At 43.0% G+C, this 144179-nt stretch overlaps 2 protein-coding genes across 2 annotated transcripts; one reads left to right on the top strand and one right to left on the bottom strand.

Moving 5' to 3' along the window:
* The first annotated feature begins 42659 nt into the window (after positions 1 to 42659).
* Positions 42660 to 67961, top strand: CHORDC1 (cysteine and histidine rich domain containing 1). Its single transcript, XM_075851460.1, has 11 exons — positions 42660 to 42856; positions 46984 to 47033; positions 47124 to 47180; positions 47336 to 47478; positions 48853 to 48956; positions 53809 to 53867; positions 54269 to 54339; positions 58056 to 58161; positions 58248 to 58367; positions 60430 to 60492; positions 65299 to 67961. The coding sequence occupies exons 1-11, from the start codon at positions 42793 to 42795 to the stop codon at positions 65452 to 65454; spliced, it is 993 nt and encodes a 330-aa protein (XP_075707575.1). The 5' UTR covers positions 42660 to 42792; the 3' UTR covers positions 65455 to 67961.
* A 2760-nt stretch (positions 67962 to 70721) lies between these two features.
* On the bottom strand, positions 70722 to 132090 carry LOC142742052 (N-acetylated-alpha-linked acidic dipeptidase 2-like). Its single transcript, XM_075851453.1, has 19 exons — positions 131968 to 132090; positions 129216 to 129327; positions 128940 to 129126; positions 127992 to 128093; positions 126664 to 126789; positions 122835 to 123021; positions 121797 to 121890; positions 118589 to 118681; positions 110991 to 111076; positions 108162 to 108281; positions 103279 to 103361; positions 95453 to 95516; positions 94494 to 94561; positions 84003 to 84094; positions 80339 to 80429; positions 77751 to 78015; positions 77234 to 77315; positions 75650 to 75742; positions 70722 to 73802 (listed from the first exon to the last, which is right to left on the bottom strand). The coding sequence occupies exons 1-19, from the start codon at positions 132050 to 132052 to the stop codon at positions 73619 to 73621; spliced, it is 2214 nt and encodes a 737-aa protein (XP_075707568.1). The 5' UTR covers positions 132053 to 132090; the 3' UTR covers positions 70722 to 73618.
* Between the last annotated feature and the right edge of the window lie 12089 nt (positions 132091 to 144179).

Genomic DNA, 144179 nt, shown 5'->3' with positions numbered 1-144179 from the left:
ATGACCATGTAACTAGCCGTGAACCCGTGTGTCCATCACATGACCATGTAACGAGCTGTGCACCTGTGTGTCTATCACATGACCCTGTAACGAGCCGTGAACCTGTGTGTCTATCACTTGACCATGTAACAAGCCGTGCACTTGTGTTTCCATCACATGACCATGTAACGAGCCGTGAACCTGTGTGTCTATCACATGACCATGTAACAAGCAGTGAACCTGTGTGTCCACCACATGACCATGTAACGAGCCGTGAACCTGTGTGTCCATCACATGACCATGTAATGAGCTGTGAAGCTGTGTGTCCATCACATGACCATGTAACGAGCTGTGCACCTGTGTGTCCATCACATTACCATGTAACGAGCTGTGAACCTGTGTGTCCATCACATGACTATGTAATGAGCCGTGCACCTGTGTGTCCATCACATGACCATGTAACGAGCCTTGAACCTGTGCGTCCATCACATGACCATGTAACAAGCCGTGCACCTGTGTGTCCATCCCATGACCATGTAACGAGTTGTGCACCTGTGTCCATCACATGACCGTGTAACGAGCCGTGCACCTGTGTGTCCATCACATTACCATGTAACGAGCTGTGAACCTGTGTGTCCACCACATGACCATGTAACTAGCCGTGAACCTGTGTGTCCATCACATGACCAGGTAATGAGCCGTGAACCTGTGTGTCCACCACATGCCCATGTAACGAGCCGTGCACCTGTGTGTCCATCACATGACCATGTAACAAGCAGTGAACCTGTGTATCTATCACATGACCATGTAACGAGCCATGCACCTATGTGTCCATCACATGACCATGTAACGAGCCGTGAAGCTGTGTGTACATCACATGACCATGTAACGAGCTCTGCACCTGTGTGTCCATCACATTACCATGTAACGAGCCGTGACCCTGTATGTCCATGACATGATCATGTAACGAGCCGTGAACCTGTGTCCATCACATGACCATGTAACGAGCCGTGAACCTGTGTGTCCATCACATGACCAGGTAATGAGCCTTGAACCTGTGTGTCTATCACATGACCATGTAACAAGCCGTGCACCGGTGTGTCCACCACATGCCCATGTAACGAGCCGTGAACCTGTGTGTCCATCACATGACCATGTAACAAGCAGTGAACATGTGTATCTATCACATGACCATGTAACAAGCCATGCACCTATGTGTCCATCACATGACCATGTAACGAGCCGTGAAGCTGTGTGTACATCACATGACCATGTAACGAGCTCTGCACCTGTGTGTCCATCACATTACCATGTAACGAGCCGTGACCCTGTATGTCCATGACATGATCATGTAACGAGCCGTGAACCTGTGTCCATCACATGACCATGTAACGAGCCGTACACCTGTGTGTCCATCACATGACCATGTAACGAGCCGTGCACCTGTGTGTGCATCACATGACCATGTAACGAGCCGTGCACCTGTGTGTCCATGACATGACCATGTAACAAGCCGTGCCCCTGTGTGTCCATCACATGACCGTGTAACAAGCCATGCACCTGTGTGTCCATCACATAACCATGCAACGAGCCGTGCACCTGTGTGTCCACCACATGACCATGTAATGAGCCGTGAACCTGTGTGTCCACCACATGACCATGTAACGAGCCGTACACCTGTGTGTCCATCACATGACCATGTAACGAACCGTGCACCTGTGTGTCCATCACATGACCATGTAACGAGCCGTGCACCTGTGTGTGCATCACATGACCATGTAACGAGCCGTGCACCTGTGTGTCCATGACATGACCATGTAACAAGCCGTGCCCCTGTGTGTCCATCACATGACCATGTAACAAGCCATGCACCTGTGTGTCCTTCACATTACCATGTAACGAGCTGTGCACCTGTGTGTCCATCACAGGACCATGAAACGAGCCGTGCACCTTTGTGTCTATCACATGACCATGAAACGAGCCGTGCACCTGTGTGTCTATCACATGACCATGTAATGAGCCGTGCACCTGTGTGTCTATCACATGACCATGTAACGAGCCGTGAACCTGTGTGTCCATCACATGACCATGTGACGAGCTGTGAACCTGTGTGTCCATCACATGACCATGTAACTAGCCGTGAACCTGTGTGTCCACCACATGACCATGTAACTAGCCGTGAACCTGTGTGTCCATCACATGACCATGTGACGAGCTGTGAACCTGTGTGTCCACCACATGACCATGTGACGAGCTGTGAACCTGTGTGTCCACCACATTACCATGTAACGAGCCATGCACCTGTGTGTCTATCACTTTACCATGTAATGAGCCGTGCACCTGTGTGTCTATCACATGACCATGTAACGAGCCGTGAACCTGTGTGTCCATCACATGACCATGTGACGAGCTGTGAACCTGTGTGTCCATCACATGACCCTGTAACGAGCCGTGAACCTGTGTGTCCATCACATTACCATGTAACTAGCTGTGAACCTGTGTGTCCACCACATGACCATGTGACGAGCTGTGAACCTGTGTGTCCACCACATGACCACGTAACGAGCCATGCACCTGTGTGTCTATCACATGACCATGTAACGAGCCGTGAACCTGTGTGTCTATCACATGACCATGTAACGAGCCGTGAACCTATGTGTCCACCACATGACCATGTAACAAGCCGTGAACCTTTGTGTCCACCACATGACCATGTAACGAGCCGTGAACCTGTGTGTCCACCACATTACCATGTAACGAGCCATGCACCTGTGTGTCTATCACATTACCATGTAACGAGCCGTGAACCTGTGTGTCTATCACATGACCATGTAACAAGCCGTGAACCCGTGTGTCCATCACATGACCATGTAACAAGCCGTGCACCTGTGTGTCCATCACATGACCATGTAACGAGCTGTGAACCTGTGTGTCCATCAAATGACCATGTAACGAGCCGTGAACCTGTTTGTCTATCACATGACCATGTAACTAGCCGTGAACCCGTGTGTCCATCACATGACCATGTAACGAGCTGTGCACCTGTGTGTCTATCACATGACCCTGTAACGAGCCGTGAACCTGTGTGTCTATCACTTGACCATGTAACAAGCCGTGCACTTGTGTGTCCATCACATGACCATGTAACGAGCCGTGAACCTGTGTGTCTATCACATGACCATGTAACAAGCAGTGAACCTGTGTGTCCACCACATGACCATGTAACGAGCCGTGAACCTGTGTGTCCATCACATGACCATGTAACGAGCTGTGAAGCTGTGTGTCCATCACATGACCATGTAACGAGCTGTGCACCTGTGTGTCCATCACATTACCATGTAACGAGCTGTGAACCTGTGTGTCCATCACATGACTATGTAATGAGCCGTGCACCTGTGTGTCCATCACATGACCATGTAACGAGCCTTGAACCTGTGCGTCCATCACATGACCATGTAACAAGCCGTGCACCTGTGTGTCCATCCCATGACCATGTAACGAGTTGTGCACCTGTGTCCATCACATGACCGTGTAACGAGCCGTGCACCTGTGTGTCCATCACATTACCATGTAACGAGCTGTGAACCTGTGTGTCCACCACATGACCATGTAACTAGCTGTGAACCTGTGTGTCCATCACATGACCAGGTAATGAGCCGTGAACCTGTGTGTCTATCACATGACCATGTAACAAGCCGTGCACCTGTGTGTCCACCACATGCCCATGTAACGAGCCGTGAACCTGTGTGTCCATCACATGACCATGTAACAAGCAGTGAACCTGTGTATCTATCACATGACCATGTAACGAGCCATGCACCTATGTGTCCATCACATGACCATGTAACGAGCCGTGAAGCTGTGTGTACATCACATGACCATATAACGAGCTCTGCACCTGTGTGTCCATCACATTACCATGTAACGAGCCGTGACCCTGTATGTCCATGACATGATCATGTAACGAGCCGTGAACCTGTGTCCATCACATGACCATGTAACGAGCCGTGCACCTGTGTGTCCATGACATGACCATGTAACAAGCCGTGCCCCTGTGTGTCCATCACATGACCGTGTAACAAGCCATGCACCTGTGTGTCCATCACATAACCATGCAACGAGCCGTGCACCTGTGTGTCCACCACATGACCATGTAATGAGCCGTGAACCTGTGTGTCCACCACATGACCATGTAACGAGCCGTACACCTGTGTGTCCATCACATGACCATGTAACGAACCGTGCACCTGTGTGTCCATCACATGACCATGTAACGAGCCGTGCACCTGTGTGTGCATCACATGACCATGTAACGAGCCGTGCACCTGTGTGTCCATGACATGACCATGTAACAAGCCGTGCCCCTGTGTGTCCATCACATGACCATGTAACAAGCCATGCACCTGTGTGTCCTTCACATTACCATGTAACGAGCTGTGCACCTGTGTGTCCATCACAGGACCATGAAACGAGCCGTGCACCTGTGTGTCTATCACATGACCATGAAACGAGCCGTGCACCTGTGTGTCTATCACATGACCATGTAACGAGCCGTGCACCTGTGTGTTTACCACATGACCAGGACAGATTTTATCCACTGGAAGTAAACAATGAAGGTTCCTACTGAATGACAGCAAGCAGAGATCTTGAACACTGAAGAATTGATACAGATATTACAAGGGTATGTTCACACGGCTTATTTTCGGCTGTTTTTCGGGCTGTAAACGGCTGAAAAATCGGAAGCAGAACGCCTCCAAACATCTGCCCATTGATTTCAATGGGAAAAACAACGTTCTGTTCCAACGGGGCTTTTTTACGCGGCCATTTTAAAAAAAGGCCAAGTGAAAAAACGCCTGCGAAAAAGATGTGCAGGTCACTTCTTGTGCCGTTTTTGGAGCCGTTTTTCATTGTCTCTATAGAAAAACAGCTTAAAAAACGGCCGTAAAAAAAGCAGCGAAAAACGCGAGTTGCTAAAAACATAGCCTAAGGGGTTCAAGGGAGTAGTACACTAAACAGAAGCAATTGCAATGGGATACAACTTTATGGTACGTACCACATCCTTCACTGTTCGCGGGGGTGTTGGGGTGCAGCAGACATGGGTTTTAAAAAAAAATAAAAATAAGCAAAAAGTAGAACGAAACAATCCCAACAATTGTTACTCTAAAGATTTCAGGTTATTTACAGCAAATGACACACGACTCCTGTCCACAATGGGATCCTGTTTTTTAAAATGCAGAATGAAATGTTTTACTTGAAGGAAATGTCGGTGTTGTTGCGCAGGGGAGCAGGATTGTGTATTTATTTTGTGCGACATCTGAATTTCCGAGCAGTGTAATATGGAATTTAAGGTCACGGTTTAGTCGTATCTGCATAAAACCATTCTATAGGTAAATGACATGGGATTAACCATTCGCGGGGAGACGCGCTCGGATTACACAACGCCTTCCGTAAATGAGAACATAGGTTTAGATGTAGAATTTTTTTATTATATATAATGTGTTTTTCATGAATAGTTTCGTATACATAATACATCGGAGCGGCTCCTGCGCCATTATAATCAGATATCCGGAATGTATAATGAAACCGCTTCATTCTCTCCTGGTACTTGATGTCTGGGGTAGAGTAAATCCATCTCACAATTGTCATATAGAAGCTTCATACAAACACGGGCCTCATTTATCAAAACTGGTATATACATATATCACTAGGATATGCCATCGGTGAGGGGTACGACTTTCGGGACCTCTACGATACGCACAATGAAGGCGAATGGATCTGTGTTATAGATATCGGCCCGCAGGTAAAATACCAAAGAGACCTTCGTTCTTAGGATTGTCAGGGAACCAAGAACTTCGGACCGCCACCGATCATGCGATGGCATATCCTTTTAATGCCCTGTTATTTGGGATTTAACCCCTTAGTGTCTAAGCCTGTTTTGGCCTTCAGGACCAGCCCCATTTTTGCAAATCTGACATGTGTCACTTTATGTGGTAATAACTCCAGAATGCTTTTACCTATCCAAGCGATTCTGGGATTGTTTTCTCGTGACATGTTGTACTTTATGATACTGAAAAAATGTCGTCGTTAAATTCAATATTTATTTGTAAGAAACGCCAAGATTTCAAGAAAATTAGCAAAAATTAGCATTTTTCTAAATTTTAATGTATTTACTTGTAAAACAGATAGTAATACCACACAAAATACTTACTAGTTTATATTTCCTATATGTCTACTTTATGTTTGCGTCGTTTTTTGAACATTCTTTTATTTTTCTAGGACGTTACAAGGCTTAGAACTTTAGCAGCAATTTCTCATATTTTCAAGAAAATTTCAAAAGGCTATTTTTTCAGGGACCAGTTCAGTTCTGAAATGGCTTTGAGGGCCTTCTATATTAGAAAGTCCCCATAAATCACCCCATTTTGAAAACTGCACCCATCAAAGTATTCAAAACAGCATTCAGAAAGTGTTTTAACCCTTTAGACGTTTCACAGGAATTAAAGCAAAGTAGAGGTGAAAGTTACAAATTTCATTTTTTTCTTCAAAAATTAATTTCTAATACATTTTTTATGTATCGCAGAAGGTTTTACCCAAGAAATGCAACTCAATATTTATTGCCCAGATTCTGCAGTTTTTTTAAATATCCCACATGTGGCCCTAGCGCGGTCATGGACTGAAACACCGGCCTCAGAAGCAAAGGAACACCTAGTGGATTTTGGGCCTCCTTTTTTTAGAATATATTTTAGGCACCATGTCAGGTTTGAGGAGGTCTTGTGCTGCCAAAACAGTGGAAACCCCCAAAAGTGACCCCATTTTGGAAACTATACCCCTCAATGAATTTATCTAGGGGTATAGTTAGCATTTTGAACCCACAGTTTTTTTGCTAAATTTATTTGAATTAGTATGTGAAGGTGAAAATCTACTTTTTTTGTGAAAAAATGTAGAAATTTTAAATTTTTACAAGGAATAAAGTAGAAAAAACACCCCAACATATGTAAAGCAATTTCTTCCAATTATAGCAATACCCCATATGTGGTAATAAACTGCTGTTTGGACCCACAGCAGGACTCAGAAGGGAAGGAGCACCATTTGGATTTTGGATTTCTGATTTTGCTGGAATAGTTTTCAGTGCCGTGTTGCGTTTGCAATGCACTGGAGGGATGAAAACCATGGAAACCCCCCAATAGTGACCCCATTTTGGAAGCTACACCCCTCAGGGCATTTTTCTAGGGGTAAAGTTAGCATTTTGACCCCACAGTTGTTTTGCTGAATTCATTGGAATTAGTCTGTAAAGGTAAAAATCTACTTTTTTTCTGAAAAAAGGTAGCCATTTTTAATTTTTACAAGGAATAAAGGAGAAAAAGCACCCCAACATTTGTAAAACTATTTCTCCTGATTACGTAAATACCCCATATGTGGTAATAAACTGCTGTTTGGACCCACAGCGGGGCTTAGAAGGGAAGGAGCGCTATTTGGCTTTTGGAGCTCAAATTTAGCTGGAATAGTTTTTGGTTGTTATGTCGAATTTGCAAAGCCCCTGAGAGACCGAAACAGTGGAAGCCCCCCAAAAGTAACCCCATTTGGGAAACTACACCACTTAAGGAATCTATCTAGGGGTATAGTGAGCATTTAGGCCCCACACGTCTTTTGCAGAATTTATTTGAATTAGGCCGTGAAAATTAATATCAACATTATTTCCACTAAAATGTTGATTTTTTTCAATTTCACAAAGGATAAACGAGAAAATGCACCCCAACGTTTGTAAAGCAATTTCTCCCGAGTACGGCAATACCCCACATGTGGTCATAAATGTTTTTTCATTAGAAAGTAATTAACCCTTTACGAACTGATTCATGTTTTGCTTTTTCGTTTTTCCTCCCCGCTTTCCGAGAGCCACTACTTTTTTATTTTTCTGTCAATAGAGCGGTGTGAGGGCATATTTTTTTGCGGGACGAGCTGTAGTTTTTATTGGTACCATTTTGGGGTACATGAGATTTTGTTGATCACTTTTTATTCAATTTTTCGGCAAGCCAGGTGACCAAAAACCATCAATTCTGACAATGATTTTTATTTATTTTTGACGGCGTTCACCCTGGGCTATAAATGACTATTATACTTTATTCTGCGGGTCGGTACGATTACGGCGATACCAGATGTATATACGTTTTTTTATGTTTTGCAGCGTTTGCGCAATAAAATAACTTATTTAGAAAATAATTTATTTTCTGTGTCACCGTATTCTGAGAGCCGTAACTTTTTTTTTTTTCAGTCAAAAAAGCTGTGTAAGGGCTTGTTTTTTGCGGGACGGGTTGTAGTTTTTATCGGTACTATTTTGGCGTACATGCGACTTTTTGATCACTTTTTATTGTATATTTTGGGAGGGGTGGTGACCAAAAAATTGTGATTCGGGCACTGTTTTTCGTTTATTTTTTTTGCGGTGTTCACCGTGCGGGAAACATAATATTACAGTTTTATAGTTGGGGTCGTTACGAACGCGGTGATACCAAATATGTGTACTTTTTTTTTACGTATTCATTTTTTTTCCTATAATAAAAGACTTATAATAGGAAAAAAAGCAGTTCTTGTTTATGTCACTTATAACTTTTATTTTTACACTTTTTTTAAAACATTTTTATTCTTTTTTTTACTTTTTTCACTTGTCCCACTAGGGGACACTTAGACTTGCAGCTCTGATCGCTGCTGGAATACATTACACTACGCACGTAGTGTAATGTACTCCAACTGTCATTGTGACGTGACAGTCACACTGACAGGAAGCCTACGACGACCACCCTCGGGGTGGTCCTCATAGGCTTCTGTACATGGCAACCCGGAAGCCATTGTCTGGCGTCCGGTTGCCATGGGTACCATCGCCAGCCCCCGTGATTTCACATGGGGGCTGCCGATCGGCGCTAAAGACCTTAATTGTGGCGTTCAAAATCGAGCGCCGCAATTAAGGGGTTAACTGCTGATATCAGCGGCGACAGGCCGCTGATCGGCAACGGGGAGAGCAGGGCTGACACCCTGCACAGTTAACCGCCGCTGCGGTGTAGCGCCGCGCGGCGGTTAACTGTCAAAACACTGACGTAACTGTACGTCAAGGTGCGCGAACTTACTGTTCACCTTGACGTACAGTTACGTCATGGTGCGTTAAGGGGTTAAATGTAATAAGTTTCTGTTTATGAGAAGCTAACGTATTTAATAAGACTTTCAAAAACACCGTTTTAGGCCTCATGCACAGGACTATACTTTGATTCCATGTTGTAGTGACCCTATTACTGCGCCCCCAGCCAATACTGTAACTCTGCATACCCGATATGCCACAGAAGGTTTTTTTTTCCAGCAGATGACTGCAGGATCAGACTACACACAGGGTTTGTTTGTAGTCTGTAACCATGGAGACACGTAGGTTTTCATAGAAGCTGTATGCACAAAATTAGATTTTTCATCCAGGCTGTTTGGCTTCATTGTTTTGTCATTTTAATGCTTAGGGCCTGTTCACATCAGTGTTGGCTTTCCGTTCCTGGGTTCCATCTGAGGTTTCCGTCGGGTGAACCCCGCAGATTTCCATTCTTCCGACGGAATCAATAGCCCAGTCGGCTGCCCTATTGATTCCGTCATTAAAACGGAAACCTGCCGGAATGGTGACGGAAACGGAAGCTGTGGTTTCGGTTTGACTTTCCGTTGCGGGGTTCACCCGACGGAAACCTCAGATGGAACCCCGGAACGGAAAGCCAACGCTGATGTGAACAGGCCCTTACACAGATATTTGCAGCAAAAATGCAAACTTATTTGTCCTCCTGACTCCTTATATGTAGTATCTGTGCGACGCCAGAATATAGAGAGGTTAGAAGGGCATTTGCCCAGGGGCCTTCACCAATCTTTGTAGCCTCCCAAACTCAGTCTCCCGTAGCATTTTCCCAGATACTTCCAGTTTAAACTAGCAGCTCTATAATAAGCAACCCGGGGCGGACATATAATAGGTGTGACTTTGCAGCTGCACATGGGCCCTGCAGGTAACGGGGCCCTCTTTTACCTCAAAATCAGTGAGCGGAATCCTACTGTCTATTAGATTTCATAACAAGGGACTAAAATAATGAATTTCATACTTCACCATTGCTGGATTGTTGGAGAGTCTTACAGGGGATTCTCTATGATAAGGGGGTGCTCTATGATTCGAGAGAAAGCGGCCCGTAAACTGTTCTTGAACGGGGTCCATCTGCTGCCTATGTCCGCCTCTGATTCAGCCCTCCCCTCCAATCAGTGTGAACAGTTGACACGTCATGAAGATTTATAGAAATGTAGAATATCCTCCTATGCAAAAAATGGGCATTAATAATCGGAGGCTCAATTAGGAAGGGTGACCTCAGCTGGAATTGGAGGTTGGTCTGGTGTGGAGAAGTGCACAGAGGCCCTTACCAAGTTCTTGCCCCAGGAGCATTTGCCAACCTTGATACGACCATTTACCTATGTGCAGTCTTTCTCTAGTAAACTTAGGGTATGTGCACACATACTAATTACGTCCGTAATTGACGGACGTATTTCGGCCGCAAGTACCGGACCGAACACAGTGCAGGGAGCCGGGCTCCTAGCATCATACTTATGTACGATGCTAGGAGTCCCTGCCTCGCTGCAGGACAACTGTCCCGTACTGAAAACATGATTACAGTACGAGACAGTAGTTCCACGGAGAGGCAGGGACTCCTAGCGTCGTACATAAGTATGATGCTAGGAGCCCGGCTCCCTGCACTGTGTTCGGTCCGGTACTTGCGGCCAAAATACGTCCGTCAATTACGGACGTAATTAGTGTGTGTGCACATACCCTTAGGTGTTTTTGCTTCTGACTTATATTTGTGGGACAGGAAGTAGCTGTCTGTCAGCTGCCATTATCAGCCATATTAACTCTCATTGGGCTGCTTGTTCAGTCACCTGGTCACTCGAAGGGAATTTTGGCAAGTGTAGTTCATTGGAGAATAAGTAAAGCAGGGATTAATTAACTGTAGGGTTTCAGTATAGAGTAACATACATGGGTAATTGTGCAATGAGTAGGAACGACCCCTGTTCTAGACATCCGTGGGGGTCCCAGAGGTCATACATTTATCCTGTGGATAGGTGATAACTTTGCTTAGTGGGAATATTATTTATTGCTGTATGAGAATAGATATTCGCTCACTTTCTCCTTTGTATTTCTTCTGTCATGTTGGATCTGTGTAATAATAACACGTTTTTTTTTATATAACTTTCTTCCATTTTTAGCGTTTGATGTTGCTGTTTGATCCTTTAAGATGAATATCATAATAAAAAAGTTAAAGCAATCCAAAGTGCATTAAAAAAAAAAAAACATTGTCAGTGCTGCACTTCGTCATTGCGGCCTCTGAATTATATGTCGACGCCTGTGGTGGCGCGAGAGATAAAATCTGAAAGTTTTCAGCTGTAATAAAGTCGCCTGAATTGGGTTGAATATTTCAAGCGCTTCTTTTATAGGATTGTAAAATACGGAGAACTCTGCTGCCATCTGCAGGATGTTTCTGGAATTACTAGTCAAATCATCTGGAGAGCGGTCTTCTACCTTTTCTTCATTTATTATAGGTCTTACGTGTGCGTTATATTGTGCTAATAATTGGTTATATTTTATTATTATATATAGTGGACAACACTCTATTCATGAATAGCATATATCATGTGCAAAGCGCTACACACCTATAAATATACCATGTATTGTACGCCTCCATGACTAAAGTACGTGAGTAAAAAGAACACTACTACTATTTTTTATGCTATTTACCCCTTCCCTCCGCAGCCGTTCATTTTAGTTTTTTCCTCCCCTCATTTACGGGATTTGAATTACTTTTTAAGGGCACCAGTTAATGCCCAATATAATGTGCTGGCAAACTGCAGAAAAAATATTTGTGGGGTAGAATGGGAAAGAAAACAGCGATTCCTCCATTGCTTTTTTGGGATTAGTATTTACGCCGTTCACCGTGTGGTAAAAATTAGATGTTAACTTTATTCTGCGGGTCAATACGATTATGGCGATACCAAATTTATAGAATTTTTGTTAAAAAAAATTTAACGCAATTTTGTTTTTATGGTGTTCACTGTCCGGGTTAAATAAATAATGCTTTATTAGAATAGTTTGCACTTTTACGGCCGCAGCGATTCCAATTCTTCACAGGATATGTCATAAATGTCAGATAAATGTATTTGTGAAAACGAGAAAATGCGGATTTTTCTATGGATCAGCGATGTCGTAATAGGTACAAAAGTTCCATATCCGAGGATGGAGGTGTGTCACGGTGGGTGTGTGGACCCACTGGGCCGTACCCCTCTGGCGGGACAGCAGCTGGCCAAACAAGATACCAAGGCAAAGTCAATAGTTCGAATAAGGGTACCTGTGGCAATACAGACAGTAGCGATGGCAGGCTCGGATAGGACTTTGGCAGGAGGCAGACAACAGGTGCGGTGAAATAATAACAGGCGTAGTATACAGCACAACACGACTCCAACTCTGTACGGCACAGGAACAAGGCAGCACGGGATACAGGTAGCAGGAACGGGAACACTGGGAACTGGAAAACACTAAGGGACCATTTGCATAGACTAATATGGGTAAACACAACAACGCTCAGGCAATGAAGGAAGGGGCAGGGCGCTTCTTATAGTCCAGGGTGATCGTGGGAGCAATCAGTCAATCTAAAACATGTGTGTGCTCTGGCCCATTAAAGCACGAGCGTGCACCCTAGTGGTCACTGCAGGAAAGGACGGCCGCATGGGCTGGCATTTCTGGGGAGGACGACGTCTGTAGGAAGATAGGAGTCTGCGGTCTGCGACCGTGGACGTTACAGGGTGGAAGTAGGTGGTATCAAAGAAACTCCCTTGATCTCCCCTCCCTCCGCCAATGTGCAACATTTTTTTTTAATGTGATATAAGTGGAGCTGGCACATCAGCTCATCATGTGTTTACCAGAATGAGGAAGAAATCGCTACGATTTCGAAACGCATTGCTGTATTGCCTGTATCGGAAATAAACGCATGTCATTATTTAATACTCTGGCTCATACCATTTGTTTCTGAGTTTCCTTGATACCACCTACTTCTACCCCCATCTGCGGACATGGCATTTTAGGACCCATTACGACAGCGCTGATCCCTAGAAAATTCCGCATTTTCTCGTTTTCACAAATATATTTACAGACGGAGCCAGGCCTGGCCCCCGTGACGGATTATCAGCAGCCGTCCCCATATCTACTGATTCGCATTACAGGGTGTTGTGCTCCTAGCGGAACACCATCAGGTGAGCATAACCGCTTACTTCTGCATCTGTTCTCGATTTGTCACAGTTGATCCACTATGTCTGCCTGTCTTTTACTCTAGCTATAAGGCCCTGTTCACACAGAGTTTTTTTGCAGGCAGAAAATTCTGCCTCAAAATTCCATTCTGAATTGCCTGTATACCGTTTGCCACGTTTGATCTGCCTGTATACCGTTTGCCACGTTTTTCGCTCGCGCCCATTGAGCGCCATGGGCAAAAACGCTGCGAAATACGCTTTCTCTGCCTCTCGTTGATGTCAATGGGAGGTCAGAGACGTAAACGCCCGAAGATAGGGCATGTCGCTTCTTTTTCCCGCAAGCATTTTTTTTTTCGCTCGCGGTTAAAAAAAACGCCTCTGCCTCCCATTGAAATCAATGGGAGCCATTTTCGGACGTTTTTTGGCGCGTTTTCCGACGCGGTTTCTGTGTAAAAAAACTCAGTGTAACTGAGCCTTAGGGCCGATTCACACGAACGTGAATTGCGTCCGTATAGGCCGCGTGGTTTTCACGCGGCTCGCATGGACCAATAGAAGTCTATGGGGCAGTACAGACAGTCCGTGCTTTTTGCACAGCGTTTGTCCGCTGCGTAAAAAGCGCGACATGTTCAATATCTCGGCGTTTGTCGCGCATCACGCACCCATTGAAGTCAATGGGTGCGTGAAAACCACGCAGGTCGCACGGAAGCACTTCAGTGCGAACTGCCTGTTTCGCGCAACAGCTGTCAAAAGGATGAATGTAAACAGAAAAGCACCACGTGCTTTTCTGTTTACAAACATCCAAATGGCGTGTCATAATGATGGCGGCTGCGCGAAAAGGACGGAGCTGTCAAGTGGCTTTTGCGCAGGCAAAACGCTGCGTGTTTTGCGTGCGCAAAAATGCCACGTTCGTCTGAATTCAGTCCTTAATGTCAGATAGATGCAGGTCCCACCACTTGGACCCGCACATATCTCTAGAACGGGGCACCTTAACCCCTTCCCGACATGCACCGTACATGTACGGCGCTGTTGGGAGGTGCTTCCCGCAAAGCGCCGTACATGTACGGCACCATCACCGCGGGGTGACAGCTGTATTATACAGCTGGCACCCTCCTGTAACTGCCAGGACCGGAGCTATTCTCCGATCTGGCAGATTAACCCCTCAGATGCTGCGCTCAATAGAGTGCAGCATCTGATAGGTTTTCACCCGATCGGCAACCCAGTGATGCAATCGCTGGGTTGCTGTGGCAATCGGACGCCAGAAAATGGCGTCCGAGTCTGCCTTGTACGGGAGCCGATGAGGACCCGCCTGCGGCGAGTCCTCATAGGCTTGCTGTCAGTGAATAACTGACAGCGCTAATACACTGCACTTCGTATGTAGTGCAGTGTATTAGAGTAGCGATCGGGGCATCAGGCCCTCATGTCCCCTAGTGGGACAAGTCAGAAAAGTAAAAAAAAGGTTAATAAAAATGTGGTAAAACAATAAAAACACACACATTTCAAATAAAAATAAAGCTAAACTGACTTTTTTCCCATAGTAAGCCTTTTATTATGGGAAAAAACGTAAAAATTAAAAAAAACTATACATAATTGGTATCGCCGCGTCCGTAACGACCCAAACTACAAAACTATTATGTAATTTATCCCGCACGGTGAACGCCGTAAAAAAAAAACATAAAAAACAACGCCAGAATCTTTGTTTTTAGGTCACATCTCCTTCCAAAAAATGCTATAAAAAGTGATCAAAAAGTCACATTTACTCCAAAATAGTACTAATAAAAACGGCAATCCGTCCCGCAAAAAATAATCCCTGACACCGCTTTGTGCACGCAAAAATAAAAAAGTTATGGGTCTTAGAATATGTCGACACAGAAAACAAATGATTTTATAAAAAAAGTGATTTTATTGTGCAAAAGCCGCAATACATAAAAAAAACTATATAAATTTGGTATCGCTGTAATCGTATCGACCCGCAGAATAAAGCGAACATGTAATTTAGGGCACACTGGATGCAGAGAAAAAAACCAATAAAAAACGATTCCAGAATTGCTTGTTTTTGGTAATTTCCTTTACCAAAAAATGAAATAAAAAGTGATCAAAAAGTCGTATGTGTTCTAAAATGGTACCAATAAAATCTACAGCCCGTCTCGCAAAAAACAAGCCCGCACACCGCTCAATCAACTGAAAAATAAAAAAGTTACGGCACTAGTAATGCGGTGATGAAAAAACATCTCAATGCGCAGGCCGGAGGGGAACATTCCTTCAGTTTCAGGGCCCTAGTATTGGGGAACTAGGAAAGGGAAGGGACATAGCACATCCGCTGGAAGCGAGGGTGCCCGTATTATACCAGCGCAAAACTTTCCCAGCAATATTTCCCAAACTACGAAGGAGAAAAAGTCCCCAAAAGCTGCAGAGCGTTACAGAAGGGGGATAAGAAAGAAAACCGTTTATCAGTGTGACACCGACCAGCGCATAACGGATGCCTTACAGCGTAACCCACATCTATGGATAATTGTATTATTTACCCCATTATTATACCCTCTTATTATGCCCTGATGTACTCCGCACAGATTACATATACCCCTGATATACTCCGCACAGATTACATATACCCTGATGTACTCCGTCCAGCTTACATATACCCTGATGTACTCCGCCCAGCTTACATATACCCTGATGTACTCCGCACATATTACATATACCCTGATGTACTCCGCACAGATTACATATACCCTGATGTACTCCGCCCGGCTTACATATACCCTGATGTACTCCGCACAGCTTACATATACCCTGATGTACTCCGCACAGATTACATATACCCTGATGTACTCCGCACATATTACATATACCCTGATGTACTCCGCACAGCTTACATATACCCTGATGTACTCCGCACAGCTTACATATATCCTGATGTACTCCGCACAGATTACATATACCCTGATGTACTCCGCACAGATTACATATACCCTGATGTACTCCGCACAGCTTACATATATCCTGATGTACTCCTCACAGATTACATATACCCTGATGTACTCCGCACAGTTTACATATACCCTGATGTACTCCACACAGCTTACATATACCCTGATGTACTCCGCCCAGCTTACATATACCCTGATGTACTCCGTCCAGCTTACATATACCCTGATGTACTCCGCACAGATTACATATACCCTGATGTACTCCGCACATATTACATATACCCTGATGTACTCCGCACAGATTACATATACCCTGATGTACTCCGCCCGGCTTACATATACCCTGATGTACTCCGCACAGCTTACATATATCCTGATGTACTCCGCACAGATTACATATACCCTGATGTACTCCGCACATATTACATATACCCTGATGTACTCCGCACAGCTTACATATACCCTGATGTACTCCGCACAGCTTACATATATCCTGATGTACTCCGCACAGATTACATATACCCTGATGTACTCCGCACAGATTACATATACCCTGATGTACTCCGCACAGCTTACATATATCCTGATGTACTCCTCACAGATTACATATACCCTGATGTACTCCGCACAGTTTACATATACCCTGATGTACTCCACACAGCTTACATATACCCTGATGTACTCCGCCCAGCTTACATATACCCTGATGTACTCCGTCCAGCTTACATATACCCTGATGTACTCCGCACAGATTACATATACCCTGATGTACTCCGCACAGATTACATATACCCTGATGTACTCCTCACAGATTACATATACCCTGATGTACTCCGCCCAGCTTACATATACCCTGATGTACTCCGCACAGATTACATATACCCTGATGTACTCCGCCCAGCTTACATATACCCTGATGTACTCCTCACAGATTACATATACCCTGATGTACTCCTCACAGATTACATATACCCTGATGTACTCCTCACAGATTACATATACCCTGATGTACTCCTCACAGTTTACATATGCCCTGATGTTCTCCGCACATATTACATATACCCTGATGTACTCCTCACATATTATATATACCCTGATGTACTCCTCACATATTACATATACCCTGATGTACTCCGCACAGATTACATATACCCTGATGTACTCCGCACAGATTACATATACCCTGATGTACTCCGCCCAGCTTACATATACCCTGATGTACTCCGCACAGCTTACATATACCCTGATGTACTCCGCACAGCTTACATATACCCTGATGTACTCCTCACATATTACATATACCCTGATGTTCTCCGCACAGCTTACATATACTCTGATGTACTCCTCACATATTACATATACCCTGATGTACTCCGCACAGCTTACATATACCCTGATGTACTCCACACAGCTTACATATACTCTGATGTTCTCCTCACATATTACATATACTCTGATGTACTCCTCACATATTACATATACCCTGATGTTCTCCGCACAGCTTACATATACCCTGATGTACTCCGCACAGCTTACATATACCCTGATGTACTCTTCACATATTACATATACCCTGATGTTCTCCGCACAGCTTACATATACTCTGATGTACTCCTCACATATTACATATACCCTGATGTACTCCGCCCATCATACATATACCCTGATGTACTCCGCACATATTACATATACCCTGATGTTCTCCTCACATATTACATATACTCTGATGTACTCCTCACATATTACATATACCCTGATGTTCTCCGCACAGCTTACATATACCCTGATGTACTCCTCACATATTACATATACCCTGATGTACTCCGCACAGTTTACATATACCCTGATGTACTCCACACAGCTTACATATACCCTGATGTACTCCGCACAGCTTACATATATCCTGATGTACTCCGCACAGCTTACATATACCCTGATGTACTCCTCACATATTACATATACCCTGATGTACTCCGCACAGTTTACATATACCCTGATGTACTCCTCACAGCTTACATATGCCCTGATGTTCTCCGCACATATTACATATACCCTGATGTACTCCTCACATATTATATATACCCTGATGTACTCCTCACATATTACATATACCCTGATGTACTCCGCACAGATTACATATACCCTGATGTACTCCGCACAGATTACATATACCCTGATGTACTCCGCCCAGCTTACATATACCCTGATGTACTCCGCACAGCTTACATATACCCTGATGTACTCCGCACAGCTTACATATACCCTGATGTACTCCTCACATATTACATATACCCTGATGTTCTCCGCACAGCTTACATATACTCTGATGTACTCCTCACATATTACATATACCCTGATGTACTCCGCACAGCTTACATATACCCTGATGTACTCCACACAGCTTACATATACTCTGATGTTCTCCTCACATATTACATATACTCTGATGTACTCCTCACATATTACATATACCCTGATGTTCTCCGCACAGCTTACATATACCCTGATGTACTCCGCACAGCTTACATATACCCTGATGTACTCCTCACATATTACATATACCCTGATGTTCTCCGCACAGCTTACATATACTCTGATGTACTCCTCACATATTACATATACCCTGATGTACTCCGCCCATCATACATATACCCTGATGTACTCCGCACATATTACATATACCCTGATGTTCTCCTCACATATTACATATACTCTGATGTACTCCTCACATATTACATATACCCTGATGTTCTCCGCACAGCTTACATATACCCTGATGTACTCCTCACATATTACATATACCCTGATGTACTCCGCACAGTTTACATATACCCTGATGTACTCCACACAGCTTACATATACCCTGATGTACTCCGCACAGCTTACATATACCCTGATGTACTCCGCACAGCTTACATATATCCTGATGTACTCCGCACAGCTTACATATACCCTGATGTACTCCTCACATATTACATATACCCTGATGTACTCCGCACAGTTTACATATACCCTGATGTACTCCACACAGCTTACATATACCCTGATGTACTCCGCACAGCTTACATATATCCTGATGTACTCCGCACAGATTACATATACCCTGATGTACTCCTCACATATTACATATACCCTGATGTACTCCACACAGATTACATATACCCTGATGTACTCCGCCCAGCTTACATATACCCTGATGTACTCCGCACAGCTTACATATACCCTGATGTACTCCGCACAGATTACATATACCCTGATGTACTCCGCACAGATTACATATACCCTGATGTACTCCTCACATATTACATATACCCTGATGTTCTCCGCACAGCTTACATATACCCTGATGTACTCCTCACATATTACATATACCCTGATGTTCTCCGCACAGCTTACATATACCCTGATGTACTCCTCACATATTACATATACCCTGATGTACTCCACACAGCTTACATATACCCTGATGTACTCCGCATAGCTTACATATATCCTGATGTACTCCGCACAGCTTACATATACCCTGGTGTACTCCGCACAGATTACATATACCCTGATGTACTCCTCACATATTACATATACCCTGATGTACTCCACACAGATTACATATACCCTGATGTACTCCGCCCAGCTTACATATACCCTGATGTACTCCGCACAGCTTACATATACCCTGATGTACTCCGCACAGATTACATATACCCTGATGTACTCTGCACAGATTACATATACCCTGATGTACTCGTCACATATTACATATACCCTGATGTACTCCTCACATATTACATATACCCTGATGTACTCCGCCCAGCTTACATATACCCTGATGTACTCCGCACAGCTTACATATACCCTGATGTACTCCGCACAGCTTACATATACCCTGATGTACTCCTCACATATTACATATACCCTGATGTTCTCCGCACAGCTTACATATACCCTGATGTACTCCGCACAGCTTACATATACCCTGATGTACTCCTCACATATTACATATACCCTGATGTACTCCGCACAGCTTACATATACCCTGATGTACTCCGCACAGATTACATATACCCTGATGTACTCTGCACAGATTACATATACCCTGATGTACTCCTCACATATTACATATACCCTGATGTACTCCTCACATATTACATATACCCTGATGTTCTCCGCACAGCTTACATATACTCTGATGTACTCCTCACATATTACATATACCCTGATGTACTCCGCACAGCTTACATATACCCTGATGTACTCCACACAGCTTACATATACTCTGATGTTCTCCTCACATATTACATATACTCTGATGTACTCCTCACATATTACATATACCCTGATGTTCTCCGCACAGCTTACATATACCCTGATGTACTCCGCACAGCTTACATATACCCTGATGTACTCCTCACATATTACATATACCCTGATGTTCTCCGCACAGCTTACATATACTCTGATGTACTCCTCACATATTACATATACCCTGATGTTCTCCTCACATATTACATATACTCTGATGTACTCCTCACATATTACATATACCCTGATGTTCTCCGCACAGCTTACATATACCCTGATGTACTCCGCACAGCTTACATATACCCTGATGTACTCCTCACATATTACATATACCCTGATGTACTCCGCACAGTTTACATATACCCTGATGTACTCCACACAGCTTACATATACCCTGATGTACTCCGCACAGCTTACATATATCCTGATGTACTCCGCACAGATTACATATACCCTGATGTACTCCTCACATATTACATATACCCTGATGTACTCCACACAGATTACATATACCCTGATGTACTCCGCCCAGCTTACATATACCCTGATGTACTCCGCACAGCTTACATATACCCTGATGTACTCCGCACAGATTACATATACCCTGATGTACTCCGCACAGATTACATATACCCTGATGTACTCCTCACATATTACATATACCCTGATGTTCTCCGCACAGCTTACATATACCCTGATGTACTCCTCACATATTACATATACCCTGATGTTCTCCGCACAGCTTACATATACCCTGATGTACTCCTCACATATTACATATACCCTGATGTACTCCACACAGCTTACATATACCCTGATGTACTCCGCATAGCTTACATATATCCTGATGTACTCCGCACAGCTTACATATACCCTGATGTACTCCGCACAGATTACATATACCCTGATGTACTCCTCACATATTACATATACCCTGATGTACTCCACACAGATTACATATACCCTGATGTACTCCGCCCAGCTTACATATACCCTGATGTACTCCGCACAGCTTACATATACCCTGATGTACTCCGCACAGATTACATATACCCTGATGTACTCTGCACAGATTACATATACCCTGATGTACTCGTCACATATTACATATACCCTGATGTACTCCTCACATATTACATATACCCTGATGTTCTCCGCACAGCTTACATATACCCTGATGTACTCCTCACATATTACATATACCCTGATGTTCTCCGCACAGCTTACATATACCCTGATGTACTCCTCACATATTACATATACCCTGATGTACTCCGCACAGCTTACATATACCCTGATGTACTCCACACAGCTTACATATACCCTGATGTACTCCGCATAGCTTACATATATCCTGATGTACTCCGCACAGATTACATATACCCTGATGTACTCCTCACATATTACATATACCCTGATGTACTCCACACAGGTTATATATACCCTGATGTACTCCGCACAGCTTACATATACCCTGATGTACTCCGCACAGCTTACATATACCCTGATGTACTCCGCACAGATTACATATACCCTGATGTACTCCGCACAGATTACATATACCCTGATGTACTCCGCACAGATTACATATACCCTGATGTACTCCTCACATATTACATATACCCTGATGTACTCCTCACAGTTTACATATACCCTGATGTACTACACACAGCTTACATATACCCTGATGTACTACACACAGTTTACATATACCCTGATGTACTCCTCACAGTTTACATATGCCCTGATGTACTCCTCACATATTACATATACCCTGATGTACTCCTCACAGATTACATATATCCTGATGTACTCCGCACAGATTACATATACCCTGATGTACTCCGCACAGATTACATATACCCTGATGTACTCCGCACAGATTACATATACCCTGATGTACTCCACACAGGTTATATATACCCTGATGTACCCCGCACAGCTTACATATACCCTGATGTACTCCGCACAGCTTACATATACCCTGATGTACTCCGCACAGATTACATATACCCTGATGTACTCCGCACAGATTACATATACCCTGATGTACTCCTCACATATTACATATACCCTGATGTACTCCTCACAGTTTACATATACCCTGATGTACTACACACAGCTTACATATACCCTGATGTACTACACACAGTTTACATATACCCTGATGTACTCCTCACAGTTTACATATGCCCTGATGTACTCCTCATATATTACATATACCCTGATGTACTCCTCAGATTACATATATCCTGATGTACTCCGCACAGATTACATATACCCTGATGTACTCCGCACAGATTACATATACCCTGATGTACTCCTCACAGATTACATATACCCTGATGTACTCCGCACAGATTACATATACCCTGATGTACTCCTCACAGATTACATATACCCTGATGTACTCCGCACAGATTACATATACCCTGATGTACTCCTCACATATTACATATACCCTGATGTACTCCGCACAGTTTACATATACCCTGATGTACTCCTCACATATTACATATACCCTGATGTACTCCGCACAGATTACATATACCCCTGATGTACTCCGCACAGCTTACATATACCCTGATGTACTGCTCACAGCTTACATATACCCTGATGTACTCAGCACAGATTACATATATCCTGATGTACTCCGCACATATTACATATACCCTGATGTACTCCGCACAGATTACATATACCCTGATGTACTCCGCACAGATTACATATACCCTGATGTACTCCACACAGCTTACATATACCCTGATGTACTCCACACAGGTTATATATACCCTGATGTACTCCGCACAGTTTACATACACCCTGATGTACTCCGCACAGCTTACATATACCCTGATGTACTCCGCACAGCTTACATATACCCTGATGTACTCCGCACAGCTTACATATACCCTGATGTACTCCGCACAGATTACATATACCCTGATGTACTCCGCACAGATTACATATACCCTGATGTACTCCACACAGATTACATATACCCTAATGTACTCCGCACAGCTTACATATACCCTGATGTACTCCGCACAGCTTACATATACCCTGATGTACTCTGCACAGATTACATATACCCTGATGTACTCCTCACAGTTTACATATACCCTGATGTACTCCGCCCAGTTTACATATACCCTGATGTACTCTGCACAGATTACATATACCCTGATGTACTCCGCACAGATTACATATACCCTGATGTACTCCGCACAGCTTACATATACCCTGATGTACTCCGCACAGCTTACATATACACTGATGTACTCCGCACAGCTTACATATACACTGATGTACTCCGCACAGATTACATATACCCTGATGTACTCCGCACAGTTTACATATACCCTGATGTACTCCGCACAGCTTACATACACCCTGATGTACTCCGCACATATTACATATACCCTGAAGTACTCCGCACAGTTTACATATACCCTGATGTACTCCGCACAGATTACATATACCCTGATGTTCTCCGCACAGATTACATATACCCCTGATGTACTCCGCACAGCTTACATATACCCTGATGTACTCCGCACAGATTACATATACCCTGATGTTCTCCACACAGATTACATATACCCCTGACGTACTCCGCACAGCCTACATATACCACCACATTATAAACGAAAATACCAGCAAAACTCAAACAAAGCTACCAAGCAAAATCCATGCTCAAAATGGCGGTCTTTCCCTTCTTAGCCCTACAGTGTGCCCAAACAGCAATTTATGGCCACAAGTAAGGCATTACCATACCCGGGAGAACCCGCTTAACAATTTATGGGGTAAGATTCTCTAGGGGCCACAACATCTTGTTCGGTGAATGGGCAGATCAGTGGAGAAATTGCAATTTTCACTTTGCACCATCCACTGCGTATTCATTTCTGAAAAACACCTGTGATGTCTAAATTCTCACTACACCCCTTGATAAATGCCTTTAGGGGTGGAGTTTCTAAAACGGGGTCACTTTTGTTTGGTACATCAGGGGTTTTGCAAATGCAACATGGCGTCCGCAAACCATTCCAGCAAAATCTACGCTCCAAAAGATAAATACCGCTCCTTTTCTTCTGAATGCTCCCATATATGTAAACAGCTGATTATAACCACATATGGGGTGTTACCGGATTCGGGAGAAATTACTTTACAAATGTTGGGGTGCTTTTTCTTCTCTATTCCTTGTAAAAATGAAAAATGTGTATCTAAAACTACATCTTGTTGGAAAAAAAAATTATTTTTCATTTTCATAGCTTAATTCTAATTAATTCAGCAAAAAACCTTTGGGATAAAATTTTTCACTATACCCGTAGATGATTCCTCAGGGGGTGCAGTTTCCCAAATGGAGTCAATTTTGGGGTGTTTCCACTGTACTAGTACTACAGGGGCTCAGCAAATGTGACATGGCGCCCAGACACTATCCAAAATCCAAATGGTGCTAGTTCCATTCTGAGCCCTACCGTGTGTCCAAACAGCCGTTTATTACCACATGTGGGGTATTGTTTTACTCGGGAGAAGTTGCTTTACAAATTTTACGGTGCTTTTTCTCCTTCAGTCCTTGTGGAAATGAAAAAAAAATACCTAAACCTACATTTTATTTGAAAAAATGTAGATTTTCATTTTTACGGCCTACTTCCAATAAGTTCTGTAAAACACCTGTGGGGTCAAACTGCTCTCTGTACTCCTAGATAATTTCCTCATGGGGTGTAGTTTCCAAAATGGGGTCACTTGTTGGGGGTTTCCACTGTTTTGTCCCCTCAGAAGCTCTGCAAATGCGACATGGCCTCCGCAAACCATTCCTGCTAAATTTGAGTTCCAAAAGTCAAATAGCGCTCTTTCCCTTCTCAGCCTCGCTGTGTGTCCAAACAGCCGTTTATTTCCACATGTGGGATATTGTTTTACTCGGGAGAAATTTCTTTACAAATTTTATGGTGCTTTTTCTCCTTTAGTCCTTGTGGAAATGAAAAAAAAATTTGCTAAACCTACATTTTATTTGAAAAAATGTAGATTTTCATTTTCATGGCCTAGTTCCAAAAATTTTTGCAAAAAAACTGGCCGGTCAAAATGCTTGCTACACCCCTAGATAAATTCCTCGAGGGGTATAGTTTCCAAAATGGGGTCACTTGTTGGGGGTTTCCACTGTTTTGTCCCCTAGGGGGCTTTGCAAATGTGACATGGCCTCCGCAAACCATTCCTGCTAAATTTGAGCTCCAAGAGCCAAATGGCGCTCTTTCCCTTCTAAGCCCTGCCGTGTGTCCAAACAACCGTTTATTACCACATGTGGGGTATTGTTTCACTCGGGAGAAATTGCTCTACAAATGTTGTGGTGCTTTTTCTACTTTAGTTCTTTTGGAAATGAAAAAAAATTAGCTAAACCTACATTTTATTTGAAAAAATTTAGATTTTCATTTTCATGGCCTAGTTCCAAAAATTTTTGCAAAAAAACTGGCCGGTCAAAATGCTTGCTATACCCCTAGATAAATTCCTCGAGGGGTGTAGTTTCCCAAATGGGGTCACTTTTGGGGGGTTTCCACTGTTTTAGTTCCACAAGACCTGTTCAAAGCTGACATGGTGCCTAAAATATATTCTAATAAAAAGGAGACCCAAAATCCACTAGGTGCTACTTTTGCTTCTGAGGCCGGTGCTTTAGTCCAGTAGCACACTAGGGCCATATGTGGGATATTTCCTAAAACTGCAGAACCTGGGCAATAAATATTGAGTTGCATTTCTCGGGTAAAACATTCTGTGTTACAAAAAAAATGGATTAAAAATGAATTTCTGGAAAAAAATAATGAACTTTGTAAATTTCACCTCTACTTTGCCTTAATTCCTGCGCAATGTCTAAAGGGTTAAGAAACTTTCTGAATGCTGTTTTGAATACTTTGAGGGGTGCAGTTTTTAAAATGGGGTGACTTATTGGGGGTTTCTAATATCTAAGGACCTCAAAGTCACTTCACAACTCAACTGGCCCGTGAAAAAATAGCATTTTGAAATTTTCTTGAAAATGTGAGAAATTGCTGCTAAAGTTCTAAGCCTTGTAACGTCCTAGAAAAATAAAATGATGTTCAAAAAACGATGCCAATCTAAAGTAGACACATGGGGATGTTAGTTAGCAACATTTTTTGTGTGGTATAACTGCCTGTCCTACAAGCAGATACATTTAAATTGAGAAAAAAGCAAATTTTTGCAATTTTTCGCTACATTTTGGTGTTTTTCACAATTAAATACTGAATGTATCGGGCAAATTTTGCCAGTAACATAAAGTCCAATGTGTCACGAGAAAACAATCTCAGAATCACTTGGATAGGTAAAAGCATTCCGGAGTTATTACCACATAAAGTGAAACATGTCAGATTTGAAAAATGAGGCTCTGTCAGGAAGGTCAAAAGCGGCCAAAGAGGGAAGGGGTTAAACCCTGTTCTGCCGCTGTGTTGAGGCTGAATTCCGACCATGAAAAGGGTTACATGGTCGGGTATTTACGGAAACAGCTCAGCGAATTACGTTGTTTCTGTAACTCCCGACCATGTAATCAGTAAGTGGCCGGGAAAAAAAATAATTTTGAAGCTGAAAATTAAGCTTCTATGGGTATGTTCATACGGCCGAAAAATCTGAAGGAGAATGCCTCCAAACATCTGCCCATTGATTGCAATGGGAAAAACGACGTTCTGTTCCGAGGGGCCGTTTTTTTGCGCGGCTGTTTTGAAAAAAACGGCCGTGAAAAAGAAGTGCATGTCACTTCTTGGGACGTTTTTGGAGCCATTTTTCATTGACTCTATTGAAAACAGCTCCAAAAACGGCCGTACAAAACGCAGCGAAAAACGCAAGTTGCTCAAAAAACTTCTGAAAATCAGGAGTTGTTTTCCCTTGAATACAGCTCCGTATTTTCAGATGTTTTTGAGTTTGCGTGTGAACATACCCTTTTAAGGAGCTTCTTTTGAGCCGTTTTTCATAGTGTTCAATGGAAAATCAGCTCCAAAAAACGCCTCAATAAGTGACACGCTACTTCTTTTTATGGAGCGTTTTTTTACGCTCCGGTTTTTAAAACAGCGGCGTAAAAAGACTCCTCATATGAACTACATGCTGTTTTTCCAATTGATTTCAATGGGCAGATGTTTGTAGGCGTTCAGGTTCCGTTTTTTCAGGCGTTTTTCGAGGCGTAAGCGCCCCGAAATAAGATTGAAACCACTGCGTGTCAACATACCCTCACTATTATCGGGCTTTCAGTGTTTGACAAGGAGTAAAAGCAATAATTTTTTTTTACGTTTAAAATATTTTTTTTAATCACATAGAAGAAACCTAAAATAGAATCCATATTTCTGCCGCAGCCCTTTGAAAACCGTTGATTGGCAGGAGTCAGACCCCCCATCAGATATTGCGCACACACACAGCACTGCTACATACAGACACACACTCAGCACTGCTACATACAGACACACACTCAGCTCTACTGCACACACACACACACACACACTGAGCTCTCTATACACACACACACACTCAGATCTGCTGCACGCACAAACACACTCAGCTCTGCTACATACAGACACACATAGTGCTGCACACACACACACACACACACACACACACACACACATATGGGGGCTGCCTTTTTTTTTTCATCTCTGTATGTGTCAATTAATGACACATACAGAGATGGAATACGGCACATACAACCCCATAGAGAATGCGAACGAGAGCCGGTCCATTCTCTGAAGCGTGCGCCGCTCCCACACAGACCAAAACGAAGCTCATTCGCAGAGTGAAATCCGGCGCCATATTCATGTGGACCGGAAGCCGCTGCCGGACAGTAAGATGACGACTTCCGGCCGCAGCTTCCGGCCATATGTTCAAGGAAGCGAAGGCGCAAGGAATAGGAGCGGAGGCGGCAGCAGGAACAGGTAATTTATGTTCGTGTATGTGATGTGTGTTTTACGTTCGTGTTTGTTTGTGTTATACTGTCTGCTGAGCCCTGTATCTAATCCTCCTACACTGTGCAGTCGCTCAGAAAATGGCGGCACACAGTGTAGGAGGTTTGAAGATTCAAACCTTTCCTTCTCCTGGTACTAGCCAGAATAAGAGAGGGGGGATTGTGTGAGGACACTAGAGGAGAGTGTGTCCACCCCAAATTTGCAGCATAAATCAATGAGGTTGCGTTACCACATTTACCATGCTGCAATTTTGGGAACTGCTCCCTCTAGTGGCCAGCACGTGGAAATGGTGAGGAAAAAGACCAAAATTGGACCTATAACGGCGCTGCTAAGATGAAGTTTAAAACATCGAAGTATATAAATAAATATGTTTTATTAACAGATAGGCTACGCGTTACGACATCGAACTGACTCTTATAGGCGAGCTTATACCTCACCTTTGTTTTTTTCTTTTAAACATTATTTTATCTGCACTATGGTGGCGCCGTGCATTTTTTTCTTTTTCTCCCCTACAGATTAGCACATGGAAATGTTATAAATGAGAATCTAATTTATAATATTTCCTGACTTGTAAAAAAATTAAAACAATGTGTAATCACTTAAATAATAATTGTTGTAAAAAAAAAAAAAATTTAAAAAAATTTCTAGCGACACATTCCCTTTACGATTGAAGTATAAAACACCAGTGTTAATAAGTGGTGTGCCCCCGCTGGGTATAACACGCTCAACCTATGGTTGCATACTTTTCCACCCAAAAATAACGGCCAGGTTTCGCGCATATTTATATGCGCTAGTTTTGTGGCACAGATCGCGGCAAGAAAAAAAACAAATACATTAGTATTGCAGTATATTGTACCAGCGATATATATATTGTATATTGTACCATTTATTAGTAAAAAAAAAAGTTTAATAAAATTAGTAGTGAAAAAATTAATAAATATTAAAAGTTAAAAAAAAAAAACATTTCCGATTTTTCCTCTAAAGTAATGTAAAAAATAAGAAAAAGAAAGAAAATTGGTATCGCTGCGTCCGTAAAAAGTCTGAACTATTACGATACAGCGATATTAAATGCGCACGGTGAACGCTGTAAAAAATCAAAAATTTAAAACACAAAAATCGCTGTTTTTTGGTCACCTTAGCGTGCAAAAAAGTTTTAATAAAAAGTGATCAAAAAGTTTTACGTACCGAAAAATGGTACCAATAACAACTACAGCTCGTCTTGCAAAAAATAAGCCCTCACACCGCTCAATCCACTTTGCGATTTTTGCGGCGTAAACGCTGTGATTACGCCTCAAAGGTCGAAATGCTTTGCTTTCTGTTGCGGGTTTTGCAACCCTATTGAATTCAATGGAGAAAACCCGCAACGGAAAATTAATAAAAACACAGTATGAATTGACATGCTGCGGAATTAAATTCCGCACCGCAGGTCAAGTTCTTAGCGTTTACGCTGCGGTTTTTTTCTGCAGCGTGGCCATGAGATTTACTAAATCTTTGCTGGTACTGTAAACGTGGATTTTCCGCAGCATTTACGCCAAGTGGGAACCCGGCCTTAAAGTTTTTTTAATGTTCCAAAAAAATTTAAATAATTAAAAGTTTAAAAAACAAACAAACATTTTCCCTTAAAGCGTAACTAAACGTTCGATCAACTTTTTATTGTCTAGCAGCTTGTGCAATATAAATATGTTTTGTAATATACTTTATTAATGAATTTGGGCTCCTTTTTGTGTTATATGTGTTTTAAATGGCCACTCTGACACTTTTCTACCACATTTTATTTCTTGTATTTCTCCTGTTGCTAGCAGAAATCTGTACACCGTGTGAATATATCAGTGAATATATCAGTGGCCCCATCCTGACGTCAGGAAGGTCTCTCTGCCTCTATACACTACCTGCAGCAGCAGAGCACATGGAAGAGACTGTGATGAGCTCTGCTGCTGTACGGACTATAGTGTGTGTGAGAGGCGCTTCAGTAGCAGAAGCGCAGGTCTGGCTCCCCCTCCCTGTCCCCTCTTCCTCCTGTCCACTGTACTGTAAGGCCTCATTCACACGGCAGGGTTTCCCGGCCGGGTGCCGGCCGTTCATAAATCGGCCGGCTCCCGGCTGCATTAGGAATAATAGACCCCTAATGGGGCTATTCACACAACCGATTTTTTTGACGGCCGGGAAAACCGCCCGTCAAAAAATAGGACATGCTCTATTTTCGCCCGGGTACCCGGCCGCCCGGCTCCCATAGAAGTCTATGGGGCCGGGTAATACCCGGCTATCACCGGGATGTGTCCCGAGTGACGGCCGGATTTTCCGGCTCTTGCGCTCTATCTCCTCCTCCTCACAGCGCAGAGTGCATGTGAGGAGGAGGAGTTGATGGCATCGCTGTACACGGTGTGGCAGGGCCGGGGTGTACAGCAGGTGGAAGGGAGCGCTGCGCTGGCTCCCTTCTCCTGCTTGTTTTAAAAGCGCCCTGGCCCGGCGACACCTTTGATGGCGCCGCTAGCAGCTGCAGCAGCTGCTGCTGCGGCTGCTACTACTGTAGCAACGCCACTATAGCAGAGCGGGGAGGTATCTCCCCGCTCTGCTATGTGCTAGCCGCACTTTAGCTCCTTGAAGGAGCGGAATCCCCGTGTGTTCGGGGATTCCGCTCCTGGACAGAGCGCTTGATGTCTCTGTCCATATCTGGGCAGTGACATCAGGGGAAACTCCTGAAGCGGAATCCCTGAACACATGGGGATTCCCCTTCAGGAGTTGCCGCTGATGTCACTGTCCGGATCTGCCCGGCCCGGCACGGATGCATAACTTTATGCAAACCGGCCGGGCAGAATGGCCGATTTTACCGGCCGGCACTCGGGCTCGGACGCGACCCGGTCGTGTGAATCCTGCCTAACTGGCCCCCTCGCCACACTAACGCTGACTGGGCTGTACTAAGGAGGAGGAGCCAGGATAATCACACTGCCGCACTCCGCGCTGTGTCAGGCTGGTGATGGACTTGCATGCACTGCTGTTCTCTTACTTCCCAGTCATTAGGATGAATTTTCTGTGCGCACTGGTCTCTGTGCCTGGGTGATTCTCCCCCCTTCGCTCCGGCAAAGAGTCTCAGGACACTGTAATCTGAGCTGCTAATTAGCATCAGATAAGACTAGGACTGCTCCGTCCGTCTTCGTCGTCCCCCCCCCCCCCCCCCCCCCCGCAAGCACCCTGCCGTCCTGTCTTCTCTTCCCTGCACTTGCCAGTGACAAAGAAAAACTACAGGGGGGGGGGGGGCTGTATGGCGTTCCCTACAGGGGGGGCTGTATGGCGCTATCTACAGGGGGGGCTGTATGGCGTTATCTACAGGGGGGCTGTATGGCGCTGTCTACAGGGGGGGCTGTATGGCGCTATCTACAGGGGGGGCTGTATGGCGTTATCTACAGGGGGGACTGTATGGAGTTATCTACAGGGGGGACTGTATGGAGTTATCTACAGGGGGGGCTGTATGGCGCTAACGCCTGTAGGGAACGCCATGCAGTCGTCGTCCCCCTGTAGGGAACACCATGCAGTCGTCGTCCCCCTGTAGGGAACGCCATACAGTCCCCCCCCCTGTAGGGAACGCCATACAGTCATCGTCCCCCTGTAGGGAACGCCATACAGTCGTCGTCCCCCTGTAGGGAACGCCATACAGTCGTCGTCCCCCTGTAGGGAACGCCATACAGTCAGCCCCCCTGTAGGGAACGCCATACAGCCCCCCCTGTAGGGAACGCTATACAGCCCCCCCTGTAGGGAACGCCATGCAGCGTGCCCAACCCCCCAAAAAAATGTGACCTACAGTGTGTCCTACAAAAGACATGTATCCCCTCTCCACAGGATATCCACAGGATAGGGGATACATGTGTGATCGCTGGCAGCGATAGGGAGAACGGGGGACTAAAAGTCCCCTGAAGTTCTCCATGACTAACCTCTGACTTCCGGCGTCTGCGCAGCTCAATAAAAATGAAAGGAGCGCTGGTCACGCATGCGCACAAGCACGACCGGCGCTCCATTCATTTCTACGGAGCTGCCGACACAGACCCCGGAAGTCCGAGGTTTGTGATGGAGAACTTCAGGCGACTTTCAGTCTCCCGATCTCCCTATCAATGCCAGCGATCACACATGTATCCCCTATCCTGTGGATAGGGGATACATGTCTTTTGTTTAATGGCAGAGCGGGGAGATACCTCCCTGCTCTGCCGTAGTGTTCAGTGGCGTAGCGCTGTAGCAGCCATAGCGGCTGGTAGCGGAGCCTCCGGCCATGGCTACGGCTACGGCGGTAGTTACGCCACTGCTCACAGTATTGTAGCTCAGCGCACGCTCACAGTATTGTAGCTCAGCGCACGCTCACAGTATTGTAGCTCAGCGCACGCTCACAGTATTGTAGCTCAGCGCACGCTCACAGTATTGTAGCTAAGCGCAAGCTCACAGTATTGTAGCTCAGCGCAAGCTCACAGTATTGTAGCTCAGCGCACGCTCACAGTATTGTAGCTCAGCGCACGCTCACAGTATTGTAGCTCAGCGCAAGCTCACAGTATTGTAGCTCAGCGCACGCTCACAGAATTGTATCTCAGCGCACGCTCACAGTATTGTAGCTCAGCGCACGCTCACAGTATTGTAGCTCAGCGCACGCTCACAGTATTGTAGCTCAGCGCACGCTCACAGTATTGTAGCTCAGCGCAAGCTCACAGTATTGTAGCTCAGCGCACGCTCACAGTATTGTAGCTCAGCGCACGCTCACAGTATTGTAGCTCAGCGCACGCTCACAGTATTGTAGCTCAGCGCACGCTCACAGTTTTGTTGCTCTGCGCAAGCTCACAGTATTGTAGCTCAGCGCACGCTCACAGTATTGTAGCTCAGCGCACGCTCACAGTATTGTAGCTCAGCGCAAGCTCACAGCATTGTAGTTATCACTTCAGAGTTCACTGCCCATGAAAGATACAGACAAATCGTAACATCACACACAGTAAGACACGCCCCCAGCAACCGGCCAGAATCAGGAAGTGTGAGAAAATAGATGTGGACGGTTTCACAAGAAAAAAAGATGCAAAAAAGGTACTTTGAAGTGAAAAAAATTGCTAAGAGTAATGAAGTCACATAGAGGGACATAATAGCAGTTTAATTTTTTTTTTTTTGCAAAAGTTTAGCTACGCTTTAAGCAATGTTATCTCCTTCCCGCTTTGGCCACTTTTGACCTACCTGACCGAGCCTCATTTTTCAAATCTGACATGTTTCACTATATGTGGTAATAACTTCGGAATGCTTTTACCTATCCAAGCGATTCTGAGATTGTTATCTCATGACACATTGGACTTTATGTTACTGGCAAAATTTGCTCGATACGTTCAGTATTTAATTGTAAAAAACACAAAAATTTAGCGAAAAATTGCAAAAATTTGCATTTTTCTCAATTTAAATGTATCTGCTTGTAACACAGGCAGTTATACCACACATAATAGTCACTAACTAACATCCCCCACATGTCTACTTTAGATTGCCATCGTTTTTTGAACGTCCTTTTATTTTTCTAGGATGTTACAAGGCTTAGAACTTTAGCAGCAATTTCTCACATTTTCAAGAAAATTTCAAAAGGCCATTTTTACAGGGGCCAGTTCAGTTGTGAAGTGACTTTGAGGGCCTTATATATTTGAAACCCCCAATAAGTCACCCCATTTTAAAAACGTCACCACTGAAAGTATTCAAAACAGCATTTAGAAAGTTTCTTAACCCTTTAGACGTTTCATAGGAATTAAAGCAAAGTAGAGGTGAAATTTACAAATGTCATATTTTTTTGCAGAAATAAATTTTTAATCCATTTTTTTTGTAACACAGAAAGTTTTACCAGAGAAATGCAACTCAATATATATTGCCCAGGTTCTGCAGTTTTAGGAAATATCCCACATGTGGCCCTAGCGTGCTACTGGACCTAAGCACCGGCCTTAGAAGCAAAGGAGCACCTAGAGGATTTTGGGGCCTTATTTTTCTTAGAATATATTATAGGCACCATGTCAGGTTTGAAGGGCTCTTGCGGTGCCAAAACAGTGGAAATCCCCCAAATGTGACCCCGTTTGAGAAACGACACACCTCAAGGAAATGATCTAGGGGTATAGTGAGCATTTTGACCGCACAGGTTTTTTTACAGAAATTATTGGAACTAGGCCGTGAAAATTAAAAGCTACATTTTTTCAACGAAAATGTAGGTTTAGCGATATTTTGCCCTAATTTCTACAAGGACTGAAGTAGAAAAAGCTCCACAACATTTGTAAAGCAATTTCTCCCGAGTAAAACAACACCCCACATGTGGTAATAAATGGCTGTTTGGACACACGGCAGGGCTGAGAAGGGAAAGAGCGCCATTTGACTTTTGGAGTTCACATTTAGCAGGAATGTTTTGCGGAGGCCATGTCACGTTTGCAAAGCCCCTGATGGGACAAAACAGTGGAAAACCCCCACAGGTGACCCCATTTTGGAAACTACACCCATTGAGGAAATTATCTAGGGGTATAGTGAGAGTTTTGACCCCACAGTTTTTTTGCAGAAATTATTGGAATTAGGCCCTGAAAATGAAAATCTTAATTTTTTCAAAGAAAATGTAGGTTTAGCAATTTTTTTTCTCATTTCTAAAAGGACTGAAGGAGAAAAATCTCCACAACATTTGTAAAGCAATTTCTCCCGAGTAAAACAACACCCCACATGTGGTAATAAATGGCTGTTTGGACACACGGCAGGGCTGAGAAGGGAAAGAGCGCCATTTGGCTTTTGGAGTTCACATTTAGCAGGAATGGTTTGCGGAGGCCATGTCACGTTTGCAAAGCCCCTGATGGGACAAAACAGTGGAAAACCCCCACAGGTGACCCCATTTTGGAAACTACACCCATTGAGGAAATTATCTAGGGGTATAGTGAGAGTTTTGACCCCACAGTTTTTTTGCAGAAATTATTGGAATTAGGCCCTGAAAATGAAAATCTTAATTTTTTCAAAGAAAATGTAGGTTTAGCTAATTTTTTTCTCATTTCTACAAGGACTGAAGGAGAAAAATCTCCACAACATTTGTAAAGCAATTTCTCCCGAGTAAAACAACACCCCACATGTGGTAATAAATGGCTGTTTGGACACACGGCAGGGCTCAGAAGGGAAAGAGCGCCATTTGGCTTTTGGAGATCACATTTAGCAGGAATGGTTTGCGGAGGCCATGTCACGTTTGCAAATCACCTGAGGGGACAAAACAATGAAAACGCCCAAAAAGTGACCCCATTTAGGAAACTACACCCCTTGAGGAATTCATCTAGGGGTGTAGTGAGCATTTTGACCCCACAGGTGTTTCATACATTTTATTAGAATTGGGCAGTGAAAATAAAAAAAAATATTTTTCTTCAATAAGACGTAGCTTTAGCTCAAAATTTTTCAATTTCTCAACAAAGAAAAAAAGAACCCCAACATTTCTCAAGCAATTTCTCCAGAGTACGGCAATACCCGATATGTGGTCATAAACTGCTGTTTGGGCACACGGCAGGGCTCAGAACAGAAGGAGCAGCATTTGGCTTTTGGAGTGCAGATTTTGCTGGATTGGTTTCTGGGCGCCTGTGGGACCAAAACAGTGGAAACCCCACAGAAGTGACCACTATTTGGAAACGACACCCCTCAATGCATACACCTGGGGGCTTAGTGGGCATGTTAACCCTGCAGGTGTTTGGCAGAAATTAGTGTGCAATCGATGTTGCAGAGTGAAAATTTGATTTTTTTCCATAGATATGCCAATATGTGGTGCCCGGCTTGTGCCACCATAACAAGACAGCTCTCTAATTATTATGCAGTGTTTCCCGGTTTTAGAATCACCCTACATGTGGCCCTAATCTTTTGACTGGACATTCGACCAGGCTCAGGAGTGAAAGCGTACCATGTAAAATTGAGGCCTAATTTGGCGATTTACAAAGTATTGGTTCACAATTGCAGGGCTCAGATGTGAAATAATAAAAATAAAGTGACCCCATTTTGGAAACTGCACCCCTCAAGGCATTTGTTAAGGGGTGTAGTGAGTATTTTCACCCCACAGGTCTTTTCCATAAATGATTGCGCTGCGGATGGTGCAAAGTAAAAATTTATATTTTTCCATATATATGCCATTTCAGTGGCAAATATGTCGTGCCCAGCTTATGCCACTGGAGACACACACCCCAAAAATTGTTAAAAGGGTTCTCCCGGGTATGACGATGCCATATATGTGGAAGGAAACTGCTGTTTGGGCACACTGTGGGGTTCAGAGCGGAGGGAGCGCCATTTGGCTTTTGGAGCGTGGATTTTGCTTGGTAGTAGATTTGTTTTAGTATTGCTTGTGTTTCCGTTTATAATGTGGGGCATATGTAAGCTGGGCAGGGTACATCAGGGGCATAGTCAGGTGGTATAATAATGGGTTAAAAAACAATAAAATAATTCATAGATGTGTGTTACGCTGTGAAGGAATCCTTAATGCACAGGCCGTTGTCGCACTGATAAATGTCCTTTCTTATTCCCCTTTTGGTCCACACTCGGCACCTTTGCAGTTTGGGGAACTTTGCTGGGAAGTGTTGTCCTGGTATTATACGGGCACCGTCGCTTCAAGCAGATATGTTTGGCCCCTTCTTGGTTCCCTAATTTTAGAGCCTTGATAAATCGCATCTTGAAACAGAAGAAATGTTCCCCTCGTGCCGCACAACTGCATATTTTTTATTTCCCGACTTATTGGAGCCTTAAAGAGGCTCTGTCACCAGATTTTGCAACCCCTATCTGCTATTGCAGCAGATCGGCGCTGCAATGTAGATTACAGTAACGTTTTTATTTTTAAAAAACGAGCATTTTTGGCCAAGTTATGACCATTTTTGTATTTATGCAAATGAGGCTTGCAAAAGTCCAAGTGGGCGTGTTTAAAGTAAAAGTCCAAGTGGGCGTGTATTATGTGTGTACATCGGGGCGTTTTTACTTCTTTTACTAGCTGGGCGTTCTGACGAGAAGTATCATCCACTTCTCTTCAGAACGCCCAGCTTCTGACAGATCACGCTGTGACGTCACTTCCCCAGGTCCTGCATCGTGTCAGACGAGCGAGGACACATCGGCACCAGAGGCTTCAGTTGATTCTGCAGCAGCATCGGCGTTAGCAGGTAAGTCGATGTAGCTACTTACCTGCAAACGCTGATGCTGCTGCAGAATCAACTGTAGCCTCTGGTGCCGATGTGGCCGTCACGATGCAGGACCTGTGAGTGACGTCACAGGTCTGCACTGTCAGAAGCTGGGCGTTCTGAAGAGAAGTGGATGATACTTCTCGTCAGAACGCCCAGCTAGTAAAAGTAGTAAAAACGCCCCAATGTACGCACATAATACACGCCCACTTGGACTTTTACTTTTAAACACACCCACTTGGACTTTTGCAAGCCTCATTTGCATAACTACAAAAATGGTCATAACTTGGCCAAAAATGCTCGTTTTTAAAAAATAAAAACGTTACTGTAATCTACATTGCAGCGCCGATCTGCTGCAATAGCAGATAGGGGTTGCAAAATCTGGTGACAGAGCCTCTTTAACTAATTTTATTTTTTCATAGACGTAGCAGTATGAGGGCTGGTTGTTGTGGGACGAGCTGTAGTTATTATTGGTACCATTTTGGGGTACATGCGACTTTTTCATCACTTATTATCCTATTTTTTGAGAGGCCAGATAACCAAAAAACAGCAATTCTGCATACTTTTTTGTACAGCGTTCACCATGCGTTATAAATTACATGTTACCTTTATTCTGCGGGTCAGTACGATTCCGGCGATACCTAATTTATAGGACTTTTTTATGTTTTACAACTTTTTGAAACAATAAAATTACTTTTGTAAAAAGAATGTATTTTTTCTGTCGCCAAGTTGTGAAACAGTAACTTTTTCGTCGATGGAGGTGTATGAGGGCTTATTTTTTGCAAGACGAGTTATAGTTTTTATAGGTACCATTTTTGGATACGTGAGACTTTTTGATCACTTTTTATTCCAATATTTGTAGGGCAAAGTGACCAAAAAACAGAAACTCTGGTAAAGTTTTTTACGTTTTTTTTTACGCTGTTCCCCGCGTGCAATAAATAATATAAAATGTTTATAGCTCAGGCCGTTACGGTAGCGGCGATACCAAATACGTATGGTTTATTATTATTTTTTTCAATAATAAAGGACTTGATTAGGGAACAGGGGGATTGTGTTTTATTTTATTACTTGAAACTTTTATTATGTTTTCAAACTTTTACTTTTTTCACTTTTTTTTTTTACAATTTTTTCAAGTCCCACTAGGAGACTTGAAGGTCCAACTGTCTGATTTTTTTTTTTTCTAAAACATTGCACTACCTACGTAGTGCAATGTATTAGATCTGTCAGTTATTCACTGACAGCAAGCCAATTAGGCTTCACCTCCTGGTGGGGCCTAATCGGCTTCCGTAATGACAGAGCAGGAGACCATTGTGTCTCCTGTTGCCATAGCAGCAGTCGCCAGTCCTGATTGCCTGTCAGGGCTGGCAATCTGCTAGTAACCGCTAAGATGCAGCGATCGCTTTCGATCACTGAATCAAAGGAGTTTATGGCAGGGAACGAAGCTAGCTCCGGTTCCTGCCGTTACAGATGGATGTCAGCTGTAACATACATCTGACATCCACCACTGATGACGCCGACTCAGCTCCTGAAATTGCCGGGGTTCCGATGAGCTGCAAACACCTTAAATGCAGCGATCGCGTTTGAGCGCTGCATTTAAGGGGTTAATGGCGTGGATCGAAGCTAATTTCGGTCCCCACCATTACAGCAGGATGACAGCTCTAATACACCGCTGACATGCGGCGATGATGGCACCGGCTCAGCTTCTGAGCCGGTGCCACACTTTTGGTGTATGGATAAGGCAAAATGCGGGAAGCACTAGCTTTCCATGGCGTACCCATGCGTCAAATGTCGGGAAGGGGTTAATCAAAATAAAAGTTAACATAACTGGTATCGCCGTGTCCGTACAAGTCCAAACTACCCCAATATAGCGCTGTTTAACCTGCTCAGTGAACGCCGTGAAAAACAAAAAAAAAACATCATATAAAACACGCAAATTGCTATTTTTTTGGTCAACTACGCCGTCAAAATGGAATAAAAAGTGCTCAAAAAGTCAATTGTACCCAAAATGGTATCAGCCCGCCCCACAAAAAAATAAGCCCTCATACCACTCAATTGACGGAAAAATAAAAAAAAGTTATGGCTCTCCGAATGTGTCGACACAAAACAATTTTTTTTAAGCACAAGTGGTAAAACATAAAACAAAACATATAAATTTGGTATCGCTGTAATCAGCTCCCCCGGTAGAATAAGGTGAACATGTCGTTTTCACCACCTGACGGACGCCGTAAAAACAAAATCCCCCAAAAGATGGTGTAATCGCTGTTTTTTGCCCATTTCACCCCACAAATAAGTTTTTTCAGCTTCCCAGTACATTGTGCGGTACAATAAATGGTGCCATGAAAAACTACAACTTGTCCCACAAAAACAAGCCCTCATATGGCTATGTCATCGGAAAAAAAAAGTTATGGCTTTTGGAAGGTGGGGAGGAAAAAACGAAAAAACAAAGATTGGACGTGTTAAAAAAAAAAATACATAAAAAACACGTCAAAATAAACGCATGTACCGTTAACTCGTTAGTGACCACCAATACGCCTTTTCACGGCAGCCACTAACGGGCTTTATTCTGATGCAATAGCCTTTTTACGTCGCGGCATCAGGATAAGTAAACAGAGCAGGGAGCCGTTAAATCTCCCTGCTCTCGGCTGCTAGTGGCAGCTGAGGGCTGGGGGCGTCCCTGCTCTGCCGGGTGAGATCGATATTAGTATCGATCTCACCCGTTTAACCCCTCAGATGCGGTGCTCAATAGCGAGCACGCGTCTGAGTGGTTTTGGAGAGAGGGAGGGAGCTCCCTCTCATCCCACTGACACCCGGCGATAAGATTGCCGAGTGTCTGTCTCTGATGGCAGCCGGGGGCCTAATAAAGGCCCCCAGGTCTGCCTGGAGTGAATGCCTGCTAGATCATGCCAAAGGCATGGCCTAGAAGATGCCTGTCCGTGTTAAATGGACAGGCATTAATACACTGCAATACAGAAGTATTGCAGTGTATTATAAATGCGATCGGAGAATCGCATATTATAGTCCCCTAATGGGACTAGTAAATCAGTTAAAAAAAAAAGTTGAACAAAGTTAAAGAGGCTCTGTCACCAGATTTTGCAGCCCCTATCTGCTATTGCAGCAGATCGGCGCTGCAATGTAGATTACAGTAACGTTTTTATTTTTAAAAAACAAGCATTTTTGGCCAAGTTATGACCATTTTTGTATTTATGCAAATGAGGCTTGCAAAAGTCCAAGTGGGTGTGTTGAAAAGTAAAAGTACAAGTGGGCGTGTATTATGTGCGTACATCGGGGCGTGTTTACTACTTTTACTAGCTGGGCGTTCTGAAGAGAAGTATCATCCACTTCTCTTCAGAACGCCCAGCTTCTGGCAGATCACGCTGTGACGTCACTTCCCCAGGTCCTGCATCGTGTCAGACGAGCGAGGACACATCGGCACCAGAGGCTTCAGTTGATTCTGCAGCAGCATCGGCATTTGCAGGTAAGTCGATGTAGCTACTTACCTGCAAACGCTGATGCTGCTGCAGAATCAACTGTAGCCTCTGGTGCCGATGTGTCCGACACGATGCAGGACCTGGGGCAGGAAGTGAGTGACGTCACAGCGTGATCTCTCGAGAACACGGCTGTGTCTGCACTGCCAGAAGCTGGGCGTTCTGAAGAGAAGTGGATGATACTTCTCGTCAGAACGCCCAGCTAGTAAAAGTAGTAAACACGCCCCGATGTACGCACCTAATACACGCCCACTTGTACTTTTACTGTAAACACACCCACTTGGACTTTTGCAAGCCTCATTTGCATAAATACAAAAATGGTCATAACTTGGCCAAAAATGCTCGTTTTTTAAAAATAAAAACGTTACTGTAATCTACATTGCAGCGCCTATCTGCTGCAATAGCAGATAGGGGCTGCAAAATCTGGTGACAGAGCCTCTTTAACTTAAAAAAAAATGAAAAACCCACTTTTTCTCCTTACAAACTGCTTTATTATTAAAAAACAAAATAAAGTAAAAAAGTTACGCATATTTGGTATCGCCGCGTCCATAACGACCGCAACTATAAAGCTATTACATTATTTAACCCGCACGGTGAACATTGTAAAGAATTAAATAAAAAACAATGGAAAAATTGCTGTTTTCTGTGAATCCCGCTTTAAAAAAAATGTGATAAAAAGTGATCAAAAAGTCGTATCGACTCCAAAATGGTACCAATAAAAACTACAAGTCATCCCGCAAAAAAAAAAAAAAAAAAAAAAAAGCCCTCATGCAACTGCATCGGCGGAACAATAAAAACGTTACGGCTCTTCAAATATGGAGACACAAAAACAAATAATTTTGAAAAAAAAGTGTTTTTTACTGTGTAAAAGTAGTAAAACATACAAAAACTATACAAATTTGGTATCGTTGCAATCTTAACAACCCGCTGAATAATGTTATTGTGTTATTTATACCACACGGTAAACGGCGTAGATTTAAGACGTAAAAAAGCGTGGTAAAATTTGTTTTTTTTCTATTCCCCCCCCAAAAAAAAGTTAATAAAAGTTAATCAATAAATTCTATGTCCCCCAAAATGGTGCTATTAAAAAATACAACTTGTCCCACAAAAAATAAAAAAGTTATAGCTCTTGGAATGCGACGATGGAAAAACGTAAAAAATATCTTGGTCATTAAAGTTTAAAATAGGCTGGTCATTAAGGGGTTAAAAACAAAAAGGTGGCGATTTTAAGAAGCGTTTTTTTTAAGCGAAAAAATAAATGCGTGTGAAGGAAGCCATAACAAGAGTATTTGCAGTGGCTTCAAGTTATATTTTGCATAATATTGCATGTTGCAAATGTATACACACCCGTCAAAATTTTGCAGAATTTCCATATCTCTTTCTGCCTATTTTTTACTTTCAAATATTGGAGGAAATATAAGACTATACACATATAATATATAGAATTCTCCCATAATCTGAACCCCTCTGACACAAGCAGTCCCAGCAAAGACGCAGCACCGACAACCGGCGGCGGAACAGCGCATAGGCCTTAAACCCTCGGCTGCGGCTATGATCCGAACATGCGCACTGGCTCCGAATCCACGGCGTGCGCATGCGCGGAAGGTTCGCGAAAGTTCCCGAGTGTTAGCCGGTGATTTCCGGAAGCAAGAGCGTGAATAGTGTGTACCCGGCAGTGAGCCCCATTCTTCCGCTGCGGTTGCGGTTCTTCCCGCTGTACGTCGTCATGTCAATTTTGTGCTACAACCGGGGCTGCGGACAACGCTACGACGCCGAAACCAACACCGACGGTGAGATCCTGACTGTCATGTGTCCGGTGCTCCATACTGTCCGGGGAGAGGACGATGTCATGTAACGAGGCATCATCCGCTTTATATAGAGGCCTGGTTACGGGGTCCACACCTCAATATGACAGGGGGTGCTATGCAGACCCTATATAATGACTATACATTGTTTACTATGGGGGTCCCATTACCGCAGGTGTTAGGCTGAGTTCACACTTTGCAGAGGGTAAAATCCAGAATTAAAATCTGCTACAAATCTGCGACGTGTGAACTCAGTCTTATAGACGTGGCCTCCTCGTCCGTGTAATGTCATCTGAAGCTGCGGCGTAGAAATGCTGAAGGATCGGCTGACGTGGGCATCCTGCAGCAATATGGCGCCAAATCAGCCAATCACAACACAACCTCGTAGTCGCCCCAGTACTGCACTGGTAAGATCATGGCGTAGTACCGGTATGTTCCACTAGGATATGACCTCACTTTCTGATCGGTGGGGGTCCGATTCACGTGACTAGTGCCATGAGGGGGGCCATGAGTCACTCCAGCCCCTTCATCCTTAGCACTGGTGGGGGTCCCGGCTCTCGGACTCCCAAAGATCATGAAGTAATGACATGTTCCCTGTTAGGTGATCCTGTCCCCCAGCGCTCCCTTGTGGGGGCACCCTGCAGTTTAAAGGGGTCTTCTAGGACTTTATATGGAGGGTACGTCCACACAACGGGTGTTTTCAGTGGATTTGCTAGAGAATCGGAGACTGACCCTTAGATTTAGGCTGTGGATTTGCGGTTTTATTTCTTGTGGATCCGCAAGCAGATTGGTCTCATTTAATGTGTCTGATCCACGCGTGGCTCCCGGCGCAGTTTATGTGATATGTCAACCACAACGTGGAAAACTCCGGGCAGCGCGATTCTCTATGTAAATCAATGTGCTTGAAAATCTGGTGTGTAAACGTGGCCATCAGAAAGACCATCAATGTGTGATGAGTGGAGGCGCCCTCGCCCCTCACTGATCAGCAGACCCACGCTGCGTCTCCGTTAGGCTGGGTTCACACAGTGAGTTTTTGTTGCGTTTTTAGCATGTTTTTTTTTGTTTACGTTGAGAGACATGGAAAATGCATGCTAAAAACGCAATGTGTGAACCTAGCCATACTGTGGTACGAGACGCAGGGGCGTCTGTAGATGCTGCCGTGCCCGATACTGCTGCTCATCCTGATCTCAATACAACCGAGCCCGATACTGCTGCTCATCCTCATCTCAATACAACCGTGCCCGATACTGCTGCTCATCCTGATCTCAATACAACCGTGCCCGATACTGCTGCTCATCCTCATCTCAATACAACCGTGCCCGATACTGCTGCTCATCCTCATCTCAATACAACCGTGCCCGATACTGCTGCTCATCCTCATCTCAATGTGCCCGATACTGCTACTCATCCTCATCTCAATGTGCCCGATACTGCTGCTCATCCTCATCTCAATGTGCCCGATACTGCTGCTCATCCTCATCTCAATGTGCCCGATACTGCTGCTCATCCTCATCTCAATGTGCCCGATACTGCTGCTCATCCTCATCTCAATACAACCGTGCCCGATACTGCTGCTCATCCTCATCTCAATGTGCCCGATACTGCTACTCATCCTCATCTCAATGTGCCCGATACTGCTGCTCATCCTCATCTCAATGTGCCCGATACTGCTGCTCATCCTCATCTCAATGTGCCCGATACTGCTACTCATCCTCATCTCAATGTGCCCGATACTGCTGCTCATCCTCATCTCAATGTGCCCGATACTGCTGCTCATCCTCATCTCAATGTGCCCGATACTGCTGCTCATCCTCATCTCAATGTGCCCGATACTGCTGCTCATCCTCATCTCAATGTGCCCGATACTGCTGCTCATCCTCATCTCAATGTGCCCGATACTGCTGCTCATCCTCATCTCAATGTGCCCGATACTGCTGCTCATCCTCATCTCAATGTGCCCGATACTGCTGCTCATCCTCATCTCAATACAACCGTGCCCGATACTGCTGCTCATCCTCATCTCAATGTGCCCGATACTGCTGCTCATCCTCATCTCAATGTGCCCGATACTGCTGCTCATCCTCATCTCAATGTGCCCGATACTGCTGCTCATCCTCATCTCAATGTGCCCGATACTGCTGCTCATCCTCATCTCAATGTGCCCGATACTGCTGCTCATCCTCATCTCAATGTGCCCGATACTGCTGCTCATCCTCATCTCAATGTGCCCGATACTGCTGCTCATCCTCATCTCAATACAACCGTGCCCGATACTGCTGCTCATCCTCATCTCAATACAACCGTGCCCGATACTGCTGCTCATCCTCATCTCCATACAACCGTGCCCGATACTGCTGCTCACCCTGATCTCAATACAACCGTGCCCGATACTGCTGCTCATCCTCATCTCAATGTGCCCGATACTGCTGCTCACCCTGATCTCAATACAACCGTGCCCGATACTGCTGCTCACCCTGATCTCAATGTGCCCGATACTGCTGCTCATCCTGATCTCAATACAACCGTGCCCCATACTGCTGCTCATCCTCATCTCAATGTGCCCGATACTGCTGCTCATCCTCATCTCAATACAGCCGTTTCAGGTACTGCAGATCATCCACATTTGTCACATCTGGACAGAAAAATAAAACCGCAGCAGAAAAACAATAGTGACCCGGGAAGCGTAGCCTTAGGACTCGTGCACACTGCTGTTTTACGGATGCGTAATACAGGGAGAAAGGTTTTTCTTTTTCACCGGTTAATATGGGAAAACATTGTGACTTGTTCCACCACATGCCACGTTCTCCCGTAGAAGCATCTCCCCGGTCACCTGACAGCTTTCAGTCGTCTTTGACCTGTTTACCCGTTCGCTGACCATGATTCACATGCATGACGCAGTGATACTGCGGGCACAGCGCCATAGCTTGCCCCTCGCCTGCGGTAACTGACATCAAATGGTAATGGCCAGGTTTGGATTCTGGCCATGTAACCCCTTAGATGTCCTGGTAAATAATGACCCCGACATTGTGAGGTTCCCAAAAAAGCGAACTCGCCACCATACCTTAATTCCTGCCTTCCCTGTTTGCAGAGCCTTTTTATTATCTCTACTCGCCCCGATGCCCCCACAATCAGCGCCGTTCGTTTTGCCGGCTAATATGCTAATGGGTTAATAAATTGACGACTATAGTGTGGCTTACGCTCACGCCTGGTTGGGGGTAGTCAACAAAACAATGGGGGCTGATGGCGGGGAACAAAGGCATGTAGATACCAAACAAAAAAAGGCTTTGCAGTTGGGGAATGCAGGATTAAAGGCATGAGGACAATGTGGCTTTGCAGCTGGGGAACTTGATAGGTCCTCATTTAAGGGGTTGTCCTCAGATTATTTGTCACCTATCCTGTGGATCCTATTTGGCACTGCCTAAGGCAGTTTAAAGAGTAACTAAACGTTTGACAAACTGCTGACATGTCAGAAGTTTTTATTGGTGGCTGTCCGAGAAGTTACCGTTTAAGGGGTTTTCTGGGACATAGAAAAGGCCATCAATATCAGATCGGTGGGGGTCCGACTCCCGGCACCCCCACCGATCAGTTGAGTAAAGGTGCTGCGGTGCTCTGGTCAGTGCTGCGTCCCCTTTGTTGTTTTTGCAGCTGCTATACCAGGCACAGCCACTACCAAATGTATGGCGCTATACCTGGTAAACAATGAAGCAGATGCAGCACTCGAATGAAGGGGCCGCGGCGTTCTTTCAGCTGATCGGTTGGGTGACAGAAGTCTGACCCCGACCAATCTGATATTGAAGGCCTATCCTAAGGATAGGCTATCCGTATCAAAGCCCCAGAAAAGCCCTTTAAATCCAACCTATCCAATCCATGATAGCCCTTATAGTAGAGCTATTAATAACGGAGATCCTATAATAATGCAGTGATGTTCACTCATCCTCCAGCTGTTGCCAAACTACAAATCCTGTATACCCTGACAGCTGGAGGCTGCTGGGAGTTGTAGTTTTGCAACCGCTGGAGACCACTGCTCTACAGAGATGACGGCCGGCATCGTAGTAACACCTGTAGATGTGGAGTATTTTACTGCGGTCTTATTGCGTGTCGTTGTGTTGTAGGGTCCTGTACGTATCATCCGGGGGTCCCGGTGTTTCACGACGCTCTGAAGGTACGTGTAACGCTTGTGATGACGGAGCTCATGGTAGATCATCCTGGAACGCAGCCGTGCGTTGACTTGTCCCTGTTTTGTTGTGTGCAGGGTTGGTCGTGTTGTAAGAGGCGGACGACAGATTTTTCAGATTTCCTCGGCATTGCGGTACGTGTTTTCTGTCGATATCCCAGGCAGATTTTCATGAAATAATAACTTGTCTTAGCGCATCAGGTCTTTACAAAGACTAACATTTTCTGTTCTAAACCTTGAAGCTTTAAATGTATTTTTCACCATTGTTTTGCTATTTCCTTTTGCTGCAGGGTTGCACAAAGGGCTTACATAGTAACGAGAAGCCCCCAGAAACGGTGAAGACCACGTCGGAAACGAAAGACTTGACCAACTCAAAGTTCAATGAACACATTATCCAAGCGCCAAAGCCTATAGAATGCATAAAGAGACCCAGGTGAGTGCAGAAGACTGGTCCCGGCTCATGTAACCATGAAGAGACATCCTAAGTATCTAGAACTGGCGCTGAATGTGAAAAACGAAAGGACACCGTGTCAAACCTGCTCTAGTTATACCCCATTAGGGCATATGGACATTATCGGAAGGGGTTCGCCAACTGAGACTCCCCTCTATGAGCCAGAGATGTTTGCTCAGAGTGGCATTTGTTCTGGTGGTCCAAGCCCGTCCAGGTCGGCCATTCATTCAAGGCCATGTCGGCCGTTCCGTGGGAAATGGATAGCCAGACACACATAAGAGCCGATCACGGGGTTAGAGAAGCCCAAATCGTGTCGATCAGCTGGTTACTAGACCGGCGTCCGTTTATGAGACAACCCCTGTAACGTGAGAAGAGAACAGACCGAGATGTTCATGCTGACGTGAAGGCGAGAGTAAAACATCGGGTCGCTTGAGTGTCGTGGTAAAATGACTGCATTACCGCCAATCACATGCGACTTCCATGTTGTCCTATAGAGTGAGTTGTGCGAGAATCGGAAGAATTTTTGCAAGCGTAGCCACTACGCTGCTGCTTTTTTTTGCCTGTTCGTTAAACCTATAGGTTGGGCGTAAGTTATGCCACTATATGGCAGCGACTCACGAGCGATCGGATGTTCTAGGGCGTTCGAGCCGAGCTCAAAAAAACGTGTGCTGCATCAGTGGTCTAGAGAAGAGTAGCTCGAGATCAGCTACAACAATAGAAGACCACGACTGGGTCCCACTTCTGTCAGCGAAGAACAGGAAGCCTAGGCTATAACGGGTACAGGCGGCCAAAATTGGGCAGGTGAAGATGGGTATAACTTTGCGGAGTTGATTTATGCTACAACTTGCAGATGGTAGGGTTAGAATTTAACGTAAACGACGTAAATCTATGGATCCATTCTGCCTGGCATGAGCAGTTCAGGCTGGTGGTGTAATGACGTGGGCACCTAGTGACCGGTGGCAGCTCTGGAAACCGGACCCAAGGACTTAGGGTATAAAATGTGGCATCGAAGCTAAGAAAGTGGTTCACATTGTGAGAAGTCAAATCCAAGTCTGAGGTGCGTGACCCTGGTTCTTCCTACCCCCAAGGAAGCAGAAGAGACTGAAGACCTGTGTCATGCCCCGCCCCTCAGGTCCGGCACTAGAGCTAAAGCAGTGCATCAGTTTTTCCTGGAATGTTCCTTTTAAATTGGCATTTTGCGCAGCGTTTCCTTTACTTGTGTTTTGTATTTATTACAATAGTGGATTGGGAGATACATTTTCTCTAAAAAATACACACATCAAATAAAGTGTCTGTAGACGAGCGAGTCTGGTAACTTCCCGGCGTATAATCCCTTCTTGTTCCTTCACGTTTCAGTGCGGACGAGCCGCTCACTCGGTTACAGCTGAAAGTCTCGGCGTCTTTGAAGCAAGCGCTGGATAAGCTGAAACTTTCCACAGAAGTTGAGCAGATTATAGCCGGTAATTCACACTCCTCTGGTTCCTGATATTTCATGCGCAGCTGCATTCTCATTCGAATCTTTAATATATTGAATATTTGGATTTTCTAAAGTAATAGTGTCTAAACTTCTCTCAGGTGAAATCTGCTGCGTTTCTTGGCTGAACATGGGCAGAGCCAGCCGCATTGCCCGAATAACCATGCCATTGATAGTGCTCGCTCCCAGAGTCCCACATCTCCCCCCCCCCTTAAAGGGTAACTAAACTTTCAAAAAACTTCTGACCTCTTAGTGACATGTCAGAAGTTTTGATCGGTGGGGGTCCGAACACTGAGACCACCAACAGTCGCTAAAACGAAGCTGCAGAAGTGCTCGGGTGAGCGCTGAGCCACTTTGTTTCTGAACGGCTTTTTTCATAGACTTTCTATTGAGTCTGTACACCGGTACCTTGGCTTTCCGAGAAAAGTGGATCAAAAATCAAGCAGCTCAGCGATCACCCGGGCGCTTCTGCCGCTTAGACTCCCAGAAATCTCTAAAACTTAGTGCTCGGACCACCACCGATCAAAACTTCTGCCGTGTTAGAAGTTTTCTAAAAATTTAGTTACCCTTTAAGGGTTTTATAAAAACCCATTTTCAGATACTATAGGGAATTCTCAGTTAATAGAGGGGGGTTCTCTATCAATTTTCCAGAGCGGATCGCTGGGGTCCCAGCAGCAGGGTCACCATTTAGTTAGCTCATGGTCAGTGGACCCTCCACTAGACTTTAGATTGTTGTGAATATGCATTCGGCTAGCAGCTATTCGTTCTGACTCCACAATTAACATGCACACTTAGCTTGGTCGAGCGTGCATGTTTACTTCAATGGGGAGAGGGGAATAATCTGCTGCCAGACACCTGGCAGCAGCAAATCTGAGCAAAGGATCGTTCACGCTGAAGTCCAACATGCCGATCTTTCTTTCTCCCGAAATTTGCCATCGGGGGAGATTAGGAAGACCCCTCCCAAACACATTAATAGCCGGATGATCCAGACGAAATCAGCGGATTCAGCCTCTGGCATGGCCTTAAAGGCATACGGCCGTGTTAGTCCCCGGCTGCCATGGCAACCCATCAGCGGCCCGAAGGGTGACCGGGAGAGCCCCGTTCCTCTGTCAAACCACTTAAATGCCAGAATTACCTTTCACTACTGCATTTAAGGGATAAGCAGACCAGATCAGACTTCTCTTTGATCCCCACCATTGCAGCAGGAGCCGGGCTGTCCGTCACAGCCAGGTTTCCGAAGAGATTGGGAATCATCCACAGCCATCGGGATCAGAACGAGATCCATGTACGACATCAACTAACCGTCGCAGGTGACGTACATGTACGTCATTCTATGTTAAGGGGTTAAAGATCAATATTTTGGTTGGATGTTGCAGCATTGTAGAGTGATGCCCCTCCCCCCCCCCCCCTTTGTGTGTATTGCAGAATACTTCTTGTGCTGCGGCTTCTCTATTACACACACACACACACACACACACACACACACACACACACACACACACACACACACAGTACATTATGTACTCAGGACAGACGTTCCTCCCTGCTCATTCCTGTGACACAATGATGCCGTGCTGTTGACCTTGCTGATGCTGTGCTGTTGACCTTGCTGATGATGCGTCTATAAAAAGCAACAGGTTCAGATTATCGGCCTGGGAAAAGATACGGAAAAATAAATTCTTTCCGAGCGCTCGGCAGCTTTCACTATTGACGTGAGCTAAACTGACCATAGCGAGAGCTGCTGACAGATCCACACACAACACCCACTCCTTTCATGAACTTAGAGGTGACTCCTGGTTGCATGATAGATATTAACCCCTTCCCATCCTCCATGGTGCATTTACATCGCAGTTGGACCTGTGTGATCACCCACAAGAGGGCGACAGTGGCCGGGAACCTAGAAAGGGATGATACTGACCATTTAATATCTTACATGCTGCCATTAGTACTGATTCTTAATCCCTTGCCAACATTTGACATAGGGTTACTCCATACTCAGCGGGTGTCAGCTGTATATTACAGCTGACACCTTGCTCTAATGGCTGGAATTGGAGACCATTCAGAGACTTAAATGACGCTTTCAATCGTGACCGCTGCATCTCAACCATTAGACAAAAGGGTGCCACTCTGTCATTCAATCCCCCCCACACACCCACTCGCAACACGATCACAGGCTGTTGATGGGTTGTCATGGCAGCCGGGGCCTAATGATGGCCTCCAAGTCTGTAATGTTAGTCATCCTATCAAAGGGTTGACTGGTGGAAAAAAACTATTTTTGTGAACACTCCTTTACGGTTATGGTTTTTCTATATACTGTCAGTATAACTGGACAGACTTGTATTTAAAGAGAATCTGTTACCAGATTTCACAATACAAACTGCATACATTATTAAATGATCTCTTAGACCTGATGAAGCTGGTGTACATACTTTGAAAATCCATCCCAGAATGGCTGTATGATTCTATGTCAGGCTGGGTTCACACAACCTATTTTCAGACGTAAACGAGGCGTATTATGCCTTGAATTACGCCTGAAAATACGTCTCCAATACGTCGGCAAACATCTGCCCATTCATTTGAATGGGTTTGCCGACGTACTGTGCAGACGACCTGTCATTTACGCGTCGTCGTTTGACAGCTGTCAAACGACGACGCGTAAAAATACAGCCTCGTCAAAAGAAGTGCAGGAAACTTATATACATTATATGCAGGACAATTATATACATTATATGCAGGACACTTATATACATTATATGCAGGACACTTATATACATTATATGCAGGACACTTATATACATTATATGCGGGACACTTATATACATTATATACAGGACACTTATATACATTATATGCAGGACACTTATATACATTATATGCGGGACACTTATATACATTATATGCAGGACACTTATATACATTATATGCAGGACACTTATATACATTATATGCGGGACACTTATATACATTATATGCGGGACACTTATATACATTATATGCGGGACACTTATATACATTATATGCGGGACACTTCTATACATTATATGCGGGACACTTATATACATTATATGCGGGGCACTTATATACATTATATGCGGGACACTTATATACATTATATGCAGGACACTTATATACATTATATGCAGGACAATTATATACATTATATGCAGGACACTTATATACATTATATGCAGGACACTTATATACATTATATGCAGGACACTTATATACATTATATGCGGGACACTTATATACATTATATACAGGACACTTATATACATTATATGCGGGACACTTATATACATTATATGCGGGACACTTATATACATTATATGCGGGACACTTATATACATTATATGCGGGACACTTATATACATTATATGCGGGACACTTATATACATTATATGCAGGACACTTATATACATTATATGCAGGACACTTATATACATTATATGCGGGACACTTATATACATTATATGCGGGACACTTATATACATTATATGCAGGACACTTATATACATTATATGCGGGACACTTATATACATTATATGCAGGACACTTATATACATTATATGCAGGACACTTATATACATTATATGCGGGACACTTATATACATTATATGCAGGACACTTATATACATTATATGCGGGACACTTATATACATTATATGCGGGACACTTATATACATTATATGCGGGACACTTATATACATTATATGCGGGACACTTATATACATTATATGCGGGACACTTATATACATTATATGCAGGACACTTATATACATTATATGCGGGACACTTATATACATTATATGCGGGACACTTATATACATTATATACGGGACACTTATATACATTATATGCAGGACACTTATATACATTATATGCGGGACACTTATATACATTATATGCGGGACACTTATATACATTATATGCGGGACACTTATATACATTATATGCGGGACACTTATATACATTATATGCGGGACACTTATATACATTATATGCGGGACACTTATATACATTATATGCGGGACACTTATATACATTATATGCGGGACACTTCTATACATTATATGCGGGACACTTCTTTGAAACTTAATTTGAGCCGTTTTTCATTGCATTCAATGAAGAACAGCTCAAGATTACGGGCGTAAAAGACGCCTCGCAAAATGCGAGGAGGAGCTTTTACGTCTGAAATTAAGGAGCTGTTTTCTCCTGAAAACAGTCTGTAATTTCAGACGTAAAAGCCAGTTATCGTGTGCACATACCCTTAAAGTTTTCATGCCTGATAATAAAATAAGTATTTTATGATATCAAGTATATTCATGAGATATGCATGATATAATCTTTATCTCCTCCTCCTACCTGGAGCTGACAAGCTCCTATAAGTGTCCCTCCTCCCCCGCACCATGCTGAAATCTCACACATGCTCAGTACAACCTGCAGTGTCCCTGGCTCTGCAATAAAAGAAAGCAGAAAATGGAGTTAGGACCTGTTGTTCCGCACTGGAAGACAGGCTCTCTCATTGCAGAGCCAGGGGCACTGCAGCTTGCACAGAGCATGTGCGAGATTTCAGCATTGATAGGAGCTCTAGGTGGAAGGAGATTGAGATTACATCACGCATATAATTGCTCTCAAAAATGCTCATTTTAATATCCAGCAGGAAAACTTTGAGAAAGTATTACACAGCCAGTATGGCATGTGATTTTCACAGTAAGTACACCAGCTTCATCAGGTCTAAGATCTAATAATCTATGCCGTTTGTCTTGTGAAACCTGGTAATCCTATTTAACTTCATATGACTTTACTAATACTTATTTTTTTCTCTTGTTATGCAGATGAAGACACGGGAGAAATCAGAGTTGGAACCTCTTGTAAAAATGGCGGTTGCACAAAGGTTAGATCAGATGTTCCTTTTACTCCTCAGACCCCTTTACACAAAGTGATTTATTGTTCGGTTATGACTGTTTGTAACAGTCCGGCACACGAGTATCTGCAATTCATATCACACAGATCCCAAATATAGTGTTAATACATTTAAATTGGGCCATGAATATCTCTGTATCTACTGCCGGGACCCCCACCGATCCTGGGCCTGAAGGGGTCGTATCGCTCCTGGCCGCCTGCTGTGCCGGAACTCAAACACAGCCCAATGCAGGTCTCAAAAATTGCAGAAAGAAAACCTGCTGTGCCCTTTTACTTTGAGGTTTTCATGACTATATTCCCTTCCGGACTCTATTATAAGGACAGGTGACCAGTTGTGTCGATCTTAATGATTTTCTATGTGTTTCTCCTCAGACGTTTACGGGACCGCAGAGTAATGAAGAGGTTTGTCAGTATCACACAGGGGTGCCCATCTTCCACGAAGGGTATGTCATTCTTGTGTTGCATCTTTCATGTTTTATGTCTGATCTTCAGATGATCGGTAGCTGAGCGCAGTCTTATCTCCCTATATCACGGGGGATCAAGAATAGACCCGCAGTCCACAAGATCAGCCCCCCAGGAGTAAACGTTAACAGAGTGGGCTAGTGATTGCGAACGCAACGTGTGTCGTGTTATATAGGGGATACTAATGTAATCCTGTGGGACAGGGGAACTCCATTAGTTTTAGTAAAGTTCTGCGGTCAGGGGAAGCGGTCGTCATGTTAGCATGTTGCAGACCTCTAAACTCATTTAGACCCCAGACCAGACACCAAAAAAAAGAAAAATATACACTTAAAGTGTAGCTAAACGTTTGACATCTCATAGTGACATGTCAGAAGTTTTGATTGGTTGGGGTCCGAGCACGGAGACCCCCACCAATCGCTAGAACGAAGCAGCTGAAGTGCTCCTGTGAGCGCTCAGCCGCTTCGTGTCTGTTCGGCTTTTTCCATAAATAAATGTATCGCGTACAGACTCAATAGAAAGTCTATGAGCCCGTACTCCGATACATCGGCTTTCCGGAAAAAGCTGAACAGACACGAAGCGGCTGAGCGCTCACAGGAGCACTTCAGCTGCTTCGTTCTAGCGATTGGTGGGGGTCTCCGTGCTCGGACCCCAACCAATCAAAACTTCTGACATGTCACTATGACGTCAAACGTTTAGCTACACTTTAAAGGAATTGTCCAGGCTGTGGCCTGTATTTCATACTGATGTCCTATCCACAGGATAGGTCGTCAGTATATGATCTGTGGGGGTCCGACACCCGGACCCCGCACCGATCAGCTGCTCCGGCTGCCTCCAGAAGCAATGCAGTGGTCAGGGGCGGAAGCAGAAGGCTCCAGTCAGAGTATAGCGGCCATGGTGCTGTACTGCAGCTCTGCTCCTATTTAAGTGAATAGGAGCAGAGCTGCAGTAAACCAGCATGGCCGCTATACTCTGACTGGAGCCTTCTGCTTCCGCCCCTGACCACTGCATTGCTTCTGGAGGCAGCCGGAGCAGCTGATCGGTGCGGGGTCCGGGTGTCGGACCCCCACAGATCATATACTGACGACCTATCCTGTGGATGGGACATCAGTATGAAATACAGCTCCAAACCTGGACAATTCCTGTGACGCTCCCGGGTCCTCTTCACTTCTAGAATGCACACAACATCTCAACGCTGGCCAGGACTTCTTGTGCCAGGCCCTGGCGGTAGTGCCGCTCCTGTCAGCAGTCCTGCATTGGAGGAGACACTGCCCTCTAAGTGCATCTATAACAGGTCTGTGGTGTCCGGACAGCTGGCGTCCCTGATCCAAAAGAATCAGAATCATAAGTTTAAGGCCTCATGCACACGACCGTAGCCGTGTGCACGGCCGTGATTTTCGGGTCGGCCGGCTGCGGACTGTCAGCCGCGGGCCGCCCGCAAATCGTAGGACATGGCCGCCGTCATTGTTTTCAATGAGCCTGGACTGCAGAAGATGTCCGTAATAGGACATGCCCGTTCTTTCTGCGGTGCGGGTTCCCGGGCCATGCACGGACCGTAAAAACTACGGTTGTGTGCATGGCCCCATAGAAAAGAATGGGGCCGCAATTCTCCCGTGGATTTTCGGGGGAATTGTGGCCGCAAAAACACGTTCGTGTGCATGGGGCCTAACTTTATGTCTTTCCCCATCCCCTTTAGTTTGCTATGACATGTATTTCCTGGTGGTTCATAGAAGACCATGAAAAAACAAAACACTATTCACCAAAACACCTTTCATAGTTTCTTGAGGATCATGTCAATGAAGTGTTTTTTTTCTGATAATCCTATAGATGAACACAAATAGACTTTACATTTGTGTTCGCTATTATGTCATGTGCTTTTTGACATGTAAGATTTAGGGTGATTATTTTGGGCCTAGCAATGATTGGCTAGGTGGGGGGTTAGGGGAGGTGTTTATTTTGTGTGTTTCTTTATGATTTTTAGATTTGACCTTATACTGTAGTTTCCCACTGTAACTGGGGATGCCAGGCTTCAGTCACAATAATTGCTGTGTTGGGTTTGTTTGGTTTGGATCACCCTTTCCCGTGACAGGCCCTTTAAAGAGGCTGTCACCAGATTTTCAAACCCCTATCTCCTATTGCATGTGATCGGCGCTGCAATGTAGAGAACAGTAACATTTTTTTTTTTTGTTTTTTTTTTTTAAAACGAGCATTTTTGGCCAAGTTATGAGCATTCTTTATATTTATGCAAATGAGCCTTATGTACAAGTGGGCGTGTATTGTGTGTGTACATCTGGGCGTTTTTTACTTCTTTTACTAGCTGGGCGTTGTGAATAGAAGTGTATGATGCTGACCAATCAGCATCATCCACTTCTCTTCGTTACCGCCCAGCTTCTGGCAGTGCACAGACACACAGCGTGTCCTCACTCATCCGACGCAATGAAGTTCCTGTGGGAGGAAGTGAGTGACGTCACAGCGTGATCTCGCGAGGACACGTTGTGTGTCTGCACTGCCAGAAGCTGGGCGTTGTGAAGAGAAGTGGATGATACTTCTATACACAAAGCCCAGCTAGTAAAAGTAGTAAACATGCCCCGATGTACGCACATAATACACGCCCAGTTGTACTTAACTTTAAACACGCCCAGTTGTACTTAAGAGGCTCATTTGCATAAATATAAAAATGGTCATAACTTGGCCAAAAATGCTCGTTTTTGAAAAAAAAAAACGTTACTCTTATCTACATTGCAGCGCCGATCTGCTGCAATAGGAGATAGGGGTTTGAAAATCTGGTGACAGAGCCTCTTTAATGACCTGATCGCTGGGGGAAGCAGCTGGCAAATCCTAAATGGTCCATAAAATTCATAAACGAGCGGAGACCCCATTTTTGCAGCCGCTCTCCACCTTGGCTATTGGAGAGGGGTTCCCAGAAATGCATTTCCCTCATATAGCATATAGATAGGGGGTTAGACAGTCGCTTTCTATCTAAATCTACCTGTCAACGGTATGTCTACAAAGAGTGACCAGCAGGGGGCAGCACAAATCCAGTATTTGCATTGTAGACTTCTTACCGCTTTACATTACCCCTTTAAGGCCCTGTTCACACTGTTTTTTTGCAGGCGGAAAACTCTGAGGCAAATTTTGACCTGCCTGCACTCTCTTTGCCATGTTTTTTGCGGCTATTGAGCGCCGTGGGCATAAAACGCTGCGAAAGCCGGTTTCTCTGCCTCGCATTGATGTCAATGGGAGGCCAGAGACGGAATGCCCTTTCTTCAGGCATTTCCACTTCTTTCCTGCAAGCGTTTTTTTCCACTCGCAAAAAAATATGCCTCCTTCTCCCATTGAAATCGATTGAAGGCGTTTTCCCCCGTCTTGGCGCGGTTTCCGTGTAAAAAAACATCGCCCAAAAACTGTGAACAGGGTCTAAAGTGGTTATTCAGTCGCTAAAAATGTATTGCCTAACCGCAGGATAGGCCATCAATAGCTGATGGGTCGGGGTCCGATTCACAGTGAGCAAGACGAAATCAAGGGGAAGCGGCTCTCGTACGAGCGCTGCACCCCTTCAAAACATCTGATCGGCGGGGGTCCAGGGAGTCAGACCTGAGGATAGGCCATCAATTTTTAGCGACTGGAAAACCCCTTTAGTGTTTGCGTTCTTGTCCTCTTCATATCGCTTGATCAACTTGTAATTTTTTTATTTCATTAGGATGAAGTACTGGAGCTGCTGTAAGAGGAAAACTTCAGATTTCAATACGTTTTTGTCCCAGGAGGGATGTTTTAAGGGTTCTCACTTATGGATTAAGAAAGATGATGTAAGTTTAAAGTTTCTTTGATAAAAATGTCCTGGCTTTGACCCGTCAGAGCCGCTGGTCTAATCTGTAATGATTTTGTTTCACAGGGTAAAAAGGTGGTTCCCTGCAGACATGACTGGCACCAGACTGGTAGTGGAGTCACCATCTCAATCTATGCAAAGAACTCCCTACCAGATCTTAGCTTCGTAGAGGCCAATAGTACGGGGGTAAGTATTAGCGGAGTAACAGGAGGGCAGTCTGATGGGATTAATAATACTGGTAATAGATGGACTACTTATTGCACTGGCATCACGCCACACTTGGTATCAGATCGGGCGGGAGATTGGCTTTGGAGGGACACTTTAAGGAATGAATCTAATAGGAGATCCTCATCTATTTGCCAAGGTGCGGACCAGTCATCGCCATGCATCACTACCTTACACCGTGTAATAGAGGGGCATGCAGTAAATAGGGGATGTGTCTGTGAATCCTGACACTTCGGTAACGTTTGTGTGAGATTTACAGCAAGGCAAGCGTGATCTCGTTTTAAATGACAGTTTACAGCGTAATCTCGCGAGATTACGCTTGCCTTGCAGTAAATCTCACACAAACGTTACCGAAGTGTCAGGCTTTTGAATAGACGTCACGTCCTGGCTGGAGGTGATGTCTATTCATTGTCGGGACACTTCAGTAACGTTATACTGTGTTTATGTGGCTGCACATAGTGATCTAGTAAGATCACTATGTGCGGAGTAAATTAATGGAGGGAAGTGTATGACACTGATTGGTCAGCGTCATACACTCCTCTGTACAACGCCCACTTGGTCATATAGTAAAACACGCCCAGTTGTCCATTAAAAAAGTCATTAGCATAAAGCTAAAATAGGTCCTAACGCCGTCAAAAATGATCGTTTTTCTAAATAAAGACCGTAATCATTTCCCACAATGATGGTTTGGTCAAAAAAGTGACAAAATGAACAACTATTTTGTTTTTGTTTAAATAATTCCCAGAAGTAAGGCCTTATACAATCCGTTTTTCATGCATATGACGGTGTTGTTTCCGGGTGTCATCCGTTTTTCTCGTCCAGGCTTCTCCCTCTGCAAGCACTTCCTTTCACTTTTTTCTTTTTTTTTTTTCTCTGCATTTCTTTAGCAGCTGATATGTTTTGGTTTTTTTACGCGCCCATAGACTTTAATTGGCGAGTCTGGTCCACAAAAACGGACCAGAATAAGACATCTAATGAGTTTCTCGCAACAGACACACATGAAAAAAGATGGACATGGGAATAGCCCCATTGAATTGCATGGGTCAGCATACTGTCCGTTGTTAAAACAGACAGCGCACTGACGGGAAACAGGTTTGTGTGAATAAGGCCTAATGAACATAATTGGTATCCCCATACTTGTAACAATCTGCGCTGTAAAGTTATCGTATAATGTAAAGGGATTCTCCCTCTTGGATATTTATGGCGTGTCTATGTCATAAATGTCTAATAGATGCGGGTCCCACCTCTGGGACCCACATCTATCTCTAGAACGAGGCTCCCTGACCCCCGTCCTACCTTCTCTTGCTGCTTCCTGACCACTGTCTGGCGTGGTGGTCGGGGGTTTGGAAACAGCTGGGCTACACAGTTTTCGTAACTCCCATAGAAGTGAATGGGAGTTGCAGAAACAGCGTAGCACGGCGAGCTACAGTCTCCATAGCTCCCGAGTGCCAGAAACAGCGTAGTTCACCGTGTTACGTGATTTCTGTAACTTTGATTCACTTCTATGGGAGTCATGGAAACAGCGTGGCTCAGCGATCTCGACTGTTTCCGTAACTCAGGACCACCTCATCAGACAGTGTCCGGGGAGCCGGACGGGGGTCAAGGGAGACTTCTAGAGATGGATGAAGGTCCCAAATGGGAAAACCCCTTTAAGGTCCATAACCAAAAATAAAAATCCTATATATTAAACGGTAACTTTTATATGTACCCCAAAATGATGCCTAAAAAAACTTCCACTCATCTCGCAAAAAACGTGACCTACGATAGCGACATAATGAAAAATAAAGAGTTTTATGTCTGACGGAGGGGGCAAAAATCCGGTGGTCCTTAATGTGAAAATGGGCTTAAACCTTAAGAGGGGATAAAGTTTCCCTTCTAGTATTTCATGCTTGATAATGGACAGTAAATAGCTTGTTTCCTTTGGTTAACAGATAACACATGTTGTCATTGATTAGGGGCATGTTATGAAGGGCGTTTGTTCCTCGCCCGTCCCACTTACTGGCTCATCTCTTTGTCCCCTTAGGTTAATATACAGATAGTGTTCGATGGTGAGAAGGAATTTCAGCAGAACCTACAGTTGTGGGGGGTAAGTAGTGTCTGATGACTGACGCTTGTATGTAAGGAGGTTGTGTTCTTGTTCTGGTCTTCAATGTGTCGCTGCTTTCTTGAAGGGGGGAGGGGGACTGAACATTCATTATTGAATCTTATTAAAGTGGATATCCAGCCGCTAAAACTTGATGGGCTAGCCTCAGGATAGGGCATCGATAGCTGATTGGTCGGGGTAGGACTTCCAGGTCCTCCACCAATCAGCTGTTTTGAAGGGGCCGCAGCGCTCATACCATCTTCTTGCTCACACATATAGTGGTGATTCACAGTATTGCAGCCTTCTTACATTCACTTCAGTGCGAGGAAACTCTGCAATACCTGTGAATCGCCGCTACATCCGTGTCGACAAATCACAGTGAGCAGGAAGAAATTAACGAGCGCTGCGGTGCCACCTATTGATGTGGGTTACCCGAATTTCTGCTGTTTTCTCCTGGTCAGAAGCCCCTGCCCAAAATATTTCCACAAGCTCCCTTGCGTTATATGCCTGTCTTGCCCAGGAGCGCTCTAGAGAGGAAGATGACATCTGTTGTATAATGGCCAGTTCACACTGAGTTTTTTTTTTTCCGTGGAAACCGCATCGGAAAACGCGCCGAAAAGCCTCCCATTGATTTCAATGGGAGGCAGAGGCGGTTTTTTCCCGTGAGCGGAAAAACCGTCACACGGTAAAAAGAAGGGACATGCTCTATCTTGAGGCGTTTTCCTCCTCAAAAACCCAGTTGAAATCAATGGGAGATAGAAATAAACGTGTTTTTTTACGCGATTTTTGGCGTGTTTTTCGGCAAAAAGCGCTCGTGGTTACAGAGATAGCTAAACAAAAAGCCTCAAAAAATGTGTGTGGTGCAAAACCACTTAAAAAAAGCGGAGCTGATTTTTCCAGGCAGAATTTTCTGCCTGCAAAAAACTCTGTGTGAACATACCCTAATAAGGGATAGGCCCCAAAAATACCTCTGTGGACATTTATATAAGCAAGAACTATAAACAATGATTACTAGTCTGCTGTAACTGATTATGGGAACAAATGGGGAGCACTGAGAATGTGGAAAGGGCATATTCATGATCCCGCTGCCTACCCCATTATTCATTGTTGGAAAACCCCTTTTAAGAGGACCTGTTACCCCTCCTGACACGTCCTGTTTTAGTAAATTGTTATCCATGAAATAACAATTCTGGAGCATCTTTTCTTAGAAATGTGTTGTGTTGTTTCTCAGTTTTTACTCCTGTAAATGTATAAATTCATAGCTGGGTGTTACGTTTTCCCTTGCGATGTTGTATTCCTATTGTCTGACATTTTCCAATCAGTGCTGACAGTGTGAGACTGTGAAGGGACATAACTTACTGACAAAGGGAATGGTAACACCCAGATGTCAATTCATACATTCCCAGGAGGAATAACAAAGGAATGGCACAATGCAGCCAGCCAACTACTAAAACAGACATGTAAGGAGAACTGACAGCTCTTCTATACTACACCACACAGGAGAACTGACAGATCCTCTATACTGCACCACACAGGAGAGCTGAGAGCTCCTCTATACTACACCACACAGGAGAACTGACAGATCCTCTATACTACATCACACAGGAGAACTGACAGATCCTCTATACTACATCACACAGGAGAACTGACAGATCCTCTATGCTACACCACACAGGAGAGCTGACAGATCCTCTATACTACACCACACAGGAGAACTGACAGATCCTCTATACTACATCACACAGGAGAACTGACAGATCCTCTATGCTACACCACACAGGAGAGCTGACAAATCCTCTACACTGCACCACACAGGAGAACTGACAGATTCTCTATACTACACCACACAGGAGAGCTGACAGATCCTCTATACTACACCACACAGGAGAGCTGACAGATCCTCTATACTACACCACACAGAAGAGCTGACAGATCCTCTATACTACACCACACAGGAGAACTGACACATGCTCTATACTACACAGAGAGCTGACAGATCCTCTATACTACACCACACAGGAGAACTGACAGCTCTTCTATACTACACCACACAGGAGAGCTGACGGATCCTCTATACTGCACCACACAGGAGAGCTGACATATCCTCTATACTACACCACACAGGAGAGCTGACCGATCCTCTATACTACACCACACAGGAGAGCTGACAGATCCTCTATACTACACCACACAGGAGAGCTGACAGCTCCTCTATACTACACCACACAGGAGAACTGACAGATCCTCTATACTACACCACACAGGAGAACTGACAGATCCTCTATACTACACGACACAGGAGAGCTGACCGATCCTCTATACTACACCACACAGGAGAGCTGACAGATCCTCTATACTACACCACACAGGAGAGCTGGCAGATCCTCTATACTACACCACACAGGAGAGCTGACAGATCCTCTATACTACACCACACAGGAGCGCTGACAGATCCTCTATACTACACCACACAGGAGAGCTGACAGTTCCTCTATACTACACCACACAGGAGAACTGACAGATCCTATATGCTACACCACACAGGAGAACTGACAGATCCTCTATACTGCACCACACAGGAGAGCTGACAGATCCTCTATACTACACCACACAGGAGAACTGACAGATCCTCTATACTACAACACACAGGAGAGCTGACAGATCCTCTATACTACACCACACAGGAGAGCTGACAGATCCTCTATACTACACCACACAGGAGAACTGACAGCTCTTCTATACTACACCACACAGGAGAACTGACAGCTCCTCTATACTACACCACACAGGAGAACTGACAGATCCTCTATACTACACGACACAGGAGAGCTGACCGATCCTCTATACTACACCACACAGGAGAGCTGACAGATCCTCTATACTACACCACACAGGAGAGCTGGCAGATCCTCTATACTACACCACACAGGAGAGCTGACAGATCCTCTATACTACACCACACAGGAGCGCTGACAGATCCTCTATACTACACCACACAGGAGAGCTGACAGTTCCTCTATACTACACCACACAGGAGAACTGACAGATCCTATATGCTACACCACACAGGAGAACTGACAGATCCTCTATACTACACCACACAGGAGAGCTGACAGCTCCTCTATACTACACCACACAGGAGACCTGACATCCTCTATACTACACCACACAGGAGAGCTGACAGATCCTCTATACTACACCACACAGGAGAGCTGACAGATCCTCTATACTACACCACACAGGAGAGATGACAGCTCATCTATACTACATCACACAGGAGAGATGACAGCTCATCTATACTACACCACACAGGAGAACTGACAGCTCCTCTATACTACACCACACAGGAGAGCTGACAGCTCCTCTATACTACACCACACAGGAGAGCTGACATCCTCTATACTACACCACACAGGAGAGCTGACAGATCCTCTATACTACACCACACAGGAGAGCTGACAGATCCTCTATACTACACCACACAGGAGAGCTGACAGCTCCTCTATACTACACCACACAGGAGAACTGACAGATCCTCTATACTACACTACACAGGAGAGCTGACAGATCCTCTATACTACACCACACAGGAGACCTGACATCCTCTATACTACCACAGGAGAGATGACAGCTCATCTATACTACATCACACAGGAGAGGTGACAGCTCATCTATACTACACCACAGAGGAGAGCTGACAGATCCTCTATACTACACCACACAGGAGAGCTGACAGATCCTCTATACTACACCACACAGGAGAGCTGACAGCTCCTCTATACTACACCACACAGGGGAACTGACAGCTCCTCTATACTACACCACACAGGAGAGCTGACAGCTCCTCTATACTACACCACACAGGAGAGCTGACAGCTCCTCTATACTACACCACACAGGAGAGCTGACAGCTCCTCTATAATACACCACACAGGAGAGCTGATAGATCCTCTATACTACACTACACAGGAGAGCTGACAGATCCTCTATACTACACCACACAGGAGAGCTGACAAATCCTCTATACTACACCACACAGGAGAGCTGACAGCTCTTCTATACTACACCACACAGGAGAACTGACAGATCCTCTATACTACACCACACAGGAGAGCTGACAGATCCTCTACACTACACCACACAGGCGAGCTGACAGATAATCTATACTACACCACACAGGAGAGCTGACAGCTCCTCTATACTACACCACACAGGAGAGCTGACAGCTCCTCTATACTACACCACACATGAGAGCTGACAGATCCTCTATACTACACCACACAGGAGAGCTGACATCCTCTATACTACACCACACAGGAGAGCTGACAGATCCTCTATACTACACCACACAGGAGAACTGACAGATCCTCTATACTGCACCACACAGGAGAGCTGACAGATCCTCTATACTACACCACACAGTAGAGCTGACAGCTCCTCTATACTACACCACACAGGAGATCTGACATCTCCTCTATACTACACCACACAGAGGAACTGACATGCACTCTATACTACACCACACAGGAGAGCTGACAGCTCCTCTATACTACACCACACAGGAGAACTGACAGATCCTCTTTAATACATGTGCATGCATGATCAATTACCCCATAGCAAGTAGCGGTCCTATACTTTCTATAGCGCTGCCCGGATTTGTGGACATAAGTAAACTGTTATTCCATGCGGTTCTCGGTTATAACAATATGACTTTGAGTGTATACCTAAAGTGAATATCCTTTCTAGAAATATTTTCGTGTTTGGGAAGCATCTCTTCTGTCACTAATAACTCGATTGTGGTACTTGCAGGTTATTGATGTGCAAAAAAGTTATGTGAACCTAACGGCAACCAAGGTGGAGATTGTCATGCGAAAGGCTGAGCCGATGAAGTGGGCCAGACTAGATCTACCTCAACCCGTCTGTCCGCAGCCACCACAGCAGAACAGCCTAGAGGCCCAGGAATGACCCTGACCGTACAGGGACGTCTTGCCTCTTACTATTAGTCATTTCAAGTTATTTGTTCCAAAAGCGAAGACTTGTTTTCCACATATAGCATTTTATTATTCGTTTCACTTCTGGTTATTTTAGTCCGGCATCTATTCAGCCCGCGTGTTACATGACCAAAAATATGACACTGGAGATACTGGTGCAAAGGTAAAGTGGGTGAATTGTTCATGGTAACCAATCAGATTCCAGCAGTTTTATTTGTGTGTGTGTAAATTATATATATATATATATATATATATATATATATATATATATATAAAATTACTGCAACTTTTTTGTTGGTACGGGAAACTCCTTAATTTTTCCTATGCACCAGTTTTCATAAACCTTCCTCTGTATTTTGGGCTTAGGATCGTCCAGGATTAGAAAAAGAAAGTCTGCTGTCTCTCCCTTTGGGCTGTGTCTGGTATTGCAGGTCGGTCCTACACACTTGAATGAGGGAAATTACATGAATGTGTCTAAGCTGCAATACCAGACATAGCCCATGGACAAGAGTGGTGCTGTTTCTGCCGGGGAGCATCCAGACCCGTTTCTCTAATACTAGACCACCCCTTTAAATCTAGTTGAGTTGAAGATACTGTTTCTTATCCGTTCGGTTCCACAGAGAATTTCTATATGTATTTATGTTACGTAGTTTTACCATCTTAATTCACAATTCCTTAGCTTAGGAGCAAATCTTTAAATGCTGTCCAGCTTAAGAGAATGTGTAAAAAAAAACAGTTTTCATCCATCACTTAATATATTGTTGTATATTTTCGTTTTGTTTTTTATGCTATGCTGTATATTGCCTTTTCATCAATCATAAGGTGCCATAATAGCCGGCTCTTTGTCCGCTAACTTAACCCTTTAAAAATCTTCCCTTTACAAGTGAATGCAGTGGTAGACAAAGTGTTCTATAGCACTGACCCTATAGATTTCTGCAGTGTGACATGACAGAACTGGTCCTCTTTAAAGGATGCAACGTGACTGTCCTATAACTGCATCAAGCTACGTTGTCCCGGGTCATTGCATGTAGAGATATCTGAATCCGTTGTGGAGTCTCATCACTATGTGGCCCCAGCCATAGACTGCGGCTTGTCTGTACATAGGGGATACAATGCTGTAATGTGTGTTGTGGCCTTAACGTGGCTTGTGTTGGCATTTTACAGATATAGTAGAGCTGAGTTTGTCATTTTGCACAGCTTGTCATGATATCACAATGTCTTGTGCAGGTTATCACTATGCAATGCTGCCTCAGAGTACGGTATAAGGCCCCGTGCAGACGACCGTAGTTTTCATCAAATTACGGATCCATTCATTTCTTTAAGCCCCGGACGCCTCCTCTTTTATATTTACGGATGTGTGTCCGGGAAGTAGGAATGAACCGCAAAATATAGAACATGTTCTATTCTTGTCCACAATTGCGGCACAGACTCCTATGGGCGCTTCCGCAATGGTGGACGGCTACGGATGTGCATCCGTATTTTCAGGTCCGTATTTGCGAAGAGTAAAGATCCTTACGGTGGTGTGAATGAGGCCTTCAGCGAAGACTTCAACTTCAGTGTTTCCTTCTAAGAAAAATGTTGCAAGGGACGTAATTTTTTTACTATTTTTATAAGGTCGCTCGCCATTTTATTTCAGGGAAACATTTAATTTGTCCGAGATGGGAGGTAACGCTGCATGTTTTACCACGTATTCAGCTCTGCTACATCTGCAATTTTTTTTTGCCTGGAAGATAACGCAACAATTATACGAGTTTCTTCTTAAAGGGCCCGCCCTTACATAGTGGCCACAGTTACCGGTGAGCTGGAAAGGAAACATTATATTTTTTTTATAATTCAATAATTTTATTTTAGAAAAAAAAGTTGCGTCTGGAGACCCAGTCTAAGGCCTGATTTACACGAGCGTGTGCGTTTTGCGTGCGCAAAATGCACTTAACAGCTGCGTGTGTCAGCAGCGTATGATGCGTGGCTGTGTGGTTTTCGCGCAGCCGCCATCATTATGACACTCCGTTTGGATCTTTGTAAACAGAAAAGCACGTGGTGCTTTTCTGTTTACATTCAGAGTTTGACAGCTGTTGCGCGAATCACGCAGTTCGCACGGAAGTGCTTCCGTGCGACCTGCGTGGTTTTCACGCACCCATTGACTTCAATGGGATCGTGATGCGCGAAAAACGGGGAAATATAGAACATGTCGTGAGTTTTACGCAGCGCACTCACGCTGCGCAAAACCCACGGACTGTGCACTGCCCCATAGACTAACATAGGTGTGTTCGACACGCGTGAAAAGCACGCGCATATATTACGCTAGTGTAAATGATGCCTCAGGGTCCGGATTGTCTTTCCCTTGTTTCCCGTATGATTGGGTTTTCAGTGAAGCATCAATGTTGGTATAAAGAACCAGTTTCATGTCCTGCTCCTCTGACGTCCTGACTTTTAAATAAAAGACGTGGTTTTACGCTTGTCTACGACCATGTACTATCCATATATCATTTTCTTCATTTTAAAGTGATATTCCCACCACGAGATATGCCAGAAATGTCTGATAGATGTGGACGACATACAGAACGGTGGTCACCCTGCCCGGTGATGCAGCCGCTGCATCCAGGCGGAGTATGAGTGAATGGAGAGGTGGCCATGCACTTGTGCAGCTCTCTCCATTCTGTTCTATGGGAGCTATGAAAATTGCCAAGCAGACGTGCGTGGCCACCTCTCCATTCTCTGGCTGGATGCGGGGTCAGGAGACATCTGTTCTGTAGATAGATGTGGGTCCAGCTGTCGGACCTGCACCTTTTACACATTAAATGCCTAAGATTGGAATAACCATTTGATACCAATTTTTTTAAAGGGAAACTACAGTAATTTTTCACTGATTAAATTGTTAGGGTGTGATAAAAATCGACAACCTATAGAGCATACTGTGGATTTAAAATCTGCAGCGTGCATTTAAAGCCCCCATTCCCATGTCTTGTTCTACACCTTGTAGATTTTCACTGTGGGATGAGCTTTTGATACGGTCTCTATGGGAACGGAGGATTAGTACTGCATAGAAGCAGAGCACCAATGCCTAAAGGCCGTTACACTCGCTGATTTTGGCCGGTGCAGCGAGCGCCGATCAACGAGGCATCCCCATGGATGGGTGCGAGGGGTCGTTACTCCGATCGCTCATCCCCATACATAATTATCATGTTAGCAGCGCGTCTTCCTGTTCACACCGGGATGCGCTGCCGACAACGATAATATTTTACTTTTTTTAAAACTATACGATCAGCAGATGATCGAGCGTTTGCTCGTTCAACTGCTGATCGCTGCCCTGTTTACACAGGGCAATTATCAGGAACGAGTGTTGTATGAATGCTTGTATAATTGCAGAGTGTATAACTCCCTTTAGGCTGTGTTCACATTGATTGTGGTGTTTACATTGAAAATACTTGGTGTTTTTATAAACTCCATTAACAAACAGTGTAAAATGCAATGGGTGGAATACGCTGCCACATCCGCATCAGATTTTAAGACTAATTTTGTAGTGTTTGCTATGTAGGAACCTGGGGGGTATTCCGATCAGTAAATTTTATGATAATCACTAGACTATGCAATAAGAATATGATCAGTGGAGGTCCAACTTCAGGAACCCCTGTGCGCCCTGCTATCTGCTATGAAGGGGAACTGCAACACAGCCTTATTCAAGGGAATGGCGTTGTTGTAGTACCCAGCATAGTGGGTGGCCGGGGGCATCGCTGTGGAGATGTGACGTTTAAGATCGGTGGGGATCTAGGCAGTTGCACTGCCATCATTCTGTAAGTGAGGGCATATCCTAGTGGTAATGGCTCAGATTTTCTGATAGAGCTCCAAAGAGCCACAAATTGCTACAGTGTAGAAACCATACTGTAACAGGGAATACATGGAGCACAAAGCTTCACGGTGTACAAATGGGAAACACATACAAATGCTATGTGAGAGATGATGTGACTTGAGATTTTCTTTAAAGGCAATGTATCAAAACTATCTACAGAGATTTGCTTTCAAGTTGTGGGCATGCTCTGTACAGAGATTTGCTCTCAAGTTGTGGGCATGCTCTGTACAGAGATTTGCTCTCAAGTTGTGGGCATGCTCTGTACAGAGATTGCTGTACCGTATGGTGACGTATCCAGTGCCATTGGTTTCCGTTTTTGTGTCAGTTGTGCAAGGGTTCTGTCGTTTAGACAGAATGATTAGCGCAGTCGACTACAGTATTGATTCAGTCAAAACTATGGAACCCTTGCACATCGGAGACAAACTGAAACCATTGGCACCGGATCTGTCACCGTTGAGATTAAAGGTGATGCAAACGGAAACCTATGGTTTCAGTCAGGGTACCGGTCTGACAGAGAGCTCCGACGGAACGCCAGAACAGAGCCCTGACGCAGATGTGAACAAAGCCTAAAAAAAGTTTTACCTTTTAATTGTCATCTTGCCTATTATGATAATGAGATGACTGCTGAGAAGTGATCTCTACGGAACAGGAAGGGTCAGTCTACTATTAATGGTGGGTTCTATGTTGCCTATATAGAGGTGTTACCTTTCATTTAATCCCGCCTGTGATGATAATAATGAGATGACTGAGAAGTGGAACAGGAAGGATCGGTCTATTATAAATGGTAGATCCTGTGTTATCTCTATATATAGGTGTTACCTCTCAGTGTAATCCTGCCTGTGATGAGAATGAGAAGTGATCTCAAGAACAGGTAGTCTATTGTGAATGGTGGGTCCTGTTTTATCTATATACAGATGTTACCTGTCAGCGTAAGGCTGAGTACACACGGGGCGGATACACCCTGTGCGCTGCAGCGACTTTCGGGTGGAAAAACACACCAAACTTTGGTGCAGTTTTTCACCAGGAATGTCCACCAAGAAAAACTATAATATACCAAAAACGACATACATTTGGTATCACTGTGATCATACTGACCTGCAGATTAAAGAGAATGCGTCATTTTCACCATACGTTGAACACCGTAAAAAAAGAAACACATGGTATGGTAAGTGAAGAAAAATAATAACTATTAGAAGGGAATGTTGTTGAGAAAGCTTTATTTATAAATGAACACTGCAACAAAACCTGATCCTAAAGGTTCTTGTACAATAAGTTATATTTTCATCATACGCGTTCAATACGATTCTGATGTCTCCTTACGTTTGCTGCCTCTCCCTTCTGCAGTCACACAGAAACTGCAGCTGCATCCCCTCCACCCCCCACCCCCCCCCCCCCACTTCCTTGCCTTCTATTTACTGTATTACACTTCTGTTTGATCACATGGGTTCCATGTATACAAAACTTCAAAAATAGGCCTCAAACAAAAATAGTTTGGGGCAGATTTATTAATTGTGTCCTAAAGTTCTAGACAGGTTAAAACTGGATCAGACAGGCAAAAATTGCGGGTAATTTATGGCAATGGCGCACGCTGTACAATAAATTTGGCACATCTTGCTAGACATGTAAGACACTTTCCTATGCCACATTTTGGCTGGCGTAAGTTACACCAATATTTTGCATTAAAAAAAAAAAAAAGTACACCATTATTAAAGCTCATGCATTTTGTGACTCTTCTTCGGGCTTATTAAGCCTCCTAGGAGAATTTAGACCTTGTTCACACAGAGTTGTTTGCAGGCAGAAAATTCTGCCTGGAAAAATCCACGCCGGTTTTTTTCTAAGTGGTTTTGCACCGCACGTGGTTTTTTTACATGGTTTTTGCAGCAAAAAGAATAACCGCGAGCATTTTTTTTTTTTTTTTTACAAAAAAAGTTTATTTCCGTCTCCCATTGATTTCAATGGAGTTCTTGAGGCAGAAACCGCCTCAAGAAAGGGCACGTCGCCTCCACCTCCCATTGTAATCGATAGGAGTCAATTTCGGCCATTTTTTGCCATGGCTTCCGCGGCAAAAAACCTCCGTGTGAACAGGGCCTTAATAGGAGTTGTATGCCCACTGTAGGTCGTGTACTCACTGGAATGGAGTCCGCCGCTTTGCATGCTGAATATCCACCTATGGGATTGCAGCATGGATATTAACAGCCGGGCCTCTAATTGATCAGCAGTTTTTAAGATGCCAGTTGGCTGCTGTATTGTATTAAATAATGGTTCAGCCCCCCAATAAGTACCCTTAAAATGTGTCCTACAAAACGCATGTTTTTCAAGGGTTAAATTAATTCAAGTTTGTACTCTACACTTGGGTATGTATGTACAGAATACACACAGTCGAGTCGCATTATTATGACCAGCAGCTAATATCCGTGTGCAGCACGCACAGCAGCTAGACGGGCTGGGAGTGACTCAATAAGGTGCTGGTCTGTGGTCTCCGGTATCTGGCGCCGTGCTGACTGCAGAGCATCCCACATTTGCTGGACGGTGCGTGGTGGAGGATCCATAGAGCGAACAAGACGATCAAGGTCCCACAGATGATCAATTGGGTTCAAGTCTAGAGAATTAGAGGGCCAGGGAAGTAGTTGGAAGTCTTGGTCGAGCTCTTCCAACCACTGTTGGACATTTCTAGCCGTGTGACATGTCGCATTGTCTTGCTGGAAGATTCCATCTGCCCCAGGGAAGGCAAACAGCATGTATGGAGGGGGGATGGACGTGATCTGCAAACGATGGATTCATACCCATACCGGTTCAGAGAGCCTTCCACATGGATGAGTGGCCCAGAGAATGCCATGAAAAAATGCCCCACACCATAACGCTGCCGACACCGGCTTGTGTTCTTTCAGCAATGGTTGCCGGGTGTTTGTTCTCTGATGTTTCTCGCCTGATACGCCAACGTCCAATCGTTCCAAGAAGCAGAAAACATGACTCATCGGAGAAGACAACCCTCTGCCAATCATCGGTGGTCCAATTCCAATACGGCCGTGCAAAGTTAAGCCTTTTTTCCCGATGCACATTTGTTACATAGGAGCAGTGACCATCCTTCTGCTTCGGAGCCCCGTACGCAGTAGGGTTCGCTGAACTGTTGTTTTGGACACGTCTGGTAGCCCCCTGGTTGATTTTCACGGTGAGCTGCTCCACTGTAGCGTGTCATTCGGCCCTCGTGCACCTTCATAGCCGACGTTCACCTCTCACATCAATGGAACTTGGTGCTCCGCAGTTTCCATGTTGGTTATTTTCAATGGTGCCATTTGTCCACTCACGATACACTGTCACCACAACAGCACGTGAACAGTTCACAAACTGCGCTGTGTGAGAAATACCGCCACCCTTGGCTCGAACGCCAATAATCATCCCTTATTGCAACTCTGATAAATCGCCCGTTTTACCCACGGCAACAACGAGTGATGTGTGATCTGACAGCTGAACGCACGCCTTATATACCCACCAAGTCAGCCCACGACACATCACTTCCTTCATGAGCTACGCATGCCGATGTCGAAAAAAGGAGGGGGTCATAATAATGTGACTCAACTGTGTCTATTCAGACCCCAAACCGGATCACTAAATATATTTAGACCGCACACCGTAACACTTCCTTCATGGGCTAAGCGCCGCCGACGTCAAAATTAGGAGGTAGTCATAATAATGTGACTAGACTATGTATAACCTTCATTTTAAGGAAAGTGTGAACAATAAAAAAAAAATACATTTAAAGGGAAACTCCATTCACTGTGGATATTAACAGTTATGATGTAATAGATAGAAGAATAAAAAAAAATTATTACGTAAAAATTTTCCTCCGTCTATCACTCTCAACATTATTTAGATCAGAGCAAAGATTTCATATTCTCTTTACTGTGGGAGGAGCTTTTTCCTGTGCTCATCATCGCCCCCTGCTGAATAAAGCACATTTAATGAGCCATGAGGAGTGATGGAAAGTAAGTGACAACCGGACTGAGCAAAGTTCTGAAGTGGTTGTCACTTAACAAGTTCATTCAGACATCGTCCTGACCAACTAAGCAGAGTATCTTTATTACTGCCAACTACTAGAATACTGCCCCCTATGGGATTTTATTATCAGATTGGATTTTCAACACTAAATTTAGGATTTGGGAAAGGGCCACACTACTGAATATGAATTTTTATCAAGCTTGGCATCAGACAGTTGTCAAGATATGGGGCCATTGAATTTATTTCAGCCTGTACTCGGAGATAACCGGTGAACACCGTATAGCAACGCTTGACACTAAACTTCTTTCAAGGTCTCCGCAGCTGCTTGTACCGTAAATGTTGCAATAGCAATTTGTCTTTTGACTTCTTCCCAGGCTGCGCTCTGATCTTTGTTTTCAATATCAAATAAGGCGTCGTAAATACCAGGAAATGATTCTCCGGCATATTTGTTATTGCTACTCGGTGCGAAGATGACGTGTCTGTAAAGAAAAGAAAAAAAGTCCCATAATCCATATATACTAACCATAAGGTGGCAGTGGCGAGAGGAATAGTTAATTCTAGAACAGAAATTCTCAACCCTTCCACATTAGGTCCTCACCGGCTGGACTACGATGAACCCTGGCCTCCCCATAACCTCTAATTGGCACCGTAGCGTGGTAGTGTACGGTTGTTCGTGGAGGATTGAGCTCAACCAAGAGCATGTTGGGGAAGACAATGTATCATTTCCCATGCCTAAGCCCATTTCACTGGTTGAGAACAGCAGTAGAAGGCCTTCAAGTCTACCATATACAGGTCCTTCTCAATGAATTAGAATATCATCAAAAAGTAAATTTATTTCAGTAATGAAAACCCAAAATTTAGTGTCTCATAAAATTAGAATATTATATAAACCCAATTTCAAAAATAATTTTTAATACTGAAATGTTGTCCTACTGAAAAGTGTGTCCAGTATCTGCCCTCAATACTTGGTCGGGGCTCCTTTTGCATGAATTACTGCATCAATGCGGCGTGGCATGGAGGCGATCAGCCTGTGGCACTGCTGAGATGTTACCAATGCGGCGTGGCATGGAGGCGATCAGTCTGTGCCACTGCTGAGGTGTTATTAATGCGGCGTGGCATGGAGGCGATCAGCCTGTGGCACTGCTGAGGTGTTATCAATGCGGCGTGGCATGGAGGCGATCAGCCTGTGGCATTTGAATGTAGTATCTACATAGTGGATAATGCCAAGCACAGCTTCTGTTTGCAAAGGTCCATTCCGCAATTAGAGACGCCACAAGAACGCACTGTTAACTCCCTTAAATGCCAATAGAGTGGAGTGGAAGACGCTACGGGACTCACCACTACAGGATATAATTAAGAAGGTTCTCTGCTTTGGACAATCCATTTTTGTTACAGTCCCCTGATGATACGCTGATGACAAGTGGTCTTGCTGTGGGCCCCCCAGCAATCAGATGTACTCCGTGGGAAACAGTGTTCACGTGTGCAGCTCCCCCGCAGGGCAAATGAAGTATTACACAGTTCCCATTAAAATCAATGGGTTGTCCATGTAATATACGGATGTGCCAGGTCCTCCAGAGCGAGAGATGCTCTTTATAGCCGTTTTGGCACCTGAGCAGAGGACCCCCATGTATTCAGAATTCTTAAATAGGGTACAATTAAACCTTTTTGAGACAACCACCTAAAATTGCATTGAAAAGTGGTTTTCTAAATGAGTGGTCTTCTCAAAGAAGAGGCCAATACTGTATGCAGAAATTGGTCAAGGTCAGGGGTGGTCTTTTCAAAGAGGAGGTCATCTGGAAAGGTTTCACTGTATTTAAAAAGGAGTTTTCTAAACCAAACACCCCTTTAAGCTATAGAGATGGTAGAACCCTGGCCAACAACTGTTCATATACACTGAGTCTATAAGTCTACTATAAAACAGAACGGTTTTATTTAATGAATTATTAAAAATTCAAAAGTAGGTAAAAAAATTTATCTCCACAGATGAAAAGATCATCTGATTCATGTATACTGATGTCGTCTTCATCTATAATGACGGTGCACTATGGAAGCCTCCAGGAAGTCCATGGTGAGATCCATAGCTGCTTCTTCACCCATATTATTTTATATTTCTCTAAAAATATTACATTCAGCTTTTCAACCTCGTGGGAAACGGAGATCGTGTCTACTGCTCACCTACCTGAATGCCACTTAAATGGCCGTACCTAATGCTTTGTCGCTTGATGAAGCCCCATATGATACCAGGCTCGAAACATTGACGATTTTAGGTGTTACGTTGAACAGAATAAAATAGAAATAATGGGGTTCACCATTTTGATGACCGTACCTGTAAAAAGGTCTTCCCGGGAGACCCAGAGGATCTATGAATGCCCTTTCTGCGAACATGAGTTGGTCATTTAGGATGCGCACAGCTATTGGACTGAAAGAAGACAACTCTGATTAGTTGCAGAGAATTACAGAGTATGACTTTCCCCAAATATATTATTGCATGTGCATCTATAGTATCATAGGTGAGATGTCATGGATTTAGCAAGCTACAGGTTGGTTTGATGCTGATATTGGATTCATCCAGATGATTACAGGTGGTGCCCTCACAGGGCATCTCCAGCCCTACCAGTAACACCTGCTCTAGACCAGGGATATTGGTATGGTTGACTCTGAAGATATCTGGGGCACTGACAGAGGTGGAGGGTACATTATGAAAATGAATGTGGCTGTCGCAGGCGCTGGGGGAACTGGGAATAAAACTCAGGGCATGTACCCCCGAAGCCTGGTGGTAGCAACACCACTGCTGCAAACTACATGAAAGACCTGCCCAAATGAACCACTATCAAGCCATGCCAAACCCACGTGTTGTAGATATTTATTGAAAAAATGGTTAAAAGTTACACGGAGACGCAGTCTCAGGGTGTATATATAGCGGGCTGGATGACCTTGGCCTACGTGTTTCGAGCAAGCGTGTTGCTCTTAATCATGGCAAAAAGGATATATCCTTTTTGCCATGATTAAGAGCAACACGCTTGCTCGAAACACGTAGGCCAAGGTCATCCAGCCCGCTATATATACACCCTGAGACTGCGTCTCCGTGTAACTTTTAACCATTTTTTCAATAAAATTGGGAACAATTTTCCTTTTTAATCAAACACAGCGCTGGATTTTCTCTTTCTTTTTCCTGATATACCTACCGCTGGCCGTAGCGGGGATCCGTGCGAGGTGTCTGGAGACGCAACTACTGGTGAGCTGGAGGTCTCCTCCTTTCATTACTACGAGCAATTACGTCTGAAATTCAGGAGCTGTTTTCTCCTGAAAACAGCTCCGTAATTTCAGATGTAATTGCAGTTATCGTGTGCACATACCCTAAGGGTTATTTTACACTTTTTTCAAATGAGAAATTTCTGAGCAGTGGCAAAAGGGTTTGATCTCTCTATAGAGGCCTTTTCATTATGGAAATCAGTGGTGGTCTGAGGTCCAATACTTAACCAATCAATTTGGTAATCATTGTGACTGGATTTTCCCCTTAAAGATGGGTTTTACCATAATCATTATCATCAATTTGATCGGTGGGGGTCTGACCGCTGGGATCCCCACGATCAGGATAGCGGTTGTGCGCATGCTTGGCCACCGCGCCATTCATTTCTATGGAGCTGCCGAGCGCTATATTCGGCAGCCCCATAAAAATTAATGGAGCGGTGGCCGATCATGCGCACTAGCGTTCTATTCCTATGGAGCTCCCAGGAACGGCAAAGTAAGCCTGTTCTCATGATTGGTGGGGGTCCCAGCGGTTGGACCCCCACCGATCTGATATTCATCACCTATACTATGATAAATATTGATTATGGGAAAACCCCTTTAAACATTAAACCACCGCATGAAATGACAAAGAAGATTATTTCCTCCAATATAAACTTACTTATTGTGATCAACATTTTTAATTCGTTGGTGCAGTCCTGCGGCAGCATTGGTAAAATTATCAATGGACGCAAATAAATGGTCTACAAGACACCAAAGGAAAAGTATAAAAAAGAGCACAAATGATGTGACCATTAAAAACCATTGTCCACGATAACTACATATGTATTAGACTTCTAGAACATTCATCAAACATTATTGAGCACATTGACATTACACTTTCATACCTTCCCATATAACACACCACGATACATGGCCAAATGTATGTGAAACCCCGAACTTTACATCCAAGGTCGTTATAGTGGAATTTTGCCCTCGGCTTGCCATTTTAGTTTTTCGCATAATTTCAACCTACATAATACCTTATAACTTCCATATAATGCCTAGATAATACTGCTACATGCAGCCCGCATAATACTCCCATATAGAGTCCAAATAATATGCAGTACAATATATAGTACCCTTTAATCCAATCTAACCAATATAAAGCCAATGTTTAGTTTCTTGTGACTACTCACCGAAAGACACATTGTAAATTTCTATTTGCTCCAGGTGTTTTTTTGCCAAATTGGAAATACTTTCGGCATAGTTCTTAAGCTCCTCTCCATAATCCAGAACGTTAAAGGGTATAATGGTGGAGTCTGCGAGCTCGTACACAAGGCTTCCCCTCACCTTGGCCACTGCAAGATGATTTTTGAATGATGGGTCATAAAAACGCTCCACCAGCTCGAAGGTCTCATAGACTGTGTGGTAGACGGGATAACTGCTGTATTTATCGGTTTTCTGAAATAGAAATTTTGATCTAAGCTCAAGTGGTAATGCTGCATACACAAAGTTGTTCAATTACTTATATACTCAAAAAATTCCAATCTTGTTAAGGCTATGGAAAAGAAAACTTGAGTTGATTAACTGTTGTCATGTACTGGAGAGATACGTAGATGGACTATTAAATAAGATGCTCTATGTAATCACATGAGTAGGCCGGTCATTGTCTCCTGCAAGATCAGCACACTCCTCTTCTGCTGCTGTCACCCTCCCCATCGATCGATGGTCTACACATTGTTCTATCCCTGCTAAATTAGCAGCACTGTAGATGTGGTACGGTGATATGTAGACCTGTCATAACTAACTTAATCACATGAATGGACAGGTCACTGTCTCCCGCAAGATCAGCACACTCCTCTCCTGCTGCTATCACGATTTCCATTGTTCGATGGACTTCACTTCCTCCTAACTTTATGAACTTGCCTGTATCACATTAAAACTATGACAAATAAATAGCATGGGTACACAGGTCACTGTCTCCCACAAGACCAACACATTCCTCTCCTGCTGTTGTCATCATTCCTATGAATCGATGGTCTACATGTTATTCTATCCTTGCTAACTAATCAGCACTGTAGATGTAGTACCGTGATATGTAGACCTGTCATAACTAACTTAATAACTACAGTACCACATCTGCAGGTTACTGTCTCCCACATGATCAACACACTCCTCTCCTGCTGCTATCATCACTCCCATCATCCGATGGTCTTCACTTCCTGCCAACTTCATAATCTTTCCTGTATCATATTAGAACTATCACAAATAAATCACATGAATGAACAGGCCACTGTCTCCCTCAAGAGCAACAGATTCCTCTCCTGCTGCTGTCATCATTCTTATGATTCGATGGTCTACACGTTGTTCTATACTCACTAACGTCATGGTACTGACTCTATCACATGTAGACCTGGCATAACTAACTTATTCACATGAAGGGTCATATCACTGAGTCCCTCAAGATCTACCCCTCTTGAAAACACCTTCTGTGCATTCTGTACATCTTGCAAGTTTTTGGAAAGGCAGCAGAATAGTGAAGTCCCTTCCGGATGCCTACAAGTAAATTGAAACAACAAAGAAAGGGGGAAACCCTGCCACTTCAGTAGAAAGATTTGCATGCCTATTGTTATGTTTTAGTGAGTGGACCCCATATGAGGTTCCTTGAGTGGTCCACTAACCTAGAGCTAGGTCTGATATTATTCAGCATTCTGTTAATAGGGAGGCATGTTTTGTCGGTTAATATGTCATACATTGCATAAGGAATTGCACAACCCCCATAGTTACATAGTTCGTACGGTTGAAAAAAGACACGTCAATCAAGTTCAACCAAGGGATGGGAAAAGGGAACAAAATTTCTAATATTTTTTTGTTCTAGGAAATTATCTTTGCCTTTTTTGCAGCATCTCATGTCTATAGATTCACAGTTCTCACAGTAAAGAAGGCTTGTCGCCTCTGCAGGTTGAACCTTTTTTTCTCCAGACGGAGGGAGTGCCCCCTTGTTTTTTGAGGGGGTTTTACATGGAACAGGATTTCATCATATTTTTTGTATGTGCCATTAATATATTTATATAAATTAATCATGTCCCCCCTTAGTCGTCTTTTCTCAAGGCTAAATAGGTTTAATTCTTTTAATCTTTCCTCATAACTTAGATTCTCCAGGCCCCTTATTAGCTTCGTTGCTCTTCTTTGTATTTTTTCATCCTTTCTATGAACTGGAGCCCAGAACTGAACTGCATATTCTAGATGAGGCCTCAGTAATGCTTTGTAAAGTGGTAATATTACACCCCTGTCCCGCAAGTCCATGCCTCTTTTGATACACGACAATATCCTGCTGGCCTTTGAAGCAGCTGATTGACATTGTGCTCTTATTTAGTTTATGATTTACAAGTACACCCAGATCCTTCTCAACAAGTTACTCCCCCAGTGTAGCCCCCCCCTAGGACATATGATGCATGCAGGTTGTTGGTACCAAGATGCATAACTTTACATTTATCTACATTAAACTTCATTTGCCAACTGGATGCCCAAACACTTAGTGTGTTCAAATCAGCTTGTAAGTTACGAACATCTTCCATAGACTGAACTATATTACATAGCTTGGTGTCATCTGCAAAAATAGAAATAGTGCTATTAATCCCATCCTCTATATCATTAATAAATATTCCCATATTAGAAAGACCAGACCACCTGCATAGCAGTATACACTATTACAAGTACATGATTTACACCAGCAACTTATATTTTCTTGCATCCCCATACGACACAATGGCAGCATACTCACCCTGTTTTTGCTATAGCGAGCTCTTCCAGAAGCAATGCCCAGACGTTGGAAATAAGCCTCAAAGTCACTGCCGGATCCAAGTTTATTTATTCTGCAGAACATAGAACAGTATGAGCACGGTATGTCAGTGGTTAGCACAGTTCACTTACTGCACGAGGCCCCTGTGTTCGAATCGAACAAGCCAACATCTGCATGGAGTTTGCATGCACTTCCCATGGTTTTCTTAAGGATGTTTTGTTTCATCCCACCAGGGCCACTAAAATAATTTTTTGGCCTTATGACCAGACGAAATTTGCTAACCCTTAATATTTATCTAGGGGGAGTCAGGAGGGGTGAAAGAATTAATATCCTTTCACCCTATAATATCCCTGGAGGACTAAGATGGTGAACGAGTGAAAGGGGTATTCCTATATCAGACATTAATGACATGTCCACAGGATGTAGAGAACTCGGCTGTTTCTGTAACTCCTATAGAGGTGAATTGAGAAAGCCTCTCCATTCATCTCCACCTGGATGCGGGTCCCCCGTTCTCCACAAATGTGCGGGTCCAAGACATTGTGGAGTATATCCTGTGGATATGACGAAAATGTTTGCTATGGGAAAACCCCTTTAACACATAATATCCCTGGTGGTCCAGAGTGATGAAAGTGTTAAAGAAGCACTCCAGCTATTTTTTTTCTGCCTATGTAGTGCAGCTTAGGCTGCTATTAAAAAATAATGTAGAGCCTCTTAGATATGCCTTGTATATAGCAGTTTTAGTTAATGTGTCATTTATAGGTTGCTTACCATCTTGATTCCTTCTTCCTCTCGGATTTGGTTCCCCTAAGGCAGACTACATTTCCCATGATGCTTTTGGCTTTGCAGAGGTGTGGAGTCTCATGAGACCTATCTAAGTGCAGCAAGTGATATAGGACTTCTGCCCTCACACTGCAGTCTCAGCGTATCCTATGTATCTTTATCTTGTGTCCTTTGCATTATGTTAGTGATAGATTTCTCTCTGTCAGTTTTTACACAGGAGACAGTGAGAAGCTTCATCTTATAGAAATACACTGGACTCTCTGCACACAGTACACACAGATAGTAAAGACAGTAAGTGTGAGTCAGGGGAGTTCTTTAACTCTGCAGGTAATCATTGTATGGACTCGCCTATTATATCACTGCACTCCTACTCTCTTAGAGAAGACAGAAATTATTTCTTCAGCAGCACTATATGCATCAGGGGACATACAGAGGAACAAGGAGGATGGAGCTGATTGGGAAGGGAAAGGGTCTCAGAGCTTCCAGGAGGGATTTGATAGGTGATGATGTAATCCTGTAGTTCCAGGAAGTCAGCCACACAGGAGAAATGACTTCCTGTCTACACATGAGAGCATGGTCTATTCTGGTGGTCAGACTGAGATCACAGGACACAGTTGTCCATAATGAAAGGGTTCAAAATGTATAGATGCCACTGAGCTGGGAAGAAATAAATGACACAGCTAGAATATTGCGGGTGTGTTAGCATGATATGTGCCCGAAAAAAAATAATTAGCTGGAGTGCTTCTTTAAGTGGCAGAAAAAGAAAGTTGGAACCAGCGCTGGAAGTGATGAATCTGCTAAAAACGGGAAACTTCTTCCAAGTTTTAATGTTGCTTTAGTAAAAAACAATAGATGAGAAATAGTGGTGACGGGCGGGTAATGTCCGGAGTACAGAGGGTGATGAGAAAAAATAGGCGGTAGCCTACGCGTTTCAGACCCCTGCTGGGTCCTTAGTCATGGCTTAAAGTTTCTTCTTTAAGTGTTATACGCCTGTTGGTTATTTAACAGCCATACAGTACTCCTTATATAAGGCACGTCTCTCTGTTGTCATGAGTGCCGTGCTTGATCATTTGATGAAACAACCCCTTTAAAATCAGTCTACATATAGAATCCGTTATCGATCTATATCTTAACGGGTTTATTATGGTCTACTGTAAATAAGTATACTGAAAAACGTATGTAAATTTCTAATAAAGTTTGTGTTTCAGTTCCTCACCATTTTAAATAGCTTTGCTTACTGTCAGTGAATGAAAATAAGACCTGTAAAAGACATAGTCCAGCCCAAACAGCTGTATCAGTGTAGATGAGATGGTTTTCAAGACAGGATATTGTACTACTGCTATGTTTACCGCACAGACTACTGCCAAGTCTGACACAAGGGTCAGTTCACACGTTGCATAAATACTGCAGATTTTCCGCAATGGAATTAGTTGCAGAAAACCCGCAGCATAAGGCCTCATGCACACTGCCGAGCACGGCCCACAAAAAAATGACATGCTCCATATTTCCTGGCACGGTTCTACGGTACGGACACTCTTCCGTAGCGATACGGAAAGGTGCCCGCGGCTAATAGAACCGGGCGGGTCCGTAATTGCGGACTGTATTGCGGTCCGCAAGTTCAGAGTTTTTTCCGGTCGTGTGCTTGGGGCCTAATACTGTAGCAGGAAAGTGAACGGGATAAAACAAATCTCATCCACACGCTACATGTCAATTGCATTTGCGTAAACGCTGCTTATTTGTTGCGGGTTTTCCCCATTGAATTCAATGGGGAGGTAAAACCCGCAACAAATAGGAGTTGTTGCATTTTTTTGCGGGGGAATTGCAGCGATTCCACCACAAAAAAAGGCAACAAAGAGAAAAAATCTTCTACTACTTACCCAGTAGTCCAGTGTTCCATCCCATATGACTGTCGCTGCAGCCAATCACAGGCTGCAACGCTCTCCTGGGATGAAATGTGATCCCAGGAGGGATTCTGTAGTTTTCCGCAGCGGAAATTTAGTGCGAAAAACTGCACCACAGTTTGGTGCGGTTTCCCACCTGGAATTCCCTGCGGCCACCGGGTTGGATACGCAGTGTAACATTACGCAGCGTATCTGCCCCGTGTGTACTCAGCAGAAATATTAGGGTATGTTCACACACAGTGGTTTCAGACGTAATTCGGGCCGTTTACGCCTGGAATTACGCCTGAAAAATTGGCACCATTATGCCTCCAAACATCTGCCCATTGCTTGCAATGGGATTTACGGTGTTCTGTTACCACGAGGCATAATTTTACGCGTCGTTTTAAAAATACGGCGCGTAAAAAGACGCTGCGTCAAAATAAGTGCAGTTCATTTCTTGAGACGTTTTTGGAGCCGTTTTTCATTGACTCCATTGAAAAATAGCTCCAAAAACGGCTGTAAAATATGCCGCGAAAAACGCGAGTTGCTACAAAAACGTCTGAAAATCAGGAGCTGTTTTCGCTTGAAAACCGCTCCGTATTTTCAGACGTTTTTGAGTTTGCGTGTGAACATACCCTTAACTAAACAGTGATCACGCTTTATTTTAAACTGGAAAACCCACTTAGGCTGGGGCTACATGGCGACTTTGGCCGCAACACACATCGCATGGCCAAAGATCATTGTGTCACACTGCCTGCATCACAACCAGCAAGTTGCCACGACAGTCACAAGAAATCCATTAATTTTCATTGCTTGCGTTGCAGGCAGCGCAACAGAGGGACGGGCGACCTGTATAGTGGTCATAGTCGCCCTGTAGTCCTAGCCTTAAACATCTGCTGACAAACCCCCCACTACTAACTCAGAATTTTTAAAAACAGATCTTCTAAACTACACAACCCCTTTAATATGAATAATAATGCCGATACCTTGGTAAGTCTTTATCTTTGGTGGAAGGGTCTTTCTGTAGCCAGCTATTATATAGGGACTCACCATCAAAGCCTTCATCCGGACTAGCAATCTGCAGAGTCAAAATGCAGCAATGAAGAACAAGCAGCCAATAAACCCAAAAAAATGAAGCCTCATCTCCAATACAATATATAAATGCTTAAAAAAATGCTTACGTCTGATATTCTTAGGACTTTATACTGTCTACAGACAAAAGATTTATACCGTCATTTCATCTACTGTCAATTGAAAGGGGTAGTCCACTTCAGACAATCTCCTTTTACTAAAAAATCCCCCGAAAATAATCTGATCGCTGAGCCCCAGTGATTAGCTGTAATCTATTGGGAAACCTAGTGTTCAGTTTCCCTGCAGTGCCACCACAGGTTAATTGATGCATTACACAATTTCTATTGAAATAAATGGGCTGTCAGTGTAATGCAGGCATGTTGGGTCCTCCAGAGAGAGAGAAAGACACAATCTTTGAGGCCACCCTCTGCTCCAGCTGATGGATTCAAGGTATATTAAAACAGGGTTTTCTAAACTAGACAACCCCTTTAACAAGATCATAAGAATTGGTTAAAAAATTGCGGGTGCGAATTTATGGCCACCATTTCAAAAGCATGGAAGCAAATATGGCCAAAGTACCCCATGCATCTGCAAGACAGGCTGAATAACACAGCAACTGAAGCAGCAGTCCAAGGCCTTTTGGCTATTAGGGCCCTTTAGTCGGCATAGACAATTTGACAAATTTTGAGCAAATTAAGATAAAAGGGAAATTTTAATTGTTACGAAAAATTTTATTGAATTGTGACTACCAGTCATATGCCAGGTGTCATTGTACTGGTGCTAGATAGATAATAAAAGCTGCTCTAGGCTTCACCTTGCGGTTGGTTTTATAGATGGGTCCCAGAAGTTTAGAAAATTGCTGCATGACAGAATATGACTAATCAGTACACAATAGAATGACCTGAAGCTTATTTATCGTATATATTCATGTTTACATAAATCAGCAGTGTGAATTCATCTCTCTCTATAAATGTTCAGAAACCTCCTCAGTCCCCCAAAAAATCCATCTAGTGTAAAACAGTAAATAGACGACAGGGAGGAGAAAGTGAGAGGGGGATGCAGTTGCAATATCTCTCCCTCAGTGTGTGTGAGAGACTGCAAGCTGTGAGAGGGGAGAGACATCTGATTAATTTAGGGCGGTTTCCAATAATAATATTATATTAGAAAATGAACAAGTTAACAGTTCCCTAAAACATTTTTTTTTTATTTAACTTTAAAATGCGGAGTTCTACTTTAAATATGCAAATGACTAGTAGCCTTTGTAAGTGCTTTAAAGGCCGTGTAAACCTTTAAAGATTTTTTGATTTTTGTTTCTAAAAGTATGTATTATATTGTTTAATGCAACTTTTTACTTTTACTTTTTTAATTAAAAAAAACAACACTTTTTTACTATTTGAGACACAACTTTTATGTGTCCTGTATACATAGAAGTTGTATCTTGTGCTGAAACCCGAATGTGTTAGGTCGGCTTCGGTGACAGCGGGTCCTACGTGTCTCTGACACCCAGGATCCATCTGTTATCGAACACATCTAAGTTATAGAAGATGTATCTCAAAAAGTTATTTTTTTTTTTTAATAAAAAAAAATTACAAAGTTGCATAAACACTATAATACATTGTTTTAGAAAACAAAGTCTTCAAAAGGTGTACGTAGTCTTTAAAAGGGGATTTTTTTGAAATTTATTTTTAATTACAGGAATTATATTCTGTGAACTGTCTAAAACAAATATGAATTCAATTTATGTTATTGGTATGATGTAATTTCTCAACTTGACCACAAGGGGCACTGTTTCAGAATATTCTAATCTTTTATCAAGAAAATCAGTTGACAGATCCACTTTAGGCTTCATTCAAATCCGGGCTCCGTTCTGGCGCTCCGTCTGAGCTTCCCGTCAGAACGGAAACCTGATTGAAACAAACGGAAACCACAGGTTGATTTCAATGGTGACGGATCCGGTGCCAGTGGTTTCCGTTTGTCTCAGTTGTGCAAGGGTTCTGTCGTTTTGACTAAATGAATAGCGCAGTCGACTATGGTATTGATTCAGTCAAAACGACGGAACCCTGATTAGATACAAATTAGAGACACACGAATCCGAATTAGATACAAATGAAGAGAGTCCATGACCAGCGAAATAGAACATTTTTAATAGGGATGTATTTCCCAGGGAAAAGTCTATGTCAATTTGTATTACATTTCTATTGAAGAGAAAACATTTTAATTTCTTTTATGTCACATTTGACTTTTTAAGTTGAAGAAAAAAATATATAAATACCATAAGAGACAATATAATATTATACTCTGAACTCTGCGGAGCACAGAACCAGCACTGATCCCTCTTCATGTCATTCCTTCCAATAAATCTGATCTATTTGACTGAGTAACCATGGCAGCTCGGGAGTGTGGAAAGGTAGATAAAAGTAAAACCTTTCATTCGCTGCCATCCTGGGCACGGCTTACACATTAGTCTCAAAATTACTTGGGCGAGAAAAAATATCCCAAACGGTTTTGGTCTAGGACCTCCGATTCCTTATAAACAGGAGATATATCCGAGGCGACAAGTCATATGATAACCCAAAAGACTACTTAACCCCTTATCCGCCTGGATCACTCAGAACATAAAAATATATAAATATAAGCAAGAATGAATTCCCAATAATATTATACAAAAAATATTAGGTTGATTATTAATTAATTCTAATGGGAGCTCCCCCTAGTGGTGACGACAGGCAGTCAGAATTTCATAATTTAAATCTATAACCATGGGGGGTGTCCAGTCCCAGCAGATAGGCCACTCACGTATGGCCTCTCGTTATAATGAATGGGAGATATGGAACATCTGGGGGCTTTACATTCCTGTGTCTCACATTTACTATAATGAAGAGTGACTGGGTAGCCACCACTGTGGTGGAAATGGAGTGACGAGCATCCCCATTCTTAGGGTCAGTAAGGGTCCCAACTTTTGTACCCCCTTTCCATCAGACATTTTTTGGCACATCCTATTGATATTTCAGAAGTGTCTATAGCGGGAAAACTTATCATTGAGGTCAGAATAATTCCGTAGGTCAGACACGTAACTTGAAGCTCCCGGACCCCAATGCAAAATGTGTAACAGGTCCCCCAGTTATCATGTGACATCTATAATACTGGTGGCTTCTTATGTGGCAGAGGGACCACTGGGGCCCTACAGGCACCAGAGCCCAGGTGCAACCGCTACCTCTGTCCCCCACAGCTGTTACACCCCTGGCAAAGGTTCATAATGAAATTTGCCCCATAAGCACAGCAATCTAAAAAAAAATAATAATACTCGGTCACTGCTTATTGGCAATCGCTTTGTGTAACTACAGCCAAGATGAATGGTTGCCATGTTACACATAGAGCGTGCCAAGCCTGTGCCCACAAATAGCCAAGTATTAATAGGATAAGTCAGAGGCGTTATTAATAATTGCTCCTATCCGGGAAAAAAACAACAGGTGTTAAAGGGGCTGTCTCGTGAAAACAACCCCTGTCCATATGCCTTATTAGGGCATATAGACATCAGAGGGCGGTCCGACCCTCGGGACCCCCTCCAAGAGCCAGAATGGAGAGCCGCTCTGATCGAATGTGTGAGGGCAGAGATCGCCAACCTGTGGCTTGACTGCTGTTGTGAAAATGCAAATGCTCTATTAGGGTATATAGACCCCATAGACGGAGGTCCCCTAAGCAGGACCCCCCTTTATGAACCAGAGAGGAGAGCCGCCGCTTCTTCCTGCAGAATCATCTGTTTGCGGGGGGTGTCAGAAGCGGGATCCCGATGCCACATTCTGAAAGGGGTGGTCTCTGATGAGACAATTCATTTAATGCACTAAGAGAAGGCAGCTAATCTAAGCCTAGTATAGGAATACAGATGTAGCCATCTTTATCTTGACTCTTTACGCATTAAATACACAGTGGCAAGAGATTATACCTTGACTTTTTCAATAACTTTTTCACTGGCTTTTGTTGTGTGATATCACACTGCAGCAAGTTATCAGAGTCAAGTTAAACTTGGCTACATCTGTACATGCGGCTTTGGAAATTCATATTCTTTAAGCATTCCTTTATTAAAAAGGTTGTCTCACCAACTTAGTGAATTGCTGCCCCTGATAATAGGAAGGATAAGGACGGTTTTCCTTTTTCTTTCTTCTGAATTTTTGACAACAAAATTCCGAATAAAATACGAAACTGATAAACTCTAAAACTATAGCGGAGCCTTGAATGTGCACAAATAATAGTAAATACTGAGAGTGGAATACTCTCGCCACCTGGTGGATTCTTACGATCATTACATGCAACGTTTGGACAACTTGAAGTGATGACATGCAAGAAAGCAATGATGTATTTCAGTCTTTTCTTTTAGCTTTTTGGTTCTGTTCATCCCACCACAAAAACCCCTTACTGGCAGGATCGTCTAAACTACCATGGGACACCAGAGGAAATTATTATAAAGGGGCCATCGTCTAGCTATACAGAACAAGTGCATGTCCCCTATTAATTATATTGTATCCTATGCTGTACAGGCCATAGTAGAAATAAAAATGATTAGGTTATTTGTGCGTTAACACCCCCCAGATTCTGGGTCCACTAAAGGAGACATTGTTTAGGCCACATCTATAATGTGGAATAGGAAGAATTAGTGCAAATTTTGGAGTCAAACGATCGGAAAGTGGGTTTAAAAGTACAGGAAGGGTTTAAAGGGTAACTAAATGTTCAACAAACTTCTGACATGTCATAGTGACATGTCAGAAGTTTTGATTGGTGGGGGTCCGAGCATGAGACCCCCACCAATCGCTAAAACGAAGCAGCAGAAGCACTCGTGTGAGCGATGCGCCGCTTTGTTTCTGTTCGTCTTTATCCAGAAAGCTGATGTATCGGAGTACGGGTTCATAGACATTCTATTGAGTCCGTACTCCGATACATTGATTTCCGGAAAAAGCCGAACAGACACGAAGCAGATGAGTGTGGGGGTCTGTGCACTGAGCCCCCCACCGTTCGCTAAAACGAAGCGGCAGTAACGCCTGGGTAAACCTGGTTTTGTTTCTAATCGTCTTTCCTCGAAGCGGCGTCTCAAAAAGTCTATGCGTCCATACACCACTTGATCCGCTTTTCAAGGAAAGCCGATCAGAAATTAAGCGGCACAGCGTTCACCCGAGCGCTTCTGCCGATTCGTTTGACAGATTGGTGGGGGATCTCAGTGCTCGGACCCCCACCAATAAAAACTTCTGACATGTCACTATAACATGTCAAAAGTTTGTTGAACGTTTAGTTACCCTATAATTGCAATTATTGCTGCAAAAGGGGGTGCAAAGAGTTATTAAACCTTTCATGCAAAATTGCATACATGAACATCATGGTGGTCACGGCTGCTGAGTCTGAGCCATTATTCCCGTTTAACCCCTTCCCATACCATAATAGTAATAGCAAACCGATGTATTATTACGGCACATTGAGGACACGGACACAGGAGCTGCGCTTGTGCCATCACCAGTGGGTGGCCTAATAGATATCGTAATATAATGCATTAAAGGGAGTATCCCTCTATGGTAAGTGAGGCGGAGCACATGCCTAGATCCCTGTCGGATCAATCTCCCCTGCGGGTGGTTGTAGAATTACCGAGTGGGATAGGTAGAGCCCCAAAGTTGTGTAGACTTAATCCATTTTGGCTATCTATTATGAATGATAAAGAGAAGGTGCCTCCATTACTGAGAGAATATTTGGATATTAATGTGGGATCGGCATCGGTGCACTCCGTACGGGAGGCTATAAAGGCCGTTCACATCGCTAAGCCTAAATCAAAGGCCCTGGACACCTACAGGCCAGATAGTCTCTGATACACCAGGTGTATTACGAATACTAAAGACCTTTTATGTTTCCCTATTCACCCCCGAGGTGAACCCTACCACTGAGGACATCTTGGGTTTCTTAGATAATGCCCAGGTACCTAAAATGACAGAGGACTCTAGGACTATGCCGGATGGCCCTCTTAGCTTGGAAGAACTCCAAGGAGGCGGTGGACTCTACGGCAACGAGAAGCCCCCGGGAGTTGACGGCTTGCCGACTGAAGTATATAAACAATATGGGGAAGCGCTACCCCCTAGACTTCTAGAAGCTTTTCAGGAGTCCCTTAGATTGGGAACTTTGCCGGCATCTATGCAAGAGGCTATTATTGTAGTCTTACCTAAGGAAGGCAAATGTTCAGCTCCCTGAATGGTATCGCCCGATCTCCCCACTATCTACTGATGTGAAAATTCTTGCAAGAGCTCTCGCTAACAGGATTTATAGCAGGATTTATACCCCGTAAGGCGACATCCATAAATATACGAGGCTTGTTTCCTAGCTTGCAGGTCCCCCGGATAATGGTGGACACAGCGCCATTCTCCCACTTGACGCTGCCAAGGAGTTTCAATATGGTCGCCATGAAAACAAAATCGCTCTATATGCAGATGAGGCGTTACTATTTTTGGGAGATACGGGTGCTTCCTTAGAATTATTCTCTAGGGTTATGTCTCTAGTTGATGAGTTTGGTCGGCTTTCTGGGCTTACTATAAATTGGCATAGGTCGGCATTGCTCTCAATTGGTCCTTTAGATAGACCTTTGGAATATAACGAGTCCTCTGTTCTGTGTGTTGGGCAGATCCGATATCTGGGTATAGAGGTTACTACTAGGGTATCTGACTTTGAAGAACTTAAAGAGGCTCTGTCACCACATTATAAGTGGCCTATCTTGTACATGATGTGATCGGCGCTGTAATGTAGATTACTGAGGTGTTTTTTATTTAGAAAAACGTTCATTTTTGACAGCGTTATGACCTATTTTAGCTTTATGCTAATGACTTTCTTAATGGACAACTGGGCGTGTTTTACTATATAACCAACTGGGCGTTGTGGAGAGAAGTGTATGACGCTGACCAATCAGTGACCAATCAGCATCATACACTTCTCTCCATTCATTTACTCTGCACATAGTGTTCTTACTAGATCACTATGTGCAGCCGCATACACACACATTAACTTTACTGAAGTGTCCTGACAATGAATAGGCATCACCTCCAGCCGGGACGGGATGTCTATTCATTTGAGTGATACTACAGCACAGCACAGCGAGATGTCGCTGTAAATGACAGTTTACAGCGTAATCTCGCGAGACTACGCCTGCTGTGCAGTAAATCTCACAGAAACGTTAGAGAAGTGTCAGGATTCTGAATAGACATCCCGCCCTGGCTGGAGGTGATGCCTATTCATTGTCAGGATACTTGAGTAACGTTAATGTGTGTGTATGCGGCTGCGCATAGTGATCTAGTAAGAACATGTGCAGAGTAAATGAATGGAGAGAAGTGTATGACGCTGATTGGTCACTGATTGGTCAGCGTCATACACTCCTCTGCCAGAAGGCCAGAACGGGACCCTGACGCAGATGTGAACGAGGCCTAAGATATCGGCTGGTTGGCTTCTATATGTGGCCCGGAAACGGATTGCGCACCACTGGATACAGCCCTCTCCAACAGAACAGGAATTTATAGCGAAGGCGAATATGATGCTAATTTATCTTCCTTAAAAGGGAGGCCTAGGCCCGTTTCAAAAATGGTGGGCTCCATGGTTAGATACTAATGGCGTGGCTACTGCCACACTAGTACCACATAGGATAATGGGAATTCCACTACTTACATCTTCTTAGTTATTCCCCAAAGTTCGTGTGAAAGACGCCAGGAGGAAAGTTTATGTCCGTATATGTCATCTGATGCGACTTACATAAACCTGTATGACTTGGTATGATAATGTACATTTTGCTGTATATGTAAATTATACTATTGTATTTTCAGTGGATGTATGTCTCTATATGTCTTGCGTGGCGAAACGTGTGCAGATTATTGTTTTCTGTTTCTTTTTCCCTTTCCTTTTTTTAAAATGTATTTTCTTCTCTTAGTCGGACATAATGGGAGTGGGGACGGGGTGGGATGATCCCTTTTTTTGTGTGTTATTGTACTGTTGGAAAATAAAAACTAATCTCATTGGAAAAAAAGGAAGGGGGTTTCCCAATTCATAAAGTGACGTATTATGTAAAAAGAAATCGGTGTAAAAAAACACACAAAAACACACACACACACACACACACACACATAGGGCTTGTTCACACTACGAGTTTTTTTGATGCGGAAACCGTGTTGGAAACAGCGCCAAAAAACGGTCAAAATCGCATCCCATTGATTTCAAGCGGAGTGGAGGCGTTTTTATCCCGTGGGCGAAAACAAAACGCTTGCGGGGAAAAAAAAAATGTAATGTTTTTTCTTCCTGCGTTTCCGTCACTGACCTTCCATTGACATCAATGGGAGGCAGAGAAAGCAGTTTTCACTTTCTCTGCCTTCCATTGATGTCAATGGATGACAGACGAAAAACGATGGCCCCTTTTTCAAAAGTGGTAAGGGTGGAGTAAAATGCTCATAACTCACAATTTAACCTGCCAATTGAGACTTTTGCAAATTGTCTACACCAGTTTAATAAATTCTCCAGTTAGTATTTTGTTTGCTCACAATCTCTGTTTGCTGTCAGTGAATCAGAACATTCCTGTCTGGGAAAGCTGTGGGAATTGTATAAGCGGCCATATTGGTTGTCAGCAGCTTTCACAGAAACTGATATCACTAAGAAAAATCTAGGAGTCTCCCGAAGTAAAGGGTCGGTGGGTCACTTTGCCATTAGATCCTGGCGATATTCAGTCCAGTGCCTGCACTTGTCTACTCTTCCTGTAGGTGGCAGTGTACACCAGGACCAGGTCAGAAAGGCCAGAACACAAATGCTGACATAATTGCAGGCTACACAAATATAAACTGGTAAAACGTGTTAGTCCCACAATTCACCTCTCCCGCAGCATTGGTAAAACGTGTTAGTCCCACAATTCACCTCTCCCGCAGCATTGGTAAAACGTGTTAGTCCCACAATTCACCTCTCCCGCAGCATTGGTCAAACGTACATACGACTTTTTATGTATTTTTGTGGGAGATGAGGTGAATAAAAAAATGCAATTCAGGCCATTTTATTATTATTTTTTAAGGACGTTTACAGTCGGTTAAATAACGTTATATTGTAATAATTCTGAATCTTATGGACGCGTCAATACCAATTATGTGGGTTTTTTTTATTTTTACATTGCTCTTGGGGGGAAATTGAAAAAGTTTTGAACTTATAATATTTTCTTTTTTGTGTATGTATATATATTTATTATATATAAAAATAAAAATTATTTAACAGTTTTTTACATTAGTCCCCCTACAGGACTTGAACGAGCGATCGTTGGATCACTTGCACAATATACTGCAATACTTACTTATGTATTGCAGTATATCGGGATATTCCCAGGCTCCTATTAAGCCCTGCCAGAATAATGACGAACATGGAGGCCTTCATTAGGCCCCCAGGCTGCCATGACAACCATAAGCACCCAACGATCGCATCGCGGGGGCGATGGAGGGTGCCACCACCTTTCTAACGTCTTAGATGTCACGAACGAGCAGGACCGGAGTTATCTCTGATCCCGTCTGTTGCAGTGAAATGACGGCACCCACTTAGTATGGAGCGATACTTTCCCTTGCTGGTTATGACGTAACCCTATGTCAAATGTCGGCAAGGGATTAAAGGGGTCTGTCCTGTGCATAGGTGATAAATGTCTGCTTTGGGAATACCCCTTTAATAAGTCAATGAGAAGCCCAAAGACTCAAACAGAAGACAGGACATTCTCGAAAGATCAGATTCTTAGGCCCTCTTCACACGGCGTGTATTTTGGCACGTGTTACGTGCCAAAATACGCGTCGAAAAACGTTTCATTGAGTTTCCCATTCAAATGAATGAGAAAGTTAGTACATACGTACAACGCGTTTTTTTTACGCGAGGATATTTAAAAAAATGCGTTCTTGTAAAAAAAAAAGCGCGAGGACAATACGTTGATGCCTAAATGTTCCAATAGTCAATGGGAGTCCTAATTGCGCACCAAAAAACATGCAAAAAGTGCGCACAAAACACGTAAAAAAAACATGGAAAGCGTGTCAAAAACGCCTGTATCTTAAAAAGCGCCTCAAAAGAAACACTAGCGTATTTGACACGTTTACACGTCGGGTTTTTTTGAGCGCCGTGTGAACATGCCATTATGGTTGCCATATGTAAAAATCAGTGCAATGGCTACTAAATATATAAACACATTAGAGGGGCTTCATCATATCTTCACAACGACCTAGGGAAACAGTGTGACCAATGAAAACAGAAAAACTGCCCTTGTTGCCCATAGCAACCAATCACAGCGCAGCTTTCATTTCTCATAGTGCTCTTGAAAAATAAAAGCTGCACTGTGATTGGTTGCCATGAACGACAAGGCCCATTTTCACAAATGAGGCCTTAAGACTCACCTGTTTGGTGACATTATACACCAGTTGGTACAACAACGGGGTACAATCCACTCTCAATGTGTAGTTGCCTGAAATGGAAAATATATTTAATAAAAAGAAGCAAAATTACTTCAATACATTGTGATAAATGAGCCGAGTGCTGAGTACATATATAAACATGTCTGGTCCACAAGAAAGTCCTAGTCAGGAACCTCGCAAACTAGTAAATGCAGTTATCGCCAACTGGTGTCTCCCCAGCTGTTGTGAATACAACCCCTTTATATATATATCCTACTCGGGTCAGTTCACACGTAGCGTAAATACTGCGGATTTTCTGAAACGGAATTCGATGCGGAAAATCCACAGCATAATACAGTAGCAGCAAAGTGGATGGGATTTGATCCAATCTCATCCACACGCTGCGCAAATGCTGAAATTGTCATAAATTGACCTACGGTGCATTTCATAAAAAAAATAAAAAAATCTTATACTTACCCAGAATTCAGTTTGTTTTTTTTTTCAATTTGGTGCGTTTTTTTGTCTGGAATTACCTGCAGCGCACAGGGCGGATACGCTATGTACTTATATGTAGCGTATCTGCCCTGTGTGAACATAGCCTTAAGGTATATGGACGTCATAGGTGGAGGTCCCCTGCTCGGGACCTCTTCCATGAACCAGATTGGAGAGCTGTTCTATAAGGCCGTCTAGGCATTACATTGATAGCAATTTATTTTAATGGCTGCCGCATTATGCTATATTTCCCCTGCAGGGGCCGCTGCAGGGCCAGGTGCACCTTCCTCTCCGCAAATCTGTGAATTAGCTCATTTCTCTTGCTGACCATCTGAAGTCTTTGCAAGCAATGGCCACTCCTATTCAGCAGGCCAGGAGGGGGGAATGGGAGGTGCATTAGTAGATTTGACAGGTACTTATTACTAACCCCATAGGGAGGGAACTGAAGAGGAATATGCGTAGAACTTTACCTTCGATTGAAGAATCTGAATTGATATAGGCCACACCTCTTTCCTGAAGAATTTTAGCATTTTCCTGCAGAATAAATGGAAGCATAAAAACAATAATATAATAAAGAGATGGGAGGCATGTATGCTCAATATTTCCCGTTTTTTACTTAAAGAGGCTCTGTCACCAGATTTTGCAACCCTATCTGCTATTGCAGCAGATCGGCGCTGCAATGTAGATTACAGTAACGTTTTTATTTTTAAAAAAACGAGCATTTTTGGCCAAGTTATGACCATTTTTGTAGTTATGCAAATGAGGCTTGCAAAAGTCCAAGTGGGTGTGTTTAAAAGTAAAAGTACAACTGGGCGTGTATTATGTGCGTACATCGGGGCGTTTTTACTTCTTTTACTAGCTGGGCGCTCTGACGAGAAGTATCATCCACTTCTCTTCAGAACGCCCAGCTTCTGGCAGTGCAGATCTGTGACGTCACTCACAGGTCCTGCATCGTGTCGGAAACATCGGCACCAGAGGCTTCAGTTGATTCTGCAGCAGCATCGGCGTTAGCAGGTAAGTCGATGTAGCTACTTACCTGCAAACGCCGATGCTGCTGCAGAATCATCTGTAGCCTCTGGTGCCGATGTGTCCTCGCTCGTCTGACACGATGCAGGACCTGTGAGTGACGACAAAGCGTGATCTCTCGAGAACACTGCTGTGTCTGCACTGCCAGAAGCTGGGCGTTCTGAAGAGAAGTGGATGATACTTCTCATCAGAACGCCCAGCTAGTAAAAGTATTAAACACGCCCCGATGTACGCACATAATACACGCCCACTTGGACTTTTACTTTAAACACGCCCACTTGGACTTTTGCAAGCCTCATTTGCATAACTACAAAAATGGTCATAACTTGGCCAAAAATGCTCGTTTTTTAAAAATAAAAACGTTACTGTAATCTACATTGCAGCGCCTATCTGCTGCAATAGCAGATAGGGGCTGCAAAATCTGGTGACAGAGCCTCTTTAAAGGAGCACTCCACTTTATTTTTTTATTGCACCCTCCATTTGTACATTGGTGTTTCAGTGGGGTGCTTTAAGCAAAAATACTTACCGATCCCCGCATCTTGTTTTTTGTGTGTCCAGCGCCGCTCACGTGATCTTCATTCTGACTTGTCTGGAGTCGCTGTGCTTTTGAATAAACCGGAACTCAGACTCTCAATGCATTCCTATGGGAGACAGAATGAGGCCAGGACGAGGCTCCATAAGAACAGCAGCGACTACAGACCAGGTCAGAGTGAAGATCACGTGCGCGGCGCTGGACCTGAAAAAATACAAGATGCGGGGATCGGTAAGTATTTCTACACACAGCAACCCACTGAAACACCAATGTACAAATGGAGGGTGCAGTAAAAAAAATAAAGTAGAGTGCTTCTTTAAAACCATACGTCCATTCAGCAGAACCCCGTAAAATACACAAAATAGCCTCCCGGAGGTCTCGCTGACGCCTCCTATAGGTGGATACCTTGTAAGTTAATGCCCGCCCCTATAAACAACGCTTTACAAGTCTTGCCTTAAAGGATTCGGGACTTTGGTAAAGTACAAGTAGCGCAGTAAACTATGCAATTCCATCCAGAAAGTTTGCACAAAAAAAACGTATACCGCTCCTGACATTACTAATATGAACAGCAATGTCAGGAGCTCCCCAATGCCGGAGTCCCCAGGCAGAGCATCACACCACTCTGCCCGTGGACTTTGGCCCAGGGAAAGCTCCTTACGACTTACGCAGAAACTCAGCACAAGTCTTTTTACAGTCCGGATGTGCGGATTCACCAACACTGGTGAATAGTTGTGGATACGTGTGTACGGATGACACACGGATGCACAACCAGGGTTTTTTTTGCAGTCCGTTGGACCGCAATGGACCCGTGGTTCTGCGTACCCACAAAACCAATGCGCTCGATATAGCTGTATAAGGGCTTGTTTTTGCGGGAAGAGTTGTAGTTTTTCACGGCACCATTTATCGCACCTTATAATGTACTGGGAAGCTGGAAAATAAATATATTTGTGGGGTGGAATAGAAAAAAAATGGCGTATCTGACCTGTGTAAACATACCCCCACTTATCAGGCATTTATAGCATATCCTATGGATGATATGCCATAAGAGTAAGAAGGTTATATATCCCTTTAATAAACATGAACTTCCCCAAATGACTCTTGTGAGGAGTCATTTATAAAGATGGGCACTGACTTACACAGTAGCAACCAATAGTTGGCGCTAGAGAGACAGGTGTCATCCCCTTGGAGGCTGTTTTGCATATTTTACCCATGAAGCATTGCTTGAAAGTCTCAACCTGTTTTCAAGATCTCCAAAAGTAGAATAAATATCCTAGTGATTGCTTAGTTATTCACCATATAAGGATCAGTCATGTGTTATATATTTTTTAATTTATTTTTTTAATCACCTCAAATGGATTGTTTTTCTTTGGATTTGGTTCTTTTAACCTGTAAATGCCTGTACTCATTTGAATAAGTTATATGAGAGACAGCGAAGGGTGTTTGAAGGAAATCCCTTACGTCTTCTCTTAATATTCGTGCAGGCTGAGTCTAGCGCCATGACAACTATACCGCAGGCCAAGCTCAGCGCTGTAATGTTGTGTGTGTGCTAAATACTAAACTTCTCAGCTTCAGAAGCTCCACCACAATCAGGGGTCTTCTCTGCATCATTCAGATCTCTGGGGTCTCTGGTCATTTAGGCTCCATTTTCTTAGTATACGGGAGGCAGTGACCTAATAATGTTTAGTTACGTCTAATTTCTAATCATTCTATCCGTGTTGTAATGCACAGACTTCCTGCTGGGCTAGTGCAGGGGTTGCAACCAATATGAACAATACGTGCTGCAGTTTAAAACATGGAGGTAGAACAAAGCAGCAGGCAGGGCTGGCGAGACAGGAGGTGGATTTATTGTGGTGTCAGCAAATTCAAGGGGTTGCCAAGGCACATACCCATTTTTTTTTACAAAGCGCTTTTAAATGCTATAAAATAACAAAGTAATACTAACCTTACCAATCCCCTGCCAACGATTCCTGGGGACCCAGCCGGTCTGTCTACTGCCTGCTCGAACGATGACGCATTGACACCGCGGCCAGTGATTGGCTACAGATGTCACGTGTCATGTGGACTCCGCTGGAGCAGTAAGAAGACGAGCGGGAGGCCTGAAAAGTGTCAGCACGGGAGCGTCACAGGATTGGTAAAGCGATTTTATAAAAATTATAGAATTATTTTAGAACATTCCAAGCGCATTGAAATAAATTTAATGTGGCTGGACAATCCCTTTAAAGGGGTTTTGCCATCAGGGACATTTATGACATATCCACAGGATATGTTATAAATGTCAGATAGATGTGGGTCCCACCTCTGGGACCTGCACCTATCTCTAGAACGAGGCCCCCTAATCCCCATTCTACCTCTCTGTGTTGCGGCTGAAGCGCGTGATTTCCGAGAATGAAGAAGAAAACAGCGCAGTTCGCCGAGCTACGCTGTTTCTGTAACTCCCATAGTAGTGAATGCCATTTACGGAAGCAGCGTAGCATGCGAGTTACGCTGTTTCCGTAACTAACATTCGGTTCTATTGGAGTTACGGAAACAGCGTAGCTCAGCGAGCTACCCCGTTTCCTAATTCATGGTCGGAAATCACGCGCTTCAGTCGCAACATAGAGAGGTAAAACGTGGTTTAGGGGGCCCGTTCTAGAGATAGGTGCAGATCCCAGAGGTGGGAGCCGCATCTATCTGACATTTATGACATATCCTGTGGATATGTCATAAATGTCCCTGATGGCAAAACCCCCATTAATGGTATATTTTGTATAGTCAAAAGTTATATTGGGAAGTTGTATATTTTCTCACAGTTTTCATGATCTCTGATTGCTGTCATTTAATAGTAACCGTTCTTTTTTACTCCCAGGAAATAAAAATCTGTCTCTGATCGAGCTCTGATAACTCTGCTGTAAGGGTATGTTCACACGCTGAGCCAAAAACGTCTGAAAATACGGAGCTGTTTTCAAGGGAAAACAGCACCTGATTTTCAGACGTTTTTTCAGCAACTCACGTTTTTCGCAGCGTTTTTCGCGCCGTTTTCGTGCCGTTTTTTCGGCTGTTTTTGGGGCTGTTTTCAATAGAGTCTATGAGAAAACGGCTCCAAAAACGTCCCAAGAAGTGTCCTGCACTTCTTTTGACGAGGCTGTAATTTTACGCGTCGTCTTTTGACAGCTGTCAAACGACGACGCGTTAATTACAGGTCGTCTGCACAGTACGTCGGCAAACCCATTCAAATGAATGGGCAGATGTTTGCCGACGTATTGGAGCCGTATTTTCAGACGTAAAACAAGGCATAATACGCCTCGTTTACGTCTGAAAATAGGTCGTGTGAACCCAGCCTAAGGGCAGATTCAGACGAACGTTGCGTTTTTGCGCGCGCAAACAACGCATCGTTATTTGCGCGCGCAAAAAACATTTGACAGCTGCGTGTGTCATCCGTGTATGATGCGCGGCTGCGTGATTTTCGCGCAGCCGCCATCATAGAGATGAGGCTAGTCGACGCCCGTCACTGTCCAAGGTGCTGAAAGAGCTAACTGATCGGCAGTAACTCTTTCAGCACCCTCGACAGTGAATGCCGAACACAATATACAGCAACCTGTTAAAAAAAAAGAAAAAGTTCGTACTTACCGAGAACTTCCCGGCCGTTGCCTTGATGACGCGTCCTTGGTGACGCGCCTCTCTTGACATCGGGCCCCACCTCCCTGGATGACGCGGCAGTCCATGTGACCGCTGCAGCCTGTGCTTGGCCTGTGATTGGCTGGAGCTGTCACTTGGACTGAATTGTCATCCCGGGAGGTCAGACTGGAGGAAGAAGCCGGGAGTTATCGGTAAGTCAGAACTTCTTTTTTTTTTACAGGTTCATGTTTATTGGGATCGGTAGTCACTGTCCATGGTGCTGAAACAGTTTAACTCTTTCAGCACCCTGGGCAGTGACTATCTCCTGACGTCGCGTACCGGAAATTTTTTTGCCGGGTTCGGCCAAAACGAGTTCGGCCGAACCCGGTGAAGTTCGGTTCGATTGTCCAGGTTCGCTCATCTCAAAGACACTCCATTTGGATGTTTGGAAACAGAAAAGCACGTGGTGCTTTTCTGGTTACATTCATCCTTTTGACAACTGGTGCGCTGTTTCAGTCGGTTCGCACGGATGTGCTTCCGTGCGACCTGCGTGGTTTTCACGCACCCATTGACTTCAATGGGTGCGTGATGCGCGAAATAAGCGAAGATATTGAACCTGTCGCGTTTTGTACGCAGCGAACAAACGCTGCGCACAAATCACGAACTGCCCCATTGACTTCTATAGGGCTGTGCGTGGCGCGCGAAAAATACGCGGCCTGCACGCACGAAAATCACGCTCGTGTGAATCCCCCCTTACTGTAACGAGCCGTGCACCTGTGCGTCCATCACATGACCAGGACAGATTTTTATCCTCTGGGAGTAAACAATAAAAGTTCCTACTAAATTACTGCAAGAAGGGATCTTAAAACCACAAGAAATTTATACAGAACATATATTGTAAAATTTTAAAACTTTTTATGATACAAAGAATAACTTTAAAGTGTAGCTAAACTTTTAAAAAACTTTTGACATGTCATAGTGACATGTCTGAAGTGTTGATCGGTAGGGGTCTGAGTACTGAGCCCCCCTTAGTTCGCTAAAATGAAGCGGCAGAAGCGCCTGGGTAAGCGCTGTGCCGTTTAGTTTCTAATCGTCTTTCCTCGGAGCGGTGTCTCAGCAATAAAAAAAAAGTCTATGCGTCCATACACCACTCGACTTTTCCAAGGAAAGCCGATCAGAAATTAAGGGGCACAGCGTTTACCCGAGAACTTCTGCCGCTTCTTTTTAGCGATCGTTGGGGGGCTCAGTGCTCAGATCCCCACCGATCAAAACTTCTGACATGTCACTATGACATGTCAGAAGTTTTTTTAAAAGTTTAGTTAACCTTTAATTTGCTGAAACCCGACTACCCCTTTAAGAATTCCACCATTGTCACGTGTGAACCTGACCTTACAGTCTTGTTATAGGAACACTCTGGACAAAATAGATATAGTGCATGGCCCGAAGGGGCGGGGCATGACACAGTAATTCTCTTTGATGATCTTTAAATTTGTGTCATGCATCGCCCCTTTATGCCCTACAGGGAAAACACAGAGAATTTGTTTTGCCCGGAGTGTTACTTTAATTAGGTGCAAATACAAGAAATTAAAGCTGTTCTGAAAATGTTCTGTAAAATGTAAATGTTAGGGACTTGTCATGTTTCTTTTGTAAAAATTTCATTTTAAGAAATGTCATAGAAGAGAAAGAGACCAAGACGCCTACAGTCATATGGCACATCCACAGCTCCCTTTCAGGTAGTGAGCGATTAATATCTCATAAACAAGTGGGATGTGTGAACTTTGTTACATATATAGATGTATTTAGATGCAGAAGGCTCTTTAGAAATTCGGAAATATACGAAAACTCTGATTGGCTGCAAGTTCTAGCTCTGCGAACTCTCAGACAGGTGTAGAGTTCCCAGATTCCTCCATCAGACTGCCAGATAGTGAGCCACGATTCATCCCTCCAGAGAACACATTGCTCCAGAATCCAGTGGCCGCGTGCTTTACACCACTCCGGCTGACTCTTGGCATTGTGCATGGTGATCGTAGGTTTGTGTGCAGTGACCATTTAAACCCATTTCACAAACCTCCGGCCATACAGTTCTGGTGCTGATGTCCCTCCCAGAGGCAGTGTAAAGCTCTGTAGTGAGTGATAAACAGAGGATAGCCGTTTTTTTATATGCCACGCACATCAGTACTTGGCGGCCCCGCTCCGATCTTGCGTTGTCTAACGCTTCATAACTGAGCTGTTCCTCCTAGACACTTCCACTTCACAATAATAGAAATTACATGTAACCGGGGCAGATCTAGCAGATGATAGTAGCACTTACAGGTGATCAGGGCAGATCTAGCAGATAATAGCACTTACACGTGACCAGAGCAGAGAATAATGGCACTTACAGGTAACCACAGCAGAGAATAATGGCACTTACAGGTAACCGGAGCAGAGAATAATGGCACTTACAGGTAACCGGAGCAGATAATAATAGCAGTTACAGGTAACCGGGGAGATCTAGCAGATAATAATAACACTTACAGGTGATGGGGCAGATCTAGCAGATAAGATCACTTCCAAGTGACTAGGCAAGATCTAGCATAATAACACTTACAGGTGACTGGGGCATATCTAGCAGATAATAATAGAATTAACAGCTGTCCGGAGTAGATAAAAATAAGACTTACAGGTGACAAGGGCCAATCTAGCAGATAATAACACCTATAGGTGAACGGAGCAGATAATATTAGCACTTACAAGTGACTGGGCAGATCTAGCAGATAACAATAGCACTTACAGGTGACCAGGGATGATGTAGCAGATAATAATAACAACACTTATAGTTGACTGGGGTAGATCTAGCAGATATTAATAACACTTATAGGTGACCAGGGAAGATCTAGCAGATCAGAAATTTCACAAACTTACTTGTGGTAAAGGTAGCATCCTATGACAGTACCAAGTCCCTGAGCACTTCAGTTCGAGCCATACTATTAGTAATGTTTGTCTATAGAGATTGCATGGCTGTGTGCTTGATTTTATGCATCTGTTTGCAATGGGTGTGTCTGAAACACCTAAACTCAATATTTAGAAAGGGGGTCCACATACTTTTGTCCGTATAGTGTATGTTCATGGAGCTCGAACATCCGGCACTATAGATTCTCTCACCTCAGCCCATTCTGTCGATCCCAACAGCCCGAACTCTTCTGCATCCCAGCTAGCAAAGATGATTGTTCTTCTGGGCCGCCAGCCTGAAGTAATAGTAATAATAGTTCTGATGATTACGTAGAAGTGTAATCAACGAGATGCAAAATCACAGCCATCTGAACCAATTTACCCAATGTAGCCTGAACGACACTGGGTCAATATAACTGCCATGAGTGAAATATAATACATATTACATAGAGCTAAGGCTTTGTTTACATCTGCGGCGTCCGTCCATAATAGTAGCGATGACGCTGTGCCATGTCAGTCATACGATAATTCACGACAGAGCCATTGGCTCACAATGTGGTCCGTCAGGGGTTTAGTTGTGGTTTCAGTCATTTTGACCTGTGTATATATCTTCTTATATTTTTATCCCACCCTCAAAAAACGTTGCTTTATTATTAAAGTAGGGGAATCAAAATACATTCCTTGACCCCCACCCCGACCCAAAATGGGAGTCTCACTTTGCTTTTTCTACAAAATTGTTTCCTTACCTCTATTTCACCCAGGGTTGAATTAAGGTTGGTGGAGGCTACTGGGCACCTCAGGGTCACGGACCTCACCTGACCCCCCTATCGCAGCCACATGTAGGAGAGCTGGTCATACCTGCGTATGGCCTTCTCCACTGAAGTATCTGGGAGATATGGAGACAACAACGCAAGCTACTTCCTTACACCTCAAAAGGGAGATCCACACGCATCCGTTTTCACCTGGATAGGGTCACCAAACATTAGGGGATCTCGTTTTCCTGAGAGGTGGGGGTCCCAAAGGTGAACAGTATATACACTACCCTGATAAATAGTGACTGTCTGGGGTGTAACTACAAAGTGCTCAGAAGAACCGGCTTGGGGAGGTCCTCAAAATGGTGGAGGCTCCGGTGGCACATACCCTACGTGTCCTCCATTATATATACCACACTATATTCTCTTTTTTGAGTTTAGTGAGTGCTCAGTGTAATGTCTCTGTCCCAGCTGTTTGTTTATTATGAAACATGGACGAATAATTAAAAAAAGGCTAAAATTATAGAGTAAATCCCACACAAACACTAGACAGCGAAGTGCGTCATCTTAATCCTTGCCTGAAAACAAAATAGAACAACCTGCCAAGTGTAAAGTCAGGAAAACCTGTTCCTTCACCTCGCTTGATCCCGAATACAGGACTTTAGGTCAGGGTAAAATAGTTTTTTAGTGTTTTCAATGATTCTTTAGTTCATTTAACCTCTGTGCTGTATAAGAAAAATGACTGTTGCTGTGGAAACCATCAACAAGCTGCCGTTGATGGATCGGTTATTATTATTATGTGTCCTTATTTATTATTTTGTGGTATATAATACTGTCACATGGGTGAGGCTGTAATGTTTGGTTTATTCACATATGATTATTCAATGCAAGTTTTAGGGATCTGTCTTTTCAACGTCAGGAGAAAGCTGGACAGTTTCACATAGATTACGGACATTCTGAAGCTTAAAAAGACTTCAAATAATCACTGTGATTTTTAATATAGGAGTTAGTACACAGTCAAATCACATTATTATGACCACTTCCTATTTTCTACGTCGGCAGTGCGTAGCCCATGAAGGAAGTGATGTGTCGTGGGCTTGGTGGGTATATAAGGTGTGTGATAGGCTGTCTGATCACATATCACTCGTTGTTGCCATGCGTAAAAGGGGCGATTTATCAGAGTTGCAATAAGGGATGATTATTGGCTTTCGGGCTAGGGTGGCGGTATTTCTCACACAGCGCAGTTTGTGAACTGTTCGCGTGCTGCTGTGGTGACAGTGTATCGTGAGTGGACAAATGGCACCATTGGGAATAACGGACGTGGAAACTGCGGAGCACCACGTGCCATTGATGTTTGGAGGTGAACGTCGACTACGAAGGTGCGCGAGGGCTGAACGACACGCTACAGTGGAGCAGCTCACTGTGAAAATCAACCGGGGGGCTACCAGACGTGTGTCTAAAACAAAAGGTCAGCGAACTCTACTGCGTATGGGGCTCCAAAGCAGACGGATGGTTACTGCTCCTATGTAACAAAGGTGCATCGGAAAAAAAGGCCTCACTTTGCACGGCAGTATCGGAATTAGACCACCGATGATTGGTAAGGGGTTGTTGTCTCCGATGAGTCATGTTTTCTGCTTCATGGAATGGATGGACATAGACGTGTCAGGCGAAAAACACCTGGCAATCATTGCTGGAAGAACATAAGCCGGTGGCGGCAGCGTTATGGTCTGGGGAAGGTTTTCCTGGCATTCTCTGGGCCACTCATCCATGTGAAAGGCTGTGTGTAAAGGATCTGCCAGACACAAATTCTGTGTCGACGCCCATAGTTAATCAGTCTGCACCTGATTCTATGTCTGTGAGACTGACTCCATCTTCCACCATCCAGGATGGCAGGCTTAGGAGTGGGAGAGCCTATCACAGCCTGGCCAGACGGAGCTAGCTCCCGCCCTCTGTCTATTTATACCTGCCTTTCCTGTTCCTCCTTTGCTTGTGATTCTTCTCTGCTGGTTTCCTGGCCCTTCTGCAGCTTCTTGAACTACTGATCCTCTGCTTGTGATTGACCTTGGCTTTACTGACCACTCTTCTGCTCTGCGTTTTTGTACCTCGCTCATCTCCTGGTTTGACTCGGCTCGTTCACTTCGCTTGTTGCTCACGGTGTCCCCGTGGGCAGCTTCCCCATTTCCCTGGCTTCTTTGTACCCTTGTCTGTTTGTCTGTCGTGCACCTATTGAGTGTAGGGACCGTCGCCCAGTTGTACCCCGTTGCCTAGGGCCGGTCGTTGCAAGTAGGCAGGGACTGAGTGGCGGGTAGATTAGGGCTCACCTGTCTGTCTCCCTACCCCGACATTACACTGTGAAGCGATTTGGATATGAATCCATCGTTGCAGATCATGTCCCCCCCCCCCCATACATGCTGTTTGTCTTCCTTGGGGCAGATGGAATCTTCCAGCAAGACAATGCAGCTAGAAATGTCCGACAGTGGTTGGAAGAGCACGACCAAGACTTCCAAGTACTTCCCTGGCCCCCTAATTCGCCAGTCTGGAACCCAATTGATCATCTGTGGGACCTCGATCGTCTTGTTTGCCCTATGGATCCTCCCCCACGTACCCTCCTGCAAATGTGGGATGCGCTGCAGTCAGCATGTCGCCAGATACCTGAGACCACCGACCAGCACCTTATTGGGTCACTCCCAGCCCGTCTACTGCTGTCCTTGCTGCACACGGTGGTCACTCTGGTATATTAGCAGGTGGTCATAATAATGGGACTCCACTGTGTATTAGAGGGATCCTACACATTAACAAAATGGTGCCCTCCCCATGCTGGAATTGGGATGGGGTTCAACACCGGTCATAATTTGGCCCCTGCACAATGCCTGCAGTTTGAAGGGGGCAATTAAAGGGAGAGCTGTGTAAGAGAGTGTCCTGGACTAAAAAATTTAAGATGGCCTGTCCCCTCTCCTGACATGTTTCTTTTAGTAAACAATTGTATTCCCCATGAAATAACAATTCAGGAGCACATTTTCTCATAACTCTGTGATGTGCCGTTCCTCTGTTTTCCCTTCGGGAGATATATCAAAAGATTGACAACTAGATGTTACCATTTTCCTTTTCAAAGGGGCGTGTCTCTACACAGTCTCATTCTGTCAGCACTGATTGGACATTACAACCCTCAACTGGTAATACCCAGTTGTTAATTTATTCCTTAATTTCTAGGAGGAATAACAGAGGAGCGGCACAACAAAGAGTTTTAAAAAAAAAGCTTCATGAGGAATACAATTATTTACTAAAACAGAAATGTCAGGAGAGGTAACAGGTACATTTTGTTTCCCAAAAAGTTAAAAAAGATTAAATATATAAGGATTTTGCAGATTTTCATCCTTATCTAGAGCCTAAACTAGGAATTTGGGGAAGTCAGATTTACCAAATCCAATACACATAATTTGCACTAGCATTGTGCTGCACTGTCTTATATAGTAGGGGTTGTGTCACATGAACTGACCCAGCAGACCTGTACATTGGGAGCTCTCATTATCCACTTAATTAACGCTTTAGGTGTATATTGTCAAGGGTGTAGCTCTGCTTTCCTTCACTCAGGGCAAAGATTTTCTTAGGTGCCCCACCCAGAAATACATAACTTCAAGGAAGTGTCCAGACTTGAAAAACATTTTGTTTATTTTAATCTTAATAGGTTCAAAATTCTGTGTAGATTAATAATTTCTTAATATATCTTCATAGCAGTTCTGATATATAGCTCCAAATTCTCTGGACAGGCGTTTGAAATTTGGCTACTTACAGTCACCACTAGAGGGAGCTTATGAGCTAACTGCATACTGTTGTACAGTAAATGTAATAAAAAAACAGTAAGCTCCTCCTAGTGGTGGCTGCAGGTAGTTAACATGTTTTTTTATTAATGCTATGTCTATGCAGGGGATTTGGAGCTATGTATCAGAGAAAAAAAACATATTAAGAAAATAATCAGCACAGAATTTTGGACCTAAAAACTACTTGATGAGTTTCATTCTAAGCTTTGTTTCCTAATATCAAGGCAGAGTAACAAGAGCCACACAGAACTGACAATAATCACATACTAGTTCAGTACAATAGTTCCAATCACATAGTGTTTTTGCCAGTACAGTGCCCGTGTTATATTGTTGCTGGTAACAGTTTTTGAATGGCCGCCATGTAATTCTACATTTTCCCTTTAATAAAAAAAATATAAAAAAAGTTGGCTGTGCTAGCCAATCAGATGCTCTAATTTTTCCACTTTAACTAGTATAATGACTACTAAATTCTAAATGGGTTCTATGGTTACTTATATGAAGCCTTTAAAATCAGTATACTTGGTACCTTCTTTTAGTTTCGCCCCAAAGCTTCTTGCAACTTCTTGAAGAACGGCAGCCCCAGTTGTTGGATCAATGCCTCCGAACACCCATGAGTCACGGTGACCACCTAAAATAATGTACCGGTCTGAAAAAGATATGACATTGTAATGAATGCTAGATTGGGGTAGTGGCAAGGGGTACAGTGGGCAATAGCATGTGTTCAGCTTTGCAGGTGCTGCTACTAGATTTGCCAGCATGCGTTTGTTCCTGTGTGCCTACTTAAAGGGGTATTCCAACAATCAGTAAATTTTTCTACACAGGCCTTCACTGTCCCATACATTGTATCTGCCTCATATACTGCATCTCCCCAATATTCTTGCATTGTATTTCTCCTATATATGATCCTTCACTATTCCAGTGGTCCTAAATATACATTAAATTCTAATTATTCACGCCCTTTATATATTAGAAATTTTTTAATTTGTGGTTGCAGTGTATCTTTTTCGGCCTGCGGATCGAGTGCTTTCAGTAAGCGCCGCTCGGCTGTCTGACAGCTGGAGGCAGGCTAACAGATAAAAGCAGAGACACTGATGTTCTCACTGCACATGCTTGCCGTTTCTGAAGACAGGTAAATCGCGCATGCTCGGATTCCCTGCACATAGAGCTGTTGAACCCACAGGACCAGGGAACTACTGGAGGATGTCTCCAGTAGAAACAGAAGGAAAACAAAGAGATACTACAATGTCGTCTTTTTTTGAGGGGGGCTGTAATGCTTCATTTAGAAAAAAAGAACACATTTGCAAAGCTAATTATTTCCATGAATACAACACATTAAGCCACCAATGACATCTTGAGAATACCCCTTTAAAGGGCATGTCCATATTTGAACACCATCTTGAATATAGAATATATTCTACATTAAAAGTTATTCACTGTGTACATACATTACATTACTTATCTTGTACTGATCCTGAGTTACAGCTTGTATTGTACTCCAGAGCAGCACTCACTATTCTGCTGATGAAATCATTGTGTACATACATTACTTATCCTGTACTGATCCTGAGTTACATCCTGTATTATACTCCAGAACTGCACTCACTATTCTGCTGGTGGAGTCACTGTGTACATACATTACGTTACTTATCCTGAGTTACATTCTATATTATACTCCAGAGCTGCACTCACTATTCTGCTGGTGGAGTCACTGTGTACATATATTACATTACATATCTTGTACTGATTCTGAGTTACAGACTGTATTATACTCCAGAGTTGCACTTACTATTCTGCTGGTGAAGTCACTGTGTACATACATTACATTACTTATCTTGTACTGATCATGAGTTACAACTTGTATTATACTCCAGAGCTGCACTCACTATTCTGATGGTAGAGACACTGTGTACATACATTACATTACTTATCCTAGGTCTTCAGGTTGAAACGCGTAGGAATTCTTTTTATTAGTGTTTGTCATATCATATGTTCGTTCAGAATACATAAGAAAAAGAAACCCATTATCGTGATTGTGCATATATCACCAACGGGAGCGCCCCATATTGGAGCTTTTTTTCTTCATTCTACTCTGCATTCGTTGGACGCTGGGGGGGATCCCTATTCCCAGAGAACAGATGTCCAGAGTCAGCTTCGAAGGCCAGCAAACCACGGGGTATAGAGGTCCACTACGACCCGATATGTGAAAAAGTTGAGTTGCGCCGACCATCCAGCACAACCTCACCACGTGAGCATTCATGTTTCACCATTTATCAATTGCACCCACGTTTAAAACGTTAATACCCTAAGGGAGCGCAATATTTGTACATTTTTTGTCTTTACTAAGCATTACTTATCCTGTACTGATCCTTAGTTACATCCTGTATTATACTTCAGAGCTGCACTCACTATTCTGCTGGTGGAGTCACTGAGTACATACATTATGTTACTTATCCTGAGTTAGATCCTATATTATACTCCAGAGCTTCACTTACTATTCTGCTAGTGGAGTCACTGTGTACATACATTATATTACTTATCCTGTACTGATCCTGAGTTACAGCCTCTTTTATACTCCAGAGCTGCATTTACTATTCTGCTGGTGGAGTCACTGTGTACATACATTATATTACTGATCCTGAGTTACATCCTGTATTATACTCCAGAGCTGCACTCACTATTCTGCTGGTGGAGTCACTGTGTACATACATTACATTACGTATCCTGTACTGATCCTGAGTTACATCCTGTATTATACTCCAGAGCTGCACTCACTATTCTGCTGGCGAAGTCACTGTGTGCATACATTACATTACTTATCCTGTACTGATCCTGAGTTACATCCTGTATTATACTCCAGAGTTGTATCCACTATTCTGCTGGTGGAGTCACTGTGTACATATATTACATTACTTATCCTGTACTGATCCTGAGTTACATCCTGTATTATACTCCAGAGCTGCACTCACTATTCTGATGGTGGAGTCACTGTGTACATACATTACATTACTTATCCTGTACTGATCCTGAGTTACAGCCTGTAGTTTACTCCAGAGCTGCACTCACTATTCTGCTGGTCGAGTCACTGTGTACATACATTACTTATCCTGTACTGATCATGAGTTACAGCCTGTTATGTAATGTATTTACAAAGTGACTCAGCTTCTTATATAGATCGATTCTATATGTAATTTCTTAATTGGTTGCCAGAGATAGACATAGGCTTTAAGCTCCAAGATGCCCGCGCTATTAACTCTGTAGCACCAACAGAAGCCCCAACATTATAAGGAAGCCGGGTCCTCTCTAGCCATTGCCAGTGCAAAGTACCTCCCTTATAAGACACTTTTTAGGTACATACCTGGTTCTACTGCTCCCCGAATAGTGCCGATGACATCATAAATCCTTGTGACCTCATTATTGTTGTAAACATGCATCCTGACTTGTCTGAAATGTACATTTATATTATAAATTAATATATTAATTAGTAAAAAAAAAAATGACTCCACACAAATATAGTAAAACTGAGGCAGCTTTCTTCCAGCCATATAAAACAGATGGCAAGTAGCGTAAAATACAAAATACTACACTTCTGAGCAGAGGTGTAATGTGAAGCTCCTGGACAACTATGCAAAATCTGTAACAGGGCCCCCAACTAGAACGTCTCATTTATAGTACTGGTACTCCTATAGTACTCCGAATATTGGCCAGAAGGACCTCTAGGGCCCCCTTAGGCTCCAGGACCCGGTGGTGACAGCAATCTCTGCACCTCCTATAGTCACACCACTGCTTCCTAATATACATGCCTTGACAATTCTACTCCTGTCCCGACTGATCCTCTATGTACGTGCCAACAACATGCCAGGTGACCACAGCGGGACCGCTGCTGTAAAGGGTTTCCCAGAGTGACATCACCAGGGTGGGCCCTGATTGGCTGCTGAAGCTACGTGATATGTAGCCAATATGTACCACACATCATTACGGCCGTGAGTAAACAGAGTATATTTTGGTTCAGTCATTTTTCCAGACAGAAAACTCTCAAATCAACCTGGTTAAAATCTCCTATTTCTGGCACCCACCCCTGTGGAAGATGCTCCTTCTGTCCCTTTATGCCAAAAATAAAGAACTTTTGCAACCATGTTGATGGCAGGATATATCATATGAAGAAATTCATTAACTTTCAGAGTAGTGGAGTTATATATGTGACTAACTTCAGAGTAGTGGAGTTATATATGTGACTAACTTCAGAGTAGTTGAGTTATATATGTGACTAACTTCAGAGTAGTGGAGTTATATACGTGACTAAATGTCCATGTCCTAAATTTTACGTGGGCAAAACCCTACAGCAGCGAAGAAGAATTTGCGAACATCTTAGCTCTATAAACAATAGAGAAGACACTCCGCTACCCAGACATGTCAGAACAGTACATGACGGTGACCCTAAGTCACTCCAATTTTGGGGCATCACCCAATTGAAATTAGGACAGAGAGGTGGCAAATGACTTCAGGAGGAAGCACGGCAAATTCACCGTCTTAATAGTTTGAGTCCCAATGGCCTCAATGAAGGCTTCACCTTTGCAGTCTTCCTTTAACCTTTATACCATAGATTGAAATATCTTCTCTGTATTGATCTCATGCAGGGGCGTAACTAGGAAAGACTGGGCCCCATAGCAAACTTTTGACTGGGGCCCCCCCTCCCCTGGGTGTCACACAACCCCCCCCCCTTGTAGATAGTGCCTTTTTTACAGCCCCCCCCCTGTAGATAGCGCCATACATCCCCCTGTAGAGAACGCCATACAGCCCCCCTGTAGATAACGCCATACAGCCCCCCTGCAGAGAACGCCATACAGCCCCTACTGTAGAGAACGCCTTACAGCCCCCCCCTGTAGGGAACGCCATACAGCTCCCCCCCTGTAGGGAACGCCATACAGCCACCCCCCCTGTAGGGAACGCCATACAGCGTTTCCCCCCCCTGTAGGGAACGCCATACAGCGTCCCCCCTCCCAAAAAAATGCGACCTACAGCGCTCCTTTCATTTTTAGTGAGCTGCGCAGACGCCGGTTGTCAGAGGTTAGTCATGGAGAACTTCGGGGACTTTCAGTCCCCCGTTCTCCCTATCGCTGCCAGCGATCACACATGTATCCCCTGTCCTGTGGAGATCCTGTGGAGAGGGGATACATGTCCTGTGGAGAGGGGGGGATACGTGTCCTGTGGAGAGGGGGGGGATACATGTCTTTTGCTCTATTTTGCGCCTTCAGGACCAGACACCGTTTAGCCATTTTTAGCACGTGTTAGTTAAATGGCTATAACTTTTTTATTTGTTCGGCTAACGACGTGATTTTTGCGACGTTTTTTCCGTAGACAATGCAGGTTTCTTTTTTTATTGTTTTTATACACACCTTTTTTGCCATTTTAGAATTTTTATTCATAAAGTTTGAAAATAATAGTAAAAAAAATAAGCTTTTTTACATTTCAGCTTTTTTTTTTTTTGGTAATAACATAGTTTTACCCTAAAATAGACCTTTTATTTGTAATCGTCATTGTCTACCATAAATTTGTATATATTACATGTCTATATTAGGGTAATTGGGTTAGCGCTAGCGTTACAACAATGATTGGCGGGGGGGAACGTTTTTTTTTTGGGGTGGGTATTTTATGTGTATTTATTATTTACATTTTTTTTGCACTTTACTTTATTATTTTTTTATTACTATGGTCTGTCCCCCAAAGGTCAAAGAAGACCTTTGGGGAACTTTACATATATTTTTTCTTTCTTTTACACCATGTTTTTCCACTGTAACTGGAGCTGCACAGCAGCCCCAGTTACAGGGGAAATCAACCCTCTCATAGTGACGATTGTCACTAATAGGGCTGTGCTGGGTCTAGTTAGACCCAGCAGCAGCCTGCCACTAACGGCACCCGGCGATGATGTGACCAGTCACATGATCACCGGGAGCAATAGAGACAGCGCCGCTGCTGCTGTCTCTATTCCTGTACACAGCGCGCATTCAGCGCTGTGTACAAGTGATCAGAGAAGACAGAAGCAGCGAAAGCTACTTCTATCCTCTCCTCAGGGTCCCCGGCAGTCACTGACAGCCGGAGACCCGACATTCAGCTGCCCGATCGCGCGGGCAGCAAGTTAAAACCCGAGCCGTAGAAAGTCTATGGCTCGGGTTTTAAGGACCCTGACCGCTGGCCGTAAAAATACAGCCAGCGGTCGGGAACCAGTTAATGGCAGAGCGGGGAGATACCTCCCTGCTCTGCCGTAGTGTTCAGTGGCATCCCGCTGTAGCAGCCATAGCGGCTGCTAGCGGAGCCTCCGGCCATGGTGGGGGCCCGTGCCGGCGGGTGACACGGGCCCCCTCATGCCGCGGGCCCCGTAGCAGCCGCTACTGCTGCTACGGCGGTAGTTACGCCACTGATCTCATGAAAATATGGCAAAAAGGGGTTCCTCTTTTTAATGGCGGCCATCTCCTTTTCTTTTCCCGGTATCACGTATTACTCTAAATGGCCATGTAGGAGATGAGTCCATAAGTTTAGTCAATACATTATTAATCCTTAAGTTCTTGCATCACTGGATATATGCATATCCCTGCTAAGGGAACCCCACACGGATGTAGCCATCTTTATCTTGACTCCGATAACTTGCTGCAACGTGATATCACACAACAAAAGCCATTGAAAAAGTCATCGAAAAAGTCAAGATAAAGGATTTTTCCACTGTGTCAAGATAAAGATGACTACATCTGTATATCTGAGCGTGCGTTTCGTAGTCATCTTTTCTAATCTATTAGATTCCCAGCATTTTTACTCATGCACCGTGACAGGTTGTTCCTCTGGTGAACTAAGTCTAAGTCTAATCGTCTTTCTGCATATATTTTTCTAAGTTCCCGCCTCTGCGCTCTTGCATTATCGGCTGCGCCATTCCAAATACTCTAAAGTCTTTTGACCTGCGTACTAGAACCTCGTGATGCTCCGGGGAACTAAGTCCCTGAGCATGCGCATTTCAACTCTTCTTTTTACTCTTATTTTTCTAAGTGTTCGCACTTGCGCAATTCTAATATTGAGCACTTGTGCGCATGCACGGGCGTAGCTTTACTATTGGCGGGGGATCTCCTTTGCTTTACATTGGCTCCAATCAGTCATGTGAGAATGAGGCTTAGGCAAAATTCAGACGAATGTGTGCGTTTTGCGCGCGCAAAAAACGCAGCGTTTTTTGCGCGTTGCAGTTCCATGTGTCATCAGTGTTTGGTGCGTGGCTGCGTGATTGTCGCGCATATGCCATCCTGCCTTTTGAGGTTTCGAAAAAGAAATGAAGGAGGGGGTTTTATTTTCCCCTTCATTTCTTGATCTACTGTTGCGCGAATCACGCGCAGCACACGGAAGTGCGTCCGTCTGCTGCACGTGATTTTCACACACGCATTGACTTCAATGGGTGCGTGATGCGTAAAAAGGCTCAAGTATAGGAAATGTTGTGAGTTTCACGCAGCGGACACACGTCTTAACGGCCCCATTGAGTTACATAGGTCCGTGCGATGCGCGTGATTTTCACGGACGTGAACTACGCTCATGTAAATAAGGCATTAGCCTCTGAATATTCATGTTCATTGGCTCCGGTCCATCAGACACCCCTTTCTACGTCATTTCAGAATTTTTAAAAAGGAGTTTCCTGTGAGAACGCCGCCATTAGCCCCAATAACCCTGAAGACGCGGCATGTCGGGGGGAGGGGGGTTTCTTTGATTTTTAGACCGATGCGGTGTTGGACAGTCAGGGTATATAGACAGTCAGGGTATATAGACAGTCAGGGCATATAGACAGTCAGGGTATATAGACAGTCAGGGTATATAGACAGTCAGGGTATATAGACAGTCAGGGTATATAGCCTTTTTGCCACTGAACTGTGGCTAATTTCATTACCCTGCTCCTCCATAGCTGTTATCTGACCGCCAATCAGCCGTAGTGTAGAGGTCTCACGCTATCTGACCGCCAATCAGCCGTAGTGTAGAGGTCTCACGCTGTCTGACCGCCAATCAGCCGTAGTGTAGAGGTCTCACGCTGTCTGACCGCCAATCAGCCGTAGTGTAGAGGTCTCACGCTGTCTGACGGCCAATCAGCCGTAGTGTAGAGATCTCACGCTATCTGACCGCCAATCAGCCGTAGTGTAGAGGTCTCACGCTGTCTGACCGCCAATCAGCCGTAGTGTAGAGGTCTCACGCTGTCTGACGGCATCGTCATTTTAATGATATATGTGGTCTGTCTTTTTGGTCAATTTAATAAAGATGACTTATTTCCTATCATTTGTAGACACTAGTGCTATTAGTTAGTTGGGAAAAACGGGCTCCATTTGCTTAGGCAAAATTCTTTGTATATCAAATTTGTATGTTCGCCGCCAACTAATAGGGTCTTGTTAATAAACAGAGTACTTAACGCTGCCTGTCATCCATTTATACACCTGTAAAACCCCTTCAGGGTGTGTTCACTCAGGCCAGTCATGGTGTGGCATATTACCACACCATGGCAAACACGCAACTCTAAGGCCCCATTCACACGAGCGTATCCGATTCACGTGCATGAAAAATCGGGTCCGTGTGTGTTGCGTTATGCATCAGTGTGCTTTGCAGGGGCATGCGTCATTCACACACTCACAAAGCACATATATTTGTTTTTTTATTATTTTCAACTGAATTGATGGGCAAATCACGCAACCCACAAGCATGTGTATGCGTGTGCAGTGCGTGGTTTTCACGCGCCCATTGACTTCAATGGGTGACTAGGTGCGTGATAACGCACCAATATAGGACATGTAGTGAGTTTCACGAAACGGACTCTCGCTGCGTGAAAAATCACGCATGTGTGAACGGCCCCATTGAAATCAATGGGTCCGTGTGCTGTGCGTTGTTTCAACGCTCAGCACACGGACGTGATTCACGCTCGTGTGAATGGGGCCTAAGGCTATGTTCACACGCTTAGCAAAAAACTTCTGAAAATACGGAGCTGTTTTCAGACGTTTTTTAAGCAACTCGCGTTTTTCGCTGCGTTTTTTACGGCCGTTTTTAGATCTGTTTTTCTATAGTCAATGAAAAACGACTCCCAAAATGTCTCAAGAAGTGACATACACTTCTTTTTCGCGGGTGTTTTTTTACGCGGGCGTTTTTCAAAAACGGCCGAAAATAAGCTGTGTGAACATACCCTAAAACATAAGGTTTTTTTGATGCAGCTTTTGCTGTGAACACATTTAACCTTAAAATTGCATGTAAATACGTGCAGGATTTTCTGCAAGGTACAGTAATGGCATGCATTTTTATCATGGTGCCCTGTGTGACTACACCCTATCAGTGACTTTGCCACCAGGACAACAGCACTCAGTAAATTCACCCCCATAATGCCAATGAGATGGAAATACACAATGTTGGGTATACGTAGATGCGGCCACTTGCCCCCCAGTGAGACCTCTTGATCAGTTCGAGGCAAAGAGAAGTGACATTATTTTACAGTTTAATGAAAAACCAACGATAGTTGAAACGGGCTCATGGAAAGTTGATTACCCCCCCCCCCCGTCCTACCTGATGACAGTTTCCCTTTAATTCCACTTCAATATACTTGTCACAATAACATTTCCCACTCTGATTATAAATGACTCTCACACGGCAGGTACACGGTTATCTGTCTGTACCGAGAATATGTGGCATTTCCACAAAGGTTACTTACATGAAGTCGACTGCTTTTATTTATCTCTCTGAATAGAGGCGAGGGACCATTTAAACGCATATGGCTCGCTTGTAAGGTCAGACTGACGATCGCTGGAATTACATACACTGCTGTACTGGGCGATCATTCTGTATATGGCGACCATGAACAATGCGTAATGCAGCAGCTGAGTCAGCACCAGGTATATAATATATGCCAGGAGCAAGAAGCAGCCGAGATATAATGGAGACCTACAATAAGGTCCTACTGACATGTCATAGACACAGCGCCATAGCCGTGTGGAATCAAATCATATTGAAAATCTATTGGGGGGGGGGGGCACCATTCATCTACAATAAAGGGGTTTTATAGTTATAATAATGGAGCCATGTAGTCCCCCCATAATATGAACTGTGCTAATACTTGGCCCCCATGAGCTCATCTCATCATCTCGTTGACCATGTTAGCAGGGAAATGAAGGAAGGTTTACATGAGAGACCCTTGCTCAAGCCATAGTCAACCAAATTTGCACCCACATGGTTTAAAGGGGTCTTTCATGTTTTAAATGGGGTTTCCGGTACTTTAATATGGAAGTGGGAAATACTCATCTGTTATTGAAAGTAATAATTTTTGGGGGGCAATACAGGATCATACAGATCAATTACAAAAGGAATAGGAAGCCCATCATCCACTGTCACTAAAAGCTTGCTTGCATTACAAATATATTAAAGGGGAAATCCAGTGAAAATGTCATAAATACAGGTGAGTAGATCTGGGATCTTGGACCACCACTGATTTCCAGAATGACAGGGCTCTATAGAGAGATCTAACCCCTTTGGCACTGCTCAGAGATTCTGCTACCGATAATCTGACACAATCTAAGCAAAGGGCATTGATTTAAATGCTGTGATTACTGGTCACCGCTATCTCTGTATAGTGTCAAAGGGGTTTAGGCACATCTTGGCAAGAGTAAAGAGTGGTCACAAAGAACATCTCTCGCTCTGGAGGACCTGTCCTGTCCAGCTTTACACAGACAACCCATTGATTTGAATGGGCACTGTGTAATGCTTAATTTCTCCTGTGGTGGCGCTGCAGGGAAATTGAACACTGGAGGTCCAAGCATGGGGACAATTTGTGATCTTCTCATTGACAAGGGACCTTTCTAACAAGTACGGATTGTCCAAAGCGGAGAACCTCTTTAAGTTGAGAGATTTGTATTTGGTACAATGTAGAAGGAAGAAATGTGTAGAGAATCAAAGCTATTAATTTACCGGTCCGAGACGTCTAAAAATCCAGGTCCGATTTTATACAAGACGTTAAGTTTCCCTTTCCATGAAGCCGGTGATGCTGGGCCTCCCATTAACCTGAAGGAACATAAAATGGATATTAATAGAATTGGCTAGAACTCAAATAATATGGAGACAAATAGGAGGTAGATGGAGAGGTGGACAAGATAGGAAACGATGAATATGTCCTGGAGCTTCGAGAGAGGTAGGCATAGCAAAGAACGAACAGATTCATGGGAAATTAGATTGTGATCCTCAATGGAGACCGGGACTGATGTGAGTTATTATAACTGTGTACAACGCTGCAGAATATATTGGTGCTATACAAATAACAGGAAATATTATGTCATGTGTTCCAGACTCCTGGGGTGGGAAGAAGCTGATGACAGTTATTTCCTGGCAGCCATTATACCCCGTCATGGAGCTATTTTATCTGTCACCAGGTCACCCTTGTAAGTCCTGCCTTTGCTCTCTCAGGTCTCCCTAATCATATTGTACATGAAGGATCTAATGAGTTTTCTCCTCCTTAAACCTCGTCAGAATAAACCTGATATACCGTGTTCTGCCCAGTGAAGACCCGAGGGGGAGGAGCATGACACATGAATTCTCTCTTTGGTGTTTTTTTATGTCCTGTGTCATGCTCCGCCCCTTATGCCATGCTGTAGCCATAACACAGTGCATTAATTCTGCGTGGAATGTTCCTTTAATCATTGTATAATGATAATTTCTAATATACTTTGTGTTTTAATTCCTCACTGTTTTCAAGATCTCTGCTTGCTGTCAGTGAATTGGAACATTCTTATTAATAACCCGTGGCTGAAAACCTTCACAGATCTAATTTTTCTCACAACTCGACTTCTGTCTGATAGCTCTTACCTACACTGATACATTGTAGCAAATGCCCATGAACAGAACAGAGATTTGTGCTTTGATGTTTTTTACTGATGCAGGGAGTGCTAAGTATTTTTATTTTTTTTACAGTGCAGTGTGTGACAGGGCAGTGTCAGCTGGGATAACAATATCTCATAAAAACAACCCCTGTCCATATGCCCGTCACAGAGGGGGGGGGGGGGTCCCCCTGATCAAGACCTCCTCTATTAGCCAGAGATCCTCCCACTTTGGGACTTTCATGGCCGCAATATAATGCTACGTCCTCCTAGCCGATTACTGGGCTAGAGAGTTATTTCTGGAAAGCGGATGTCGTGATGTTATAAAGCGGTTCGGTTATAAAACCCGTTCCAGCTACAGCAGCATCTGAATCATTACAATGTCATGTATATAACACAATAGATATTTTGCGTTGTTGATACTATAAGCAGTGATTTCACAGTCTAAAGATTTTATTCTGTTTTATGTAAATAAATCTTTATCACTGTAGAATTTAAAAAGTTCTGCAACATTCGAATATACTTTGTGTTCCAATTCCTCACCAGTTTTAAGATCTCTACTTTTTGTCACTGAATGGAAACATTCTTGTCATCTGGAGGTTAATTACCTGTACAGACCAATGTCCCCTATTTGTAGCTATTGGGCTGGACAGTTAGGGACCAGGGAAATGTTCCCTCTAACCCGGGCAATACCGGGCCGCATCAAATAAATATTAACGTACAGCGCCCCTTTTAAATTAGCCGCCAGGTATACAGGGGCACATAGAATCCTCTCAAATAGTATTTGACTCCATCCAGGTCTAGCGCAGTGAAGGGGTTAATATCTACATAATTTGTGGTTGAGGGCGGTGTAGGGGTTAATGTCTGTATCCCTGGTGGTCAATGGCAGCGAAAAGATTAATGTTTGTATCTCTGGTGGTCTATGGCATTAACAGTGTTAGTGTCAGCATACCTGGTGATGTAGGGCAGTACAAGGGTTAATATCAATATTCCTGGTGGTGTAAGGCAGTGAAGGGGTTATTGTCAGTATGCCTGGTGGCATCGGGCAATGATGGGTTAATTCCAGTATCCCTTGTGGCCTAGTGCAGTTAAGAGGTTAATGTAAGCATCTCTCGGGGTCTAGGGCAGTTAAATGGTTAATTATAAGATCCCTCGTGGAGCGCACTGCTTGATTATTAAGAGGGGAGCTCAGGGAGTCTGCGGGGGTGCAGGCATGCCCTGAGCGGGGAAAGCTTCAGAGCTGCGTGGTTTTCTGTAAGAGCGGCTCCCACCCTGGCAGACCCAGTGCATTCATAAATTATATGGACAACCATTTATTTGAATGGCCATCATGTAATGCTACATTTCACCAGCAGAGGGCGCTGTAGGGGAAATCTATGCCTGGATGAGACTTTGCTTCGCAATAATAGCAGTTAAAGAAGCGATACTGGTTGATCGCCATGCTGGCTTCGTTTTAAAAATGGGTCATCTCTGCGAGACAATCCTTTTAACAAGCAATGTTTCTGTGGTTTTGATGATGCAGTACTGGCCAATGTGAGCACGCCCTGAAAATCTCTGAACAGTTTGCATGGGACTTTGGAAACTGGATTGTGCCAATCACACTTGCCAAAGCGATTAACCACAGAAAATTTAATATGTATGGGGGCTTATGGACTGTACCCTGGCAGTAGACGTCAATTTACCACGCCTGATCCTTTGTTCGGCTGGGAGATAATTCGATGTTGGGGGTGAAGGGTTGGGAAGGGGTCAGTTACCCATGTTTCTATACAGTTTTACGTGTCCCACAATACATTTTATTAGATCTGTGGTTTACAGTGTTTCAACAATGTTGAGGTAACATACGAGATTTTTATGGAGAGATATACTTAGCATAAAGAATCAGAATAATTAATGTAAATGTCACAAAAATATTACATTATGTATTGGTTTAGGGCAAAAATATATAATTGCTTAAAAAAGTTCTCCTTGCGATTCTATGCTTTGGCTCAGTTCCATTATGGCCTTCAGCTGGAGACCAGAACAATCTGAGACGGCCCAGTTGATAGGGATGAGCTACCTGGCAACCTCTTTGGAAAGAATTTGGTTGCTAGGCAGTGCATCCCTAGCAATCAGACTGTCAGGCATGAATTGGATTGGTACTGAAAAGAAGTAGTCACACCATGTGAATTCCCATCTCATCTTGCTTTATTAATCAGATTTTTCTAACAAGACATTTAGGTAAGAACCTTCATTAATTTGTAAAAGTGGATTCATAAATAGTGCCACATTTCAATAGATGACTTGGCCTAAATAAGTTATTGCCATACCTTAATATTTGTTCAGCATCATGGTATCCTATGGGATGAACAGGAATGCTGGGAAGTCCCACTCCTTCATTAGCCTTATATCTATACATAAAATCTGACAGAGAGGAAAATCACAATACATTATAGATCACAGCACTGAATGTATTATCAGAAAATTACATTATTTAAATCAGGTATGTTTATTAAAAACATTATTACATTATAACAGCTTTGCTGTGTAGACTAAGGCACAGTTAACAGAGTCATCTCATTATCATTATAGGGCAGGGGATTTTATGTCAGCTCTATTGTACTGCTGGAGGCCTAAATAAGGCAGGATACTAAAGGTGCTCTTACAAGGGCAGATACATGCCCGTGTTTGACCACCTTAATGAGCTCCGATCGACAGCTTGTCGGTTGGCACATGTTCGCTCCATTTAAATGGAGTAATGATCGGGAGCATGGGGACGAAAGATCGTTCATACCCGAACATTAGCATCTTGACAGCAGCACATCCCCTGTTTACACAGGGAGATGTGCTCCCGACTAGAGACCATTTTTATGGCCGCATAAAAACTCAGATTAGCCAATGGGTGTTTGCTCGTTCAGCGGCTGATCGCTGCCGTGGGCAATGATCGTGAATGAGCATTGTACTAACGCTTCTTTATCCGATCATTAGCCTCTGTAAAAGCGCCTAAAGATAATACACTATAAGGTGATCAAATGGTGTCTTGCGGCCGAGACCCAAACAATCAGCTGTGATCTGTGGGGGAATATTAAGCAAGTGTTCTATTTCCCTGCAGTGCCACCACAGGAGAAATGAAGCATTACACAATTCTAACTGAAATGAATGGGCTGTCTATGTAATGTACAGATGTGCCTCCAGAACAAGAGACACTATATGTAGCTGCGCCAAACTCTGATTTTGTAGGTACTAAATGTCTGAACTTGGTCTATGTATGGACATGGATGATGACTTGGATCCATACAAGGTCTTCATGACAACAGTGAACCTAATAGAAATCAGAACAAGAACCTTAGATCCTTTTGTTCACTCACCTTTTGCAGGATAACCTGGTGTTAGAGGATCCCCTGCTCCATTAAGATTTAGGACATTACCACGTTGGGCACCACCACCTGGGAGATTCCAACCATCAGGATAGGGCTCAACCCCTGGTTGACAATAATCAGCCGGATCAGAAAACAAGATAATTCCTTTGGCTCCAGCCTGTATAGCATTTTTCACCTATAGAAATAAAACGACTAGCAATGAATATCCCAATATAAAGGTTAAGTCCTATTCTTATTCTTTACCCATTCTAATCTTAACATGGCAAATTATATACTAAAATAAATTAAAAAAATTTAAACTACATGAGAAAAGTATGTGAATACCCCTTGTAATTCACATCCATTGCGAACAGTGTCTGGGCTAGAAAAAGATTCTAGCACAATGGAAATCATGGGTCAAACCTGGAAACTTTAGGTGGAATATTGGCCTGTGATCCCACGACCAACAATCAATCATCGTCTGACGATCCCTATTATGAGATCTCTTACAGCTCAGGGGTTCAAATCCGACCATGCACAACATCTGTATGAAGTTTCTATGTTCTCCTCTTGTTTGCGTGGGATGACCCTTGTGTGTGCGGTAGATCAGAGATTGTAAGCCCCATTGGGGACCGGGACTGATGTATGGGACAATCTCTGTACAATGTTTCACAATATGTTGGTGCTATATAAGCAACACTTATTGAATAGAAGATTAAACAATCTCTCATCTGTCCCCGCATTCTTTTAAGCGCACTTGAAATCATGGATCAAATGCAGAAACTTCCAGCTTCAATGGTGGTCTGGACACCTTCCACCAACAATCCATAGCTCAGACAATCATCATCTCACAATTTATACTACTAGGTTCCTGATGCTGCAAAAGACCTAGACCTTAAAGGGGTTGTCCAGGATTAGGAAAACATGGCTGCTCTCTTCCAAAAACAGCGCCACACCTGTCCACAGGTTGTGGGTAGTATTGCAACTCATTTATTTCAATAAAGCCAAACTGCAATACCAGACACCAACCATGGAGAGGTGTGGTGCTGTTTTCAAAAGAAAGCAGCAATGTTTCTCCAATCCTGGACAACCCCTTTAAAAAAACACGGTTGAAAATGATTTATCTAGTTGTCCCAACACTCTGAGGTGGTCAGATGATAGAAGTCCCAACCCCCAAACACCGTAGCGTCGCTAGGTAACTGTCCGCAAATACGGCTACACACTGGCGCCAAGCCGTAGGTCATCAGCAATTTCCACAGGCCCATTGACTTCTATTGGCGAGCCCGGCTGCAATTGCGGACCGTAAAATGACATGTCCCGAGTTTTTGCGGTATGGGTTTGCGGCCCCAGCCCGGATCAGTAAGACTAACGGTTGTGTGCATGATGCCATTGAAATGAATGGGACCGCTATGTAACCGCGAAACTGCGGGTATATTCCAGCTGCAAAACCATGTGTGCATGACGCCTTAGGTGTTCATTGAAGCCCTGTGTCATGCACCGCCCCCCTCGGGCCAATTTTGTATTCATAAATGGACTAAACATTCTACCATAGGACTTTCTGTATGTAAAGCTTTGGGGTTCACATACTTTTTGGCTTTTAGTGTACTACATAAGTAATAAAAATAATACAGCCTTTCTAGACATACACCCTATGGTTTCACTATGTGCTAGTACAGTATGTGTGTGTTCATTAACACACAATAACTGGATCACCTATCACACAACCAAACAATGTGCTGACCGGTCATTGTCTTTGCCTCCTACAAGTTGCTGACACAGCTGGGATATTCCAGGAGTAATTAACAGAGTAGAACCAACGGTCACGGACACTGAGTCTGGGTAGTGCCATTAATAAGTCAAATGGTGAGATCTTTCACCTGGTCCATGGAACAGAGCGACTCATCACAAGACATAACAAACATCTGCTACACAATTCATGGTGGGAGATGACTAAACAAATCAACTTCCTCAGTTTCTCCACACATTCCTGACATAACATGGTGGGGGGATATTCAGGAGAAAAAAAAAAATCACTCCAGGATTGGGGCTTACTGGTTATTATGTACACTACAAATAAGTTAAAGCGGTTTCCTTCTTTGGACAAATCCGTTTTTGAAGGATAAGTTGATCACCTTGCTGCTGGGATCTTCAATAATCAGCTATAATCTAGGAGGAACCGGCAAGCAAGTGCTCAATTTCCCTGCAGCGCCACCACAGGGGAAAGGAAGCATTACATAGTTCTTATTAAATTGTGGGCTGCTGCCCCAGCCATTTATCACTGCTTACAGCTGCAAAGAAAGTATGTGAACTTCACCAGCCCCGGAACAGAGAGTCCACTCATTTCACATGATTGAAACGACACAAAATGGTTTTTTTTTATTTTATTCCTGGGCATTTTAATTGTTGTTCCCTGAGAGCGAAGGAGATGGGATAATATAACACCATATTCAGTGCAGGGCATAGGATGACATTATCCAACCCAAGAGTCCAGATGTAGGTTACAGAAAGGCGGCAACCAGATTATGTTATAACCCCCTTCGTTTCTCGTCAGACATATGCACCCTTTGTTGGTGCATGATGATCATGGGTCAAACACAGGCTTTTTAATTAGGCACAAGAGACACATGTCTATAGGCAGCTCTAGAGGTAAGGGTGCATGCTACTCAGGCCCAGCAGCTATTTATACTCGATGCCTTTGGTGTTGGTATTATAGTCTCCCATCAGTACTTATATACACATGATGCAACTCCCTGTACGGTGACATCAGTGTGTTTGTGAACCCTGCGTTATGACATCACTCAGTTTATTACCCCTTACAGTGACATCACTGATTTTCCTAATTTTCCATTGTGACAAAATCAGGACTGGTTTATACTGAATGCATAAGATGATGAGGCGAGAGTCTCCCTTCAGTACCTATATACACATGATGTAGCGTTTGATTACTATACTGTTTGGGCTTCTACTTGAATAATATAAATTGTGGCTATTGGTGTGGGTTTCTTAATGGGTCAGGCGTAAGCAGGAAAACACCATCCATGAGACAAAGAGAAAACTGCGCCTCAGGCAGCACTCCTTCCCGGACTGCAGTGGGCATCAACTTGACAGATAGGGGGCGCCATGTTACATTTTGTCTTAGGTAACAAAAAGGCTGGTAGCACCCATGGGCCTAAGGCGCAAAGCATATTGTGTCAAAAGGCTCCAGAGATATCCATCTGGTGCCGGAACCACAAGAGGTGTGATACAGTCAAGAAAGGGTGCTCAAAAGTTATATTATCCATTCCCTCAGATCCTGACGCACTATTTTGAGGCCTATACTATACATTTTGAAGTCATTATCATAGTGAGGGTGATGAGGTTACATTAGCCACCCCAGGGGCCCATCATTATGTATGCTACCAACCTCCCGAATAGAGATCACAACCCTTATTCCCAGCTCTTTATGCCCCTTTAAGGCACCCTTTTACTTTACATTTCATGGTCCCCTAATAACATGAGGTGGGAGTGGTAACATATCTCTCCTATGAATTGATTTGAGAATGGGAAATAGATTTTAGGGAAAGAGTTGTTTTTGTGACAGGTCCATGCACCTCCCAGGCATTATAGGCCCGTCTTACCTACACTCCGGTCAGTCATGTAGTACTTGGCTGAATCACCAGTCAGAGACCAATAAGTTCTTAGATATTACATTGGACATATTTAGACATTGACCGCTACAACTACGTAACAGAGCGGCTACTTTACAAAAAGAAAATCAAAATAAGTTGTGAATTTGACCAAATGCTCAAAAAGAATCGAATAGTTAACACAAAAATGCTAAATAAAGTCATGTTCTTACTTTATTTCCTCTGAAGATTTTCCCATATCTGGCAATTACTATTTTTCCAGTACAATTAATACTCATGTTCCGTTGAAGATAAAAAAAATCCTCTGCTTGGGCATAATTCACATAGACCAGATCTCCCTGTAGAAAAGAAAACACAAACTCAGCTGATGGTGGCTAATATTACAAAATGAGGTCTTACATATGACATCCCTGTGTTATTCCTATGGGAGATCTATTCACTTTTCAAGTTTTTGAGACCCGTAAAGCTGGAAGGGGCCAACAAGCTAGAAGGGGCCTTCAAATTTACATTGTGAGAATTTTACCAGACCAACTTCCCCCTTCCCTCACCCAATTAGAAGATTGAAGGCTACTTAGTGGATGCAAATGAATCTTGGGTAGATACCCTAACCTTAAAAGGGGAACCTTTTATCTCCTTTCTCCCCCTAATCTGGGCATATTCATGAGCCTTTCATGCAACCCCACCGCCAGCCGTTGATTGACGCAAACTTCATAGAGCGCATCCAGGAGACGAAAAGGAAATAGCATGTCAATCAATGGGCTGGAGGTTGCATGAGAAGTTTGTGAACACACTGGACTCTTCCCGATTCTGAAACACCCAGCGGACACCTCTCGGGTCATTTACATAGAATTTTTTTCGTTATTGTGTGTGATCAATAATGAGGACCGCCTTGTATTCCTAGCGTGTACACGGCAGTGTAGAAAAGAGGTGATGGGTCCCCTTTAAATGGCCATGTTTTTTTTATAGATACTCTATAAGCTTCTTAAGGAAAAAAGTTTGTCACGAATGTAACACTACCATAAATTACCAATTGCTACCAATTTAATCTTAGGATACACTGAACCAATCAAGACAAACTTAGGAGACCTTGGGCCCTCAAGGAGGTCCCATAAGTATGACCCTGGTTCGTAAATCATACTTAAACTGATGGAAAGTTTGGGCAGTAGAAGACAGTAGAAGTCTATTTGAATAGTAAATTGTCAAAATTTATATAACATATGCATTAAAAAAAACTAGTAGTGGAATGATCTCTAAAGGCCCCACCTAGGAATTCTTCTTTTATTATGGTCATACCTAACCTCTGGGCTGCCGCTTGGCCACGAGGGCTAATCTAAAGCCATAGTATGCTTACTTTAGCATGATGGCTCCTTTAAGTGGCAGTGGTAGGTACCATCCTGGTAAGCTATCATGCACAGAGTAGAATTAAATCCTATACATTACTTAGAAACATATAATCATCCAAAACGACGCCACTTGCCAACAAGTAGATCACAAATGGAAGTAAGCCCACTATTCTCCAGTTCAGATCAGGACAACTTACCTGAGGTTCTCCCTTAGGAGAAAAAGCATTATATGGAGGGACAATATCTGTGAAGTTCTCATAACCTTCTGGGGGTGGCTCTGATAAGGAAGTATTAAATATCTGAAAATAAATACATTTTGTCATAAATACACAATTATATAAAGTTTTGACATACACATAATAGTATTAGTTATCACAATGTACGCTAAACTGATGTGAAGTCTTTGAAAGTTTTGGGTTATCCCCTTTCTAGCAAGATCCGAATCTCTGCATAGTAATCTGACCATATTGGTTATACCTAAAAGACCACCATGTCATGCCAATAATGTACAATGTTATACATGCTATATACTATTGTATAGATAATTATACAGATCACTAGACAAACCCATTTAGCCTAGATTGACCTAAGCTCCTGTCTAATATCGATCACATTTAAGTTGATCAACTTCGGACACACAGGACCCGCTCTCAGCCGAGCCGTCAGTTCAGCTGAACTGCCGGAATCGGCTAAGAGAGAACAATACAGCTTCTATGAATACATAATACAGGGAAGCTGTATTGTAAAAAGTTAATTCAAAAAGTTCTTAAAATTACAAAAAAACATTGATTAAATAAAAAAAAAAAAAAAAGCAAAAGCTGTTCATAGCTTTTAAAATTCAAAAACTTTAATTATATTTCATGGAGGAGCACTTAGTAGGAGTGTGATTCAGGCCAACCACCATATAGAAGCCAAGTTAATGGTGAGAAACGTCATCTACGTACCTTTTTTCTCTAGAATACTGGAAACTTCAAGATGCAAGGGAGCACCGTGATGATAGGTCTCAACTTTTAAACAAAAAAGTAGCATTTGTTTCAGGGTGTTTGGGTGTATCATGGTTCATGGACTGAGACTTATAGTGACTGTAGCCTACCAACCTAGTGCATCTGATTAAACATGCAATACGACAAAAAAAATGATCTCACCTCTGTGCCGTGTTCATCAATAATGGAGATGTAATTAGGATTGGTTTTATTCGGATAGGACAGCAGGACATCATAGTGAACTAACTCAACTTTATCCAATCCAAAGTCTTCCCACTGGGTCTGAATTTTTTTAGCTAAGAGAAGGTTCTCTTCTGTCCCGGCCAAATGGGGAATTTTTGTAAAATCTCTGAAATAAGATGAAGTAAAATTGTTACGTTTAAAAAAATAAAAATATTTAATTGCTATGTGGGGGAGCAACATTTTTATTTTCCTTACCGTAGGAACATTTTTATGTTCTCCGCCTTCATTTCAGACATAAGCTGCTTACGTATATTTCGTAGTTTTGACGTAACTTTATCAAGTTCATCTGATGGCCTCACAAGCCAACCTGAAAAAAAAAAGTCAAAAGATCTCAATAAATAGTACCTAAAAATATAGTTAATGAAGAACTCATAACATAAACTCCCGTTGCCGGCACGAACGTTACCTCTTTGTGGCCCGCAAAGAATACCATTATATACACCACCATTAAAAATAAATACCTATGAGTAAATCAAGGACCCAACACTACTGTAGGTCCTGGCCACGATTTTCCTCTCCTTGACAGCTGGCCCTGGAGGTGAGTAGGCACTGCCAGCCGTTCTTCTTAATGCAATGTATAATGTTGAGTGGGTAACTGTTTTTTTTTTACAAAAACTTTCCTGCATTAGATAGTTGGCCATGACATCTGGGAATGTTTTAGACACTCTTAAAGTGGCCATATACATTAGATAAAAGTTTGTTGATGGTTGAACTAATGTTCTTCTGGCCAACGATTGTAATGCTACAGTTGTTCAAAGTGGCCATACATGTTCGATCACACCAGGCGAGTTACGGCCGATGTATTGCTGGAAGTGACGTCATAAAAATGAGGTGGAAATTATACATCCACCCATGGGTTAACAAATGATCATGATCTCTACACAGGCCTGCTCTCTTCCCCTTTGGGCTGGTCTTTCACGGACGATCGCGTGTGTATCCATCGAGTGACCCTTAAGGGGGTTTTACACTGGGCGATTATTGGGCAGACAAGCGTTCATAGAATGATCGTTGCCAATAATTGCTCTGTGTAAACAGGGCAGTGATCAGCGGATGAATGAGCAAACGCTCGATCATCTGCTGATCTTACCGTTTTAAAAAATATTATCGTTGTCGGATGGTGACATTTTAGGTTTTTTACTGCAGAATTAGGTGCAGATTTTCATTTTAATGGCTTAACCACAAAGAAAATTTCTGCAGCAATTCCATTGAAAAACGCAGACATTCCACTGCGGGAAAAACGCACCATTTCCTGCGGTCTTACGGCAGAAAATGGTGCGTATTTTGCTGCGTTTTTCACAAAGTTAGGAGATGGAGACGTCCCCTCTGAAAATCGCAGCAATTCAGTCCACCTTCCGCAGAAGGAATGGACATGCTGCGGTCCGAAATATACACACCGCAGGTGAATTTCTGCTCTGAATTTTTACGCAGCGTGTGGATGAGATTTGTTAAATCATATCCACTATGCTGCTACTGTATTCTGCTGCGTATTTTCCGTCCGAAATTCCGTCCGGAAAAAACAATTCCGCAGCATGTGGACGAGCTCTTACTGTGGAAAATAGAGTTTTTACTGGGGGTTTTTTTTTTCTGTGTTTTTTCGAGAGCTGTGTGTAGGGGATATTTCTTCTCCCTGTGATGTCATCCCCACCTCCTGTAAGAAATTCTGCAGCATTTCCGCAGCAAATTACTCAGTACATTGTAGTTTGCTGCGGAATTGTTGTTCCTCATTGATTTCTATGGGGAAAAAACACAGTAAATTAGTCCACATTCCGCAGCAATAATTGACATGATTCGGAAATAAAATTACGCACCGCAGGTGAATTTTTGGATGGAATTTTTCCGCAGCGTCTGGATGACATTTGTTAAATCACACCCACTTTTCAGCTACGTGCATATTTTCCGTCCGCAATTCCAGACGGAAAATATGCAGCAATTCTGTTACAAGTGGACAAGTCCATAGAGGATTCTACTAGAATTATTATTCTTAGCATTATGATGATTATATTATTTTTTTATTATATTATTATTAGTAGTATTAGAAGTAGCAGCATTATGATGGTTATTTTAGTGTTTTTTTTATTATATTATTATTAGTAGTAGTAGTAATAGTAGTAGCATTATGATGATTATTATATTATTATTAGTAGTAGTAGTAGTGAAGAAGTAGCATTATGATGATTATTATATTGTTTTTTTATTTTTTTATTCTATTATTATTATTAGTAGTTGTATCATGATTATTATTATTAGTAGTAGCATTATGATGATTATTTTAGTGTTTTTTTTTAAAATTATATTATTAGTAGTAGTAGAAGTAGCAGCATTATGATTATTATTTTAGTGGTTTATTATTATATTCTTATTATTATTATTATTCTTATTATTAGTAGTAGTAGTAATAATAGTATTGCATTATGATTATTTTTTTTTATTATTATATTATTAGTAGTAGCATTATGATTATATGATTATATTGTTTTTATTATATTAGTAGTAGTAGTAGTAGAATTATGATGATTATTATATATATTTTTTATTATATTATTATATTATTATTATTATTATTATTAGTAGTAGTAGAATTATGATTATCATCATAGTTTTTTTTATTATTATATTATTAGTAGTAGTAGAATTATGATTATTGTATTGTTTTTTATTACTATATTTAATGATCATATTTATTATTTTTAATTTAGAGATCTATTATTATGATACATTACATTTGAGTGTCTCACAACTAGTACACACAGTAGAATTTCATTGTTACACCTGCTTATGTGCACTCATTTACTGTAGAATTAGCTGTGAAGTGCCCCCCAGCTCCTCATATAACACCTGATCGTGTCCTGAACAGCTTAGTAGCATGTGATTGTATCCCGGACACTTGAACAACCTGACATCTGTTCTTTAATATACAATGAAATAAATGAGGATTGAAGCCACTCACCTATAAGCACTCCCAGCAGGACGAACACAGCCAGGGACATAGTGATCACTACACATGTTCGCTTTATTCCTTTCTTTCTAGGCATTATGAAGCATGACCTGTCCAGATCGCTGCCCGCGCTGCTCCACATTGACCATAAGTTTTTCTGAACAGGAAGGAGTACTTTAAAAACTTTTGTTTTTTTTAGTACAGAATATGAATACGCACGCCACCTGGTGGCTACTGAGCCGAATTGCATCACGCTGCCATAAAGAGGAGCTAGTGGGTATTGTCTGGAACCTTGACTGTACTGGCATAAACGTCAATAGTTAGTTAGTTAGTTAGTTAGTTAGTTAGTTAGTTAGTTAGTTAGTTGGTTAGTTAGTTGGTTAGTTAGTTAGTTACTAAACTTTTTTTTATGTATTCTGATTCTATTTCTTATGCAATTGATATATTTATAGCATTTCATATCACTCAATCATAGAAAATGTTAGGCACCTTTGGGGGCTCATTATTCACCCAGCAACATAAGAAATCAGGATTATAAATGTGCAATAATATAATTCTACTAGACAGAAATCTCTCACAATACAATTTTATTTGTTAATCAGAAGAGCAAATGGCATCATTATAGGGGAGTGCAAAGCTAGCAGTCGCACCCAAAGACACATACTTTAAGAAGACACCAGTAGTATGAATGGCACATGGTAGGCTGTCCGTACCTCCCAACTATCCCAGATTCAGCCGGGCAGTCCCGTATTCCGGGCGGTGTCCCGATGCTATGTCCCGGTGTCAACTGTATCTGCATCTTCAGGAAGCAGATACAGTTGAATCCAATGCTGAAGCGAGGAGCCGTCAGCACCGTTTCTTCATGCAATGCAAGCTCCCTGGCCGGGGACTCCTGTCTTGGGAGAGCCCTCGATGTCACTGTCTATATATGAACAGTGTCATCAGTGGCTTCTCCAGGAGAGGAATCCCTGTCGAGAGCGTTGCCGATGCTGTGTCGGGGATTACGCTTCTAGAGGGAGCCCCTGACATTACTGTATTGACATCAGGGACTCCTTCCAGGAGCGGAATCCCCGGATTCCGCTCCTACAGGGAGCCCCAATGGTGCTATCTGCAGGGGGGAGCGCTATCCAAGGGGGGTGTGGCACTATTTACAAAGTCACTGTGGCACCATATAGGTACTCTCTACAGGGACACCGTGACGCTATCTACATGGGCACTGTGTGGGGCACTATCTCCATGGGCACTGTGGCACTTTATATATGGGCACTGGCACTTTATATGTGAGCACAATGACGCTTTATATGTGGACATTGGGATACTATGTGGGCACTGTGGCACTAGCTAGTGGGCACTGTGGCACTATGGCCACTGTCATCAATGTGAGCACTGTCTACAGGACCATTGCGGCACTATGGGGCATTATACTGTATGGGGGCAGCTATGGGGTATTATGCTGTGTGGAAGCTTCTATTTGGCATTATACTGTGTGAGGGTTCTATGGCGGCATTATACTGTGAGGAGGCTGAACCGGGTGTGAATGAGTGGGGGTTGGGCAGGGTTAGACAGTGGCTTAAAAGGGAAAAAAAATTACGCTACGTGGGCTGCATCGGTTGTCCCTCTTTGTGATACTTGAAAGTTGTGAGGTATTCTGTTACAGATTTTTCATTGTAACCCAGGAGATTAAAGTAATGCCTCTGAGAGGAGCAGTGGCGTATCTCTAATAGAGACAGACCACGCCACTGCTATGGTGTGCCCCATTCAATTGTATGTACAACCTCAGAACGCAGAATCAATTGATTACTAAAGCCTGTGGTTAGGATGGATGATCTACATGCTTCAAGAGGAAGGAGTTATGTCTGAGTGGTCAGGTCCTCACAATCACTACCTGTTATACGGCATGGGAATGTAAAGAGGTTAGTAAAACCAGATCCTGGACACTGTATGGGGGTATTATATAGTACGCATTTGGTGGTATTTTTCAATCATTGTACTGTGATAATATTCAGTCCTAGCATGGTGGTATTATTCATTCAGGGTATGGTGGTATTATTTAGTGACATTATTGTTCTATTCTTATGTCTCAGCATGGGAGAATTATTCAGTCACTGTATGGTGCTATTATTCAGTCACTGTATGGTGCTATTATTCAGTCACTGTATGGTGGTATTATTCAGTCATTGTATGGTGGTATTATTCAGTCACTGTATGGCGGTATTATTCAGTCACTGTATGGTGGTATTATTCAGTCACGGTATGGAGGTGTTATTCAGTCAGTGTATGGTGGTATTATTCAGTCACTGTATGGTGGTATTATTCAGTCACTGTATGGTGGTATTATTCAGTCACTGTACGGTGGTATTATTCAGTCAGTGTATGGTGGTATTATTTAGTCAGTGTATGGTGGTATTATTCAGTCAGTGTATGGTGGTATTATTCAGTCAGTGTATGGTGATATTATTCAGTCACTGTATGGTGATATTATTCAGTCACTGTATAGTACTATTATTCAGTCACTGTATGGCGGTATTATTCAGTCACTGTATGGTGGTATTATTCAGTCACTGTATGGCAGTATTATTCAGTCACTGTATGGTGGTATAATTCAGTCACTGTATGGTGATATTATTCAGTCACTGTATGGTGGTATTATTCAGTCACTGTATGGTGGTATTATTCAGTCACTGTATGGTGATATTATTCAGTCACTGTATGGTGATATTATTCAGTCACTGTATGGTGGTATTATTCAGTCACTGTATGGTGATATTATTCAGTCACTGTATGGTGATATTATTCAGTCACTGTATGGCAGTATTATTCAGTCACTGTATGGTGGTATTATTCAGTCACTGTATGGTGATATTATTCAGTCACTGTATGGTGATATTATTCAGTCACTGTATGGTGGTATTATTCAGTCACTGTATGGTGGTATTATTCAGTCACTGTATGGTGATATTATTCAGTCACTGTATGGTGATATTATTCAGTCACTGTATGGTGGTATTATTCAGTCACTGTATGGTGGTATTATTTAGTCACTGTATGGTGGTACTATTGAAATAAATGAGGATTGAAGCCACTTACCTATAAGCACTTCCAGCAGGAAGAACACAGCCAGGGACATAGTGATCACTACACATGTTCGCTTTATTCCTTTCTTTCTAGGCATTATGAAGCATGACCTGTCCAGATCGCTGCCCGCGCTGCTCCACATAGACCATACGTTTTTCTGAACAGGAAGGAGTACTTTAAAAACTTTTGTTTTTTTTACAACTGAACATGAATACACATGCCACCTGGTGGCTACTGCGCTGAAATGCATCTCGCTGCCATAAAGAGGAGCTAGTGGGTATTGTCTGGAACCTTGACTGTACTGGCATAAACGTCAATGGTTAGTTAGTTAGTTAGTTAGTTAGTTAGTTGTTAAACTTTTTTATGTATTCTGGTTCTATTGCTTATGTAATTGATATATTTATAGCATTTTATATCACTCAATCATAGAAAATGTTAAACATGAATGAAATTTACTGTAACACACACAGATATATATGTGAGTATATATATATATATATATATATATATATATATGTATATACATATATATGTATATGTATGTGTATATATATATATATATATATACAGGGTGGGCCATTTATATGGATACACCTAAATAAAATGGGAATGGTGGGTGATATTAACTTCCTGTTTGTGGCACATTAGTATATGGGAGGGGGGAAACTTTTCAAGCTGGGTGTTGACCATGGCGGCCATTTTGAAGCCGGCCATTTTGTATCCAACTTTAGTTTTTTCAATGGGAAGAGGGTCATGTGACACATCAAACTTATCGAGAATTTCACAAGAAAAACAATGGTGTGCTTGGTTTTAACGTTACTTTATTCTTTCATGAGTTATTTACAAGTTTCTGACCACTTATAAAATGTGTTCAAAGTGGTGGTATTATTTAGTCACTGTATCGTGGTATTATTCAGTCACTGTATGGTGGTACTATTCAGTCACTGTATGGTGGTATTATTTAGTCACTGTATGGTGGTATTATTTAGTCACTGCATGGCGGTATTATTCAGTAAGTGTATGGTGGTATTATTCAGGTTGTGTATTGCAGTATTATCTAGTCAGTGTATGGTGGTATTATTCAGTCACTGTATGGTAGTATTATTCAGTCTCTGTATGGTGGTACTATTCAGTCTCTGTATGGTGGTACTATTCAGTCACTGTATGGTAGTACTATTCAGTCGATGTATGGTGGTATTCAGTCACTGTATGATGGTATTATTCAGTCACTGTATGGTGGTATTATTCAGTCACTGTATGGTGGTATTATTTAGTCACTGTATGGTGGTATTATTCAGTCACTGTATGGTAGTATTATTATTCAGTCACTGTACGGTGGTACTATTCAGTACTATTCAGTCAATGTATGGTGGTATTATTCAGTCTCTGTATGGTGGTATTATTCAGTCTCTGTATGGTGGTACTATTTAGTCACTGTCTGGTGGTACTATTCAGTCGATGTATGGTGGTATTCAGTCACTGTATGATGGTATTATTCAGTCACTGTATGGTGGTATTATTCAGTCACTATATGGTGGTATTCAGTTACTGTATGGTGGTATTATTTAGTCAATGTATGGTGGTATTATTCAGTCACTGTATGGTAGTATTATTATTCAGTCACTGTATGGTGGTATTATTCAGTCACAGTATGGCAGTATTATTCAGTCATTGTATGGTGGTATTATTCAGGCAGTATATTGCGGTATTATCCAGTTATTTTATGGTGGTACTATTCAGTCACTGTATGGTGGTATTATTCAGTCACTGTATGGTGGTATTATTCAGTCACTGTATGGTGGCATTATTCAGTCTCTGTATGGTGGTATTATTCAGTCACTGTATGGTGGTATTATTCAGTCACTGTATGGTGGCATTATTCAGTCTCTGTATGGTGGTATTATTCCGTCACTGTATGGTGGTATTCAGTCACTGTATGGTGGTATTATTTTGTCACTGTATGGTGGTATTATTCAGTCACTGTATGGTAGTATTATTATTCAGTCACTGTATGGTGGTATTATTCAGTCACTGTATGGTGGTATTATTTAGTCACTGTATGATGGTATTATTCAGTGACTGTATGGTAGTATTATTATTCAGTCATTGTATGGTGGTATTATTCAGTCAGTGTATTGCAGTATTATCCAGTCATTGTATGGTGGTATTATTCACTCACTGTATGGTGATATTATTTAATCACTGTATGGTGGTGTTATTCAGTCACTGTATGGTGGTATTATTCAGTCACTGTATGGTGGTATTATTCAGTCTCTGTATGGTGGTACTATTCAGTCACTGTATGGTGGTACTATTCAGTCGATGTATAGTGATATTCAGTCACTGTATGATGGTATTATTCAGTCACTGTATGGTGGTATTATTCAGTCACAGTATGGTGGTATTATTCAGTCACTGTATGATGGTATTATTCAGTCACTGTATGGTGGTATTATTCAGTCACTGTATGGCAGTATTATTCAGTCATTGTATGGTGGTACTATTCATTCAGTGTATTGTGGTATTATCCAGTTATTGTATGGTGGTACTATTCAGTCACTGTATGGTGATATTATTTAGTTAGTGTATGGTGGTACTATTCAGTCACCGTAGGGTGGTATTATTTAGTCACTGTATCATGGTATTATACAGTCACTGTATGGTGGTACTATTCAGTCACTGTATTGCAGTATTATACAGACAGTGTATGGTGGTATTATTCAGTCACTGTATGGTGGTATTATTCAGTCACAGTATGGTGGTATTATTCAGTCACAGTATGGTGGTACTATTCAGTCACTGTATGGTGATATCATTCAGTAAGTGTATTGCAGTATTATCCAGACAGTGTATGGGGGTACTATTCAGTCACTGTATGGTGGTATTATTCAGTCAGTGTATGGTGATATTATTCAGTCAGTGTATTGCGGTATCATCCAGACTGTGTATGGGGGTACTATTCAGTCACTGTATGGTGGTGTTATTCAGTCACTGTATGGCGGTATTATTCAGTCAGTGTATGGTGGTATTATTCAGTTCGTGTATTGCGGTATTATCCAGTCAGTGTATGGTGGTATTATTCAGTCACTGTATGGTGGTACTATTCAGTCACTGTATTGTTGTACTATTCTGTCGATGTATGGTGGTATTATTCAGTCACTGTATGGCGATGCTATTTAGTCACTGCATGGCATTATTATTCAGTGATATTATTCATTCAGGGTGCGGTGGTATTATTTAGTCACAAGATTGTGCTATTATTATGTCTCAGTATGGGAGAATTATTCAGTCACTATATGGTGGTATTATTCAGTCACTATATTGTGGTACTATTCAGTCAGTGTATGGTGGTATTATTCAGTCACTGTATGGTGGTATTATTTAGTCACTGTATGTTGGTACTATTCAGTCACTGTATGGTGGTATTATTCAGTCAGTGTATGGCCGTATTAATCAGTCAGTGTATGGTGGTACTATTCAGTCGATGTATGGTGGTATTCAGTCACTGTATGATGGTATTATCCAGTCACTGTATGGTGGTATTATTCAGTCACTGTATGATGGTATTATTTAGTCACTGTATGGTGGTATTATTTAGTCACTGTATGGTGGTATTATTCAGTCACTGTATTGTGGTATTATACAGTTATTGTATGGTGGTACTATTCAGTCACTGTATGGTGATATTATTTAGTCAGTGTATGGTGTTACTATTCAGTCACCGTAGGGTGGTATTATTTAGTCACTGTATCATGGTATTATACAGTCACTGTATGGTGGTACTATTCAGTCACTGTATTGCAGTATTATACAGACAGTTTATGGTGGTATTATTCAGTCACTGTATGGTGGTATTATTCAGTCACAGTATGGTGGTATTATTCAGTCTGAGTATGGTGGTACTATTCAGTCACTGTATGGTGATATCATTCAGTAAGTGTATTGCGGTATTATCCAGACAGTGTATGGGGGTACTATTCAGTCACTGTATGGTGGTATTATTCAGTCACTGTATGGTGGTATTATTCAGTCACTGTATGGCAGTATTATTCAGTCAGTGTATGGTGATATTATTCAGTTCGTGTATTGCGGTATTATCCAGTCAGCGTACGGTGGTATTATTCAGTCACTGTATGGTGGTACTATTCAGTCACTGTATTGTGGTATTATTCAGTCGATGTATGGTGGTATTATTCAGTCACTGTATGGCGATATTATTTAGTCACTGCATGGCAGTATTATTCAGTGATATTATTCATTCAGGGTACGGTGGTATTATTTAGTGACATTATTGTGCTATTATTATGTCTCAGTATGGGAGAATTATTCAGTCACTGTATGGTGGTATTATTCAGTCACTATATTGTGGTACTATTCAGTCACTGTATGGTGGTATTATTCAGTCACTGTATGGTGGTATTATTTAGTCTCTGCATGGTGGTATTATTTAGTCACTGTATCATGGTATTATTCAGTCACTGTAAGGTGGTACTATTCAGTCACTGTATTGCGGTATTATCCAGACAGTGTATGGTGGTATTATGCAGTCACTGTATGGTGGTATTATTCAGTCACTGTATGGTGGTATTATTCAGTTACTGTATGGTGGTACTATTCAGTCACTGTATGGTGATATTATTCAGTCAGTGTATTGCGGTATCATCCAGACTGTGTATGGGGGTACTATTCAGTCACTGTATGGTGGTGTTATTCAGTCACTGTATGGCGGTATTATTCAGTCAGTGTATGGTGGTATTATTCAGTTCGTGTATTGCGGTATTATCCAGTCAGTGTATGGTGGTATTATTCAGTCACTGTATGGTGGTACTATTCAGTCACTGTATTGTTGTACTATTCTGTCGATGTATGGTGGTATTATTCAGTCACTGTATGGCGATGCTATTTAGTCACTGCATGGCATTATTATTCAGTGATATTATTCATTCAGGGTGCGGTGGTATTATTTAGTCACAAGATTGTGCTATTATTATGTCTCAGTATGGGAGAATTATTCAGTCACTATATGGTGGTATTATTCAGTCACTATATTGTGGTACTATTCAGTCAGTGTATGGTGGTATTATTCAGTCACTGTATGGGGGTATTATTTAGTCACTGTATGTTGGTACTATTCAGTCACTGTATGGTGGTACTATTCAGTCACTGTATGGCGGTATTATTCAGTCAGTGTATGGTGGTACTATTCAGTCGATGTATGGTGGTATTCAGTCACTGTATGATGGTATTATTCAGTCACTGTATGGTGGTATTATTCAGTCACTGTATGGTGGTATTATTTAGTCACTGTATCGTGGTATTATTCAGTCACTGTATGGTAGTATTATTATTCAGTCACTGTATGGTGGTATTATTCAGTCACTGTATGGTGGTATTATTCAGTCACTGTATGGTGGTATTATTCAGTCACTGTATGGTGGTATTATTCAGTCTCTGTATGAGGGTACTATTCAGTCACTGTATGGTGGTACTATTCAATCGATGTATGGTTTTATTCAGTCACTGTATGATGGTATTATTCAGTCACTGTATGGTGGTATTATTCAGTCACTGTATGGTGTTATTATTCAGTCACAGTATCGCAGTATTATTTAGTCATTGTATGGTGGTATTATTCAGTCAGTGTATTGTGGTATTATCCAGCTATTGTATGGTGGTACTATTCAGTCACTGTATGGTGATATTATTTAGTCAGTGTATGGTGGTACTCTTCAGTCACTGTATGGTGGTATTATTTAGTCACTTTATCGTGGTATTATTCAGTCACTGTATGGTGGTACTATTCAGTCGCTGTATGGTGGTACTATTCAGTCACTGTTTGGTGGTACTATTCATTCACTGTATGGTGGTACTATTCAGTCGATGTATGGTTTTATTCAGTCACTGTTTGATGGTATTATTCAGTCACTGTATGGTGGTATTATTCAGTCACTGTATGGTAGTATTATTCAGTCACTGTATGGTGGTATTATTCAGTCTCTGTATGGTGGTACTATTTAGTCACTGTATGGTGGTCTTCAGTCACTGTATGATTGTATTATTCAGTCACGGTATGGTGGTATTATTCACTCACTGTATGGTGGTATTATTTAGTGACTGTATGGTGGTATTTTTCAGTCCCTGTATGGTAGTATTATTATTCAGTCACTGTATGGTGGTATTATTCAGTCACTGTATGGTGGTATTATTCAGTCACAGTATCGCAGTATTATTCATTCATTGTATGGTGGTATTATTCAGTCAGTGTATTGTGGTATTATCCAGTTATTGTATGGTGGTACTATTCAGTCACTGTATGGTGGTATTATTTAGTCACTTTATCATGGTATTATTCAGTCACTGTATGGTGGTACTATTCAGTCACTGTTTGGTGGTACTATTCAGTCACTGTATGGCGGTAATATTCAGTCACTGTATGGTGATACTATTCAGTCACTGTATGGTGATACTATTCAGTCACTGTATGGTGGTAATATTCAGTCACTGTATGGCGGTATTATTTAGTCAGTGTATGGTGGTATTATTAAGTTAGTGTATTGCAGTATTATCCAGTCCGTGTATGATGGTATTATTCAGTCACTGTATGGTTGTATTATTCAGTCTCTGTATTGTGGTACTATTCAGTCACTGTGTGGTGGTATTATTCAGTCACTGTATGGTGGTATTATTTAGTCACTATGGTGGTATTATTTAGTCGCTGTATGGCAGTATTATTCAGCCACTGTATGGTGGTATTATTCAGTCACTGTATGGTGATATTATTCAGTCACTGTATGGTGGTATTATTCAGTCACTGTATTGTGGTATTATTTAGTTGCAGTATGGTTTTATTATTCAGTCACTTTATGGCAGTATTATTCAGTAATATTATTAACTCAGGGTATGGTGGTCTTATTTAGTCACATTATTGTGCTATTATTATGTCTCAGTATGGTGGTATTATTCGGTCACTGTATGGTGGTATTATTCAGTCACTGTATGGTGGTATTATTATTCAGTCACTGTATGATGGTATTATTCAGTCACTGTATGGTGGTATTATTCAGTCACTGTATGGTGGTATTATTCAGTCTCTGTATGATGGTACTATTCAGTCACTGTATGGTGGTAATATTCAGTCGATGTATGGTTTTATTCAGTCACTGTATGATGGTATTATTTAGTCACTTTATCGTGGTACTATTCAGTCACTGTATGATGGTACTATTCAGTCACTGTATGGTGGTACTATTCAGTCACTGGTGGTACTATTCAGTCACTGTATGGTGGTACTATTCAGTCACTGTATGGTGGTACTATTCAGTCACTGTGTGGTGGTAATATTCAGTCACTGTATGGCGGTATTATTTAGTGAGTGTATGGTGGTATTATTAAGTTAGTGTATTGCAGTATTATCCAGTCAGTGTATGGTGGTATTATTCAGTCACTGTATGATTGTATTATTCAGTCTCTTTATGGTGGTACTATTCAGTCACTGTGTGGTGGTACTATTCAGTCGATATATGGTGATATTTAGTCACTGTATGGTGATATTTAGACACTGTATGGTGGTATTATTCATTCACTGTATGGTGGTATTATTTAGTCACTATGGTGGTATTATTTAGTCACTGTATGGCAGTATTATTCAGCCACTGTATGGAGGTATTATTGTGTCACTGTATGGTGATATTATTCAGTCACTGTATTTTGGTATTATTCAGTCACTGTATGGTAGTATTATTCAGTCACTGTATGGTGGTATTATTCAGTCACTGTATGGTAGTATTATTCAGTCACTGTATGGTGGTATTATTCAGTCTCTGTATGGTGGTACTATTCAGTCACTGTATGGTGGTCTTCAGTCACTGTATGATGGTATTATTCAGTCACTGTATGGTGGTATTATTCACTCACTGTATGGTGGTATTATTTAGTCACTGTATGGTGGTATTTTTCAGTCCCTGTATGGTAGTATTATTCAGTCACTGTATGGTGGTATTATTCAGTCACAGTATCGCAGTATTATTCATTTATTGTATGGTGGTATTATTCATCAGTGTATTGTGGTATTATCCAGTTATTGTATTGTGGTACTATTCAGTCACTGTATGGTGATATTATTTAGTCAGTGTATGGTGGTACTATTCAGTCACTGTATGGTGGTATTATTTAGTCACTTTATCGTGGTATTATTCAGTCACTGTATAGTGGTACTATTCAGTCACTGTTTGGTGGTACTATTCAGTCACTGCATGGTGGTAATATTCAGTCACTGTTTGGTGGTACTATTCAGTCACTGTATGGTGGTACTATTCAGTCACTGTATGGTGGTAATATTCAGTCACTGTATGGCGGTATTATTTAGTCAGTGTATGGTGGTATTATTAAGTTAGTGTATTGCAGTATTATCCAGTCCGTGTATGATGGTATTATTCAGTCACTGTATGGTTGTATTATTCAGTCTCTGTATTGTGGTACTATTCAGTCACTGTGTGGTGGTATTATTCAGTCACTGTATGGTGGTATTATTTAGTCACTGTATGGCAGTATTATTCAGCCACTGTATGGTGGTATTATTCAGTCACTGTATGGTGATATTATTCAGTCACTTTATGATGGTATTATTCAGTCACTGTATGGTGGTATTATTTAGTTGCAGTATGGTTTTATTATTCAGTCACTTTATGGCAGTATTATTCAGTAATATTATTAATTCAGGGTATGGTGGTCTTATTTAGTCACATTATTGTGCTATTATTATGTCTCAGTATGGTGGTATTATTCGGTCACTGTATAGTGGTATTATTCAGTCACTGTATGGTGGTATTATTATTCAGTCACTGTATGGTGGTATTATTCAGTCACTGTAGGGTGGTATTATTCAGTCACTGTATGGTGGTATTATTCAGTCACTGTATGGTGGTATTATTCAGTCTCTGTATGATGGTAATATTCAGTCGATGTACGGTTTTATTCAGTCACCGTATGATGGTATTATTTAGTCACTTTATCGTGGTATTATTCATTCACTGTATGGTGGTACTATTCAGTCACTGTTTGGTGGTACTATTCAGTCACTGTATGGTGGTACAATTCAGTCACTGTATGGTGGTACTATTCAGTCACTGTGTGGTGGTAATATTCAGTCA

This window comes from Rhinoderma darwinii, chromosome 2 (genome assembly GCF_050947455.1).
Source record: "Rhinoderma darwinii isolate aRhiDar2 chromosome 2, aRhiDar2.hap1, whole genome shotgun sequence".
Lineage (NCBI taxonomy): Eukaryota > Metazoa > Chordata > Amphibia > Anura > Rhinodermatidae > Rhinoderma > Rhinoderma darwinii.
The sequence above is the reverse complement of the archived record's forward strand: the minus strand, read 5'-3'. Positions and strand labels throughout refer to the sequence as shown.

What these genes read in the sequence shown, in the direction of transcription:
- CHORDC1 (XM_075851460.1), top strand. Translation starts at nt 42,793, where the DNA reads ATGTCAATTTTGTGCTACAACCGGGGCTGCGGACAACGCTACGACGCC. An exon ending in TGTTTCACGACGCTCTGAAG is followed by an intron (nt 47,034 to 47,123) that starts GTACGTGTAACG and finishes TGTTGTGTGCAG; the next exon opens with GGTTGGTCGTGTTGTAAGAG. An exon ending in CAGATTTCCTCGGCATTGCG is followed by an intron (nt 47,181 to 47,335) that starts GTACGTGTTTTC and finishes CTTTTGCTGCAG; the next exon opens with GGTTGCACAAAGGGCTTACA.
- LOC142742052 (XM_075851453.1), bottom strand. Translation starts at nt 132,052, where the DNA reads ATGCCTAGAAAGAAAGGAATAAAGCGAACATGTGTAGTGATCACTATG. An exon ending in CTCCTAAGGGAGAACCTCAG is followed by an intron (nt 126,790 to 127,991) that starts GTAAGTTGTCCT and finishes TCTTTTCTACAG; the next exon opens with GGAGATCTGGTCTATGTGAA. An exon ending in CCGGGAAGACCTTTTTACAG is followed by an intron (nt 73,803 to 75,649) that starts GTACGGTCATCA and finishes TTTTCTTTACAG; the next exon opens with ACACGTCATCTTCGCACCGA.